The sequence below is a fragment of the Pipistrellus hanaki genome, assembly GCF_964339955.1.
Source record: "Pipistrellus hanaki genome assembly, chromosome: 17".
NCBI lineage: Eukaryota > Metazoa > Chordata > Mammalia > Chiroptera > Vespertilionidae > Pipistrellus > Pipistrellus hanaki.
The window spans coordinates 23,489,206-23,633,384 of NC_140519.1; the positions used below are offsets into that span (position 1 = coordinate 23,489,206).

A 144,179-nucleotide genomic window follows, 5' to 3' on the forward strand; every position below is an offset into this window, starting at 1 on the left:
AAATGGATGCAGATGCTACAGATGGATGTGCCATAATAGCTTTAAACCACCAGAAGGAGCTCTAAAACAGACTACTGGGAAATACTAGACCTGCTGGCAAAGAGGGGGAAATATAATATTGTCTACAGATGGAGAGTTTAAACCACATTAAAACTTAATAAAGAATTACAGAGTGGCTGAGGGAATTATAACACTAAAAAGTCTTCAGAAGACAAAGTACAAGTGCCTAAAGGCATTAGGTTAGTACTATATTTTTGTGTTTGTTTTTTTTATAAGAGGAAAGAATATATAAGAAATATTGATTCAATTAGTGAAGTCAAACAAGCCAGGAGATTGTAAATGAGAGCAAATTTAGGGACACTGAATTCATCCCCTCCGTCTGCCAAACCATTCCTTTCAGTCAGCCCTAGGCGTGAACTCCAGAGGATGATTTGAAAGATGCCCAAAGTTTCCCTTCATCAGAAACCTCTCTTCTGATTAACCTCTTTCCCTGAAATGCTTAAGACATACATCCCAACTTAAGAGCCTTAATTATGTCTTAACATTCTTAACGTCCTTCACTGAGTTAAGGCTTTACTTCAATTTGCTTGGCTAATGTTGATTAAAGGACATACATAATCCTTTACTATACATCATCCTATGATAGGAAGGCAAGGTGTTGAGGGTTAAATTGGTGATTTTTAATCATGGGTGGGGGAAGGTCAAGGGTACAAAGCACTGTCAGTAGCCAGTGCAATATTTTATTGGAAATCTGCCAGGACCAGGGGCATCTATGAAAAGAGAATAATTATAAAGAAACAGCAAAGAAGCACAAACACAGTGACAATGAACTCCCTGAATTTGTTCACTAGGGCTGCTATAACAAAGCAGCACAAACTGGGTAGCTTAGCCAACAGAAAGTTGGTTCTGTTTTCCAATCCAAAACTGTGTCCAGTCTCTCCATAGCCAATTGCATCCAACCTAAACTCATCCTCATGCCTGCATCAATGCTCACCTTCATGCCTCCTGTATTCTGCACTCAAACCATCACAACTTCTCGCTGTTGCCCAAACAGGCCAGGATCTTTTATGATCTGTCTTTTTAATCTTCCTCTGTGGCCCTCTGTCTGAGGTATGTTCCTTTCCCTCCCTAGCAAAAGAAATCCAATTTCTTTTAAGGCCTACCTCTTCTGTGGGACATCCAAATGACTGAACAAGCAGGCTACGTGGGGCAACCAGGTCAATGGGGAAGGGGGATGGTTACTGAGGAAATTGTTGCTCCCTCTGGACCCTCATAGCCCTTTGTTCATACCTCTATTGTAATACTTACTAAGGTGGTTTTATTTAATGGTGTATGTTTACTTACTCTGCTAGAGTATACATTCTTTGAAGACAAGCAGACATTTTATTCTTATCCTCACATTTCTAATGTCTAGTCTAGGGTTTAGCAGAATACATGGCACAGAGTAAGTATTCTACAGTGATTCTTGAATTAAGTCCTTTGTTCTCATGGATACTTGAGGTTTTTTTTTTAAAGTGATGGTTTAGGGTATTTATACCAACTCTCTTGCAAATGGCTAAGGTTAATATTCTTTAGGTGGCATGGAATTACAAATCCTTTTAGCATGTTTAAATAGTAGTAGCTCATGTATGGATACTTGTTTATATAGGGATTCTTTGGTTGCAAGCAAAAAACTAGATGTTTAGGTTCTGATTTCCTTAGGCAAAAAGGAAGTTTTCTAGAAAGATATGAAGAGTACAGAGAATCAATGGGCAGGCTGGAGAGCAGGGGTTTTATGGGCTGTAATTCAGGTCACTCCAGGGACTAGTGAACAAGAGCAGCAGGAATGAAGTGGCAGCAAGAACAGCTTTCCTCTGGTTAGTGTCACTAAAATACATCAATTCAGCCATCCTCAGTCTCTGACACTACTCAAGATCTAAATTTCATGGAAGGCCCATCAAGCTTGGGTTATGTGCCAAGTCATTAGCTTGGTGAGGCAAGAACATTCAACTAACAGAATGTTCTACCAGATTCAAGTCAATGGGCAATACGATAGTTCTCAAGAAAATTAGTATGAAAAAGAGGCAAGGGATACTTGTTACCCAAAACCACAATTGTCTACACTTGTGTCCTAAAATTAACTTGAACCCAACACTACAACAGTGGTTACAATGCAATCTTTATAAATCTTTTTTTTTTTTTCATCTATAGCCTCTCAGAGAGAATAGACCCCTTAATCCAATTTAAGAAAAAACTTTTATATATATATTTTTAAATGAGTAATTTATGAGACACTAGACAAGCTGTGACAGGACTTAAGTGAATGAGCAGTAAAACAAATGGCCAGTGGTACAGCAACATCAGTAAGTTCTAACCATCATCATCCATCTGGATCACCATCGAGTCATTATCATCGTGCAGAACGGTGTGCAGCAATGGAGTACTTCAACAGCCCTTTCGGGCCAGTGCTGTTACGGCCCATTTAGCATTCTGTGTGCAGCTATTGGAGCCTGAGTGTTGAGGGAATCATTGGCTCAATTAACTAGCATTAAAATACTGTACCTCTAGAATCATAATCCGTGGATCATTTTCTCCGGAAAATATCTCAGACTATTTCCCTGCTGGGTAGGAAGGGAAAATTAAATTACATAAAACAAATTCTCCGTTCCCCATATGTGAACTCTCCACATTACAAATTGTCAGTGCAAGAGCTGCTGTTTGTCACCATGGCCATGGCCATGGCCATGACCCAGCTGGTTTGCAACACGCAGCTGACAAATTACATGGGTGAAAAATATGTTTTCTCTGGTTATTTACATTGACTGTATACTTTATAAAAACTACAGAATTAAAGAATGTCTTTAAACTTGAGGTTTTATTTTAGCTGACAAATTACTCTTCTTGTTTCAAATATCCTTTTGGCCAAGTTGGAAATTTTAGTCTTTTCGTGGTCGATAGTCCTATTTATCACCAAGTTTCTTAGAGGCTATTTTAGAATGGCTCCAAAATTCTTACCTTCTTGTATCAATTTCCATTCATTTTCCTTCTAACTTTTCTTTTAATAAAGTACCATTTTTCTCTTGTAGCAAAGGACAAATGTGTCTTTCATACTTTTGTATTTTTTTATTTATAGGGTAATAAAATTTCATTTGTGTTAAAGTGATTCATTTATAAATCAGTTTATCACAACAATCAAAAATTTTAGCAATCATGTAGATAACTGGAACTGTCCTTAGTACTGTGATATTTTAACCCTTCCTTTTCCCATTCAGTTCTCCAGATTCATTCATTCACCAGCTCAAAGATTAATCACCTTCCAATCTAATCTATACTACTTTCTGACAGGCAACATACCTAAAACATACCTATCTATCTTTTTCATGTTCTATCCTTCACTCTGCTCCATTTTTATTCATGGTACTTATCTTTGCCTGGTACTTATTATTTGCTTTTTAAATCTGTTAAGATCACAAGAATGTAAGTTCCATAGGGCTAGTCTTTCTTTTCTTCACAATTGTGTCTTTAGCATCTAGAACATTTCCTGGCATATAATAGACAGCCAAAATATTTATTAAAGAAAAATAAAGAAGAAAGTAATAATCTCAAAAAGTGACCTTCCTACCCAGTGATCCCACTTCTACGAATATATCCTAAGAAACCCAAGCACCAATCAGAAAGAATGTATGCGCCCTGTGTTCATAGCAATTTACAATGGTTAAGATTTGGAAACAGCCCAAGTGCCCATCAGTCGATGAGTGGATAAAAAAGCTGTGGCACATTTATACCTTGAAATACTCTGCAGCAGTAAAAAAGAAGAATCTCTCTCTCTTTTTTAAAAATATATTTTATTGATTTTTTACAAAGAGGAAGGGAGAGAGATAGAGATCTAGAAATGTCGATGAGAGAAAAATATCGAGTAACTGCCTCTTGCACACCCCCTACCAGGGATGTGCCCGCAACCAATGTACATGCCCCTGACTGGAATCGAGCCTGGGACCTTTCAGTCTGCAGACCGAGGCTCTACCACTGAGTCAAACTGGTTTCGGCAAAGAAGAATCTCTTACCATTTGAGAAAGCATGGAGGGACCTAGAGAGTATCATGCTAAGTGAAACAAGTCAGAGAAAAACAAGTATCACATGACCACACTCATGTGGAATCTAAGTAACAAAATAAACAGATGAATGGCGTAGATGCAGAGACATGGAAGCACAGAACAGAGTGCAGCATCTCAGAGGAAGGGTGTGCTGGAAAACAAATCAGTTTCACTAAAAAGAGATGTTGACAGGAAGCCAGGAAGGCTGGTCAACAACCTTAATTGCTCTAACCACTCACCCTTTAGTTGAAACATTGTTAGCTGAAGCAGCCTCCACCTTGTTTGTCCTGTGTAAGTTTCTGTTATTTCCCGCCCAAGGGCTACATGTAAATTTCTATTTATGTTGCCTAAGATTTTTCCCCCCAACGCCTTAATAAAGGGATGGCGAGGCCAGAGCAGAGAGTAGTTCTCCCACTAGAGTTGGACTACCACCTAGCCCCCCATATTGCCAAATTGAATTTCTTCAAGTCTCAAGTCCTTTCATTTGTGTGCGGCCCTTCTCCAGAACCCAAACCCTGAATTGGAACACTTTACACATGGGCCATGAAAGAGATTCCTATAAGGGTGGATGGGTAGGAGGTAATCAACTAAAGACCACTTATATGCATAACCCATGGATATGGACAATAGGGTGCTGAAGGCCTGGAGGGAGGGAGCCTGGAGGGGGGTCAATGGGGAACAAAGGGGACATATGTAAAACTTTCAACAATAAAGAATTACTGTTTTTTAAAGTGACCTTCCTTAAGAACTATCCATGTAGAATCCTTGGCTAATTTTTATTTTAGTAATGGGTACACACCATTCCCTATCTCCTTCTGCATGGCTGCTTTCCACTATCCTGCCTGCAAGATTTAAATACTTGTTTTCTTAGCTTCCACTGCTGCTACGGACTTGCCTATATTAACAGTTCTGGCAATGAGATGTAAGTGGGAGTCTGGAATGTGTTTCTTTGAGTGCTTTTGGTTGCCTGGTAAAAGGGACAAACAAGGCTGACTCTTTTTTCCTTATTTCCTCACAGAGGCCAGGCACGATCATGGTGATGAAACAGTATTCTTGTGACCATTGGCTACAAGCCTAAGAGAAAGCCATAGCATACTACTGAGCTGTTCAAACAAATGCCAGTGAGAAAAGGAACTCAACTGTTGGCTGAGTTTTCTGTTGCTTACAGTGCAACAAATCCTAATAGGCACAGTGGTGACAAAAGAAAGTGTAAAATAAACAGTGGTGAGAGGTAGTGTTGGTATTAAGACCAACAAATCGCTGGTCCTGTTCCCAAGGAGTTTCCAACATAAATGTGGGGACAGACCCTAATCATTTCAGGTAGAATGAGATCACTGTTAAAATCCCCACTGACCGTGAGCTTTGTGAAGAAACTACCCACCATGATGCCTGACATACTGGTGTAAAGGAAACACGTACTGAGTGAAGGAATGTGAGATGAATTCCACCTAAGTGCATCCTGGAAGACTTCAAAGTCTTGAGTGGCAACTTTAAAGTACAGGTAGGCCTGTCTGGTGGTATGGCTCAATTGGTTGGAATGTTGTCCCATACACCAGAAAGAGGCTGGTTCAATTACTGGTCAAGGCACATACCCAGGTTGCAGGTTCAATCCCTGTTGGGGCAGGAGTATGATCAATGTTTCTCTCTCCTCTCTTTCTTTCTCTCTCTCTCTCTCTCTCTCTCTCTCTCTCTCTCTCTATCTCTATCTCTATCTCTATCTCTCTTTTCAATTAAACAAAATTAGGGTAGAATTTCATCAGCATGAAATGGTGGGAGAAAGGTATAAAACACATTTTAGGGAGAGAACAGGAAGCTCAAAGCCATAATGGAAGGAAGGTGTGAGATAAAAGAGAAAGGTGGTTGTCCTTTTTTTTCTAGGTGAAACACATGTATGCTACCACTTCAAACATAAGGGACAAAATTAAATGCCTCTGACTTCATAAGATTTTAAAAATTAACTTACGCATACTTAGGAACATACAACAGTGAAAGATATTTATTTTACAACAGAATGAAGACATTGATACCTAATGATTGACACCTAGCCAATGGGAGGTGCATAAATATCCTCATCTGCAATCAAATGCAATTTTAAAAAAGTGAGTACAAAACTCTTTGAAGTTTTTGAGACTTAGTCTGTAAAGTGAAAATAGAAACATCACTGAGAGCTCAAGGATGTGTTTTATGATTACAAAAGAGCTCTGAATGAAAATTGTTTCAAGAGAACAAAGCTCTGACTTTTATGAGGACAAGAATTGGGGTGGGGGTGTGTGAGGAGATGTATCTCCTGGGATGTGCAATCACCTTCCTTTGAGGTAGGTAATATTTCCTCAAATACAATTTTCAGCAACTAAAGATCAAGGTAAGATTGGCTTAAGGCTGGGAAAAGCCTTGTTGGAAGTTCAGTGCTCTGTCCAAAACTTCTGTTTCCTGAGGGACATACAATTCAAAGTAATCTTTCATGCAGGCTCTTCGGAAATCTTTTCCTTTGCAATATATCCTGATTTTTTTTTTCCTCCTTTTGTCTTCTGTGGTAGCCTCTACATGTTAAGTCTTGAAAGTTTGCTACTCAATTTAATGCATACACACTTAAACAGAGGATTTCACCCCACTTCCTCTCCCAGACGCCATCTCAATCATGGTGTTATCGTAACTAGTTAGTTATTAATATAAATAAAGGGGGGAAAGCAAGGTGAAGGCCAGACATCACAAGCATGGCCACCTGGGAAGCTTCACACTGGGAGGGGGGGGGGGGAGGGGAGAGATGGGACCGCCAGTCCATGCCCTGCAGATTGCTGGGGGAAGGGATGGAACAGAGAGGGAGACGGACAGATGTGCAGTGAAGTAGGGATGATGTTAGGAAGGTGCTTGTCTGTCAGTCTAGCCTGGGAAACAGTGGACCGGCCAGTGGGTAGAGACACTGCAGGCATGTGAAATCTTGAAGCATTAATTGGTTCAGCTCCTGGTAGTAATCCCCAAAGAGTTCCCTTTCTCTTGCTTCACTCTTGCTCCATGACCTGCACTCACTTGTCTTCTTGTCATAGCTGTGTGTCCTTAAGCAGCCGCGTGGCCCAAGGCCATGCAGACTCCACACCCAGCCTGCTGGACCAGATGGTGCTTTCATAACGGAGCAGAGACTCTGGGGGAGTGGCCTTCATTCTTGCCCGAATGAAGACGAGATTGGACTTTCCCGTGGTGGGACAGAGGGAAACGCAACATTGCAAACCTGGGGGGTTAATTCCATGGAAATAGAGATCACTCGTCCTCCCGTTTGAGTCTCGGGAAATTCTTTTCCTTGCAACATCGCAAGAACTCCATGTCCATGGGTAACAGATGGGACACAGAGGATACCCCACTGATAACAATGACACTGGGTGGAATGACCTGTACAGCAAGCCCTGAGAATCAACATGAAAAAGTTAAGCAGGAGAGAAACCAAGCAAGGAGACAGAGAAAGCGTAAAACGCAAGGTGATTTAAAAGAAACGAGGGGACTTGGGAAGTAATTTGGGGGAGAAAGTTTTCCAACAAGGAGCTATGTTGATTGCTGTGGTCAACTATGCTGAATTCTGCTGAGAGTTCAGAAAAATTTAAGCTGGGAAAGTGACCAATGGACCAAATAGATGTTGTGATTTGATAAGAACCTTTGCAGTGACATGGTGGAAACAGAAGTACCATTGGAATGGATTGAAAAGAATGCAAGGTGAGAAAATGGAGACAGCAGATGTAGGCATCTGTTTTTTTTTTTGTTTGTTTTTTTAATAAGTTTTTATTTTTCATATTATTACAAATGTTCCTTCCCCCCCCCACCATTGCTCTCCTCCACCAGGTTCCCACCCCACCCTCTGCCCTTTCCCCTCTCCCCATTGTCCTCATCCATAGGTGCACAGTTTATGTTCAGTCTCTTCCCACGCCCCCCTCTCCCCTTTTCCCCAAGAATCATCAGTTCACTCCCCTTCCATACCTCTGATTCTATTATATTCAACAGTTAATATTGTTCATCAGATTTTTTTAATTTCCTTGGTTTTTAGATTCACTTGTTGATAATTACGTATTTGTTGTTCATAATTTTTATCTTTGTTTACTTTCTCTTCTGAAAGAACCCCCTTCAGCAATTCATATAATTCTGGTTTGGTGGTGATGAACTCCTTTAGCTTTTTTTTATTAGTGAAGCTCTTTATCTGGCCTTCGATTCTGAGTGATAGCTTTGCTGGGTAGCTTATTTTTGGCTGTAGGTTCTTGCTATTCATCACCTTGAATATTTCTTGCCATTCCCTTCTGGCCTGCATGGTTTCTGTTGAGAAGTCAGCTGACAATCGTATAGGTGCTCCTTTATAAGTCACTACCTTCTTTGCTCTTGCTTCTTTTAATATTCTCTCTTTATCTTTTGCTCTTGGAATTTTAATAATGATGTGTCTCGGTGTGGTCCTCTTTGGATTCCTTTTGTTTGGAGTTCTGTGCGCTTCCTGGACTTGTAAGTCAAATTCTTTCACCAGGTGGGGGAAGTTTTCTGTCACTATTTCTTTCAGTATGTTTTCGATATCTTGCTCTCTCTCATCTTCTGGAACCCCCATAATTCTGATGTTGGTTCGCTTGAAGTTGTCCCAGAGGTTTCTTACATTATCTTCAATTTTCTGGATTCTCTTGCCTTCTAGCTTCTGGGGAGGAGTGTCTTCTGGCTCTTTATGTTCCAAATCTTTGACTTGATTCTTGCGATCTTCCCTTCTGTTTTTAGGACTCTGTAGAATATTTTTTATTTCAGACAATGTATTCTTTATTTCTTGTTGATCCCTTATCATTTCTTGTTGACTCCTTATTAATTCTAGTTGATCTCTTTTCATATCCTCATAGGCCTTATCCATCTTTTCTAGGAAATTCTTGAAAAACCTTATAAGCGTAGATTTGAACTCTATATCCAGACGCTTTTTGTCCTCCATTTCTTTCGTTTGTGATCTATTTTGTTGTCGCATTTCGCAGTTACAGATGGGACGGGGTTTCAGGGTGGAGCCTGCAGCTTTGGCTTCCGTCAGCCCCGCCCTATGCGGGTCCTTCAGTGCTCGCTGCCGGCGCCTCTGAGAGAAAGGTGCCCTCGATTTTCGCCTGCTGCCAAACAGTCTATGCTCTCCCCCAATGAGCCCGGTATTGGGGTTCAGTTCAGTTGGAAGTGGAGTTGGAGGTGGCGTTCACAGCAGTCTGGAGCCCCAGTCTCCTTCCCGTCAGGGCAATCCCGCAGCACAGCCGACCGTCCCTTCTCTGGGGGCAGTGTGCGCGCCTCCGGGACCTCCTTTCTCCGCTCCCCCGGGGTTCCGACTTACAGCCCAGCTCCCTATGGCTGAGCCCGAGTCCCCGGGGTCTGGCCCAGATCTGGGGTTCAGAGCAGTCAGGGGCCCAGCACAGTCGGAGTTTTCTCTCCTTCCCGCTTGGGAACGCCCGCCAGGCACTCGGCCTCCCTCCTCTCCGGCTCCGTCCTCTCCGCGCCGCGTGTCTCCGTACCTTAGGCTTTTACAGCTCCTCCGTGCTTCCTTCTGGTTTTCTCCTTGCTTCTCGTTGTAGGATTTCCAGTCAGTCGACTTTCCTGTAGTTCTGGGTAATGTCCATTTTATATTTTAGTTGTATTTTATTAAAATTGTTGTGTGCGGCTGCGGCTAGTTGCCTACCCGAGCAGCCATCTTGGATTCCCCCTCTGTAGGCATCTGTTTTAAGAAGTTTTGCTAAGAATGGGGAACTGGAGGAAGATGTAGGATAAAGGACCCATTTTTTGGAAACTATATTTATATTCAGAAGGAAATGATTTGATAGTAAGGGAGAAATAGACAAAGCAAGAAAAGGGAAGAGAGAACGGATAATCACAAAGGCTAAGTTTCTGAGTAAGAAATTGGCCTCCGATAGGAGCGATTATACCTCAAAATCGCAGAAATGAAGGCAAGGGAACAGATGCCAGTAGGCTGGATGGTTTGGTGGTGGGAGGATGAGAAAGTTACCACCTCAGTTTTCTCTTAATTCTCCGTGAACACAGACTCTGTGACAGCAGAAGCATCTATCGTCTGAGCTCTTCGAGAAAATCCTTCTGGGCCAGTTCGTCCCCCTCTTCTGTCAAAGGCAAAGCCGGGAAGTGAAAAATGACAAAGGCCTGATCACAGCAAATGCTGTGTCCGTGTCTCCTCGTTGGCAGTTATCTTCTTACAGCGACTGGAAGACAGAAGCCTCGTGATTATATTCCAAAGGAATGGCGCTTCAGCCCATGGGAAAGGCTTGTATATGTAACTCCGGAGTTGCAGGAGATACATATACATCTCAAAGACACAGAGAAAGAACTCACAAGCCCCTTTTTAGTAAATGCTCTCAGAAGCAGAAGTCAGGGGCCTGTGTCTGCTGGTGGGTAGAACAAACAGCACATTTGGGGGGCAGCCTTGAGCTTCCTCAGGCAGGAACTTTGAGGTGGGCTAGGGTCATCCTAAAGATGAGGCCTTGCGCTCTTAGAAGCTCTGTTAGCTAAGTCTTTTTTTTTTTTTTTTTAAATATATTTTATTGATTTTTGTACAGAGAGGAAGGGAGAGAGATAGAGAGTTAGAAACATCAATGAGAGAGTCATTGATCAGCTGCCTCTTGCACACCCCCTACTGGGGATATGCCTGCAACCAAGGTACATGCCCTTGACCGGAATCGAACCCGGGGCCCTTCAGTCCCCAAGCCGACGCTCTATCCATTGAGCCAAACCGGTCCCGGCGTCTGTTAGCTAAGTCTTTCAATGTGAGGGGAGGGGAGGGGACGAAATCATTTGAGAGAATCTGTGGTTTTTATAAGGGCCAGGTTGAGGCTTACTTGAGGAGAGAGCTCAAAGAGTCCTGGCTAGAATGTGGTCCAGGAAGGATCTTTGTCACTTGCCACCTACCAGGATCACATCAGCCTTTAATGTTTGTTTGTTTTTTTAAAATATATTTTATTGACTTTTTTACAGAGGAAGGGAGAGGGATAGAGTCAGAAACATCGATGAGAAACATCTCAGCTGCCTCCTGCACGCCCCCTACTGGGGATGTGCTTGCAACCAAGGTACATGCCTTTGACCAGAATCGAACCTGGGACCTTTCAGTCCGCAGGCCAATGCTCTAGCCACTGAGCCAAACCAGTTAGGGTTCATCCTTTAATGTTTAACTCAAAGGAAAAACTTGCATGGTGTTTCCCCGCCTTCCCTATTCCAGCCAAAGTGATTTCTCTCTTCTGAACAGCATCTATTGCAGTGTTTCCCAAAGTGTGGTACGCGTACCCCCAGGGGTACAGGGAAGAGTTTGGTGGGGGTACGCGTTGCACCGTGCTTAGCTGCGCCTAATTCTACGTTCTCATGAATATGAGGGGTAGTCAGCGTTACAAAAATTATAGAAGGGGTACACATATGTCAAAAGTTTGGGAAACACTGTATTATAGTACTGCTCATGTAGGAAGTTATTGCAGTACTTCTTAGCTAATTTTATTCTTATTTTATCATGTCCCTGCTCATGCGTTTGTCTCAGCTACCTGATTAGGTCACAATTTCCTATGGGAGCATTGGGCTAATGTCTCTAACATCTTTCTATCACTGTTGTAACTAATTGGTTGATATTGATAACAGGAAGAGAGCAAAGGGAGGGCGGGACATTGTAAGCAGGATCACCTGGGTGGCTTCAACAAGAAGCTGCTGCTTCAGAGCCCTCCCTTCCCTGCTCCTGGATTGGTGGGGCAGGGATGAGGGAGTGAGTGTATATGCAGTGAAGTTGGGGTCATGTAGGAAAGATGCTTGTCTGTCAGTCTAACCTGGCTAGGGGGGCAGAGCCACTGCAAACATGAAATCCTAAGATGTTAATTGGTTAAGCTCCTGGTTATAACCCCAAGACAAAGGAGTTCTCTCTCTCCTGCTTCTGTTTCTCACTGGCTCTGTGACCCACACTAGCCCTTACTTCCTCCATAGTCAGGTGGCCCAAGAAGCCATGGGCCATGTGGACCCCACACACAACGGACTGCAGCTGGGAACACAAGCTAAGCTGGCCAGACGCTGAGCTGGACTGAGCTTTCATGTGGAGCGAAGGCTCTGGGCTTTGACCTCAGTCTGCTCAAGATGTGGTTGGACTTTTTCCATGGTGGGACGGAGGGAGATTGGACCTTGAAAGGGAACTCCCTTAATTTCACATCATCAATCAAGCTTTCCATGACACCACACCCTCCCATGGGGGCCTCAGGAAATTCTTGTTCCCATGGCACCCCAAGAATCTCACTTCCACCAGCAACAGGTAGGGACACAGAGGGCATCCCACCGGTAACATTTTTACAGTTGAAGGTTCTGTGCAGCACCTGATCCCATGGAAGAGACTCAATCCAAGTCACAGGGTACCCACGCACCTTCATTCATTCCAGGAAATGCTAATGGGCACTCACTATTATGCTTATCATTTTCCCAAGTTAAGTAAGACCCAGCCCAACTTTTATTTTTGGCTCCCCTGTTTTCCCATACTAGAGAGCTCAAATACATAGTTGCCTTAAAAGCTTTTAAAAAACCAAACCCTGTAGAACCTGGTCTCTGAAGCAATATTAGAGATGTGTCAGCTATTACACAATTTAAATGTTCATTATTAAAGCATCCCTCAAAGGTAAACAGTCCTGGGATGACACTCAGGATACAGTAAGGCGTTATAACCACAGGGAAACACCACTCACACCCACTAGGATAACTATAATTAACAAGTGTTAGCGAGGATGTGAAGAACCTGGAACCCTTATACACAGCTGGTGGAAAATGGTGTGGCCACTTTGGAGAATAATTGTAAAATGGTGTGAATAATTGTTTTCCAAATGTTTAGACCCGGGTCGGCAAACTGCGTCTCATGAGAGCCACACGCGGCTCTTTGGCCCCTTGAGTGTGGCTCTTCCACAAAATATCACGGCCTGGGCGAGTCTATGTTGAAGAAGTGGCGTTAGAAGAAGTTTAAATTTTAAAAATTTGGCTCTCAAAAGAAATGTCATTGTACTGTTGATATTTGGCTCTGCTGACTGAGTTTGCCGACCACTGTTTTAGACAGAGTTACCATGTGTTCCAGAAATCCCACTCCTAGGTGTGTGGTCAACAGAAATGAACACACGTCCACATACACACTGGTACATAGCCGCATTATTCATTATAGCCCAAAGTAGAAACACCCAACATTTCTAGTGAATGCTTTTTTATATCCATACAGCAGGATACTCAGCAGCAGCAATAAAAAAAGGATGAAGTACTGATGTACAGCTAAGCCTGGAAAGATGATGCTCCATGAGAGAAGCCAGGCAGAGAAAGGCTTAGTACTTATTGTCTGATTACATGCATGTGCAATGTCCAGACGAGGCAAACGCATGGACAGAAAGCAGATGAGTATTTGCTGGAGTGGGGGGAGAGGCACTTGGTGATGCCTGAAGGATATGAAGGATATTAGTTGGGAGGGGTAATAAAAAATGTCCCCACATGACAGTGAGCGTTGCACATGCCTGTGAATGTACTAACACAGAAGTTCAAAGGAACAGCTCGAATGGGTGAGTTGCTTGCTGTGGGAGGAGGGATAGCTCGATCGACTTGTTAAAGAGAAAGAGAAGTCCTGCCACCAATTAGTCCTTGGATTACCAGGTGGCCGAGGGCCCCGCGGCCAACCAAGTGGGATCGCTTAAAGGGCAGGCCTCGGAGCCCGCGCGCGGGGGGAGGCTCAGCGCGGAGCCGGGCACCGGCGGGGAGGCAGGTCCCGGTGACCTCGGGGCAGCACCGGGGCCCCGCGCGCCCCCCTCCGCCTGAGTCCCGGCGCCCGAGTCCCCACGCGGGGATGCGGCGCTGAGCGCGGCGGACGCTGCGGGCCGGGCCGGGCGCGGCGTGGCCTCCGGGCCGCCCAGCGGCTCCACGCGGAAGCCGGCGGGCGGGCGGCGCTGTCTCCCGGCGGCGGCGGGGCTGCAGACCGGCTCCAGCGCGGCGGGCGGGTGTCCCCGCGCCGCCCCTCCATGGCGTTCATCCGGAAGAAGCAGCGGGAGCAGCAGCTGCAGCTCTGCTCCAGGGAGCGGTGAGCGCGGGTCGGCGGCCGGCGGGGCTGCGGGCGGGGAGCGCTGGGCCCGGCCGCGAGCCCCTCGGCGCCCCGGAGCGGGCCGCGGCCAAGCCCGGAGCCGGGGCAGAGGCCCGGCCTGATGGGGCTGAGGCCGCGGGGGCCGGAGCGAGGCCGGCCCGGAGCCCCGGGAGCCCCGCGGGGAGCCCGGCGGCGGCCGCCCGGCTCACCCGGAAGAGGCCGCGGGCGCGGGGCGGGCTCCTCGCGGGCGCCGGGCACCTGAGCGCCGGGGCCGCCGCGGCGCACCAGCCCTTGGCGTCCCCGGGAAGCGGGGGAGGGGAGCAGGGGGGTGAGAGGGAGCCCGGCGGGCACCCCACGTTCTCACTGCACCCCCTACACTGTCACCCCTCCCTCCCCTGCCCCCAGGTAGCCGGCGAGAAGTCGCAGCCCTTCCCCGGGCTGCACGGGGTTCCAGCCGGGCCACTCGCGACTCGGTGACCCCGAGGCTGCCTGCACCAGGGTAGTGGGGAGACCTGCACAGCCTTTTCGCTGCCAGCCTCCACTTGTTCAGACTTGGTGAAGCCGATGCCCCGCTGGGCCGGGAGGAGAGCCCCAAACAGGGCCGCATTCTGAGAACAGCCAGGGGCCCACCCTCACATGCTTTCTCCTAACCAGCGAGCCTTACCCTAGGAGGAGGCTTTGCACTCAAAATGCTGGGTGGGGAGCATTGCAGTCCCCTCTGCACCTGGGAGGGACTTGGGGTCCCAGGAGGAGCTAAAATAGCCTCAGGGCAGTGCCCTCTCAGAGTTCCAGATCCTCAGTCTCCAGGGGAAGTGTCTAATGAGAAAGCTCACTTCTGCCCCAAAGTATACCTCCCAGTGCATTGATGGCTCCAGAAACAGCTGGCTGATCCTGGGGCCTGGGAGTCCCTGGGGGCAGTAGGAAGTGGGGCTGAATGATCTTACACATATTATTTGAGTCGTGGGAGCCCACCTGTCAGGTTGTGTCCTCATTTGGGACACCAACAAAGCAGCTGCTCCATGCAAATGCAAGTGTGGGCTCTCAGGCTTGTGTGAGCGTGCAGCATCCGTGCCTGTGTGTCAGATGCTGCCTGGGCCTGTTTGGTCCAAACGCTCATATTCCTGTTGGCCTGGCCAGTGTATCTGTAGTTTGAAGTTTTGTCTCCCTAGTGTAGAGGAGGGGATAAAGATATACCAAACATCGTCATGGCTCCCAATAACATCTTGGCAGTATGATTGGGGTTTTTCGGCAGAATGTCTTGCTTATTCCGACATAATGGCCGTAAAGTACTCACACCTGCAGAGGTTCTTCTGCCTCCACTTGTAATGCTTGTTTCACGTGGAAGGAGCTTGAATAGAGTTTGTTCTGTATTGTAGGATCGTGGTTGGCAAACTGCAGCTCTCGAGCCACATATGGCTCTTTGGCCCCTTGAGTGTGGCTCTTCCACAAAATACCACGGCCTGGGCGAGTCTATTTTGAAGAAGTAGCATTAGAAGAAGTTTTAAAGAATTTTGGCTCTCAAAAGAAATTTCAATCGTAGTTCTGTTGTTATTTGGCTCTGTTGACTAATGAGTTTGCCGACCACTGTTGTAGGACATTCTGTGTTAAACACATGAACGTTCAAATTCACATTGTAAGAACTTGGAAACACTTTGAATTGCCTTCATGTTCTATGATTCAAGAGTCATTTATAACAATTCCATTGCTTGGTGGATATACAGGAAAATCTGTTTTCTTTAGATCTGCCAGGTATTTCCGTGGCAGTAATTTGAGTTGTATTTGGTTAACTTGTACAGCTCTGCAACGTCTCACTTATGTGTCAGTGTATAGTCGGCTTTGTCAGGATTCATTGATCAGATGTGACAGGCAAGCAGGACCCAATAGAACTAGCTCTCACAAACAAAACATTTATTAATCAGGCAGAAGGCAGCAACTGTTCCTGAGTACCAGTAATCTGAAAAAGTCAGTGCCAGGTATTTTATATTTATTTGAAGCCTACTTGCTGACTGCCCTAATTCATATATATATATATACCACACACACACACTGAGTGGCCAGATTATTATGATCTCTGAATGCATAATAATCTGGCCATTCAGTATATATCCTATATAATAAAAGGCTAATATGTCCCCTTGACCAGGAGTTTGACCAGCAGGCAGGGCGGCCAACCGCCCATGTCTCCTCCCTCTGGCCAGGCCAGCCGGATCCCACCCATGCATGAATTCATGCACCGGGCCTCTAATATATATATTATACACACACACATACACATACACACACACAGAGACTGAGTGGCCAGATTATTATGCATTCAGAGATCATAATAATCTGGCCACACAGCATATATATATATATATATATATATATATATATATATATATATAAGAATTAGGGCAGTCAGCAAGTAGGCTTCAAATAAATATAAAATACCTGGCACTGACTTTTTCAGATTACTGGTGTATCAATATATATTATTGATTCCATAGAGGAAGGGAGAAGAAGAGAGGGACAGAAACATCAATGATGAAAGATAATCATTGATTAGCTGCCTCCTGCATACCCCCTACTGGGGATTGAGCCTGCAATCTGGGCATGTGCCCTTGCCAGAATCAAACCCAAGACCCTTCAGTCCACAGGGCGACACTCTGTACACTGGGCAAAATGGGCTAGGACTACCGTAATTCTTTAATGCTCTCTGCCCCATGGCTTTGCACCTTTGGGATTGGTAGGCTTGAACCGGGATGCTGTCCGTAGAATATCAGTTTGAATGATAGGAATCTGTCTCACAATCAGAAGTGGGCTAGAATCAAGCAGTCTCTTTATAAATCTTAGAATTCTGCCTAAAGACAAGAATATTTCAACCGCCCTAACCAGTTTGGCTCAGTGGATAGAGCTTCAGCCTGCAGACTGAAGGGTCTCAGGTTTGTTTCCGATCAAGGGCATATATCTTGGTTGCGGGCACATCCCCAGTGGGGAGTGTGCAGGAGGCAGCTGATCATTGTTTCTCTCTCATTGATAATTCTGACTCTCTGTCCCTCTCCCTTTCCCTCTATAAAAAAATCAATAAAATATATATTTTTTTAAAAAAGAATATTTCAATCAACTTTGTTCAGCCCCAAGTTTACTATTTTTGCACAGATTTTTTCTTGGCTCAACCTTTAGGTATCAATAAACACCAATTTGTTGAATGACTGATATGGGTCACTGGCTCAGGCATATATTCAAGAGAACTGTTCCTTTCCTCAAGGCTGTTTCAGGAAAGGCCTCAGCACTTCAGAGTTATGTGCTCTTTGGCCTTTCTCCTGATGCTTCGGAGATTTTAGATTTCTACTGCTACCAGATCGTGACCCCAGAAAAGGCGAAACTTGAAATTAGCATTTCTTTCTTTTTCTGTTACGTTGATGCTGATGCATAGAGTAAGTGATGTTTCTACCGAGGAGAAGCAGAGACTGGCAGGTTCTTCGATTGGTGGCTTAGATTAAGGTGGTGGTAGAAGCAATGGAGACGTGGATGTATTTTTTATATGTTTAGGAGGTAGCATTGACAGGCCTTGGTGTGGTGGGTTATGTAGGAGGTAACACAGGAAGAATCCCTGCTAGAGCTGACAGATGAACAGTGGATAATCTTTTAGAAGAAGTATATCCTGTGCAATATTTGACACATTTATACTGAAACATTTTTTTTTTGTAATTTATCTGAAATTCAAATTTAGGTGTGGTTCATTTTTGTTTGCTAAATGTGGCAGTTGTACTCAGGTTTCTGGTTTGAACAGCTGTAAGTAGTGCCATTTATTGGTGATGTTTACAAAGAGATGCTTTGGTAATTTTCAGTATCAGAACACAAAGAGATACTTACTTGGCCATTCAAATTAAGTACACTAGTATCCTGGTTAAGATTTATTTTATTTTTATTATTCTTTTTTAAAATATATTTTTATTTCAAAGAAAAAGGGAGAGGAAGGGAGAGGAAGAGAGAGAGAGAAACATCAGTGATGAGAGAGAATCATTGATTGGCTGCCTCCTGCACTCCCCCTATTGGGGATCGAGCCTGCAACCCTATGCTCTATCCACTGAGCAAATTGGCCAGGGCCTTGTTAAGATTTAGATTTTACTCTGTGTGTGTGTGTGTGTGTGTGTGTGTGTGTGTTGTTTTTAATGTCCCTTGCAGTTGTTAAAGAAGATAAATGGAAAACATTTTTAAAGGACAATATCTTCCTTTGGAATCGTTGTACACCTATGTGTACAGTGGGTTAGCAGGCGAGGATATTCTACAAACCGCTGCTATTTAAAATATGTCTGTTTTAAGATTTAAGATAGGATAATTGTTCAGTGCTGTTTATCTTCATATCTAGAAGTGGTGTGGATGGACTAAAGCTATTTCCTTCTTGGGTGATGTAGAGATTTAGATAGTTAAGGCATGTTCCTACTTGGGAAGAGTCAGAATTTTCTCTTTATAGTGTCAGAGAACAAATTTCCTAGCTATGGCTTGTAAGCAGCCATTCCAGGATAAAACATTAGTGATCGTGAATTCTATATTGGGCACACATATTATGTTAATAGTTTTACAGGCATTTTTTAGACTTCATCTTTGCTTCAAGCATTCTGTGTGTACATTTCTCTTGGTTATGCTGATATTAAATTTCTTGGCTGACATTAAATGTCTTTTGCTTCAGGTGTTTATTTTATCAACTGATTATGTATTCATTATACTTGTTAGACAGCAAAGTGGTTTGTTATACTCATTTGTTTTATTTCTAAAACCGATCATCCTATTTTTTAAATGTCTTTATGGGATATACCAAGTGTTGAAAATGGAGATAAATTGCAGAATCAGTACATACTTAATCAGGACTGCTGATGGGTTGAAAGAAATTATATTAAGTTTATTTATTGTATTTAGATCTTTTATTTCCTTAATGCCTTTTTTTTTTTTTCTGGTTAATCAATTACTGATAGATGCTTCATGATGCAAACTTGACCTTGTATTTTCTATCAATCTTTGCTATAATACATATATTTTCATGGTATGTTACTAAGTCTATATAAGTTTAGAATTGATATCTTCTTAGTTGAGTCTTTCATCAATATATAATGAACTTTTCTAGTAATGATATTTTTCTATTTGTCTGATATTAATATAACTGTATCGATTTTCTTATGATTATTTGCATTATTTAGAATTTTTCATTCCTTTAACTTTTGTGTGTCCAAAGGTTTTAGACAAATTTCTTCTAAAGCTTATAGTTGGACTTTCAAATAATTTATTCTGATAACTTTTTCTTTTGGGGTGCGGATTTTATGATTTATTCTTTTAATTTTTAAAAATCAAGATACTATGCTCTAGTAGGGGTGGAAAATAGATGATGCAAGTAGAGGGTACAGAGTGCTAAAGAATGGTAACTGCTGGGGAGGGAGCACAAGGCCAGGGAGGGGCTGCCAGTGTGAGTGGAAGACAGGGGACACGGCTTCAGGTGGAGTGGCAGGAAAGCCCTCACAGAGAAGGCCACCAGTGAGCAGGTGGTGAAGGAAGTTAAGGCTTCCTTTTGTCTGTGTGTCTTCACACATAGGAATTTGCATCCAGAAGATAATGATGAAGTCTAACAGGAGCTCAGAAGGGGCTTAGGGAGCATGCTGTAGGAACGAGTCCAGGGAGGAGAGCAAGTGAGCAAGTTGAGGCAAAGTGGGTAGGCCGCAGTCACATTTGGTGAACTGAAAGAGAATTCTTCTAAGTCCCTGGTCGGCATACTGCCACATGCGGCTCTTTGGCCTCTTGTGTGTGGCTCTTCCACAAAATACCACAGCCTGGGCGAGTCTATTTTGAAGAAGTGGTGTTAGAAGAAGTTTAAGTTTAAAAAATTTGGTTCTTAAAAGAAATTTCAATCGTTGTACTGTTAATATTTGGCTCTGTTGACTAATGGGTTTGCTGACCACTGTTCTAGGTCCAGTGTATTTGTGATTTTTTTATTGTATTATTTTTGGTATAACTAGACTAAGCACAAGTTGAGGCAGGAGTTGGGGACTCAGGTCTTGGGCGTATCCCTCGCTCACACCCTTTAAGCTTAGGGTAGTGATAATATTTGGTCAGATTAGTTCATTTACATTTACTATTGTTACAGATGTATTTGGACCCATTTTTACTTTTTTTATTTTGTTCTTTAATTTTGTCTTATTTTTCCCTTAGTTTGAATTAAGGCCCTGCTTTTTCCCTTTCATTTTTCCTGAAGCATATGGAAGTTACATATTCTGTTTTTCTAGCGCCTACCCTTGAATGTTAATGTTTATCTACTGAAGCTAATCATTCTTTTTACCGTCCTCCTTAATAATATGAGGACCTTGGAATAGTTAATTGCTATTGCCCCATCCTAAATTATAACCTGGCATTGTCCAGAATTTTCAATCTGTATTTGAAAACTATAAATTAAACATTTTAGTTGTCCCTCCTTATCCAGGGGGGATTAATGTAAGAAGCCCAGTGAATGCCTGCCACTGCAGATTGTACCACATTCTGTATATGCTATGTTTTGTTTTGTTTTTGTTTTTTTAATATATTTTATTGATTTTTTACAGAGGAAGAGAGAGGGATAGAGAGTTAGAAACATTGATGAGAGAGAATCATCGATCAGCTGCCTCTTGCACACCCCCCACTGGGGATGTGCCCGCAACCAAGGTATATGCCCTTGACCTGAATTGAACCCCGGACCTTTCAGTCTGAAGGCTGACGCTCTATCCACTGGGCCAAACCGGTTCCGGCTATACTATGTTTTTCGCTACTCGTACCAATACTTTACAGTTCCTACTGAATTGGCAGCATCACTACTCTTGCATTTTAGGGCCATTATTTATTATTTTTTTCAGGTTTCAATGGTGGTGTGTGTGTTGTTGTTTTTTTATGTTAACAGATGAATGTTTGGAATTGAAAGGTCCAATGAACTGGGTTTAGCAAATAAAAGCAAAGTCAAAACAGAGGCAAAACAACCACGTGGTTGAGAGTTTCCCTCCCCCAGCACCATGGGGGCTCCAGCAGCTCTTCAGGCCACCTTTCTGGGCCACTGGTGGCTGTGGATTTATTTTATTTTATTTTTATATCTATATATATATATTTTATTGATTTTGTACAGAGAGGAAGGGGGAGAGAGAGAGAGAGAGAGTGTTAGAAACATCGATGAGAGAGAGTCATCGATCAGCTGCCTCTTGCACACCCCCTACTGGGGATATGCCCGCAACAAAGGTACATGCCCTTGACCGGAATCGAACCCGGGGCCCTTCAGTCCCCAAGCCGACGCTCTATCCATTGAGCCAAACCAGTTTCGGCTGGTGGCTGTGGATTTAGAGAGATTCCCCAGCTGCCAGCAGCCCCGGGGACTTCCTTTCCACAGGAGGCTGTTAGGTCTGTCCCCACGGGATGTGACCTTGGTGCGGTGCAGCTTCCTCCGACCCTCTCAGACCTGCGGGTGCATGTCTCTATCCAGCCCAGATCCCTGATCCTATAGGGCCATTATTCAGCAAAACAAGGGTTACTTGAATGCAAGCCCTGCCACACCACAACAGCCCATGTGGTCACTGAGACAACTGCTAAGTGACTAACAGGGTGGGCACAGCCTGACAGAGGGAGGGATGATTCACGCTCTGAGCTGGTCCCAGGGGGAAGGCTACCCAGAATGGTGCCACTGTTCACAACGTTTACAACATCTGAGTTATTTGTTTCTGGAATTTTTCACTTCATATTTTTAGAGCATGGTCGACCACAGGTAACTGAAACCACAGGAAGTGAAATTGCCAACATGGACTGTGGTGTCTGCTGTATAATTGCTGAACTAAATATGCATTTTTTTTTTATGTGCATGTTTTGTTCAGCATTCTTCTCTGCATGTCACACCTTCCATTTGGAATTACGTTCTCTTTCTTGAAGACTATCCCTTAGAAGTCCCCCTGATAAGGGTCTGGTGATCGTACACTAGGTTTGCTTTTGTCTGTCTGGACGTGTCTATTTTTATGTCCTTGTTTTGAAACATCAGTTTTGCTAGATGTGTAATTCATTCAGCGTTTTGAAAATTGTGCAAACGAAGGCAAAAGGCCAGGGAATGAAGATGCTTGCGGGAGCAGCCTTCCAGGAGGAAGGTCAGCAGAGAAAGGGTTAGTTAACACACGTGCCATGGCCTCCCACAGGGACAGGCTTCAGACTCCGGCAGGAACTGGGATCCCGAGGAGGAGCCTGGGCTGGGGTGCAGGAGAGCTGAACTGGGATGGCACCTTGGCTCCGGGTGCCCAGCTCCGTTTTTGTGGCTCTGGGCCTTGGCTTGGCCCCTTTCCTGGCTCGGTTGGGGACTCTATCAGCTTGCACTTGGGTCTGTATGATGTGGCAGGATGGGGCAGTATTTGTTGTATCCATGTTCATGGTTAGAAAACCACCAGCCCTTTCTCTAGTTTGGTTAAGACACTGGGGACCAAGTCTGTGGTTGACCAGGACAAGACCATCGCGGGTTTCCATGGAGCTTTTGTGCAAGGCCGCCTTCTGTTCTGGGAGACCAGCCTGCAGTGAACCCGTATCATTTAAGTTTAATTGTCTCTGTAAGTAATGCCTTTTCTCTGGATGCTTTTACGATCTCTTGGCAGTGTTTTGATGTTTGTCTATGTAGAGATGTCTTCCTTGTCACTCTAATTGGGGTACTGAAGCTGAAACAGTTTTGGAACTATCTGGAGCCAAGCCTTTAGCTCTTAGAATATTGCTTTTCCTCGTTCTTTTATGCCTTATAACCACTCCTAATATTTATGTTTCTGTGTTGTGCTGTGAGTTATTTAAATCTATCTTATAATTTTCTATCTAGTTGCCTAATTTTCTGTCCCATTAGTTCAATCATTGTATTTTTACATTTCTAGTTTTAGTTGGGTCATTTATAACCGCCTGTTCATTTTTAGTATCATTTTTTAAATTTTTTAATTACAGTAGACATACAACATTACATTAGTTTTAGGTGTACAGCCCAGTGATTAGACATTACATAACTTACTAGGTGGCCATCCTGATAAAAAGTGTTAATAGTGAGCATTTTACAGTGAGCTCTAGCAGGTTAGCCTATGATTAATTCTTGTTCATGGATTTTAAAATGTAGAACGGGCCAATAAGAATTGCTGGCTAGTATGTTAAACTGGTTCCTGTTCTTGTTATTTTTCATTGTGAGTTATTTTTTTTCTTTTGGTTCAGATTTTTTTAATGAGCAATATCTTATTTCATGGGTGTAATTTCTTCTTTGTAAGGCTTTTAATTATAGTCCATTAGCCTTTCTTTCTGTTCTCTACATTGTCTCTAGTCCTTCTTCTGCTTGTTTTGGTTTAGTTCTCTTTCATATTAGTGGCTGGTGATCTTGAATGGCCCATTCATACTTAAGTGTGAAGTGTGTAACTCCCTGTCACTCTGGGCAGGCCTTATCTGTTGCTGTTCTCTATGGGATGATGTTGTAGAGAACCTGGCTCTTTCAAAAATTCATAGGTGTTTTTTTTTCCCTCCTGCTATTTATTATTTTTCCCCAAAACAATCCAACAGATTGCTGCTGGGAGTTATAAAGTAATGATTATAAATACTAAATAGGACTGGCAATATATATATGTAATTATTTATTTTTGGCATAGCCAGATGGTCTGTGTGTTGTCTTCCTGTTTTTTTTTTTTTTTTTTTTTTTGCTTAATCACCCTCTTTTCACTCCATAGCCCTGCTTTCCCTGTGCTGATGTGTAGTTTGGAGCCTCTTGTTCAATTTTTCTATAGAAAAACCATGTGTCAGTGTGAGGTAGGGATAACCATTAGGGGAGGAACCTAGGCCACTCCTCATTCAGGCTCCCCGTCATCCACCCCATGTTTCATCCCTGCCTCCTTAGGACCTGAAACCTGCCCCTTTGGACTTTCTGGAAGTCCTGAGCCTGGTCTGGGTTTTCTCCTAATTTGTACCTCCCCTGGAAGCACCTGCTGTTCTGGTTTCAGATCACTCCTGATTCCTCCTATCTGCTTTCCATTTCTTACTAATTTGTTGCGATCTCTCACCTGTTTCTATGTGTCTGTAATTTTCTTTAGTCTGTGGGTTTTACCATTGAAAAAAAATATTTTTGTTCCCCTTTTTAAAGCAGAGTTTCCAGAGGAAACAGAAGTAAATACATGTTTAATCTGCCATATGTAACCTAAGCATCTTCCTCCATCACACACCAGAACGTGAAGACCCATCTCAAGGCCACACTTCTGATGAAAGCTTTTCCCCGTAACTCTGGATGCTGCTGTTATTTCCTGCTTCTTACCACAAAACAAACAAAACATTTGTTTGCAGTTCTTTGTCGTGTATTTGCTTCTTTGGCCATACAACTAAATTTATACTTTCCCTTATCACCTTAATTTGTTTGTAAAAGTTCAAAGCGCTCAAAACTTTAAAAAGAACTATATTTCAGTCCCATCCAGTTCAGCTTACTTATTTATGAAACACTCACTTTGTACAAAGCGTTAGATGGGTTACTACAGGGGCCACTGCAGGAGCAGCAGGATAAAGTCATCATGAGTCTTGATGTGTGAGGGTTTGCGTGTGGTGGGGAATCCAAAACTCCACAGGTGGGAAAGCTGCAAGTGTTTTCAGGCAAGAATAAATTTTATGTCATGGCATTTTGGGTTTTTCTAAAAAAAAAAAAAAAAAAAAAGGGAAATCTGCCTGGGAAAATGTATTTATTTATTTATTTATTTTAGGCATAGCCAGCTGGTCTGTGTGTGGTCTCCTCCCTACTGGATAGCAATAATCTACACTTAATAAGCATTTGTTGAGTTAATAAATGGAATATCACTTTGGGAATGGATGCTTTAAAATATTCTGCTTTCTTAACTTAAAAAAAAATAATAAACATGAGGTATCTTTCTGCCCCTCCATTTAGATTCTCCTTGCTCCTGCTTAACTTGGAGGAATACTACTTTGAGCAGCATACAGCTCATCACATTCAGCATAAGGGCACTCACAAGGAAAGGTAAGGAAGAGTTTGGTATCTCTGTGGACTAGCACACCTTTCTGTTGTCTGATGTTTTTAAAATTAAATGTATAATCATGGAGGTTTTTTTCATCCCTTCATTCTAATTGGATGTGTAATGAGAAGAGGGGGATTTATAAGTTGTTGTCATACTTCGAATATTTTCCAAAGCTAAGAATTGGTGTGTACTAATTCCTTCAAGGTTGTGTGTACTTCAGATCAGCTGGCTGGGACTCTGATTCATTCCATCACTTTTTTTTCTTGATCCCTTTTGTACTTATACACTCAACTTATTTGGGTTACGGTGTTACAAAATAATGTTATAAAATACAGACTGTTATAAAAATCAGTACCTTCAATTTTAAAAATATTCTTTGTTAAGAAATTCTAGATAATAAACACAGAAGAATGATAGAAATTTCAGTCCCCAATGAGTAATGGAGATACATTCATTATGTAGATGCAAATTATAGCTCTTGGGTAAAAACATTTATTTTTTAAATAAAGTTTTATTGGGACACACACACACTCTCATTTGTTTATGTATTGTGTGTGGTTGGCTTCCTGCTACAATAGCAGAGTTGAATGCTTGTGACAGAGTTGAATGCATATGGCCTGCAAAGGAAATAAATATTTACTATCTGGCTCTTCATAGAAAAAGTTTGCTAACCGCTGATCTAGAGAGAATCTTCAATGGCTGCTAAACCAGCAGGTGGAAAGCTGCTGATAAATTTTATAATAGATATGTCAAGGTTGACATCACCTGAACCCTCCGAGCCCCCTGATATGAAGAGAGTACATGTGCACTGCCTCTGAAGCATTCTTGTCAGAAAATCAAACCAGGATCTGGTCGCCTTTTAATTTTGCAAAATTCATAATGTGGGAAAATGAAAACTGTTTTAGAGTATAAGAGGCATTATCATTGAAAAGTAATATGGTCTTTGGACTAGGATTTGATCAAACCAACTATTAAACCCTATTTAGGAAATACTAGAAAAATTTCAACACTGACTGAATAAATACTGCTGACATTAAGGAATTATTAATTTTTTTAGGTGTGATAACGATAGGTCATTTATTTAACGAGTCTAAGAGATTTATTTATATTAACAGTTGCAGAAGCTAGATAATTGATACTTGCATGTTTTCTATTCTGTCTACTACTCTCTGTTAAGAAATTGTCATAAAAGTACTTAAGTTATTATTAGATAATTTAGGATGTTAGAAAAGTAAATGCATTTAGCAGCAGGGAAAAAATGATGTAAAATCAATGATGTAAAAAATCCTCTGAGGACAAAGAATTGCAAATTAAATCATATGTGTTAAATGGATGAGTCTTCTCGTCCATTTAATACAGACGTATTAAGCACCAAAGATAGAAAGCTAAAGAAATACTGCTGCCAACAAAAGAACAGGGAGAGCTACTCTGGTGATGGTAGGAGGAAGGGGGTTGGTACTGGGACTCTAAGACTATTTCTCAGTGTGATTTATTTTTTTAGATACTGTAAATTTCCAGCCACTAGATTAAACTATACAGGGATGCAGAAATAAATCCAAGGAGTGGAATTAAAAGCCCTAAATCTAACATTTGAATTCAGATAGAACTGAAAATTGCTTATTATTGTGAATCAATTTTCCCCCCTGATTTCCTACATACCCCCAAATCACCATTAAAAGCATTTTATGAGCCGAAGCTGGTTTGGCTCAGTGGTAGAGCGTCCGTCTGCGGACTGAAAGGTCCTGGGTTCGATTACGGTCAGGGGCATGTACATTGGTTGCGGGCACATCCCCAGTAGGGGGTGTGCAAGAGGCAACTGGTCGATGTTTCTCTCTCATCGACGTTTCTAGCTCTCTATCTCTTTCCCTTCCTCTCTGTAAAAAATCAATAAAATATATATTTTTTAAAAAGCATTTTATGAGATAATGTCAAATTCTTGTTTATTGTTTCATTATGATAAGTAAGGAAAAAATTTCTTACATGGTCAATTTTATATGTTTAGTGTTGCCTTCTGAATAGTTCTTTTTAGATATAGGGAATTAAAAGTCAAAACGATTTACTAGAGACAGGGTAGAATCAGTGTGCCTTAAGGATCAGCTTCCTGATCCTCATTTCCTTTCAGTGTAGTTGTAAATTCCAAGTGAAGTCATAGAAATGAAGTGCGTGGGACGGAGCTCACCAACGTTAGAAGATATGCAGGTTTTGTTAGCCTCTAGGAGATGAGGACAACTATTTTGCTATATTTTCCCACCCTTCATACCCTTCTCTTTCATTCTGTTGTTGATCTTTCATTAGTTGATGTATTATGATTCTTTGGTGACTTTCTTTAATGTTCATTAATAATAATAATCTTTTGTACTTTGATCTCTAGGAGAGACAGAGGCTCCTTGAAAATATGTTCAAAATCTGTTATTTTTGAACCAGATGCAAAATCCCAGCCCATCATTAAGGTAAAAATACATTGTAAAAAAAAAAAAAAAAAAAAAAGCATTCCTATTCTTTGTGTAAATGGCACCTTTGCTTATTTTTACATTTCTCAATTTTATCCAGATTCCTTTGAGAGACTGTCTAAAAATAGGAAAACATGGAGAAAATGGAGCCAATAGACACTTTGCAAAGTATGTCATCATCACTAACTGTTTGATTTCATGACTACCAAAAAAGTATATATGTTTAATAACTTTTATCTGCATTTTAGGGCAAAATCTGGGGGGATTTCACTCCTCTTCAGTCAGGTAAGAGTAACAGAGTAAATGTTTTGTTCTAACCTGAATGAACAGTTTGCGTGTGTGCATGCATGCGTGTGTGTGTGTGTGTGTGTGTGTGTGTACACAATTTAATTATTTGTAGGAATCTCACATGGAGGTTGTTGGAATAAATGTTTGAATGCTTTTAAGTAATCATTAAGAAATATGTATTTTAAAAGATGTGATCCCTAATGAGATACTTAATGTTTACCAAGTGTGTGATAACCTGCAGGCTTATGGTTTCCTCTCTAAGAGCCCTGGCCATGTTTGAGGGTTGAAATGACAGGGCTGTGGTTCCTCCTGTGGCCTCCTCGTCACTGAGAAGGCGGAGGCCAGCAGCACGCCACTTAAGTGACCTCAGCCTGAGGCATGCTGACGGCCAAGGCAGCGACTCGGGATGTGTAACCTTGTAAAATTCTGACGCTTGAGGTCATGACGATTTATTCATTCCAAAGACACTTGATAAACATTTATGCACCCAGTACTGGGCCTAATACTGGCAATATAGGAATAAAGTGAAACGTGGCTTTTCTCCTGCTATATACTACTTAATTTGTCTGTAGATACTTGAAAAAATTGGAAATAAGAACGGAGTAGAGATCACCTACCACTTTCTTTTGCCTCTGACCTCTCACCTTCATCTTTGAAATGAAAGGGTTAGATAGAGGCGATCCGTGTTGCCTCAGCTACCAGTGAGAGCCCCAGCGCCTTGAAGTGTTCAAAGAAAAATCTTTCGGTGATTAAGTCGGTGTAGGAAATGCTGTGGGAACAAAGACACACAGACTCAGGACTTGACTCAAAGCCTCAACAGACAGAAGTGCATTGAGAGTCCAGGAGGCGAATGGTTAGGGGCAGAGAGTGCTCCCAGTGGTCTTCAGATCACCAGGACCTTTGATCGTGGAACACTTTCTAATGTCTACTGAAGAGTCCGTCATAAAAGCTGGGAGATACCAGGCCATGTGATTTTTCTGGGTCTGCATCCATGATTCCACTGATTTCAAGGAAGAAAACATTTCACAGGCTACCTTGTGCTGTTGTAACTGGCATCTATGAAAAACAGTTACAGCCATCTATTACTTTGATAGGAACGCCATTATTATGAATTCTGGGCCGCCCCGGTGCTCTCCTTATTTCTATAGTATCATTCCGCATCTTGGCCTTATTCTGGAAGGTCTGTATCTTGAAAGGAAGAAGTACTTTCTTAGTTTCCACTAGAAAAAAGAAAACACATTTTGGTAAAATTTTAATAACTTTGGGCTTAGAAATAAAGCCCCCAAATCCTTCCACCTATTTTTAATCGTTTGTAGAAGAGGTCTTCTATTAAATAGACTCAAAAGCAGCTTAACACCAGGAGGAGACTAGACACAAGCTACTCTTTCAAGTATCGTTTTAAGCTTCCTGGTTAAGTGCACAACCTAGAAATACAACTTGTATGGTTTTTATTATTTATGAGGTCACAGTGTTTCAGAAACACCGTAGTCTCCCCTTATCTGTGGGGGATACATTCCAGGACCCCCCGTGGGTGCCTGAATCTGCAGGTAATACTGAACCCTACAGAGGCCGTATGTTTTTTTTTCTCTGCATCCTATGCTTTCCCTTAAAGGAAGCACTTTACAGCTTCTCTTTGGTGTCTCTGAATTGTCAGCATCGTTGCTCTCGTGCTTTGGGTAAGGTGACCAGACGTCCCGCTTTTGGCGGGACAGTACAGATTTTTAACAATTTGTCCCGCGCCCTGCAGGACAAAAGCGGGACGTCTGGTCACCTCAGCTTTGGGGTCAGTAGTAAGTGAAATAAGGGTGACTTGAGCACAAGCACTCGGACACGGCGACAGTCTCCTGATCACCGAGAAAGCCACTCGGTGACTGAGAGTGGGGAGCGCGCACAGTGTGGCTATCCTGGGCCGGGGGGCAATTCACATCTGGATGGCTTGGAGCAGGAGGGTGTGAGGTTTCATGATGCTTCTTAAAGCAGCACATGGTCTAAACTTAACGGATTGTTTATTTTCCATTCAATAGTTTCAGATCAAGGTTGACTGCAGGAAAGTGAAACCATGGAAAGGGGGGATGACTGAATGCTAGGTCCCTTGGATGTAGGGAGTTTGGTTTCCAAATGTTCTCTTACTGGCAGAATAGAGAGTGTGTGTGTGTGTGTGTGTGTGTGTGTGTAAAATAATAGTTTAATTCACGCACTCTGTAAGTATTATACTCAAGGTTTTAGAGATATAGGGAAGAACAAAATAGCTGGAACTCCTCTCCCCTTGGATTTTACTTTTCATTAGGGAAAACAGACAAGAATCAAATATCTTCTGTGATGTCAGGCAGCGATAAATGACATGAAGAAAATGAAAACAGGACAGATGGGTAGAATAGGACCAGGGGTGCTCCTCTGGATAGCATGGTCAGGGATGCCTGATGAGAAGGTCCCTCCTCTCGAAGACATGAGGGAGTGAGCTCTGTGATTATCCTAAGAAAGGGTGTCTGGGCAGAGAGGAGCCTGGGAGAGGCCCTGGGATGTGAATGTCTGGAATCTGGGAGGCGCAGTGAGGGTGTGGTGCATGGACCATGGACATAGGAGGACTAGGAAGGGAGGTGAAAGCAGTGGCAGAAACATGTCATAGAGGGCCATGTGGGCCGGTCAGGAGTTAGACTAAAGCATCAAAGAAAAGTCCCTAGACAGAGAAGGGACGTGATGTGGCTGTGTGTTTGTAAATCTCTCCGGGGGCCAGTGGAGGATATGCTGTAGGAGTAACTCTGTGAAGCGAGGAGTCCCGTCGGTGTCAGAAACGCGGTGTTTTGGAGCAGGGGGACAGCAGTCGAAGGGCGAGAGATGGTCCATGTCTGGATCGTTCTGAAGAAAACCCTAACAGGTGTGCGATGGACTAGTTGCAAACCGTCCGGAATGACTTGGCGAGGTGGGTGGCCGTGCCCTTTATTGTGGTGAAGGGAGCAGCTTTGCTTGGAATGTGACCTCTCGGAGGAGAAGTCTGGCAGCGTTGAGAAGCACTTGTCTGGGCTTCAGAGAAGCTGGAAGTCAGCAGGTTCCAGATTGCTTTCCAAACCTGGGACTGGGTGAGGTTTCCCAGGGACGAGTGTGGGCGGAGAGGCCTGGGGAGGCCCTGCCGCTCTCTGTAAAATAAAAAATTTCATCTCCATACGTAACTATCAATTCAGGGGAGGGGGAGACCAGAGGAGCAGGGGGCTGAGGAGGAGGAGGAGGAGCAGCGGGGGAGGAGGAGGAGCAGCGGGTGAGGTCGGGAGAACCAGGAGCAGGTGCCTGGGAGCCAAGTGCAAGCTGCTGCGCCAGGGACCAGCCATCGCTCTGTCACCTGCTCTGGGAAGCTAGTCCAGGCCGCCCTGCGGAGGGACTCTCACTGGACTTGGTGGCAGAGATCATGTGCATCTCCTGTGACCTTCCAGGAGTGTTCTCGGTCACGTGGTTGGGGGGAAACCTGTCCTGGGCCCAAGAGAAAGTGCAGTGGGCTCTTGCACAGAGTGTTACCACAGACAGGAATGGGGACGTGGCGCGGCAGGTGTGACCCCCCTGGAGAGGGCTTGTTTCTAGGGGGAGAGAGAGCAGTGTGTCCTCAGGGGAGCAGCGAATGGCTGCTGGGTGGGGGGGTGCATAGCTGTGCCCTAGGAGGGTGCCTGGTCTGGGAGCCCTGCAGACCCTCCGCCCAGCAGGAGAGCAGGCAGGCAGAGAGGTACAGTGTGAGGACAGTGCTGGCTCTGGCACATGTGTTGCTTGTTTGACACCATTACAAACACACAGTGGAAGGACAGGTGGCCTGGTAAGAACACTGTGTGACCAGATCAAGTTACTTGATGTTAGTGAATGTGTTTCATGCCCAGTTTTTGTTTTTGTTTTTTTTTAATTGATTTTTTACAGAGAGGAAGAGAGAGGGATAGAGAGTTAGAACCATTGATGAGAGAGAATCATCAATCAGCTGCCTCTTGCACACCCCCTACTGGGGACATGCCTGCAACCAAGGTACATGCCCTTGACCGGAATCGAACCTGGGACCTTTCAGTCCGCAGGCCGACGCTCTATCCACTGATCCAAACCGGTTTCAGCCGTTTTATCCATTTGTTGTTGTTTTTTTTTTTTTTTTTTTTTAGAAAACAGGCACTTACGTTAGCTTCCTTCACCTGTCTGCTTGGTTACTTGGTACACATGATGCCTTGTTGCCCGGATGCATTTCTTTTTAATTTAATATTTGTTAAACATCAGAATCTTGCAGCTGCACTGATGTTAATGTGTGTGGTTTTGGAAAGTGGAGATTGTGTAACAATGATTTAAATTCAATTGATAATAACTGAATTGACAGTAACGTATGGCGATGAAATTTTTTATTTTACAAATACTGATTTTCCTCCCCCCCGCCAGGTATTTTTCATTAAAGAACACAACATTGTTGCACCGTATAAAATAGAAAGAGTAAGTAAAGCTTTTCTTTTATTCCCGGGAATTAATAGAGTGCTTTTGAACAATAAGACTTTGTGACTCTATTATCATCTTTAATAAAATATAACAATAATGGGTATTTTAAAAGCTTGTTACCTAACAATTACAACAAAATTGCCCAAGACAATCACAGATTTTAGTCCAAGAGATTTCAATGAGCTTTTTGACTTAAAAAAGGGTTTAATAGACAAAAAAAGAGCTTAAGTTATTAGAATAAAAATTGAAATCGAACATACATCATTTATAAGATTGCTACATATGGTAGAGAATTTGTTTTTTGTTTTTTTTTTGAGAAATATCGTTTATAAAATACACTTATTTGAGAGCTCAATAATAATTTACAAATTCTCTTAATTGGATGGAAGCTATGAGTGAACTTGAATACAGTATCTGTTAAGTGAGCTTAGACATCGTTTTAACCATTCTGTGTTTTATTTAATCCCTTATGCTTCAGCTTAATGTACAGGAAAGGGATAGTTCCTCGAAAAGAGAGTTTTATAGGACCTGGCGTCAGGGCTAGTGCTCCTTATGCTGACTGACACCTCTGTGGCAGGAACAATCGCCCTCTGATCTGGGGAAACACAGGCTGACGTTGGCCCAGTCGGGGCCAGCCCGCGGTTCCTCACCAGCAGCCTGTGGAGTGCCAACTCCATGCTGTGGCCTTTGGGTTTTCTGAACAAGGAGTAGTCGCATGCACCAGTTAGTCCAAAACTACAAATACTGAGGTGTAATGAGGGGGTGCAGTTGGATTTGGGGCAGGATAGTTCTTTATTGGGTGGGGCTATCCCTCATACAGCCTATTCTCACCCCAGAAAGCCCTAATACACTGTTTCCCCATTGTGTGTGGCACCCCCTCACTTCCCCCAAGTTGAGAACACTGCCTGGGGTGCTCTCCCTCGGAAGGCTCTCCTGACAGCCACCTTGAAGTGCAGAGCTGCACTCGGGCTGTTGGAAAATCATGCCGAAGGAAATGAGTGAGGTTGAAGCAGTGAGGTCTTCTCTTCCAATGTGGATTAGAAAGCCAAAGGATCCTCAGAGTTAAACAAGGGGGAGATAGTGACATAAACGGGGATGTCAGGCAGGAAGCCCCAGACCCTCGCTCCTCTCATAGAGAGTTCCTCTCAGCAACCATCCATGGACCAGCTCCCTTCGTGAGCGATTCAGAACCAGTGAAGAGCCTGCGCACGGCAGGTCAGCCTCATTGGAGCTGGTAGGAAAGTTAGTAGCGCCCCCCAGCACAGTGCCATGGGACTGAGAGAGGAAACTCCCAGCTCCCCACGTCTCCCTGGGGAAGGAAAGGCAACCCTGGGCCATAGGCCCTCTGTTCTGACTTTCGGGGGCAGCTGCCTGAGGGATTGGCTTCTGTCTTGCCTGCCTTGGAGCATTGACAGGACCCGGCCTACTCCAGATGCCTGGGACCACTGAGAGCAAGAGCAGGCTGGGCATCACGCTGCTGCCCCAGAGCCCTGAGCACAGCAGACAGAGGCCTGAGCACAGCAGACAGAGGCCTGAGCAGCAAAGCAGACTCCCCCGGGGGCAAGAGGAAAGGAAGGAGAGCGTGGGACACACCTAAATTGACCATCACAACATATTGGCACCCAACCTCAGTATATGCACCCACACATATGAAGCTAACATTGACAGAATTGGAGGGAGGCATTGACAGCAACACAGGAATAGTAAGAGACTTAATGCCCTGCTTCAGTAATGGATAGATCACCCAGATAGAAGATGAATGAGGAAACGGAGGACTCAACACTATAGACCACATGAGCCTAACAGACACATAGAGGACATTCTTCCCACCAGCAGCAGAATACACTAGAACAGGGGTCCTCAAACTTTTTAAAGTGGGGGCCAGATAACGGTCCCTCAGAGAGCTGGAGGGCCGGACTATATGAACTACTAATTCCTACTGTAACACCTTGGCTGCGCTCACTGCCCAAAAAACCTGGCGGGCAGGATCAGACTCCCCTGGGGGCTGCATGTGGCCCGCGGGCCGTAGTTTGAAGACCCCTGCACTAGAACCTGCTTCAGGGTTGATCACATGGTAGGTCACAAAAACAAGTTTTCTTGTTTTATATTGATTTTTAAGAGAGAGAGGAAGGGGAGAGGAAGAGAGAGAGACATTGATGCAAGATTACAACATTGATCTGCTGCCTCCTGCACATCCTCCACTGGGGACTGATCCCTCAACCTGGACATGTGCCCTGACCTGGAGTCAAGCCCGCAGAGTTTCAGTGCATGGAACGAAGCCTAACCGACTGAGCCACACTGGCCAGGGCCAGCACAAGTTTTAAGGAATGTAAGAAGACTGAACCCATACCAAGTACCTTTTGCAACCACAACGAAGCAAAACTAGAAATCCGTAGCAGAAGGCAAATTCACAAGTATGTGGAAATTGGCACTCTTGAGCAACCAGTGAGTCAAAGGAGAGAAATGTAAAGGGAAATTTAAAAATATCACAAGACAAACAAAAAGACAGCATAGCAAAACTCACAGGGTGCAGCAAAAGCAGTACTAAGAGGGAAGTTTGTGGTGATAAGCACCTACATTATAAAAGAAGGATCTCAAATGTTAAAATCTAACTATACACCTCAAGGAACTAAAAAAAAAAAACCCAAAAAACAGCAAACTAAGCCCAAAGTTAGCAGAATCGAGTGTGGAGTAAATGTAGCAGTAAACCCGATGGGCTCTGCTCCCCGGAGCTCTCATTCTAGGTGGCGTGAGGGAGGACACACCAGGTGGATGCTTGTGGCCCTCAGCCTGGGATTTGCAAGTGCTCTTCATGCGAGGTTTTGGCGTGCTTCATCTCCTCCTCTGTTTGCATCCTTTTCCCTTGTTGGTAGGGCAGAATGGAGTATGTCTTTGAACTGGATGTTCCAGGGAAAGTGGAAGATGTTGTGGAGACGTTGCTTCAGGTAAGCCGGTGCCTAACTCGGGCATTTACTGGGCTGAGAATTCAAAACTCAGGCAGAAACTTAAAAATTTTATATTTATACATCTTACTTAAACCCTAATCCTATCTAATAAAAGAGTAATATGCAAATTGACCACCACTCCAACACACAAGATGGCTGCCCCCATGTGGACACAAGATAGCCGCCATAAGATCGCCAGCAGGGGAGGGAAGTTGGGAGGGACCAGGCCTGCAAAGGAGGGCAGTTAGGGGCAAACAGGCTGGCAGGGGAGCAGTTAGGCATCAGTCAGGGTGGCAGGGGAGTGGTTAGGGAGTGATCAGGCTGGCAGGTAGAAGCGGTTAGGGACAATCAGGAAGGCAGGCAGGCTAGCAGTTGGGAGCCAGCAGTTTAAACAGGAAGTTGGACATCCCTCCAGGGGTCCCAGATTGGAGAGGGTGCAGGCTGGGCTGAGGGACACACACCCCTGCACACGAATTTTGTGCACCAGGCCTCTAGTCTCTTTTATAAACATTAATCAGATTTACTTGATTATGTTGACTTTGAAAACAGTATATTAGGAAGGAGCCATACATATATCAGATGCGACCTTAACTGTTACTAAGTAACAGATGCTTGCTGTTATTTCATTGCTTCTAAGGAAATACCTTTATTCTGAGAGGGAAAAAAAAATAAATTCATGTATATTTATAATATTGTAGCTTCACCGAGCATCCTGCCTTGACAAACTAGGGGACCAGACTGCTATGGTAAGAGTTTCTAAAGATCTGTATCTTTATTATGAATTTATTTGTATTGGTTTTCACTTATAAATACTTACATCCATACTTTGCAAATGGTTCTCTTTTCATAGATAACGGCTATTTTGCAGTCACGTTTGGCGAGAACATCATTTGACAAAAACAGGTAAAGGTTCAGTGATTTTGCTTACTTGCTATAAAAGCAGCAGCATCTTCATCTGTTGGCCTCGCTCAGCATGTCCAGCCAGATGTTGTCATCTGCCTCACCCCAAGCCTGCGTATCTGGGGGGATGGCCCCACCCCAGTGCAGGAGCCTTGTCAGGGGCTGCCTCCTCTCTCTCCATCCTGGCACCCGTCAGGTAGATGAGGCCCTCTAACATCCTTCCTGTCGGTCAGCTCGTCTTTTCCCACTCTTAACTGCCTCAGTCCAGGCCACCATCCCCTCCCACTCTGGACTCTGGGACAGCTTCTAGCGTGTCTACCTGACACCAGTCTTCCCTTCTCCAATCCCCTTTCCCCGCACTGTGCCTATTGTACTTTTAAAATACTCTCTTCTGCCCCAGCCGGTTTTGTTCAGTGGATAGAGCGTCAGCCCATGGACTGAAGTATCTCAGGTTTGATTCCGGTCAAGGGCATGTGCCTTGGTTGCAGGCCACTTGGGGCAGCAACCAATCGATGATGCACCTCTCTTACATCGGTGTTTCTCTCTGTCTTTCCCCCTCCTCGCCACTCTAAACATCAATGGGGAAATGTCCTTAGGGGATGATTAACAAAAAATAAGAAACTAAAAAAGTAAATAATACGTTCTTTCTAAAGAAGAATGTACGTAATGGTATCACCTGTTTGTTTAAACTCTTCAAGACTGCCCGTTGCCTTCAGGGTAAAAAATCTTAATCTTAGTTGGCGCACAGTCCGCTTATGTCCCGGTCCTGGTTCAGGATGCCCCGCCACTGCTCGCTCTCGGATTCCACGCTCCAGCTCTGCATCGCATGCAGTTCCTGAGTGTGCCACATGGTCTCTCTCCTCCGGGACTGAGTGCGTGTGCCCTCCACTAAGAGTACTCTGCTCTTTTGCACCTGGCTGGCTCTTTCTGATTCTTCTGATTTCAGCTTAGCTGTCCCTGTGTCCAGAATGTTTGTCTTGGCCCTTCAAATTGTGATGGGTACCTTCCAGAGGTATCCTATGGGGACCAGGAGACTACATTTTTATTGGTCTAATGTGTTGTTGTTTTTTTAAAAATTATTATTGACTTTCTTAGCTTTTCTAAGTATGTAGTGTATTTTCTGAAAAGAGTTATACTTTAATACCAACCTGTTCTCTGTTTGGCTGTCCAAATAATTTACAGTGGGGTAGCAGAGAAATCATCATTGACTAGTTTTACTGTAGTACATCCACAAAAGAATGTATAGGTGACACTTGGACAATGTGGGAGTTAGGGGTGACAACCCCACATAGTCAGAACTTAACTACTCAGAGCTATTTGTTGACCCGAAGCCTTACTGATATACATCAAGTTGATCAATGCATATTTTGTACGTTATATGTATTGTATACTACACAACAAAGTAAGCTAGAGAAAAGAAAGTGTTAATCGTAAGGAAGAGAAAATAGATTTACAGTATTTATTGGGGGGAAAAAACACATTAGGTAAGTGGATCTTTGTAGTTCAAACTGTTGATCATGGGTCAGCTGGGCTTTGGAACTGACATTCAAGTTACTGTCATTGTGTCTTCATAGTCTTATGAAGTGTAGTGTGAAATAGATGCCATCTATGCAAAAATGGCCTATATGGCTATGAAAATAGGCTTTAAATTCAGAAAGAGAGAAAATCTTGTTAATTTGAAAGTAGTTTCTACGTCAGTTTATTTTGAGCTAATGGGTTATTTGACTTCATTTACTTGTCTATCCTTCCTTCTCAGTACATAACCTCATCTGTTTTTTAAAAGTTGAATTTTCATTTTACCATTTACAAGAATGTCTGTTTTATCTGTGACCAACTTTGTGATGCTCGCCAAACCCTCCAGTGGAAGCAGCACTGATTTGTATTACCATTTTGTAGAAAGTCTATGTTCAGACAAATCTTACGCCAAGTCACACTGTAACTAAAGTTAAACCTGAAAAGTAGATCGGTTTCTGATTCCTTTTTTTTTTTCTTTTTTCTTTTGCTGAAATTATCAGGTTCCAAAGTGTTTCTGAAAAGCTGCACATGGAATGCAAAGCAGAAATGGTGACCCCTCTGGTGACAAACCCCGGCCACGTGTGCATCACGGACACCACCCTGTATTTCCAGCCTCTCAATGGCTACCCGGTACGTGACGGCTGCCGGGCGGATGGAGAGCTCCGTTAGCGCTGGGCTCTTTCCCTTATGCTCTTTCCTGTGGACGGGACCTCCCCATCACAGCGTGCTCACGTGTTGGTGAGGATCAAAATGACCTCCCCGGCCCCGCCATCGACTTAACAGGCTCCCCGTGTGATCCCGAGGAATCTGAGTGTGAGCTCTCCTGATCGGCTTGCATTTGGGGGTCACTGGCTCTCGGTGTGTGAAAAGAAGCCCTGCCCCTCTCGACTTTAATAAAGTGAGAGTGTGATACCTTTCTGCTCGGAGGCACTTCTGCAAGAGACAAATGAAGTAACATCAAGATCACGAAGAAATGCATGTTTTCTCTGTATCTGCCTGTGTTGGCACTTCTTGTTTTTCCTCTATTGCCAACCAAGTCGGGGAATCTGAATCTTTCCCTAAAAGGCAGTTGGAAGTGGTCCTTGCCCAGCCAGAACAGGTACACACAGCGATGCTGCAGGGGGCAGCTGCAGGGCTGGTATCCCTTTCACAGTGACGTTAGACTTCCTAGGCCGGTAAGTGAAAATAGCTCAGATCTCCACACTACATCTTCTAGAGACCGGTTGCTTTATCTAGATCTCGCCCCTTTGGGGAGTGGAACAGAAATCCTAGTGTGCTCTGATGGTGCCATTGGGCCAGTTAGCAGGGAAGTTTAAAGCACAGGAGTGATTCCTGCCACAGGCTAAACCCTGGAAGTGCTCCAGGCCGGCCAGTCCTTACTACATGGCACTAAAGCTTCTAGTACTTTTCCAAGTGAAAGATGATGCTGTAATAATTCTGTCCACCAGGTGGTGGGCCACGCTTGCCAAACCCTCCGACGGAAGCCGTGCACATTGCTGATGGGCATTCTCTAGCTCCTTAAGAACATGGGCTTACCCGCTACTGTTACTATAGCTCAGGGTCAACAACTTTTGGGAAAATAGGAGTATGTGCCATGGCTTCAGGATTCATGGTATGAGCATTGATTCCCTTCTACTCAGAAATTGGAAAATGAACTTGTCACCTTTTAGCCAGTCTCACTGTCTTTTCTAACCTCATTCATCTCTTACTAGCATTTTAAGGTTTTAAAGAAGGAAGAAAATCGCCCTCCTTATAAAAGAAAAAGTTTAGAAGCTCTGCTTTATACTATAATTGTCCGTGAGCCTTAATACATGATAGTTTTTAAGGAGACAAAAGTTCTAAAACAAGATGAGTGAGTACTAAGGAAACCATTGCTCTATAAAGGAATAACAAAATTCCTGAGAGGTTATCTGTAACGAATCCTTTTTAAAAAATGTTTTTGATTGATTTTTAGAGAGAGGGGAAGGGAGAGGGATAAAGAGAAATATTGATGAGAGAAAAACATCATCAGTTGGCTGCCTCCTGCACATCCACTCCTGGGGATTGAGCCTGCAACCCAGGCATGTGCTCTGACTGGGAATTGAACCAGTGACCTCTTGGTTCACGGGCAGATGCTTAACCACTGAGTCACACCGGCCAGGCTCTAGACCAATCCTGTAGTATTCCATTAACACTCAACACCCTTGCGATAACCTGAAAGATGAACGCATTGCCATGTTTTTGGTGCCGAATGGAGGTTGGGAGACTTGTCCAAGGTCACAAAGCCAAAAAAAAAAAAAGGGGGGGGGGCAGGCTGGAATGTTAAACCAGATACGCCTTCTTTAAGATCTCTTTCCAGTTGTTCACCTTGTAACATCAGGAAGGCAAGATTTGGTCATCTGGTTCCGCGTTCTGATACTAAAGACCCACTTCCTCCAGCTGTGTCGGAATGTTGACCTTTGAGACAGCCTCTTTGCTTTTACAGAAGCCCGTGGTCCAGATCACACTCCAGGACATCTGCCGCATTTACAAGAGGAGGCACGGCCTCATGCCTCTGGTGAGTTCAGGTGGAATGCCAGTCCCAGGTGAATGGTTGTCCTCGTTTCAGTTTAACCAGTGAGCTATTAATGCATAACCCTCGTGGCCTGTCTGCGATGTGTAATGTTGTGTTGTAAGCAAGTGGACTCTGGGTCCTGCTGCTCTTTCTTTTGGATGAGCTAGAATTTTTTTTTTTAATTAATTTCTTTATTGATTAAGGTATCACATACTTGTCCTCAACCCCCCATTCCAATCCCCCACTCCCTCTTATGCCCTCACCCCGCTATTGTCCTTGACCACTGGTTAGGCTCATATGTGTGCACATAAGTCCTTTGGTTGATCTCTCCCTTTTATCCCCACCCTCCCTTTGAGGTCCAACAGTCTGACCCATGGCTCCTTATCTCTGGGTCTGTTCTTGTTCATCAGTCTATGTTGTTCACCATTTCCCCTAGATGAGTGAGATCATGTCCTACTGGAAGTATACTTATAAGGGAGTTAGACATTTGTAAAGGAATAACTCCTTTCTCTGCACAGGAAGGCTGCTGTGGGAATATTTTTGGCTCCAAGAACAAGAGGGATGGGGTTTGCTGCTTTGAGTTCCTCACTCCTGTGTGTGTGCTCAGAGTTCCTGGGGTTGTGCAGGGATAATCCATGCAGAGCAATCCAGTGTGACGTGCACCATCTGCTCATAGCAGCTAGATGGCAGAGTACAATGCGGAAGCTGGTACAATATGAACTCTCCAATGGATCTGTAGTGTCTTCGGTAGGCGTAGAGTAATTCAGCCTTCAGCTTGGAAGTGAGAGACACGAACAAAATAACCAATTAAATCACACGGGCAGTTCTTCCTACCATGCCCCTAGATAAGCATGTGTCCATTCTTATGTTAGTCTTACATGCTGACCTTGGAAACCAATCCCCACATAAGGTGTGATTCCAGGGTATTTTAATTTGACTTGAGAATAAATTCATTTCTCCTCCTTTGAAGATGAGCCAGTCACCTGACAGGTAGCGTTACCAAAGCACTGTTGGATTTTAAGCATCTCATTTTTGTTTCTTATTTGTGAAATTTGTCTTTTCCTACCTATTTAACTTAAAAGGATACTCTTCATTTATAGTGCTAGTAGAGAATTATGGACGCATACTATTGGAAATTACCTCCTTTGGGTATAAAGACACAGTCAGAAAAAGAGAAGAAATTGACATTAAGTGTTTTCTGTGTACTGGGAAATTTATGTACAATATTTGTTATCATAACAGCCCCTGTGCGGTAGATGATATTCTATTTTTATAAAGAAATTGAGATTCTAAGAATTAATTTCCTCTGTTCCTTAACTAGTAAATGGTAAAAGTCTGTATTTGAACCAAGAACAAGTCTGCTTTTGTCATTTCTTTGTCTATTCCTGTCCTACCTTATTAATAACAACATTCACAAAGCTGAGTTTTCTTAAGGATAACTGCAAGTCGCCCTGCCCATTGTGGCTCATTTGGGTGGGCATCACCCTGCCTGTTCTATTCCCAGTCAGGGCACAAGCCTGGTTGCTGACTCAGTCTACAATAGGGGACGTGCAGGAGGCAGTCTGTTATCAATGTTTCTCTCTTCCTCTCCTCCTTTCTTCTCTCTCTCTCTAAAATCAGTAAAAACATATTTTAAAAAACAACTGCAAGTTATTAGTTGAATAGTTATTCAGGTATCAGTTTGTTAGCTTGACATAACACTTTAATTATAATATAAAGCTAAACATTTATATTTGAAGATGTTTGAAGACATGGATCAGCCAATTCTGAGTTTCAAAATACTAAATTCACAAAAGATTTTATCAATAAAAATGATTAACACTAAAAGGGATTTTACAAAATTTAAAGAAACAAGTCTTGTTCTCAAGAAATATATATATATATATATATATATATATATATATATATATATCACTGAATCAAATTTAAAGCTGGAGAACATGAATACAAGAGCTACAAGTAAAAAAATGTAGATGTTTAATCGGAAGGCTTTTGTGATTGTATAACTTATATTGCAATTGCAAGATTAATGAAATGCTATTTGTTTTATTCCTTTCTTTCTGAATGTGTAGGGATTGGAAGTGTTTTGCACAGAAAATGACCTGTGTTCTGACATCTACCTAAAGTTCTACGACCCTCAAGATCGAGATGAACTCTATTTTTATATTGCCACGTATCTAGGTCTGCTGTTTACCCTTCGCTGTTCTGTTCATAGGGAAAGTAGTTCCAACTCCCAAGTGACCAGGATAGGAAATAAGAGAAGGGAAAAGAAAAATGCTGGATCTGGAACCACCTTTCTGTGGTTCTTCCCATTGCTTCTCCATAGTAACTACAGTTGGCAAGATGGCATTTAAAAAAAACAAAAACAAAGGAAACATAATTGAATTTTGGTAATAGTTTTATTGTGTGTTTTAAAAACTTGATAAATATATTTTTTAAAATTTTTTATTTTAACAACACACAAATTGAATGGATTATAAAGACTCCCCTTAGTTATTTCTATGTCCAGTCTTGTCTTATATTAATTTACGAAAACTGAGATTCAGTTCCTTAATGTGAGAGGCAGTGAGCTCTCCAGTCACGTGTTTGTGTTCATTAATTGTGATCTTAATCCCGACGCTAGAAAACGATACAAAAGAAACACGTGAACCTCAAGGCTCAGTATAATACCCGTGGGACTGAATTTGCTTTTAATTAATATTTCCTCAGTCTTCCATGGAAAGTGTGAATTTTCTTACCCTAGTTAGAGAACACCTGTATTTCTCTTTTCATGCATAAATATAGTAATTTGTATGGCTGACTGTAATTATTCTTGTTTACAAAATTGCTAGATGACTAGAATAGAATGGTTTCTAAAAGTAGATGTTGGGATTTTTATTAATACCATCTTAATTTTGTTTGCGCTTCTGGGGTACAGTGAAGCGAAAACAAACTGTACCTTTTATTTTCTTTTTTCTTAAAATGCACTTCTCAAAAATGCATTGAAAAGACCACACTTAAAGTATCCAGTGTGTACTTGCTAAGTAAAACTTGGCCAGCGTCTGCCATGCTCGGTGGTGACCTTGCGGCCTGTCCTCCGCAGAGCACCACGTGGCGGAGCGCACGGCCGAGAGCTACACGCTGCAGTGGCAGCGCGGCCACCTCTCCAACTACCAGTACCTGCTGCACCTCAACAACCTGGCCGACCGCAGCTGCAATGACCTGTCCCAGTACCCGGTGTTCCCCTGGGTGATCAGCGACTACTGCAGCTCCGAGCTGGGTGAGTGCCTCCCAGCTCCTCCTACAGGCGAGAAACATAGTTTGTCGTAGACTTAGGATGTGATCTATGAATAGATTAGAACCCATTTTAACTTTATTACTAAGGATTGCTAGTTGTCATTTCAATATTAATATAGATTATATGTGGGGTTTTTTTTGTTTGTTTTTTTTTCTCCAGTCTCTTAGTTTTCTTAATCCAAAAAATAGTACTTACATATTCTTAAAGGACATGCCCAGGAAATCTATACTAATAAAAAAAAGTAATATGCTAATTAGACCGGGTCCACCATCTTCTGGATGTCTGACTTCATTCTGGACAAAGCCATGGTAGTAGACGCATTTAGGGCGATCAGGCTGGCAGGAGAGGGCAGTTGGGAGCAATGAGATTGGCAGGGGAGGGCAGTTGGGGGCAGCTAGGCCTGCAGCGGAGGGCACTTGGGGGAGACCAGGTCATCAGGGGAGGGCTGTTGGGGGCAAACTGGTCAGCAGGGGAGGGCAGTTGGGGGCAATCAAGCTGGCAGGGGAGCAGTTAGGGGTGATCAGGCAGACAGGTTAGTGATTAGGAGCCAGTGGTGCCAGATTGTGAGAGGGGTGTCCCCAAGGGCCCCTGATTGTAGAGGGTGCAGGCTGGGCTGAGGGAACCCCCCATGCATGAATTTTGTGCACTGGGCCTCTAGTATGCATATAATTTTAAAAATTATTTATTGTTTAAAGTATTACATATAGTATTACATAGGTCTCCTGTCCCCCCCATTGGCCTCTCCCCGGTCACCCCCACCCCATATGCATATAATTTTAAGCCATATAATCATTACTATCTATAAATACCAAGTTTTGAAATGCTGTAGTTTTTCACTTTGAACATTGTCTCAGATTATGCTATTTTAAAATTTACATTAAATGTGATTAACAAACTAATAACTATTCATTATAGGACATTTAGAATGTACTAAAATATTTTTAAAAGGAAATAAACATCAATTATTACATTACTGAGAGGTGACCATTTTAATTTTGTGGTATATGTACTTCTCTCAAATTATTTTAACTAAAATAGTGATTGTATTGTGATTTTATTTTTTAATACTTAAAAATTATATATTGTGAACAATAAATTCCTTTGGAAATTTCACTTATTGAACTCTGTCCTTGAAAGAGATAACCAACTTTCTAGGAATATGATAATTTATTTCTCTGATAATACTCAGGTCCTCAGTTCTCAAATTATGCTGTTATTAAAGTGTAATATATTTGCTGTAAGTCAAACTTAAAAAGTAAATCTTAGTAGAAGAATAATGGGCTTTTATTGAATATTTTATTAAAAAAATATTTTATTGATTTTTTACAGAGAGAAAGGGAGAGAGGAATAGAGGAATCGAGAGAGAAACAGATCAGCTGCCTCTTGCATACCCCCTACTGGGGATGTGCCCGCAACCAAGGTACATGCCCTTGACCGGAATGGAACCTGGGATCTTTCAGTTCACAGGCCTATGCTCTATCCACTGAGCCAAACCAGTTTTGGCAATAATGGGCTTTTAAACTTTGTTTTTTGTTGTTGCTGTTTTACTCTTGGAATATAGCTTTTTTTCAGTAGGCCTTTAAAAAAAAATCCATATTTATGATGTTTTCAAATTGGAAATCACTTCTGAAGGGATGTTGCTAAATTAATACTCAAAATTCTCACCTTTACAGCTGTATAAGTAACTACCAGAAATATTACAATTCTAAAGGGTCTGTCTCCGTTTTTTAAAACTGTTTATTTTGTGGGAATAAAATGTGTACATGTGAATCAGTTCATGGCAGTAATATTGTTAAGTATAGGTTTGCTTGCTTTGTTTATTCTAATTAATTAATCTTTTGAAATGTATTTACTCATGTAGATTTGTCAAACCCAGGAACCTTCCGGGATCTGGGGAAGCCAGTAGGGGCCCTAAATAAGGAGCGACTGGAGAGACTGCTGGTACGTCTAAAAGGAACTTCCTGAACCAGGCCCATGTTTTCACAGTAACTGAAACTCATTTCATCCAGACTTAGTGCAAACATGCCCAGAGGGTTCATGTGTTTTGTTTTCACTCTTACTTCCCCCCATCCCGTGCCTGCTGGCTACAATACAGGAAGTGGAGGCTGACCTGATTACCAACGTACTAACTTACTTCCCTGAAGGGTTCTCTTTAGTAAACAGCACAAGAGATGCCTAAAATCCCTTCCACCTTCCATTCCCCCCATCCCAACATGGTTACGTACCACTGCTTCAAGAAAACCAAAATACTTGTTATGGGAATACTATGTCTCTTCAGATTTTCCACCTGCTTTTTATCTTTCCTTTTCCTATGTAAGAAAAAAGTTAAGGAGTGTAATGTACTCATGCCGTGATTTCTTCTAGGCTTTTACTACATGAGTCACTTGTTATTTTTATTTATTTTTTTAAAATATATATTTTATTGATTTTTACAGAGAGGAAGAGAGAGGGATAGAGTGTTAGAAACACTGATGGGAGAGAATCATTGATCAGCTGTCTCCTGCACACCCCCTACTGGGGATGCGCTCGCAACTAAGGTACATGCCCTTGACCGGAATGGTCCGCAGGCCAATGCTCTATCCACTGAGCCAAACCGGTTTCAGTGACTTGTTATTTTCATAGCCAACACTTAGTCTTTTTTTTTCCTCCCGTATCGTAGGCACGCTACCAGGAGATGCCGGAGCCAAAGTTCATGTACGGCAGCCACTACTCGTCCCCGGGCTACGTGCTGTTCTATCTCGTCAGGATCGGTAAGGCTCTTCATCCTCAACCCGCATCAGTGCTATTTCACGTGGATTCTTCAGGGAACCTGTGTCTCATTAACTCTGCTTCTCCCCCTCCAGCACCAGAGCATATGCTGTGCCTACAGAATGGAAGATTTGATAACGCAGATAGGATGTTCAACAGGTTTGACACAAATGCCTCACCCACCATTTTTTAAAACTTCCTAATTATATATGCACAATATGTTTGTTTTAAAAAAAAAACTATACCGGGCCAAAAGTGTGAAGATATTCAAAAATAATCACTGATTGTTATATCTAATCCTTTTAGGCTTTTTCTAGTCGTGTGTGTAAATCTGAATGTATTTTAAATAGTTTTTGTCCCACTTTTTGTATCCCATTAGATCTTGAAGTTTTCCCCATGTTATTAGATGTTTTTTTTTTTAAAACAGTCTCACTTTTTAAGTTATTAGATCACATCCTAGTGTATGCCAGAATATATTTTAACTGTTTCTCTATTGTTGGACATTCAGAGTGTTTCCAACATTATTTCATTATTTTAAATAATTTTAAAAAATATATTTTTATTGATTTCAGAGAGGAAGGGAGAGGGAGAGAGATATAGAAACATCACCAATGAGACGATCATTGATCAGCTACTTACTGTACACCTCACACTGGGGATTTGAGCCCACAACCTGGGCATGTGCCCTGACCGGGAATCGAATTGTGACTTCCTGGTTCATAGGTCAATAATTTTGCTATGAGTTGAATATAATTCCCTGTGGGTCTGTAAGCAACTTTTTTTAAATTATAAAAGTAATATTTTTCAAAAAAAAATCAGAAAATATAGAGGAAAATAAAGTTCAGTTAACATCTGTCCACACTGAGAGAATTTTTAAAAAATATATTTTATTGATTTTTTTACAGAGATGAAGGAAAAGGATTAGAGAGTTAGAAACATCTATGGGAGAGAAGCATTGATCAGCTGCCTCCTGCACACCTCTCCTACTGAGGATGTGCCCTTGACCGGAATCGAACCTGGGACCGTTCAGTCCTTAGTCGGACACTCTATCCACTGAACCAAACCGGTTAGGGCCACACTGAGAGAATTTTCATTAATCTTTGGTCTGTGTCTTTCCAATCGTTTAAGCTCTGCACATTTGTTTATAACTCCTTTTTGAGATGAGCTGTTAAAATAGTTGTGCTAATTTTCTAGTGTTTAAGCACCTGCCTGCATTGGTCCTTCAATGAGGCGGTGAGAGCAGAGGCTCCTGGCATGGACTTGGAGACATTCCATCTGGGCCTTTTCTGACTCCACGCCCACTCCCACCTCTCCCCTGTGAGCCTAGAGGATTTTTCTCTTCTGTGAAAGGGGGATTGAGTTAAGGAGAGAATGAGTTGATATAGGTAATATAGGTAGAACAGAGTGCAGAGAAAGCTCTGTGGCTGCTGTTTCTATACCCTTGAGTTAAAATCCTTTTAATTTTTTTTTTTTAATTTTATTTAGTATTGCAGAAACTTGGAAAAATTGCTTGGATGGTGCCACAGATTTTAAAGAGGTAAGCAGTTTAAAGAGTTAATGATTCATGGGGCTGGTGTTTTCTAACTGCTTTAAAAAATGTTTGTTGCTATTTCTTTTTTCTTTTTTCTTCTTTTTCCACCGGGAACCTTCAGTTGATTCCAGAATTCTATGGCGATGATGTCAGCTTCTTAGTCAATAGTCTGAAGCTGGATTTGGGGAAGAGACAAGGAGGCCAGATGGTGGATGACGTGGAACTTCCGCCTTGGGCACGGAGTGAGTACCTCAGCACTGTGTGTGGCCTTGCAGAAATTCCTTCCCTGGCAGTGCAGTTTCAGTGCGATTAATTATTTAGTTGCCTAGAATTTAAGAATGACAGTGTAATTCTCTACCTAAATGAGGCGAGATCAGTCTGATTCCAAATAAAAAATATTCTGTGAATCTAGGCTGTAAAAATATTGACATATTTGAGACACCTTTCTCTCTTCTCCGCATCCAGCATGGCTAGAGAGCGATCCGGTTTCTAAGTAGGGACTGCTGGGGATTGAGAAAATGAAAGAAAGAGACAGACACAGAGATGGAAGGAAAAAGCTGGGGCTGGGTGGGACCACTGTTCTCTGACAGGGACAGGGACCCAGAGCCAATGTAGCGTGTTTATTTTATACAGCAAAAAACAGGAAGTTTTACTGAAAGTCAAGACAAAGAAGAGTATGTGCATTCTTTTTTTTTTTTTTTTTTTTTTTTTAATACATTTTATTGAGTATTTTAGAGGGGAAGAGAGAGGGATAGAAAGCTAGAAACATCAATGAGAGAGAAACATCGATGAGCCTCTTGCACATCCTCTACTTGGGATGTGCCCACAACCAAGGTACATGCCCTTGACCGGAATAGAACCTGGGACCTTTCAGTCCGCAGACTGACGCTATCCACTGAGCCAAACCGGTTTTGGCAGTATGTGCATTCTTGAGTGGGCCGAGTTGTATTCATTCCTGGTGCTTGGCTGGATTTAAAGAACAAAACCCACATCCTGGCACCTGGGCTGAAGGTCAGGCTGACAACACTCCTGCCTCTGGCAAAGCCTGTTTCTAGGACGTGGTTTTGCCAACACCAGTGGATTCAGCTGACCATAATTAAAGAAATGCCCACGTGCCTTCCCAGGTGCTCTCTGCAAGACCTGAATGTTGGGGAAATGATTTTGCCACTTTTTCTCGCCACGAAATGTATAGTTGATGTGATGGAGGCCCAACGTCATTAAGAAATATGTGCCTCCTGCCCATCCGAGAATCTTTGTGTACATGTGGGCAGAGGGCAGAAATGAGGGAAAACAAAGTAGATGCTGCTGTGTTCTGATGGAGTCTGATCTAACAGGCCCCGAGGACTTTCTCCAGAAGAGCAAAGAGGCGCTGGAAAGCAATTATGTGTCCGAGCACCTTCACGAGTGGATTGACCTGGTGTTTGGCTACAAGCAAAAGGGCAGCGAGGCTGTGGGGGCCCATAATGGTATGTCATAGTCACTGGAAGCTCATCTAGTGTTTGATGAAAATGAAACAAAAACAAAATGAGGGCCGAGTAGTCAAGCTTATTCCTTCAGCAGAAACTTCTATCATCAGCGAACAGTGCCTACTGGCTCAGGACCCTGGTTTAGATACTAGGTAACAGGAGGAGGAAGTCCTTTTGCCTAAAGAACATCTATTTCAGCGTGATCCCAAGAGGTCTTCTCATTTTAGCAAGTACCCGCGATCCCATTCAAAAATTTGGCGGGGAATGGTAAGATATGTACACAGATAATAATTTAATTAAAAAAAAATGAAGTAAAAAAAAATTTTTTTTTTCAATTAAAACTCCATCAGAACATGATGGAACAGCGACCTCCGTTGCTATGAAGGGCCCCAGAGCTTCCTTTGAGTTGCGCTGAAAGAAACCTGCAGTAATGTACCTCCTCATCTGTCTGGGTTCTCACCTGCCTCCAGGTTTCTCAGCCTTGATGACGAGGAAGTGGAGCTGGAAATTCTGGCTTGATTTCTCACAGCCAGAGCAAAGGGCAGCCTGACCTGCTTCCCCTCAGGGGAAAATAAAGAAAAACACTGAGATAACAGGTCCTCTGACCTGCCAGTGAGATTTCTGCTCAGCCAAGGATAGATAATTCAAGTCGATATTGACTGAAAGTCGGATCTTATTAGTCTTATTTGCAGAGTGAGAATCAGTTACTTGGAATAAAAGTTTAAAGTTGTTACTGGGTTTTAAAATTTTGAACAGAGTGTCTAACTCGGCAGTACATCTCTCAATGGTGTTTTCCTTCTCTCCTTCCAGTATTTCACCCCCTGACCTATGAAGGAGGTGTGGACCTGAACAGGTACTTATGTCTAGAAGGAACTTCTACTTGAACAAAATACCTCTTTAACTGAATGATGGATGCGCTTATTAGATAATGTTAAGATATGGGAAATTTATGAATTGTATCTTGCTTTTACTATTATGTGAGTTACTGAGTCTCAGGAAAAAAAGTTTTTTAAAAATCTTTGATAAGGTTTAGACCAGCGGTTCTCAACCTTCCTATTGCTGCGACCTTTTAATACAGTTTCTCATGTTGTGGTGACCCCCAACCATAAAATTATTTTCGTTGCTGCTTCATAACTGTTAATTTTGCTACTGTTGATGAATTATAATGTAAATATCTGTGTTTTCCGATGGTCTTAGGCTCTATAGCAGCCACAGGTTGAGAACCACTAGCAGGGTCGCCTAAAACCATCAAGAAATACAGATTTTGTCAGGACTGGTTTGATTCAGTGGATAGAGTGTCAGCCTGCGGACTGAAGGGTCCTGGGTTCGATTCCGGTCAAGGGCATGTGCCTTGGTTGCGGGCACATCCCCAGAGGGGGGCCTGCAAGAGGCAGCTGCTCGATGACTCTCTCCCATCGATGTTTTTTAACTCTCTCCCTTCCTCTCTGTAAAAAATCAATAAAATATATATTTTTAAAAATAGCAAAAGCTTAAAAAAAAAAAAGGAAAACAAACAAACACAGATATTTACATTACGATTCATAACAGTAGCAAAATGACAGTTATGAAGTAGCAACATAAAAATAATTTTATGGTTGGGGGTCACCACAACATGAGGAACTGCATTAAAGGGGCGCGGCATTAGGAAGGTTGAGAACCACTGGTTTAGACCATCCTGATACACAGTGAGTGTTTGAAGCTCTCTCCTGTTGATCTGTTCTATCTGAAATGTGTGCTTACAGGAAACTGGAACCCAGGGGCTCACGGCATTATTTGTGTTCTGTCCTAAAGGATCGAGGATCCTGACGAGAAAGTAGCCATGCTGACCCAAATCTTGGAATTTGGGCAGACACCAAAACAGCTCTTTGTGACACCACATCCTCAAAGGATCACCGAGAAGTTCAAAAGTTTGCCCCAAACCTCCTGTGATAACGTTTCCATATCAGATTCTCCAGGTAAATTTTGCAAAGAAAATAAATGTGAGCACCTTTCGTTTTTCTTTAAGTCATTTCTGACGATGCTGAAGAGGAAACATGAATGTTGTGCTGCTTAGAGATAATGTTTTTACCATCTTATTGCTGTCCTCCGTTAAAACAAAAACAAAAACCCAACCACCTGTTTTTTTGTTCGTGTTTTGTTTCTGAAAATCGAAACCTGGCAGGATCTTTACTGTGATTGTTATGGTTCCATTCCTTCTCTGTGCTTTTCCCAGCTGGTGTTTGACTCTTTCTGTTGATACATCCTGGCCATGGCTGCTTTAACAGTCACCCTCTGCCCTACTCTTTCCCCAAAATTACTTCCTCCATCTCTAATTCTTCTCTCCATCCTCGGCTTACAGACCTTGAATTCAAGGTGCTCTGCTTTCTTTATTTGATTGTATTAGTCAAGCATTTGACAAACATTTCCTAAGTATCTGTTCTGTGCCGGGCGCATGCTAGGTGCTAAGATGAACGTGACACTGTCCTCACATCTACTATTTGGAAAAGGTGGACTGTTCCCACACTTTCATCCAGTTACCCTTGTTTTAGTGTTTGATGTTTCACCTAAAACAGCCTCCAACCAACCTACTGGCTCTCAGGATTCTTACACTCTATGGAAGTTTGGGAACAAAATCTCTTCTTATCATCTCCACTTCTGCTCTCTGTCCCAGGCCCATTCAGACTCTGTAGGCACACACTGCTGAGCATGCTCTCAACTGTGGAGGAATAGCTCACTAGAATCACATGACCCAGGGCTGGCTGGGAGTATGTCTCCAAGCAGTAACCCAATAGAGTTAAGTCATAAAGATCACAGGATTATCTTTTGACGCCTCTTAAACCCGTGCTCTGCTGACTCACCAGGCTCACACCGCTGTCTTGTGATTATTTTAGAGGGTAATTGTTCCAGCCCTACTGAAAACGGAAGTGAAGGATTCCTCAGTCCTGTCCAGGAGCTCTTGGAGAAATTGCCTGCATCTTTGCTTTCTCCCCCTCAAAACCAAAACAACTGCAGCATTCTTAGTGAACCCTCAGATGTTTGCCAATATTATTGACAAGGAAATGGTTATTCGGTCTTGTATTTCCTGAAGTTCTTCTATTAGGGGCAAGCATTGATAAAAGTAACAAAATACTCTAGTATTTAAATATACTTTTTAATCTTTCCGAATGGTTTTTATTTCTACTATACACTTCATTATTTTTCCTTAACACAGAGCTATCTAATACATTTCAAAGCTATTACATTTTGGTGGGCTGTTTTGTTTCCATGGTTGCTTTATTTGAATAGAAGACAGTGTGACTCCGATGTGTGTTATCTGTGATGCTTGTTAGTGATGGAGTTGACTCACGTGGCCATAACCTAATGTGCTCTCTCCAGGGGAAGAGTCTTTTGAGGACCTGACTGAAGAAAGCAAAAAACTGGCCTGGAATAACATAGCAAAACTGCAGTTGCATGAGCAACATAAACTCCACAAAAAGTAAGAATGTCTGTGTTGTCCTCCCGGAAGCTGACGTCTTGGCCTGGGGTGAAATTATTTAAAACCAGGTCGGTGTGGTTGTGTGGTTGAGCATCAGCCTATGAACCAGGAGGTCACTGTTTGATTCCTGCCCAGGGCACATTGCCTGGGTTGCAGTCTTGATCCCCAGTAGGAGGTGTGCAGAAGGCAGCTTATCGGTGATTCTCATCATTGATGTTTCTATCTCTCTGAAATCAATAAAAATATATGTTTTTTAAAAATTGTTTTAAGCTGAATCAAGGGGGAAGCTCTCTTTCATCTTGATTGGTTTGTTTTGTTTGTTTGTTTTGTTTTTTTTATCTCCTCCAAGTGTTTATAATGATCAGCCTTCTGATGTCAATGTGGCAAGAGAACTTTTGGAACAAAATGGATTTGTGTCTGCCTCCCATGTTCTCATTTCTATAGTCGGTCCACCTAGAATTTTAAAAATTATAACAATTTCCAAGACATTGGGCTTCCTGCTGGACCTGGAGGGGTTACAGAGGTTCCCTGTTCTCTGCTATTAGGGATATTTTTATACTTTGGTAGAAAGACTTGAGAAGCACCGAAGTCACCTGATACATCCTGTTACAGATTAAAAAAAACACACCCAGAGCAGGCTCAGTGTCCTGCTCCTCCACCAGACATCCTGTCTGACATTTTTGAAATCACATGGGTGAAACACGCCAGTTTACTTTAGATTAGTGGTTTAAAATCAGAGTGCAACTTCCTGAAAAGAATATATGGTTCCTTATTCACTGTAACAATGGCCTTTTCTCGCCGAAACCGGTTTGGCTCAGTGGTAGAGCATCGGTCTGCGGACTGAAGGGTCCCAGGTTCGATTCCGGTCAGGGGCATGTACATTGGTTGCGGGCACATCCCCGGTGGGGGGTGTGCAAGAGGCAGCTGATTGATGTTTCTCTCTCATCGACGTTTCTAGCTCTCTATCCCTCTCTCCTCCTCTCTGTAAAAAATCAATAAAATATATTTAAAAAACAATGGCCTTTTCTCAGCTTCTCTAAATGGCACCAATCCAAGGCCGTGAAGACACGGGTAAGCCTTTAACAGGATGTGCTAGACTGGTTCTGTCTGGACAGTGGTCTCATCATTACGCAGACGCTGGTAAATTCAATTCAGCATTCAAGCAGGGAACTGATTTTTAAATACGAGCTTCAATCCTTGGGGGATGGTCAAATAGAAGGGAACTGAAGCAGTTTTCCAGCTGTCGGAAATGTGTTCCACTTTGAATGTGGCAGCTCGGGAAGCTAAGAGTGGGAATGCTTTCTAGCCACAAGTTCTGCCAGAACAAAATTGGAAGTTGCCTAGTGATGCTTTGGTAATGGCAGGTTATCAGGTGGGACAGATACAGCAGGCAAGCTGTGAAGAAAAAAAAAAAAAAATCACAGGAACTCGGTAAAATTAAACCAAGGGCTTGAAGGAGACCAGTGTCCTAGTGCACAATGGAGGTCATTCATAAAACTTTGTTTTCCAACAGGGCGGTTACTGGAATAGCAGTCTCTTGCAATGGCTCATCCGTCTTTACGACGTCACAAGGTATGTTTTCCCACCTGAAAAAATGGTAGCATCTAAGTTCTGGGACGCTCGGGTCAAGGACTGTACTTGCATGTGCTGCCCCACTTAAAATAAGCTCAGAACAGTTAATTTGTGGCATATTACCATAAAACGTCATTGTGGTTTGCCAAAAACGGTCATGAGGAAGGCCTCTCCGTTGCTGAGGTTTCCCAAGCGTCAAGGGGAAGGGCAGGGAGAGCGCGCTCCCCAGCCCGGAAGAGGAAGGCAGCATCGTCGTTGTCATCCTGTAAGAGGCAGGAAGTTCTTACCTGTGTCTCTTCATTTTCAGATTACACCTTGAAAATGTTTTCCACAGAATCCAAAATGCTACAAAGAAGTATATCATTTTCCGATATGGTGAGTTCCTTTTCATTTCTAATCATGATAGAAATCCATGTAGCATTTTGTTTTATACACACTCGTATAGTAACACTAGAGGCCCAGTGCACGAAATTCGTGCGTAGAGAGGGGGCTGTCCCTCAGCCCAGCCTGTACCCTCTCCAATCTGGGTCCCTTCAAGGGATGTTAAACTGCCCATTTAGGCCCAATCCTAATGGGCAGTCGGACATCCCTCTCACAATCCAGGACTGCTGGCTCCCAACTGCTCGCCTGCCTTCCTGATTGCCCCTGGTCACTTCTGACTGCCAGCTTGATCACCCCCTAACCACTCCCCTGCCAGCCTGATTGATCCCTAACTTCTCCCCTGCCAGCCTGTTTGCCCCCACCTTCCCTCCTCTGGCGGCCTGGTCACCCCTAACTGCCCTCCCCCCTGCATGGTTGATCGCCTCCAACTGCCCTCCCTTGCAGGCCTGGTGCCTCACAATTTCCCTCCCCTGCTGGCCATCTTGTGTCCACATGGGGGCAGGATCTTTGACTACATGGGGGCAGCCATCTTGTGTGTTAGTGATGGTCAATGTACATATTACTCTTTTATTAGATAGGATAAAGGCCTGGTGCATGGGTGGGAGCCAGCTGGTTTGCCCTAAGTGTCCCGGATCAGGGTGGGGGTTTCCTTGGGGTGTGGGGTGGCCTGGGCGAGGGGCCTGTGGTGGTTTGCTGGCCAGCCACGCCCCTTGGCAACCCAAGTAGAGGCCCTGGTATCTGGGATTTATTTATCTTCTATAATTGAAACTTTGGAGCCTTGAATGGAGGCTTAGGCCAGTTAGGGCAGGCAGAAAGCTTGGCTTCCTGTTGCCTGGGAAACCTAAGGCTGGTGGGCATGACTTGTGGTATAGCAGAGTAATGGTTAACTTGCATATTGCTCTTTTATTAGGTAGGATTTTGTTTCTCACAAAAAATGTTGATTCCTATGTGATATTGAGAGAATGCCTTAAGATTACTTCTAAATTTAAATTTTTTTCAAGTTGCCTCTTTCTCACAATAATGTGATTTCATTAATAGCCTAAACAATTTGAACTGCTACCCAGCAGAATTCTTAATAAATCGTTCCTTTTTGGGAACTGGCGGATGAATGTGTATGTGCTACTTAAGTAACTTAATGCATTTCTCAGTTTGTGGGATACCTAATGCTATTGTAGAACCCCAGTGATTGTGAAGGAGGACATTTTACTGTGAATGTAAGTCACCTGAAAGATTTGAAATTCCCTGAAGAATGTTGCAAGTTTTCCTTACCCACATAAATCTGTAATCCTGAGAGGGTGTTCGCATTCTTGACAGTCCCCAGGCCACCTCCCCCGTGACTTCCCCCACAGCTTAGGTTTCCCTCCGGTGCTCCAGGGCCTTGCAGAGAGCCCCAAGCGTTAGGCCAGTCCTGACATACAGACTTCCCTGCCATTGGGAGGAAACATTGCGCCTGGAACTAGCCAGTTGAAAAAAACTTGGGACTATTTCAAAACGCTGACATAAACAGAATCTGAGCATTAATTTGGGGGGAATCTTGTATGGTGGTTTTGCCACGTTGGGGACTTACTATTGTAATTATTAATGTTGAATCGTTTGTATTTCAGGCATTATCGTCTTGTTTACTTTTACCAGGAGATGCCACTGTCATAAGTTCCTCATGGGATAATAATGTGTATGTATCTGTGCGTGCTTCTTTCTCATTCCACCCACATGCAGCTGCCTCTGGGACGCCAAGCAGCAAAGGGCAATCTCCCATTGGCAGGGCACTTGTTCTCAAAAAGGAACACATATTGGATGAGGGTAAAACTGTTGAACATAATTATTTGAGTCTAGTAATTTCTCCAATTGGACTCTTTCTCTGTGTTTTAAAGTGAGGTGAAATCATATTAGCCAGACTTGGAAATTTCTAGTTTTAAATTAAAATTTTCAGTATTTTTATGTGTTGAGAACAAGTAATCTGTAATTCTAGTGGGCCTTAATAAGTATAAAACATGTTTCTTGAATATGTGTTTAAGAGCCTTTAAGCTGAATGCTGTTCTAATAGTTCTCGTTATCTTTTATGTCAGCTATTTTTATTCTATAGCATTTGGAAGAAGCCAGGGCACATTAATGGGACATGATGATGCTGTTAGCAAGATCTGTTGGCATGACAACAGGCTGTATTCTGCATCGTGGGATTCTACTGTGAAGGTTCATATATACTTTCTAACTTACAATGTTTGGATAATAAAAATACAAACCAACTGTTAAATGTTCAATTCAGATTTTTCACAAAGCCTATAAGTGATACATAAGGATACTGAATATTACTGCTTCTTTTTTAAAAAAAAAAAACTCACAAAAAAAACATGTATACTTTGCAACATAATAGGAACTTTTCATGATTTTTCTACTGTGTGTTCTGCTGAGTGTTGGGAGAAATGCAACGCCTTTTATCTAACACAATTGGGACTAGCAATTGGTGAGTTAATCAGAAAATGTCAAGTGAAAAGTGGGGAATCATTAGGAGATAATGCATTTTATTAAACTTAAAACATACAAATGCACATTTATCCACTGTCATGCTGAGGTAGGACCATATATGAATACCATATCAATACTCATCATCTTTGGTTTCCAATCTGCATTTGTGTAAAAAGAAAGCAAAAACCTAAAACAGAGTTCCTTCTAATTTTTTTCAATATTTTCCTCCCATTCTTGTAGACAAGTTTCTTGCTTACATCTGTCATTTTTTAGTAACTTGCCTTGAGTCTTCTCAAGACATTAACAGACACTACAACACTTATGCGCTCGTATATCCTTAGTTTACACAATGCTTAAATTATGTAATTTCGACAGCAAGTGCAAGGGATGGGAACGGACACAGGTCCAGCATCTCTTGGTAAGCACAGAATGGCGGAAAAGGGACACGGAAGCATTGGGCAGCTTCCGTAGTTGGGACAAGTATGTTCAATGGATGTTGGTTAGTCGAGAGTTCTTCAATGTATTTGACATGCTCTTATTATATCACATGTTTGCTAATATCTTCTGCATCTGTTCTATTCTAGGTGTGGTCTAGTGTTCCTGCAGAAATGACAGGCACCAAGAGACACCAGTTTGACCTGCTGGCTGAGCTGGAACATGATGTCAGTGTGAGTACTGAGTACCGGCAACAAGAGTGCATGAAAGCTGAGCTAAGTCCAGGAACTTGGGGGCCAGATTCTTGATTTTACTTATGTTTATGATCTTTTGCTTACTGATCATAGACTCCCAGTTCTTTGAGTTTCTAAGTCTACTTTGTCCTTTTCCCTCCCATTTGCTATTTCCCTGAGCACAACATTGAATATCTGGATATCCTCAGATTGTCTGGGCCAACAAGATGTCTTTCCTATTTTCTGACACAGAAGGTAGAAGGGACCATCTCTCTAGGAAAATGCACATTCACTGCCAGGACACTGACCTTATATTTGGCACAAGTGTGTGCAGTCTGGGGCAGAACCAGAGCTGTCACCTGGTCTCTTTCACGCTGCTGTTCCCACTGGGTCCCACTGCAGCATCCTAGTTTCTAGCTCCCAGTACTGCCTTTTCTCTGATGCTGAGAATTGATACCTAGTTTGCATGGTTGACAGATCAACTGAAGTCAAATATTTAGTATGTAATTCAAGATGGCTATTTAGGTATAACCTACCTGGCCTCATGCCTCCCCCCCCGCAATTTCTCAAATCATCCATCAGCTGTGTTTCAGGCCATTTGGCACATCTCTATAACTTATCATTCATGGAATTAGACTGACAAGTTTAGGTTATTTTAAAACAGCATTACATTTCCCCAAATACTCTTCATTTTATTCACTAGCATACAAAGAGTTTAGTTCTTAAGCTATCATTCAATAGGTGATATTTAAACACATCTGCATGAACTACACCAGGACACTGTACCAGAGAGTTTAATCTGTATCGTGATGCCCACATATTGGAACTGGCCTAGGAAAACACAGCTTATGAGCCTAACTCTCAGTGAAGCACTTAGATGTTTTCTTCCTCAGGTGGATACCATCAGCTTAAATGCTGCAAGCACACTGTTGGTTTCAGGCACCAAAGAAGGCACGGTGACCATCTGGGACCTCACGACGGCCACCATACTGCACCAGATTCCGTGCCATTCGGGGACTGTGTACGACACTGCTTTTAGCCCAGGTAGTATTGTCCTTTTTAATACAGACAATACAAAGTAGAATTTCTACTTTGAAATAAGAATGTAAAAAGAAAACCACTTTGCGGATAAAAGTAATTTGCCTATAGCTAGAGCGTCTTCATGGCAGAATACAGTATACTTGTGGCATTTGTACCTACTAGAAAAGCTGTATTGGATATTATTATTTATTCGTCCACTCACTAGAGAAATTAATTTGTAAGATTTGTAATTGCATCTGCCCAGTGTCTTAGAAACACAAGCATTTCTGTTTTTGTCCCTATTTGAGCCAAACTGATGACACATGTTGGCGAGAAAGATCTCAAATGCTCTAAAACAGAAGCATTTCAAGAGAGGATAGTGATTGGTTAAGTAAAACAAGGAGCTCAAGGAAAATGAGAATGAACATGATCAGGCCACCGGACTCAGAAGTAAAATCTCAGGATAATGTAGTATGCTCTGAAGTTGTAACCTTTTATCTGTGTCACTGTTACAGACAGTCGCCATGTCCTTAGCACGGGAGAAGACAGCTGTGTGAATGTAATAGACGTGCAGACAGGAATGCTTATCTCCTCCATGACTTCCGACAAGCCCCAGAGGTACATTTTTGGGGTTACTAAGGGTGAAGACATTTACACACAAATTCATGAGCATGTGCCTTTGGGCTTATAATATAGCTCTTCTCTGAATAATGAAAGGATTATTTCTAAATTCCAGTGCACAAAAATTATGCATGGGAAGGGCCCCTAGCAGCTGCCAGTTGGGGAACTTCCTTTGTTCCGCACCACCCCCTGGTGGTCAGCGCACGTCATAGCGAGCCATTGAACTCCCAATGGGAGCCCTTTGCGTGTTAGTCTTTTATGTAGAGGGTTTTCTTTCAGGTGCTTTATCTGGGATGGAAACACTGTTTTATCTGGAAGTCAGTCTGGTGAACTGCTTGTTTGGGACCTCCTTGGAGGAAAGCTCTGTGAGAGAATACAGGGACATAAAGGTAAGAGGTTTTCAGTTAGCCTGGCCTTTCTTCCCAAAATACTGAACTCAAAACTATTAGAACTGATAAACAAATCCAGTCAAGTAGCAGGACACAGCTAATATTCAAACCTGCTTTCCTTTCAGCCCCTGTGCCCTCTGGGCTCTAACATTCCCCTCCAGCTTCCTGGCTGGTCTGCAGCTTTTGGGTCCTTCAGAATCTAAGATTTATTTTGACACATTTGACTCCAAAAAGGAAGTTTTCACATTAACTTCCACATGGAGAATTAAAAGCCATAGTAAAAGCTGTAATCTTTTTTTTTTTAATAGTTAAAAACCAAAACAATAGAAAAATAATGAACTATAAGAAAAGCTAAGTCAACTTCCCACCACTGTCTTCTACCTCCCACATCCTTAGATGACTTTTGCAGTTTGAGTCCAGGGTGTGTTTGCACGTGTGCATAATAGTGTGGTGTTTTTTCACTTAGTATCTTCTGGAGATTCACTATATTTGCTTACATTTGCATGGTTTACGGCTTTGAATTCTTCTAGGGTCAATGGTTAAAAATATCAGCTACCTTCCTCTTCCCTTGTCACCCAGTTGTGTAGGGTTAGTGCATCTTAGCTTATAAAGTGATATAATAGATGTAAATCATCACATTAACACCAATGCTCTACCTTGTCCCTTACCTGCATTCTGTTCTGTACCCATAATTCCTAGTTGTTTTAGTTTTACTTATATAAATGGTTTCTATTCCTCCCAAGTTTCTCCAGCAAGCAGGTACTTTTAATTTCTACAAAGATTTTATCAGCTAAGAGTACATCACTTGTTAGTGTATCTTTGGGGACCTCCTGTCAACTCCACCCCTAACCAGTGTCTTTTCCTTGTAGGTGCTGTGACATGTATATGGATGAACGAACAGTGTAGCAGTATCATCACAGGAGGGGAAGACAGAAAAATTATGTTCTGGAAATTGCAGTATTAAGTGCCTTTTCCTCTCCTAAATGTTAAGAACTCTAATGTATTTTTAAACCATACTTTTAAATGAACTGGTGAAAGTGCAATGATAGTAATTAGAAGTTTTACCACAAAAGAAAGTTGTGGTTTTAAACTTTCTAAATCATGGTGACGTCATTGAAAACTATGAGTTGCCATCCTGTAAGGGTAAAGGTACAGCACTGTTAGGGAGAAACATTACATTTGTAAGGCAGGTGATCATCCCAATATGATGGTCAGAAGACAGGTTTGAGTGGCAGAGAATCTAAACTGGGGAACATCCCAAAAGCACTTAATTTAGGATTTTCCAAGAAAGTGTGCAGGATTCTCTACTACTGAGTCACTATTTTGTCTTCCTGACTTACACAATCGCTGCCCACTGGGTTTGGGGTGTGTTTTCATGGTGTGGTTACTTTCTATAACCTACTGTTCCTGGAGGATAAGGACCTGGGGAAGGAATAGCAGTTCTTATAACAATAAGTTTATTGTGTATAGGAACAGTTTATTTCATTATAGGAACAGTTTATTTCATTATAACTATTAAATGGTCATCTTTTCTACATTAAAAATATTTTTCTGTAATGAAACGTTTTCATTTTCTTATTTATTACAAAAACTAGGACTTATTTTAAGAACTTCAAGTATTGATTCTCCTAGAAAACCATACCTAGTGATGTGAATGTTGTTCTTGCACTTGGAACCATCTTCAGATCCAAGTTTAGACAGCAAACTAGATCATCAAACTGGGAAACACTGGTTTGCTTTGCTAAATTCCAAACAAGGTAAGCTGGTAAGCTGCAAAGCAGTAACTTCTTTTCTAAGCCACAATAATATGGGATTTAAAATTTTTCTATACTCTTAAAAATATTGTTTTATCTTGCTGTCAGTATGGCTTAGGGGAAAACTTGAGTCAGACCAGGATGATAGAATTTTCAGTCAGTTTTCAGTGACTCTAAACATGACGTGGTCTCAAGTATTACTAGGGAGAATCTACAGCCTTTCCTGAGTCTGGATGCTCACCTTGAGAGATGCAGACCTGTCCATCAGCGTCACAGCTGCTCCCCTAGCAGCGGGCTTTCTCTGGACGTTAGCTGCTGCAGAGACAACTCCCACCACAGGTCCCAGGTGAATTTCACATGCCTGTTTTCTAGGTCATGTACTAGTTTAGTGAAAGCAATGGACAGTTTCTAAAAGGTGCAATAATAGTCTGGCTAAATTTTATTTGTACATACATATTTAATTAGAATAAGTAGAAACCAAAAAGGAGGAAAAAAAAAAATCAGGGTAAAGTGTCAATGCCATTTTGTTTGCAGGGAGAAGTCAGAAATAGAACAAATCACCAGGACAACATGGTTTGTTAAGACCCTCCTAAAGCAGTTAAGTTATATAATCTATGAATGAAAAAAGAAGTCAAAAATTTATTCTACTTAGCATAAGAATTTTTACATTAAATATATAGTAATTCATTTATCAGAAAATGATACTAAGAACTATGAGTAGTTGCATTACACTATGACTAGAAAATCTCAATTGCAACTAAGCAGCTATGCTATATATATATATAGCTCTTGTTCTGGGCTAAGGTACATTTCAGTTTAATATAGAACTGCATTATGGATGTAAAAAGGCAGCAATTATGTTTTGGCTTTTCTTCTAGATGCTTAAGTTAAGGCAGCAGTTCAAGCAAGTGAAGGTAGTTAAAATTTAATACAACTTGCATACACTGTTTTAATGCTTTCTACATGGAATGAAACCAGTGTTATTTAATTGGTGTTTACAGAAACACACTACACACAGAGGTAACTAAAAAAAACAAAACACAACTACCAAAAGCAATCATTCTAAATGTCCTATGATAACAGTAAAAATGCAAATATACCATAGAACTAAAGTAACAACAATACTTGATTTATAGGACAAAGGTGACTGGCTCCAACACAAAGCTAAGCCTGCATCAGTCATTCTAATCATAATGGCTTGAAAAAGCATCAGGTTTCCAGTAGAGAAACTAATCTATGAAAGTCCTTTGATTTTGAGAGTTTCACATCTGTAAAACCAGGATAAGGCTACAACTATTTTGAAGTCTGAGCAATTATCAGATCAAACAGATTCCCAGCTATACTGTAGACAGAAAGGACCTCATGCAGCATATGCTCTCTGGCTCCTAGGAAGCTTCCTGTGCATAATATCGAGTGAAGTTGCCAAAGAAGTAAACTGGAGAAGTTCATTGTGTCGTGACTTTTAAACCTCAGGAATGGTGTGGTCCATCAGGCTCTTGATAATGCTTGGTGCCATCCTACAAGAGAGGCATTGTGTTGATCGAAGAAAACTCCAATTCAAGCTTAGCACTATTAGCATTAAGCATCAAAGTTGGCAGGGAGGAGGTCCTTTTTAATGAATTTTGATCTAAGGGTCTCATGTAATCTACTTGTTTTGCAAACGTCCACTGTAAAAGACTATCTGTATCTTGGCTAGAAAAGTTAGATAACATACAAGGTAAGTCTTTGTATATATTGTGTATAAAGGCTAATGATTTTTTAAATGCTGTTGGGAAACTGGAGTAGAGGGATAGCTATCACTATTCTACAGTAACTTCTTTTTTTATACCCCTATAGCTAGCTACTTTCTAACAGCTGAAACTAACAAAAATATAATCTGCCTATTTCCATATGCAAAATAGATCCTGAGGAAAAGAATTCTAAACAGTTATGCTAAAGCCAGGATTTTAAAAGCTCCAGGGAAGGTAACCATGCTGCCCCTTTTCTAGTTTCCTTTCTTAGCTTTCCAGTCCTCAGCCCCTACACACCTCTACCTGCCTCCGGAGATGCTCGAGAGAGTAAAAATTGACTTATAACATCCAGAAGAATTTGCCATCATGAACTACAAGTAAATTACTGAGCAGAGGAACTACAGGTAGCGTGCAACCACAATCTATTTTACTGAAAATTGGAAGCTGAGTTTGCCTGAATCTGCTCATATACCCTTTTCCTAGTAGGAAATGTCAAAATTTCCAAAGTGTGTAATGAATTTTATTCTAAGCTTAGGAAAGTGTAAGGGGGTCATCCTTACCAACCAAATCTTCTGATTTAAATAATTTACTATGTCATCCCTTAGGTAAAGAACCAAAAGTTTGGGAATTAAAAGCAGCACAGTTCTTATATATTAATATTATAAAGTCACATGACCATAAATATATTAATATTATAAAGTCACATGACCATAAACATCAAGTTAAAAAACTGTGTCTACTTACCTTTTAATAATATGTTCAAAGATAAAAGCAGGCATGATTGTGATAGTAACTACCGTCCCAGATGTTGACAATATGTCTGCAACTTGAGAGTCCTGTTGAAAGAATAACGAATAACAATTATGTTAAGAAATATGTCTTACGTTTTGCTAATATCTCTAAAATCTCTTGATATTTACAATTTTTTCTAGTTTTCCTTACCAAGTTTAGTGTAGAATCACAATACATTAGCCAAAAAAATAATCTTAACGATTATTACAATATCCCCTCGGTTAACCAAAGTTTATGAAATAAGCAGGTCATAATGAAACCCTTTAAAATTGTAAAAGAACCCTACTCAGGAATTTGTGGAAGGACAAAAAAATATAAAAATGAAGTATTAATATGAATAGAAACTATTGTTTCCCATAATCCAAATTGAAAAAAGTTGGATAAGCATTCATTAAAATGCCACCAAACCTTTAAATGCCTATGTCTCATACAATTCCATCTCAAGGGACTTCAGATATCATTTACTTCAGCCCCTTGTTACCGGAACAATAATAATTCCAGGTAATAGCCCAGATAATTCCATTGCGTGGCTTGAGTATAGCCCCAGATTTCACATCTCCCAATGTATTGCTATATTTTGGAGGTCAATATGAAAACAGAGCACTATCTAAGTAGACAAAAAACATTTGCCAAAAATGGAATCAGCAGAATAAGACATGATTTTTTACCTTCAATCCAATGACATTCTGTCCATTAATTTCACAGATGTTATGTTCTGTAAGAAGACCGTTTCTAGCTGCAGAACTGTCTTTTACTATGGATGTTATTTTTCCATTTTTGAAGATAAAACCAACATGCCCAGTACTATCTTTATGCATAGTAATTGTGCGTTCAAAGGGCCTGTAAAACAAAATGGGTTCAATTGAAATAAACATTTTAATGGAATTCTATTCTGCCATACTAGTAGTTTTTTTATCATATACTCAGTGTTTCTAATAAGAGCAACTAAGTTTGGCTATGATGTTGTACATTCACAGAATATCTTAACATAAAATATATTCCATTGTTAAGTTAATCCTTCAACAATGCAGGGGGTTAGGAGCACTACCCTACATGCAGTCAAAAATCTGCATAAACTATAGTTGGCCGTTCTCATTTGCAGATTCCCAATATTTGACCCTGTACAATACAGGTTAGAGCTGCGCGGGTCCCCATATTAATTTAAATCCACAGTGGACCCACACAGTTCAAATCCATGTTCAAGGGTTAACTGTATATTTCTTTTAATTTATCCATTATGGTTTGCCTAAATTACTAATATTCCTTCTTTTAAGTATCCGAGACTTAACTGGCTTCTAGGAAGATGTAGCTATTACAATAAGGCAGCCAGCTGTCTGCTCTTAAAAACTACCATGCCAATTATACTTGCTCATTTTTCTATAATTCATATAATTCAGAGACATGTCATTACATGTGTTTTCTGATAAACCTGTGCTTTCATAAAATTCAGAACAGTCATATCTTCCTGTTGGTCCATGTCATTACTCTTTTCCTTAGATATAAAGCAAAAATGGCATTCATCTACAAAATGTTTACTAAGTAGCTTCCACATATGAGAAACACAAGTAGTTGTTTAAGATAAAAACTAACAATATGACAGAGGCCCATCCACCCTTAACACTTGTGAGGGCTGGGGCAAGAAAATAAATGGAGGCCCAGATTTCATGTGCTAAATGTGTCCGTTATAAACGGACTACATAACTGCTAAATAAAATGTTCCATCTTCCTACTCTGACAACTGGAGCTTCATAACCAGCCAAAAAGCCAGATTTGTTTTTAGAACTTGTAGACAGGATGCCTAAGTAGTGAAATGGAATGTGAGCCCAAGGATGCCATGCTGCTTACTTTTCCAATGTATATTTTCTATTTTCTACAGAAACAGATTAAGATAGGAAAGTAACTTCTTCGAGGATGAATTTCTATAATCTCTGAAATAAAAGTGTATGCAAAACCAGGATACCATTTTTAAAAACCTAAACTATGTAAGAAAAATCTATACCACATTAATTTTAAGACTCTAAGGCTCATCAGTAGCATTTGATTATATTCACAGAATCTAAAAAGCACAAGAAAAAGGGAAACGGGTCTTAAATTTCCATTTGAACTGTCCAGTCAACTTGCCTGTCACGAATAGTCATAGTAATCTTCTCTCCAAAAGCCTGCTTGAGCACCTTGTGTGCTTTATCAGAGCTCCATCCTGCACAGTTTTCCCCGTTGATCTGCAGCACTTGGTCCCCGAACCTCAGACCAACTAATGAGGCTGGAGAATTTGCTTGGACAAGCTGAACAAATATGCCCTAGAGAATAAGAAAATAACACTGATAAGATATAGTTTTAAAATGATGGAAAATTAGGACCAACTGTTTAGGTTAGGAGTCTAACCTAAAAAAAAAAAAAAAATTATATGTGTCGTTAACCACCCCGCCCCTCAAATAAATAAATAGAAAATTTTATCAGGCAGGAATCCCAAGAAGAAAAGCAAAAAAGGTCATATCTCAGTAATAATTTATACCTCAATTGATGACCCATCTACCTATCCTCAATCACTCCTTTAAAAGCATTTTTGAATAAAAAGACCATAGAAAACAAAATAGGTTTACTATAATAGATGTTAATGCCGTTTTTGCTGAGTCTGACAATACAAATAGGTATTGGCCACATGATCATTATTTAGGGGGAAAGCAAGTCAAATGTTAAAAGTGATAGTTTAAAGTCCTAACTCACCATTTGAGCTTAAGGATTCCTTTATCCACTTGCTAAATTATGCATAATTAAGAGTAGGGTTTATTTAACAGCCTAAAAATGTGGGCACATTCGATCCTACTCCAGTTCTTATAAAGAATCCTCTATGAAATACAGAAAACTCAAAAATGTTTAAGATATTTTTACTTCTATAAACAAATTCAGATGTTGTAAAATATAAACAAGTACAGAAGAATGAACTTGACAAAATATGAAAGCATCTACAAGACTAGACCCTTTCTACCATCTTATGCTGGGTCAGACTTGACTTCTGTCACGTGTCTGCCGTTTAGGCGGTACAGGAAAGTGGGCAGCATCTGAAAAGTAGTCTGACCACTGAGCTTTGCCCAAGTGGACAAATCTGTAAGGATAATTGCAGTGGGGGAGGGGGGGTAGAGGCCTATTAATATATTGTCTCAAAGGAAGGTGCGGAGAAGAAACCCTGGCACAGGAGACAGCACAGCAAATACTTCATTCACTGGAAAAGGAGAGTGTGAAGTCAGAGCTTCCCAAAGAAGCACCCTGATGTGTCTTCAATAAGCTCGGGTGTTCAAAGGCATCAATGTCCTCAGCTCCTGGGCAGGCAGGCAGGGTTGGGCTCCTGCCAAGGTCAACCTCGGCCATAAGCCAATAATTCATGCCATGCCCATTTTCTATGTGAAAAGGTTGGACACAATGAGCTAAGGTCTCAATACTAAAAAGGAACCCAATAAGGCAATACCTGAAACATACATCCGGGCAAGTCCTTAACAATCCTGAGTGCTTCCTTAGAGTAACCCTGTTTAATTTCTTCAGTACAGTCAAGGGGAGATAGAAGCAATTATAAAGGTTTCCCTAATTAGAAAGTCACCTTTGCTCAGAAAATGACCTACTAAATTCAAATTAAAGGATGGCAATAAAAGAACTGCAAAACCATTTCTTAACAAATTAAATAATTCTCTGGCTTAAAAATATTCATAAGCTCACTGATTTTCACTGGTCAGTCTTTCTTTAACTTTCATATCTGTTGCTCTATATCAATGCCAGATTTTATTTTTATAAATCATGTTAAAATATATACAGACTAATGAACTTTATTTCAAGAAGAGGACTAAAAAACAAAACAGAACAAAAAAAAAAAAAACTTTTTTTTTTTTTTCAAGGTAATGTTAGAAGTGCCAACTCTACTTCTTCAGAATATGGCATCTCCAAGTGGAAAAGTTTGTTAAAGTATTCTCAATCATAAATTCGCCATTATAATTTATTAAAGAATTTTAATTTAAATTATTCCAACACAGATCACTTAAAATCCTATAAGCTATTTAGACAAATTCAAATAGACATAAAAAATACTTACATTATCTACAGATTTAAGCCTGAGCCCAATTTTTCCATCTTGATCCTTACACAAAATGACTTCACGAATCCCTTGCTTAATTTCTGCTCTACGAATGCCAACATCATTACCAGTTACAGGAGCCACCATATAGTTCACACTGGAAGGTCTTGCTACCAACTGCTGACAAAAAGATACACAATGTGTCAGTATTTACATACATTCTCCCTGAAAAAAAAAAAAAAACACAAAAAAAACGAGCAACTTGAATATACTCAGTTGTGAGTTGTGGTTTCCCAGAAAGTAATCTGGAAATTATTTCCCTCAGATGGTTTGATTCATGCAAAAATAACCCAAGTTTTGATTTACTAATTCCTCAGGCCACTTATTCCCACATATATCACCTCCAATAATCAATGCCCTACTCTCTCCTGCTGCCTTCTGAATTCAGTGCAGTTGTTCCTGTGTACTTTGGCTTGTCTTCAGCTCAAATGTAAGATCCGAAACATAAAGATCATATCACACTTTTGAAACTTATGCAACATTTTCAGGGTTTGTGCCATGCCCATTTTCTATGTGAAAAGTTCGGACACAATGAGCAAAGGTCTCAATACTAAAAAGGAACCCAATAAGGCAATACCAGAGGGTTTTTATATGGTCTGATCTTTGGCAAACTCCTTACCCTTTTAAAGTTTCTATAAAAGGGCAACATTCTTACCTCAACAAGTGCCATGGTGAGGATTAAAAGTGCATGTTACCTGAGTGCTGCATACCACAAATATTATTTCTCATCCCCTTAATAAACACTCGTGGATTAGCCAATGGTAGGCACAAACTAGACTGCCCTAGAATAGCAGGTACTTGTGCCAGGTATCCTATTTCAAGTTTCCTTGACCAAAACTGGTTTCTTATATTTTTTTAAATTGGTTTTTTGACAGAGCAAGGGTTAGAGAGCAACATGATAGGCTGTCTTTTGCATTCCCCCTACTGAACCACAATTTTATGAAGAACTGCATCTTTTAAGGGAAAACTACAAAGCTGTTATTGCTTCATGTGAAGTTATAATGGTTGTAGATGTTTAGGGATAGATGTTTAGGGATAGACTGAATTGTCAAGGGCGTAGGCAGTGCCAGGTAACAAAATACTGTCTGTTAGCTCCAAACCCACCCTTCTGGGGGTTGAACTGTACAAATAACGTTGAAAGGCTAGAGGAGGGACAAGTGCTCCATCTGCTTTGCTTCTGGTTCCTGATGGCATTGTCTGAACCTTGCACTTACCACTGGAGGCAGCAGTTAATTCCATTTTCCAGAACTTACTGACACTCCCAGAACCAGCCTCACTGCAACCCCTGAGGTACCAGCACTGCCTCTCCAAGATCTGAGATCCAATTCCCTGGAGCTCTTCTCCCCATACGCTTCTAGGTTCTGCTAATTCCAACCTCTTCCCTTCACTTCCCCAATCCTAGGAGGTGGAGCAACTTTCTGCAATTACAATGGTATTCCATGCTTCAACTTTTGTCTAATTTCTAAATTATCGCTGTTAAAATATCCACTGTGATGTTTCACAAATGCACCCTAGCTGATAGAAACAAGTTTTCAATAAATATTTGATAAATATCAGGTATTTAATTGTGAGCAAACAAATATGACAGACCTGTACTTCATAATGATTACTCTAGCAGCAGCTTAGTACTGTTATAAGAAATTGAGAAAATGTTAAGAGTCGACTGTAATAATCTAGGGGAGAAGTATAGTATAGAAACTCTGAATAGAGACAGCATCACATGGTCTTAGTAACTGACTAAATGCAGAAGACAAAGGAGAATGGACTAGTCAAGGCACATGCATTGTTAACTACTAATAAATAAAAAAAGTGGGAAGAGCACAAAGGAAACGGACTACTCAGAAGTAATATTCAGAAGGGAGTCTAAAAATTTCTAAGAAGAGAGGTCAATGTTAAAAGTTATAAATTTGTGAGTAAACCATAAAGATGAGAGCTTATATTTATGCATAAGTTATGATTTTACACAATTCAAAATTAGTTCACTACACATACCCCCTGAGTTGGCGCTCCATGGACAATGGCCATATTTGCCTCTATTTCTTCTCCACTTAAACTGAGGCCCATGTAGTGAGAAAGCTCCGGATACAATTTAGGATAGAGATCTAATATAAATGAATTAATGAATAAAGAAAAAAACATTAGTAGAATATTCTAAATGAAAACTGTTGTTAGAATGTGCTTCTACTTATGTTAATCTTGCTTCTAAAAATTCCTAAGAGTAGAAATAATTTTTCCAAATAAATTATCTCACCTTTCGTTTTTCTTCAAATAAACTAATTTGATTAGCAGTTCTGTGAACCACTGATTCTCCAGTGGAGAATAACTGAGCAAAATGTCTGCTTGCCAAGGCAGTTACTTTAAAACTCATTTAAGTAAACAAGGCTATGAAATAATTCTCCAATTAAAAATAAAATCAAAGGTTTTAAATTGATTTAAAGTCATAGCATTTTAAGAATATTAACCACATTCCAATAAAATCTTGGAAACAGTATATTTAAATATTAACAGTATTTAACTTGGCAGTAGAGTTAGGTACTATTTCCAAAAGATCCTTTGTACATGATTGATTTGTGACTTAATAAAATGGATTTTCTAAAAGAAACAAAGTTATAAATATTATGAGGCCACAAATATCTACTCAACACTTTTGTATCTTGTCATATTTAGGGGTTCTCTCCTGAATCCCCATGAAGTGAGAAGGAAAGGGGCCCAGAGAGAAGGATGTGGAGACTGAGTATAGATCCCAGGATTGGGAAAGCCCCTCCACCCCCAAAACAGACGACGGAGTAAGCGCAGCAATATGGCACAGTTCACATAAATGCCATCAATCTCAACTTATGGACTTAAGAGGGTTAAATTTAATTAATTTCATTAAGCCATAAAAAATACCTTCATATTCATAGCTCACTTTTTTCATTAAATCTTTAGGCTTTGAAATAAACTCCCTCCCCCCCCCCCCCCCTTCTTACTACTAGAGCTTGAACCACCAGTTTCACACTAAATAAAAATTTTTAAATATTGGATTTCTTATTTCAAAGAAAGAAGGCTTCAAGATTTCTATTTAAGGAGAATGAATCCAAAGTATAAACCTACTTCCATCTTGAGAGATCGGAGCAGATGCTTCAGACAAAATTGCTGGGTTGGCAGGGTTTGCAGAAAAGGCACTTTGAGCCTGAAAAAGAAAAGAAAACTAACAATAATGTCATCTATGTACTTAAAATCTATATCTATAAAAGTCCAGCCACGCTTACGGCGGAATGACCAGAACTACTGGTTGCTATGACGCGCACTGACCACCAGGGGACAGATGCTCAATGCAGGAGCTGCCCCCTGGTGGTCAATGCGCTCACACAGTGGGAGCACACCTCAGCCAGAAGCCTGGCTCATGGCTGGTGAGCGCAGCAATGGTGGCAGGAGCCTCTCCCGCCTCTGTGGCAGCACTAAGGAGCAGCAAATGAAGCAGTAAAAAGTGAGCAGGCGGGCAGTTAGGAGTGAGGGGTCCCTATTGCAAGAGGCCATAAGTCAGGCTGAGGGAGGCCCCTCACCTCTCCTTCCCATGTACAAATTCCTCTAGTTCTTACTTATAAGTTTAATTCATTATTCCAAAAAGAAACTAAAACACTAAAGTTGTACTCAAGTTTAGTTTCAAACATTTCAGTAATATATTTTTCAAAAAAAAATCTGTAAAAAAAGAGAAAATCTGTAAAAAATATTTTTCATATTCTAAATATATAACATTACCAAAAAAACTTGATTAAGCATCTTTCCACAGATCATATAATTTGGTGTAACAAATTAATATAGTAATATTTTTAAAAATTAATATAGTAATATTTTAAATTTTCATTGTTCTTTTAAGAATTAAATTATCTGTATAAAAAAAGCTCAGTCATATAAAAGTTATATCAGAAAAATAACTACATATTTAAAATATTTTTTGTGGCTAATATTTATTGTGGCATTTTCTACTGAAATCATTATTTTCATTTTAGCAAGTATAAAAAGCGGCTATGCTAAATACAAAAGTATTACAAAGTAAGCAAAACATGTACTTTATCACCAACACAAAAAATGACAAGATAGCCCAGCCAGCACGGCTCAGTGGTTGAGTGTCGACTTATGAACCAGGAGATCATGGTTCCATTCCTGGTCAGGGCACATACTGGGGCTGCAGCCTCGATCCCCAGTGTGGGGAGTGCAGGAGGCAGTTGATCAACGATTCTCTATCATTCAGATTTTTCTCTCTCCCACTCTCCCTCTCCCTTCCTCTCTGAAATCAATAAAAATATCTTTTAAAAAGTTTTACTTTTTAGACAGGTTATTATTTTCTATTCTTTCATTCATTGTTGTTATTCTTTTTTTAAAAAATATATATATTTTATTGATTTCCCACAGAGAGAAAGAGAGAGGGATAGAGAGCTAGAAATGTCGATGAGAGAGAAACATCAACCAGCTGCCTCCTGCACACCCTCCACTGGGGATGTGCCGGCAACCAATGTACATGCCCTTGACCGGAATCGAACTGACCACCAGGGGACAGATGCTCAATGCAGGAGCTGCCCCCTGGTGGTCAATGAGAGAGAACCTTTCAGTCCAGACCGATGCTCTATCCACTGAGCCAAACTGGTCCCGGCTCATTGCTATTATTCTTATTCCAAGGAATACTAAAATAAGAATATGTAGAGTGTGGTAAAGGTAGGTTTACAGTTGTTCATATGTAAAATACAGTAATTAGTAATTAATTAGTAATACAAAAATAAACTGTTTTGTGTACTCCCAATTGTAAACCTATTTTTGCCCCATCCCTTATATTGAAAGTTCTCTGCAACCAAATGCATGATTACACCATCTGGTATAATAAAAGAAAGATGGTACAAGAGCTTAAGGACTATGAGGCATTAAATATACAAACTGTTTCACACTCATTTGAAATCTCAAGCTATTTAAAAGGGGCCCAGTTTCTGCTGGGGCATGTTGTTTCTGCCGTTACAGAAAGCCTGTGGACAGACCACATTTGTGAGCTAGCATTGTCATTGTCCCCTCTGCTCACTGCATTAGAAACTGTGCACTAGATCTTCATGTCATTGTTTCTGGATAGCTCATTTTATATAGGTACAGGAACCACAGGCTCCTGTTAAGAATTTGTAATGGATAGAGAGGTTCAGGAATTATATGACATGGAAAGTCACAGAGTAATGGCTATTGTAAAAATAGTTTACTATATATGAACTTCCAGTTAACAGCTGCATTTTAGCTTAGCTTTGCTGTGGTGTAAAAGGCCAGAAGATTAGAAAATACATACCACCTTTGCAGGGGCATCTCAAGAACAAAAATAAACCTAAGTATGAATTACTGTGTAAAGTTTACACACACACACACACACACACTCTCTCTCTCTCTCTCTCTAATACTGCCCAAGATGCTAAGAATACTTTTAAATCCAGTAAGAATTAAAAACAAACACACCTATATACCCCCCCCCCCTTACTCATTATATCTTGAAGCAGTTTTTTGCTCGAAATATAAAAGTTCTTCTAATGGAAATATCCATAAATAAGCTGCTTCTTAAAGGGTCAGCCCAATGTAGACTATAGTCTTTAACATTTACCATTAAGAACTCTTTCCTTCTTTTTCTTCTTTTTTTTTTTTTAAATATATTTTATTGATTTTATACAGAGAGGAAGGGAGAGAGATAGAGAGTTAGAAACATCGATGAGAGAGAGTCATCGATCAGCTGCCTCTTGCACAACCCCCACTGGGGATATGCCCGCAACCAAGGTACATGCCCTTGACCGGAATCGAACCCAGGACCCTTCAGTCCCCAAGCTGACGCTCTATCCATTGAGCCAAACCGGTCCCGGCTTTTTCTTCTTTTCAAAATCAAAAACCTCTGCTCAAAGTCAACATGGTTAATTTAGAATTCAATAAAATGGAACAGAAAGGAAGAAAACATTCTTTCTGATCCATCTGCAAATCCTTATCACTTAATGCTGATGTCATTATTGTCTTCGGTGTTATTCTTTGAAGGCTAAATATTTCAGATAAGGACTTTTCAAAAAGAAAATGAGTGTGTTCAGATGAACTTTGTGGAAATAAAAACCACATGAGAAAAACACCAACAAAAAATGAAGGAAGAAATGATAGCGCATTTAAGATGACTGAACATGCCACTTAAAACTGAGGCATCAAAGCCTTGGCAGCTGAACAATGAATCGGACAGATTTTACAAACCACATTTTAATATCCATAGTAGATCTATGATGAAAAATGTGTTCACTGATCTCCCCCCACCACATTTAATTACATTACTTTACTACAAGGTTAATAATGCAGCCACATATTTGTTACTATTACTGCCAAGATTTTTCACTCTCAAAAGGCTAAGTTTGTCTAAAAGCACTCTTACTCTTCAAGTTGCTTAAGACTTCTAACAAGTTTGAAATAAACTTTTTATGCTCATTAATTATTAAATAAATCTCACTTCACATAAACTGAGGTCAGTCTCAAGCAAAATGATCTTTAGAGTAATAAGCTTTGAAGTACCAAACAATCCAGAAAAAACATATTAAAAAGATTTTAGAAATAAAGTATAACACGAGTTTGAGTTATCTCGTCAAATTAAAACAAACAATAGCTGAAAAAATTCTAAGTTTATAAGATATAAAGTTGAAAGTAAACAGGAATCAAAACAAACTCATTAAAAATTGTTATCACCAGTTAAAAAGCATAATAAAAATTTACCAACAGAAAGACTTGATCCCAACCCCAAACTTTCTTAAGCAGTAACATGCCTCCAGCAGTAACATGAAGGACCACAGAAAGTTTTAACTTAATGAGATAAGCAATACTGGAATCTCTAACAGTTATTAGAGCACGAATGTGTGCAATGTCTGCTGCCTACATCACGACACTTTCACATCACTACTCTTCTATAAGCAGCATGTATATTTCACTATTTCTGTAATTTTTAACTTCAGAGAGAAGAGAAAGAATTATTTTAAAGATTGGTCAAAGCTGAAGATCCCGATGTTCTAATTTTAACCAAAACTAGAACATCAAAAAATTGAAGTGTATTTTACCAACTTATGTATGCTATATTTAAATTTTAGTCATAAAATCTACCTATCAGTGAGTAGGTTAAGTCCAGCTGTAAAGAAATAATATCCCAGAGGGGCGGGGTGGGGCAGGTGGAAAAAAAAAGAAAAAATATTCCATACCCATTAATTCACAAAATGAAAATGAATAGCTAGCATTTCTATAACTTTGTAGTCTGCAATTAATAAACTGAAAAAAGTAGATGATGCATGAACATGAACAAATATATCCAAATTTCTTGCTTTACTTTATCTGTACTAAAATGTATGACATAGTATATAAAGAAAAAAACACTTAAACAACTTAAACATACCTGAATTACTTTGTCTACCTTCAGATCCTCAAGAGATGGGTACAGAGACATTTTTGCAGGATTTTTCTAAGAAAAAAACAAAGAAAAATTTATATAATTCAATTTTTACTAAAATTTAAATAGTATCCATAAATAGCAAAATACACATAAAATATGGGAAAATATGAACATCTAGGCTATATAAAAACTGCTTACTGATTAATGTCTACCACGCTACCTCTCCCTCCCTTACCACTACTATCAAACTACATCCTTAGAGACGTTAATCTTCCCTTCAAATAAAAGTCCTTCACTTAAAAAGTTTAGAAAATCAGAAAGAATGGTTATGTGATTTATCTAGCTTATCTATAAAGCCTCTATCACTAGGGGAAAATTCATATATATAGGAGTGAGCAAAAGGCTTATAGCTATGAATACACAAAACAGTGAATTATTTATTAATTGTATTAATTTACAACTGGAAACCTACTTTTGCCCACCCCAATATACATATATTTGTACAATTGACCTTTGAAGGTCAACTTGTACCTCTACTTGCAGTTCGGAAACTGAATATGGAGAGGGCTGACAAGTTATATTCAGGTTTCTTCTGCAAGAGTGGTCGGTCCGTGAGCCTAACACCCGTGTTGACCAATGGTCAATTAACTGCATGTAGAAAAGTATACTGTACACCAACTATTAATAATAGTTTTATCTTCAGAAGACATGAACAAAATAGAGTAAGGACCTGCAGAATAAGAGGTAAATTTTTACATTTTAAACATTTATATCATTTAATTTTTTTTTCAGTCACCATCAATTGTTGTTTTGAAATAGTATAAAACATTTTTTAAAAGTATTACCAGGACATATTTTAAAATTCTGTTTAGCTATTTTGAGACGAATGCCTGGTACTTTCTTTAAACCCAATATAACAATATATCCTAAACTGTATAGGGTTTAACGTAAGTCCAGTTACCAGTTTATTACATCTCATATCCACATTATCCATTACTGGCTGCTCTGTGGAAATGGAGATGGGTCCTTTACATATTGCTCTTTTGCCAGCTGGCAGCATTGCCAGTAGAGAGAACTGAAAGTACACTGGAGGTTAAAGATTTTTTTTCCAGCCAGGCTCCTTCAGTACCTGCTGGTAATCTAATACTATTTTTATTTTTTTAAAATATTTTATTGATTTTTTACAGAGAGGAGGAGAGAGGGACAGAGAGTTAGAAACATCTTTGAGAGAGAAACATCGATCAGCTGCCTCTTGCACACCCCCTACCAGGGATGTGCCCGCAACCAAGGTACGTGCCCCCTGGACCGGAATCGAACCTGGGACCCTTCAGTCCACAGGCCGACGCTCTATCCACTGAGCCAAACCGGTTTCAGCACTATCTCTATTTTTAGTTCTGCCAGTGGCTACCTAAAAGATTACACTTTACTTGTAAGAAATGAAATGTACGAGTGGTTCATTTCAAAACTCAATGAGCAGCCCTGCTGCTGCTGTGGCTCAGTGGTATCATTTGACTTCTTCCTTGATCTCACTGTTAACCCATTCATTACCATTCATTATTTAGTAACATATTATTTAGCCTCAATGTCTTTTTCAGTATTCCTCCTGTGATCAATTTCTAATTTCATAGCATTATGGTCAGAAAAGATATCTTAAATTTATTCAAATTTGTTTTGTGTCCTGTCATATGATCTGTCTTAGAAAATGTTCCATGTGCCCTTGAAAAGAATGTATATTTCGCTGCTTTCGAATGAAATGCTATAAAGATATCAATTAAGTCAATCTGATCTAGTGTATCGTTTAAGACCACCATTTCCTTGTCCTTGATATTCTGTCTGGAAGATATATCTATTGATGTCACTGAGGTGGTAAAATCCCCCACTGTAACTGATTACTGTAATTCTCTCCTTTTATGTCCATCGAGATTTGCTTTATATATTTAGGTGCTTTTATGTTGGGTAAATAAATGTTTACAGGGGTTATATCTATCATTAGGTACTGTCATTCTTTGTCTCTTAGCATAACCTTTGTTTTAAAGTCTATTTTGTCTAAGCTTTTTCCCACCCATTCCATTAGCGTAAAATAACTTTCACTTTTAAGTCTGAGTGTATCTTTCATTCTGAGGTATGTCTCTTGTTGAGAGCATATATATTGATCTTGTTTTCTTAATCATCCAAGTCTTTTGATTGGAGCATTTAAGCCATTTACACTTAAAGACATTACTGATAGGTATGTATTTCTAGCCATTTTATTCCTTTAACTATGATCCTCTTCTCCTTCTTGGAAGACCTTTTATTTCCTTCAATACTAGTTTGGTAGTAACAAACTACTTTAGCCTTTCCTTGTCTGGGAAGCTCTTAATTTCTCCATCAATTTTAAATGATAGCCTTGCTGACTACATTAGTCTTGGTTGTAGATACTTGCTTTTCATCACTTTAAATATTTCATTCCAATCCCTTCTGGCCTGACATGTTTCTGTTGAGAAATCAGCTGACAGTAAAGGGAGCTTCCTTGAAGGTAACTTATCTTTCTGTCTGTATCTTGCTGCTTTTAAGATTCTCTCTTTGACTTTAACCTTTGCCATTTTAATTATGGTATATCTTGGTGTGGCCCTTTTTGGGTTCACTTTATTTTGGACTCTGTGATTGCTGGACTTGTGTGAATTTTTCCTTCACCTGACTTGGGAAGTTTCCAGACATTATTTCTTCAAACAGGTTCATGATCTCTTATATTCTCTCTTCTCCTTCTCGTACCCTAATGATGCTGATGTTATGCTTCATGTGGTCCCAAAGGTATTATGTTAAGTGAAATAAGTCACATGAAGACAAATACCATATAATCTCACTTATGTGTGAAAAACAGACAACAAAACCAAACTTATAAATACATTGGTGGTTGCTGGAGAAAGGGGCAAGGAATGGCCAAAATGGGTAAAGGGGGTCAAGAGGTATAAAATTCCAGTTATAAGATAAATACATACTAGGGATGTAATATATGACATGATGACTATAGATAATACTGTACTGTATATCTAAAGTTCCTAAAAGAGTGCATCCTAAAAGTTCTCAATACAAGAAAAAAATTGTAATTATGTGCAGTGATAGATGTTATCAAGACCTACTGTGGTAATGCAAACATCAAACTTCTAAGTTTATACCTGAAACTATCGATAATATAAGTCAGTTACACCTGAATTTTAAAAATAAAGTTTTTAATAACCCAAGTCCTAGCCCCAGCTCTGCCACCAGTAGCTAACTCTGCTTTCCAGTGTCTCAGCTTAAAGTTTATCTAGTAAATCAACAAATATTTTCTGTAAGGTAGGAGAGTTAGGACACACTTGCTTGTTAAAAAATAAAAATAAATAAAAAATAAATCTATAAGCTAATTGCTTTAACTCAACAGCAAAGTACTTGAACATTCTATTCCCATAAATCATTTTCACAGGAATCCAGGATATCAGAGTATTCCCTATTTAAACATAAGAGTAACCTAATTAGCTTCAATTAGTGCAAAAGTAAAATGATACAGAATCTTTTTAATTTGCATAGGAAATAATGGAAATGCATACCAGAGTAGTAACCTAAAGGACCATAGGTTAAAACCATCTTAAGGTCCTAAAACAGTCACCCTTCAGTTTAGTATTGTCCAAAGTACTGCATCCTATAAGGTCAAATCTAGAGATACCATCTTTGTAGCTGTTTTTTGTTGTTGTTGTTTTTCCCTAAAAAGTATTCATTGAACATTGCAGAAAATTTGGAATTTTTCACCCAGGATGGCAGTGAGAAAACAGAGACACACACATTTACTGGGCAAGTCAAAAGATGAACACAAGGAGACAAGTAGCTGTATTCTAAACTCTTATGATGAGAAAAATAATCATATAAATATAAGAACATGAGTTTTTATGTGGTGAAAGCCTAAAACTGAAATTTCTCAAACTTAAGAACCATTGCATAAACAATATAGCTATAATTAATAAAAGAAATATGATTTGTCATTCAGTCATTCAGAAGGACTTTATCATGCAATATTTTGAAACAAGTCCCTGGGATCTGTTTTACTATAAATGAGACAGGTTAGTAAGAAACTAGGAATATTCCCAGGTAAGTGGAGAAAATTGAGGCTGAGCACTTAACAGTTGGCTGATAAATCACAAAACTACATCCCCCCTAACCAAAGATATCTAAGAGCAGGTGTTCTAAATCTATCTCCCAAACCAAAGATCTATATCTACGCATCAGTGATTTAAATGGCGTCAGAAGGATAATAACAAAAACACACAATTAGAGCCAGTCTGATCCAAAATAGAGGTAAAAATAACCAGAGAATGACCCCTGATCCCACTATGTGCTCATTTTTATACATCAGCAGACTAACGTACCCATCAGGAAATCTAATGAACATTCTGTTGAGACCTCCCATAGTATTCCTGCCTGTAAAAATCCCTCAGGTCTAAGGAAGACAGTGCACTATCTTCTTTGAGCACAGCCTCATCCCCTCTGTGCTTCTCTGCTAAGCTAAGCTCTAAGGCAGGGGTCGGCAACCTTTAAGACATAAAGAGCCACTTGGACCTATTTTCGAAGGAAAAAAAAAACCTGGGAGCCGCAAAACCATTGCGACGTTTAAAACAAATATAACACTGCATATATTGTTTCTTACCTTAATGCTATATACCGGATCGTGCAGAAAAAGGATTTTTTCACTTAACAAAAAGAGCCGCAGGTTGCCGACACCTGCAAAGGGTTGCACCCAGGGAAGAAATGACAGTGGCAGCTTGTCCCAGAGTCACTCCCTAATCCTGTCTCTGGGGACCATTCCTTTACCTCACTGAGGTAGGTCTTAATAAACTTACTCTCACTTTCACCTAGAGTTGTGTCTTAACATTTTTCGTGCATGAGGCAAGAACGTGGAGGTCGCCTGACACATGAAAGGTGTCATGTTGCTGGGGCAAGGCCAGCCACCACCCTCCAACCCCCAAGCAAGGATGTGGTAGCGTATCAAAAGGATAGTACCACCTTCTTCAATCTGTTATATTTGTGCAGCAAAATTTACTTGATATGGTTTATAAGTGGCCAAATGAAGGCGATGTTCAAAAAAGTAGAGTGAAAGAAAACAGTAGATATATTCTTAAAAACTCATTGCACTTATTATTCTAATTTAGGGGTGTCGAACTCAATCAGAGAAGGGGCCAAAATCTAAAATCCAGCCTAAATCGCGGGCTGAATGGTTTACTGAACAGTCATAAACTGACAATGTCATAAACTGACAGCGGAGTGCAGTGATGACAGCGCGGTGCGGGCCACATTGCAAGGCCTGGCGGGCTGGATTTGGCCCGCGGGCCTTGTGTTTGACACATGTGTTCTAATTGATGCTGATTAAAAAGTGTAAATGAAAATTACTTCTAAATATAGAACACACAACATGATCATCCTCTCAATAAAATCATATGCCATTAAACTTTGCAAAAAAGTACTGTGTTTTGACAAGTAGAAAAATTACCAGATAGTAACGACATACCTATTAGAGATTTATTTGAAATCTAGATTCAGTATATTATTTTGACAACTGAGTACATAGAGAACCAAAAGGAATATAAGCTAGAATATATTAGAGATGTATGTAGAACTATATTCATAAAATGTATATATTCCAAATTCACTCATGACAGTTGAGCAATTAGTTGTATTCAAAAGGTGTCGCCCATTTCAGCTACAGATACCTTAAAAACCAGAAAAATCCTATATAATAAAAGGCTAATATGCAAATTGATTGAACAGAACAACTGGTCACTATGATGTGCACTGATCACTAGGGGGTAGATGCTTAACACAGGAGCTCACCCAGAACCAGGTTCACAGTTGGCAAGTGCAGCAGTGGTGTCCGGAGCCTCTCCCACCTCCGGGGCAGTCGGACATCCCCCAAAGGCTCCAGGATTGCCAGAGGGCGCAGGCCAGGCTGAGGGACCCCCTCCTCTAGTGCATGAATTTCATGCCCCGGGCCTCTAGTTTATAATAAAAATCCAAGTTTCTTATGTTCAGACTGTTAGTAATTTCTTTTTTACTGTCCCTTTATTTTCACTTTAGCAAATTACTCATAAAATGGCCTAAAGTAATTTTTTAAATGTTCAAAGGACCTCAATAATAAAGTGTTGGTTGTGTTTTCTAATGTACTGAAAACTAAAAACCATTCTGATGGTTCATATATAGTGTCTAAGAATGTGTACTCTCTGATGAAGTCCTAAACAATCATCTCTAGAGCAATGTTTCTCAAATGTGTCTAAGCATCAGATCAGAATTACCTGGGCACTAGTTAAAATACTTGCCAGGCTGACACATATTTCATGGGAAGAACAGTGGAACTCTTCCTTTTAATAAATCTCCACCAAGATTCTGATAAGCCACTGATAAATATGGTCATATAAAGTCTAAGAAAAATTTCATTTTACCTAAAATATTCTATTTCACACCTACTGGAATGGCAAAGATCCAAAGTTTGAGGACACTCTCTGATAATAAGGGTTTAAGAAACACTCACACATTACTCATGGAAGTGCAAACTAATATAATTTCCATAGAAAGTGACATTGCAAAGTCTACCAAAATTATAAATGCAAATACCCTCCAATCCAGCAATATCACTTCAGGTCTTTAATGCACATAAAAAGTGACACATGTTGAACTCTATTCACTGAAGCACCGACTGAATAGCAGAACAAGTAGAGGAGGAAGTTCTATCTACACTATATTGAAAGAGGTTCAAATATTATTAACTGGAGAAAAAAGCATGATTTACAGCACTGCACAATAAATATGCTAACAACTATGTTAAAAGGAAGGGGTGGGGTCGACTTAAGAAACTAGACAAAGAGTAACAACTAAAGCCAAAGCTAGCAGAAATAAGGTTAGAACAAAGATAAATGAAATAGAGAATTGAATAGAGAAAATTGATAAAACCAAAGTTGGTTCTTTAAAAAAAATTAACAAAATTGACAAACCTTTTGCTAGATGGACTAAGACTGTGGTTGGCAAACTTATTAATCAACAAAGCAGCAAACGTGGCTTGCGAGCTGCAGTTTGCCTACCACTGGACTAAAAAATAAAGAGAGAAAACTCAAACTACTAAAACCGGAAATGAAAGTGGTAAATTTACATGGACCCTACAGAAATCAAAAGGATTAATAGAGAGTACTATGAACAACTGTATGCCCCTCCCCACAAAACACACACACACACACACACACACACACACACACACAAAAAAAAAACACACACACAAAAAAACACCTGCATAATCTTAAAACAAACAAAAAAAACCTGACAAATTCCTAGAAACCCAAAACCTACCAAAACTAAGTCACAAATAAACATAAAATCTGAATAGACCTATAACTAGTGAGCAGATGGAGTCAGTATCACAATATCCCAACAAAGAAAAGCCTTGGACCTGATGGCTTCACTGATGAATTATACTAAACATTTAAAAAGAATTAATATCAACCCTTCTCAAAATTTTGCTAAAAAAAATGAAGAGGAGGGAACATGTCCTAACTCACTCTATGAGGATAGCACTACCCTTATATCAAGGCTAGAACAAAGGTATTTTAGGACTACAAAAATCCCTTGTGAATATTGATGCAAAAACCCTTAATATGTCAGCAAACAGAATTCAACAGCATGTTAAAAGAATTATACAGCTGTATACCTTTAGCAAGCAGGACTTATTCCTGTAAGAGCTGGATCTTTCAACATGTGAAATAATCAAAATTGTATATCACATCAACAAAAGGATGAAGGGAAAAACTACATGATCATTTCAAATGGTGCAGAAATAGCATTTGATAAAACTCAACAACCTTTTATGATAAAAACATTCAACAAAATAGAAATAGAGGGAAATTACTTCCATGTTATAAAAGCCATATATGAAAAATCCAAAGCACACCACACTCAATGGAGAAAGGCTGAATACTTTTCTTTTAAGATCAGGAACAAGGTAAGGAGGCACACTTTCACAACTTCTATTCAAAAGAGTTCTAGCCATAGCAATTAGACAAGAAAAAAAGAAATAAAGGCATTCACACTGGAAAAGGAGAAAATTATCTGTTTACAAATAATATAGTCTGCTATGTTAGGGTATGGAAACCCCTGGACTACACACACACACACACACACACACACACACACACACAGTTAGAATAAACAAACTCAGCTGGATACAATCAATGCACAAAAATCAGTTGCATTTCTATACACAAATAAGCAATCTAAAAAGGAAATTACAAAAACAATTCCATTTACAATAGCATCAAAAATAAAATACTTAAGAATTAATTTAATCAAAGAGGTGAAAGAATTATACAATGAAATCTACAAAGCAATACTGAAGAAAAAAAACACACAAAGATATAAATAAATGAAAGCACATCCCATGTTCATCCATTAAAGATTGGTATTGTTAAAATGTCAACACTAGCCTAAATGATCTACAGATTCAAATGCAATCCTTATAAAAACCTCCACGACTCTTCAGAAATAGAAAAAGCCAAAATTCCTATGTAATTTCAGGGTGCCCCAAATACCCAAAAACAATGGTGAAAAAGAACAATACTAGAGGACTCACACTTCCAGATTTCATACTATAAATCTACAGTAATAAAAACAGTATGATATTGGCATAAAGACAAATACATCAATGGAAGAGACTACGGAACCTAGAGATAAGCCCTCAGATATTTGATAAATCCATTTTTGACAAAGGTGTCAAAGACCATTCAAAGAGAAAAAGACAAGTCTTTACAACAAATGATGCTGGAAAAACTGAATATACTAGGTGTATTTTTTTTCAATAGATGGAGTTACACATATGTTGACATATACTCAATTTGATATGTATGCTATTTTGTTGTGTTGACAGCAAGCTTCAAAACTGCATATGTCAAATTTGCTGAAGGTGTTAACATCATAGGTGTTTTTACACTTAAAAATGTCAAATTTCATGCAAAAAAAAAGAATTTTCGGGAAGTTTTAATTTATTATTTTTAAGAAAAGTGCGACTGAAAGTTATCATATACTTCAAGAAGCTTATGGTGAACATGCTCCACCTCAAGATACTTGTGAATGCTGGTTTAAACACTTTAAAAGTGGTGACTTTGATGTGAAAAGAAAAAATATCTAGGTCAACTGAAAAAGTTTGAAGACCAACAATTACAAAATTATTGGATGAAGATGCATGTCAAACTCAAAAACAACTTGCAGAAAGATTAAATTTGCTCAGCAAACAATTTCCAATTGTTCACAAGCAATTGGAAAGATTTTAAGGAAGAAAATGGGTGCCACATCAACTGAATGAAAGACAAATGGAAAACCAAAAAGTCCCCAGTAAAATGTTGCTTCAATGGCATGAAAGAAGGTCTTTTTTGCATCAAATTGTGATTGGCGATAAAAAGTGGATTTATTTTGAGAATCCCAAACAAATGCACAAAATCATGGGTTGATCCAGGTCAACCATCAACATCGACAGCAAGGGCAAATCGCTTAGAAAAGAAGACGATGCTCTGTGTTTGGTGGGATCAGGAAGATGTGGGGTATTGTGAACTTCTAAAACCAGATAAAACCACTAATACTGATTGCTACAGACAACAAATACTCAATTTGAACCATACTTTGATTGTGAAACGACCAGAAGATGCCAGAAGACAAGACACAGTAATTTTGCTTGGTGACAACGCACCATCACACACTTCAAAAAGAGTTAAAGCCATGTTAAAAGATCTTGCCTGGGAAGTATTAACCCACCAGCTATATTCACCAGACCTTTCTCCTTCAGATTACCACTTGTTTCTATCTATGGCGTACACACTTTTTGGGAAGCACTTCAAAAAGTACACAGAAATGGAAAATTCGGTCTCTGAATGGTTTGCCTCAAACAAGACAAGTTCTATTGGGACGGTATCCACAAATTACCTGAAATATGGGGAAATGTGTAGCTAGCGAGGGGTATTACTTTGAATAAAGCACTTTTGATATTTCTCTTGAAATTATCGTGTTTTATTTTATTACAAATCTGCCATTATTAACCGGTATACCTAGTATACTTTCAAAACAATGAAAGTGACCCTTACCTAACACCATATAAAAAACTCAAAATGCATCAAGAACCTAAATATAAGACCCAAAACAATAAAACTCTTAGAAGATAACATAGGTCAAAAGATTCACAATGATTTATTGGATATGACACCAAAAGCATAGGTAGTGAAAGAAAAAGGAGACATAGTGGGCTTCATGAAAATTTTTCAATTTTGTGCAGCAGAAGGCACTATCAACAGAGTAAAATGGCAATCCACAGAATGGAAGAAAATATTTGCAAGTCATATAGATAAGGGATTCATATCCAGGATATTTAGAGAACTCCTAAAACTCAACAACAACAACAACAACAACAACAACAAAACACACACACCAAAATTGGCAAAAAAGTTGAATACACATTTCTCCCAAGAAACAGAAATGACGAATAAGCACCTGAAGATACTCAACATCACTAATCACTATGGAAATGCAATGTTGGTGGGGCTATAAACTGCTATAGCTGCTATAGAAAACAATATGACAGTTCCTCAAACAATTAAAAATAGAATTATCATGTATGTAATCCAGCAATTCCACTTTTGGATATATACCTGAAAGAATTGAAAGCTGGGTCTGAAGGGATTACTTGTACACCTATGTTCATAGCAGCATTATTCACAATTGCTCACACATATAAGCAACCCACGTGTCCTAGGAAGGATGAACGGTAAGCCAAATGTGGTAAATGTATACAAGAAAATATTAGTCAACCGTAAAATGGAAGGAAATTCTGCAATATGCTACAACATGGATGAACCTTGAGGAGACCTAAGTGAAAGAAGCCAATCACAAAAAGACAATATTCTATGACTCCACTTACAGGAGATGCTCAGTCAACATCATAACCACACAAAGTAGAATGGCTGATGTCAGGGCCTGGGGGGATGGGAACTTACTGTTTCATGGGTACAGAGCTTCAATTTTACAAAGTGAAAAAAGTTCTGGGGATGGATGGTAGTGGTGATATTTGCCCAGTGCCAATGTATTTAATACCACCTAACTGTACACTTAAAAATGGTAATCTTTATGTTACAAAGTATTTTACCACAGTAACAAAAAAATGGAAAGAAATGGAAGGGGTGAAAATATATTGATGTTACGGTTGGCTCCTCTAGAAAGGGATAGAAAGGGATTATGGTTGGCTGGAGGACCTAGATGGGAGACTATCCTATGTGAGAATACACTTTTTTTATTGCTTAACTTTTCAGTCACGTCACTGCTTACCTCCTCAAAAACAAAGTTAAAAAAACAACAACACACCAAATAAATGTACAAATAAATAAAGTATTTGCAGCACCGATGAGAAAGAAATTAAAAAGTACTAATATAACTATTACCAGGTGTAGGAAATATTTTTAAAAGCTGTTTGGGGGACTCTTTCTTTTTTAAAAACTCTTGGCACATACTACCTTAACAAGGTACCTAAATCTGGAGAAAACAGGGAAAAAAAATAGTTGAGTCATGTTCAGTTTAAGGAAGTGGTGGTTTTTTTAAAATTGAACAGTACACATTTGAGTGTACTTAGCCAACTATTAGGAAATTCTCTTTTGGTCATGATTTTTTTTTTTTACATCCTTTCCTATAATGCACAAACATAACTAAAAATTAATGTTGCCCAAGTTATACTTAGATTAATGCAGTGACTACTTCCTGAACCTTTATTTGTATTTTGTGGCACAAGTCCTTTGATGTATCCTATTCACCACGAGGAATGCAATTTACAGGACTAAGCTGGTAACAGACAGTCACATTTAAGAACAAAACTCGTTTTTCACTGTCTACCCACAACCGAAAACAGAAAACCTAAAGACGACACATTTGAGTTGAAATCAATCACGTATACTATCTGAGATGAAGCAAACAGTCTGCAGCTGATTCTCAGTGTCGTTTTCCTGTTCAATCGATTGTGTGCGTTTTCTCTTTGAAGCAAGTGAATGCTAAGAGTGTGGCAATCCACAGGGACCGAGTAATGGCCTTACATAATGGAAAAGCGGCAGTAACTGTGCATGCAGATCACACACCCGGACGAGAGAAACCTCTAAACTCCAAACCCCTTTCAATAACACATTAGCCGACTCGTGACTCCGTAACCCGCTTGGAGAAAGGAGCCGCGTCCCCTCCTCACCAGGAAGTCCTGACACGAAAGCTCTGAGTCAGAGATCTCCGGGGACGGCTCCCGGAACACACCCTGAAAGCAAACCCGCTCGCTTTCCGCCAACTTCGGAGCCCGCGCCGGAGCGCCCGGCCGCCCCCCGCCGAGCAAACCCCCTCCTCCCGCCCGGCCGCCCGAGGCGCCCGCGGGGGGCGGCACGGCACCGCCCCGGGCCCGCGCCGCCTCCTCCCGGAGGAACAAAAAGGGCCGAAAGGAACCGGAATGAAGACAGTCCCCAGCCCCGGCCCCCCGCCCGGCCGGGTCCGGACCCCAACCCCCTCCCTCCCCCGCGGGGACGGGCAGGCGGAGCGCGCACACTACCCCTGCCGGGCCGGCTGGGCGCTCGGAGGGCGCGGGGCCGGCGCCGCCGCCTCCCGAAAACCGTTGCGACCTGGACGGTCTCCGCTGTGACCCGGGGCCCACACGCCTCTGCTCACGTCCCCGCGCCCGGGACGCGGCGTGAGCGTCCCCCCTACCGCCCGCCGGGGCCGCTTACCGAGGCCGCAGGAACCCGCTCGCCGCCGCCGCTGCCTCCGGTCACTCGCACCGACTTCCCGAGCCCGAGGGCAGAAAAGCCGCGCGCGCCGGGGACCCGCCCTCCAGGCGCGTCACGGCGCCGCCCCCGCCTTCCGCCCGCGCAAGCGCGAGCCCGGGTCACGTGGCCCGTCCCCTTGGTAACGGGGCGGCTGGGGGGTCGGGGCGGGTGAGAGCTCGGTGCGGGCTGCACTGCTGTCCGGGGGGTTGGGGAATGCGGGGCCTCCCCGCTGCCACCGGTTAAGCTCATCCCAGTCTCCACCTGATCACCTTATGGTTTGTGCTCAGGGCCAGGTGCCATTGGTTCGCTGCGGGCTCAGCTCAGGGTCACCTGGATTCCATCACATCCAACGCAGAGTCCTGAGAACCTATTTTTTGGCGATTTTCTCTGCCAGCTTTGGATTTCCACCATTGGGCTCAAATACATTCCTCCCACTAACTTCTCAACTCCTGCCCTCTTTGCACTATAACTTTTTTTCTTTTGGTTTTTAATCACTCATTGTCCACCCGTGGCTGTTTGGGCAGTAGTCCTTAAAAGTAATAACTGTGTCCTTATGCAAAAACAAAAAACAAAACAAAGCAAAACAAAACAAAACAAAAAAAAACGATTTCTTGAGAGCTATGTTCCAGGCACTGTTCTAAGACCTTGATTTATATAGTCTAACTTGGTCCTTCACATCAATTTAAATGACAGAGATACATCCGTAGTAGCATACACAGTTTGCCTAAGTTTCTTAGTGTTAGGGAAAGCCCCAAAAGTCTACATTCAGGACTGACTCCAAAGAACTGACAGGTAGCTTTATTAAAATTCTTAAGAGCTTTAATACATGGGTAAAGCAGCTGCCTGCCCCGTGGTGGCCGGTGAATTGGTAGATGTAAGGAAGTAAGCAGAGATTGAGATGGTGTAGCCATGAGCCAAAGGAAGCTGGCAGACTCTAGAACAGGGCTGGCAGGGTTGGGGAACCTTTTTTCTGTCAAGGGCCATTTGGATATTTGTAACATCATTCAATTGACATAACTCACTTAATATAAATTTATGTTGCTATGAAAAAGCTCCTGGATTTATTGAATTTCCAGTCCCACCTGCAGTTGCCATGGCAGGGCCAGACCAAATGATTTCTCAGGCCTTCTATGTCAGGAGGGCCAGATGTTCCAAGCCCTGCTCTAGAACTTGGAAAAGATAAGAAACATTCTTTTCTGGAAATTCCAAAAGGAACAAGTCCTGTCAAGATCTTGATCTGCAGAACCACCTTGATGTGTGCCTCACCTATGCCTGCAGAAAACCGTAGACTAACCCCCTAGCGAGGGGACTATGAGTGTAAATCTATTCACAGATTATCCCTTTCTTCTCTCTGTTCATTGGCTTAAAGGTGCAGTCATCCCTTGCACCTGCACAGGCAGCTGAATTTCCTCTCTAGGAAATTCAAGTGAAAAAAACCTGAGGATTCTGACAGTTGACCTAATCACTTTATAATGAAGTCCTCCAGTTAACATGCCATCTTTGTTTTTAGTCCCAGCTTAAAAATGAGCAGATACTGAAGATTCCTAACAATTCGAAGAAGTTTCTAATATGAAGAAACAGAAAAAAAAGGAAATAGGAGGAAACAGTGACAAGAATATTTTAAAATCCAGTATAACCTTTTTTAGAGAGATGAACAGGTATTGCATTCATAAGAGGGCCAGGGTGATAGTTTTAAGCAATATTCAAAAAATTATATTGTAAAAATGAGATCTTTGATACTTAAAAGTATTATGACAAAGACGTAAATAATTTCTAGGTTTAGAAGATAAACTCAATGATATCTTCCAGAAAGCAGAACTGAAATTACAAAACGAGAGTAAATAAATAAAAAATTTTTTAAAAATGCTTGAGCCCTAACCGGTTTTGCTCAGTGGATAGAGCGTCAGCCTGAGGACTGAAGGGTCCCGGGTTCAATTCCAGTCAAGGGCATGTACCTTGGTTGTGGGCACATCCCCAGTAGGGGGTGTGCAAGAGGCAGCTGATCGATGTTTCTCTCTCATTGATGTTTCCAATTCTCTATCCCTCTCTCTTCCTCTCTGTAAAAAATCAATAAAATCTATTTTTAAAAAATGCTTGAAGCTGCAGGACAATGGAGCAGTGCCTTCAAAATTATAAGGGAAATTTTTTTTCTAACCTAGAAGTCTATACTGAGCCAAATAACATTCAATTGTGATAGAATGAAGATTTTTTAATATATACAAGGAATCAAATCATTTATCTTCCATGCTCCCTTTATCAGGAAGTAAATGGCCAGTAAATGTGTACTTTCATCACAAAAATAAAAATACAGGCAGCTCTCTAGGGAGCATGTCCATACCTTCCCCACCCCCTTCCCCCGGTGCATTTTCCTTGCCACTCTCTCCTAAGCTCCAAAGGCCTTCCTTTTGCCTCTGAAACTTGCTTCCTAAGCCTAGTTAGTCTATAGCTTGCTTCTCCTGCCTCTGTGACTTTCTAAATAAGCTTTTGCTTATAGTTCAAAAAAAAAAAGAAAAAAAAAAGAACACAACAAGAAAAAGGAAAGGGGTGGGGCGAGAAGGATCCCACAACAGAGGCAAGAGAGAGGCAAAAATGAGTGGAAGGACGATGTTGAAGGAAGAACCTGGGATGACAACTACATAAAAAGGCCTAGAAAGCAGCAGTTCCACTTGAAATTGAGAAATGTCTCCAAGAAAAGTAATATATTTGAACATAAAGGGGAATTCTTGCTTCTGGGGGTGGGGGGATGAATTAATGATAAGAAATTAAGAGTAAAAAGCAGTGAAAAAAAAAAAAATGAAGCAAATTGACCAAGAACAAAATGTAAACATATCACTCTACATGACTTAATCTTTGAATAATACTTATGCAGGCATAATGAGATCAGCATGTTATTAGTTTAGGCCCAAACTATGATCACAGTTTGGTTGCAGATGCTTATTAGTTATTTTCCAGAACATATTACTTTGGGTTTTCAGTAGTCTGATACAAAAATAGATCCATAAATATAAATACACTGTAAAATTACCATGGTAGGTTATGCTTAACCAAAGGTTATACTGATACTCTTTTTATTATGGAATTAAATATTAAAATCTCTTTAATATTCCACGCTATAAGAAAAGTACAGTGCTCATATTTAAAAGGATCCATTCCTGGTTTATAATGCTGTTTATGAGTAGGACTAAAGATGAGAATTACATTTGTATTCCATTTTCATAACTGAAAAATTTGCCTTATTTAAAGCTCCTAAAATAATAAGTGAATAGTACTATTGTAATTAGCATTGTTATTTATAAAGATTTAATTTTACCATAAAACAAAAAAACAGTTGACCATTTGCAAGTCACTTACCCTATTGAATTATGTAACTTCCTCTTCCTTTTAAAAATCTCAGCCACATTGTAAACCAGACTAGCCTAAACTTATAATGTTGGCCTTTATTCCAGAACACAGTTCTCTCCTCAGGGTTTGATATCAATAAGATTATGAGCAATGTTTTGTTAAACAATGAAGTCACTTAAAACGCTCCACAGTTGACTTTCCTAGAACCAATTTGTTTATGCAATTCTAGAGAATCTCACTTAAAAGAGAACAGGTTTCTGAAAAGAAATGTATGTACTGCAAATTATATTTTGTCAATTCAATCACTTTTTAAATGCACTTTTTAAATAGGCGCTCCCTATTTAAAAGAACATTGAAATAAGTCATTTTGTAATGCCTTAACACTGATGAAAGTAAATAATTATTCCTTAGTTTTTCAGTTTGGATACGTGTAGCTGATTATTTTATAATAGAACAACCCTGTGTAATAGTAATAGTTTCTGTTTCTAAATGATCATTTCCCACAGGTATTTACATTGTTTACAAAGCTATTTTTAACGTTCTTTCAACATAGATGAGTTTGCCATAAGGACTTAGTCATCTATACTAAAAAGTCCATCACAATCATGAGCCACACCTTTGACAGGTGGTAAAAATATGGTTGGTTGACATACCAATGGTTAGCTTGTAGATAAAGTTAAATTAATTTATAGTATGGCATTTGGCTTCCCTTTCAAAGGTGTGTGTTGAATTCTGCTGTCTTAAAAAATTAAAATAAATTCGACCATAGTTAGAAAATCCTCCTTTCCACAAAATAGAAATATTGTGTGAGCTTATCAAAAATTCTTAAAGCAAAAACCAAGTGACTTGTGACTTAAAAAATAAAGGGGAATTTCAATTGTCAATTGGAGCACTTATTTTGTTGCAAGGCTCTATTTTCTCCCTTTTTCGCACTGGCCATCATACTATATAATAAAAGGGTAATATGCAAATCCATTAAACAATGAAATGACGGGTTACTGTGACACCCACTGACCAGGGGCGAGGGCGGGGTGGTGGTGGTGGAAGGGGGACAGATGCTCAACGCAGGAGCTGCCCCCTGGTGGTCAGTGCACTTCCACAGGGGGAGTGCTGCTGAGCTACAAGCTGGGATGAAGGCTCATGAGCGCAGGTAGTGGTGGGAGCCTCTCCTGCCTCCTACAGAGCTAAGGATGTCCAACTAAGCCGTCAATTGGATATCCCCCGAGGGCTCCCAGACTGCTGAAGGGCACAGGCCTGGGTGAGGGGGAACACCCCCTCCCAGTGCACGAATGTCATGCACTGGCCTCTAGTGATAAATAATATTTGTGTGGACCCTGAGAATAAAGATACCTTCTAAGGAGAGCTCCTGGTGGCTATCTGGGCTGAAATTAAAACAAAACAAAAAACCCAGTGCCCAGCAGCCATTTCTATACAGGGGCCTCTCAGGCAAACTGCACTTTGCCTACCTGCACGGTCTTTCTGTAATCTGAACCAGCCCTTATAATGGAGCCCCCGGAATCCTGTTTTAACCAATAGGACCGAGGCTTTCCCCATCCAATCGGAGCTGCCATAGCTATATTACCATCAGTTTCTTCTTCTTCTTCTTCTTCTTCTTCTTCTTCTTCTTCTTCTTCTTCTTCTTCTTCTTCAATATATTTTTATTGATTTTTTACAGAGAGGAAAGGAGAGAGATAGAGAGCTAGAAACGTCGATGAGAGAGAAACATCGACCAGCTGCCTCTTGCACACCCCCTACCGGGGATGTGCCCGCAACCAAGGTACAATACATGCCTTTGACCGGAATCGAACCCGGGACTTTTCAGTCCGCAGACCGATGCTCTACCACTGAGCCAATCCGGTTTCGGCCACCATCAGCTTCTTAACCATCCAATCGGAGCAGTTTCATTTTGACCAATCAGGATAGTGCCTTTTGGACCAATCAAAGGCAAAGATTTGGATTTGGAGTCCTTATTTGCATGAGGACAAACCAATCAGGAAACAGGGCAGGGACTTCCATCTGTATAAATCAGCTCTCTTCTGGCTTTGAGTGCAACTTCCGTTTCCAGGGAACACTAAAGACTGTTTCCCCTGCTGCTGCTGAAATACCAAAGGTTTTTCACAGGAGCAGAGCAGACCAGACCAGACCAGACCTGGGCAGAGCAGACCTGTCTAGCCAGAGAGGGGCTGGCCCAAGGGCCACCTGGCCCCAGGGCCTCCTCACAGCTGTGCTGTATCACAATTGAGCCGTTTGCATTGAATAAAGTTCCATGGACACTTACAAGGACAGAACTTTAAATATATGTTAGCCTACTCCATGCAATATCCCTCTAACAGGAAATGTAGAGAGGTGATTGATAACATACAATAATTTACTATAGTACAGTTGAAATAGCCATGTTGGTAAAAGGGTACAGCTCTTTTTACATCAGGGTTCAAAATGATCATCACAGGAACACTACCTGGAGTATTCTGTGGCCACTTACATTAATGTTTAATCCTATCTGGAATATTTATGAGCATCTGGGTCCTGCTAAGAAAGTAAAATCACTGACCTCTCTGAATACGTGCACATTTCACAGGAGAAGCACAACACGGACATGCGCGTTGCTTGGGTTCCAGAATCCATTGGCTGGTGTTTCTTACCACCCAGGACAGTACCCTTCCAGTATGTTAAAAATTGTATTTGCTTTTAACTGTAGAACTCTTTCTGGGATTCCTCTCTTAAGATGTGAATACACACACCCTTAAAAAGAATGCCAAAGCTCTGCTCCAAATTACACATGGGCAAACTTGTTCCAGATGTTCATATTAGTGTATTTACACAGCCAGGAAAAAGCATAATTTCTGAACTGCATTCATATGGAAAGTTACTGTAGTTCCTTTCATTCACTTAGTGTCTTTTGTGTGGATAATGGGGTGATTAGATTATTCTGACATTTGAGCCCCACCCTCATCCTTCAGCTCTTGTTTTTGTCCTTACCCTGTAATATTACCTGTAAACAGAAATGGTCTCTTGTGCTAAACATTACTTCATCTTACAGAAGCTTCCTGAATGCTGGGGCTATCCTTCAAATGGTCTTTAATGCCTGGCACAATGCCTGAGGAACAGAAAAACTTTCTAGAATTCCCTTGTTTTCTTGCTTCTAGGGCCCACCTTGTTTTTCACATTTTAACTATTCAGAACTGAAGATTTCTGTCAGAATCAATGTTAATAGTCTATTTCAGCTGCCGGGCCAAAGAGTGAGAGGAGGCAGTTTTCTTTGCCTGCTCACCTATCCTCTTTAGCCATGCTCAAAGGTACCCCTTGAACAGATTGTTACCTACTTGCCTTATTTGCATTTATAGCACTTCCAACTGTTATATCCCCTCCCCCCCCAAATCTTCTTTCTTTAAATATATTTTAATCGATTTCAGAGAGGAAGGGAGGGAGAGAAAAAGAGAGGAACAACATCAATGATGAGAATCATTGGTTGGCTGGCTGCCTCCTTCTACTAGGGATTGAGCCAGAAACCCCTGCATGTGTCCTGGCTGGGGATCCAACTGTGACCACACTGAACCACACTGGCTGGGCTTCATTTTTAACTTAAGTTAGGATTCCTATTGTCCCTGAAAATGCCTTCAAAAAGGGTTGCACAATGGAGTAACTCAAAACCACTAGGACGAAGCCAAGAGCCTATGAAATTGAAGACAACAAAACAAAGGCCAGAAGGAGGGGGAGTTTCCTTATCTCATCCTGCAAGAATTTTAGGTCTGGTTTCCTCTGAGGATTGGCCTCTTCTCCAGTGATTGACTCTCTGAAGGCCCACCCTCTCTAAGGAAAATCCACATCACAATAAACCTAACAGCTGTTAAAGGGCTGTGTAAAATGAGCAGGGGAATCTTTCAGGTGCGAGATCTAGGCTGGACAAAGGAAACTGGGAGAAATACACTGAGTGGCCAGATTATTATGATCTCTGAGTGCATAATAATCTGGCCACTCAGAGTGTGTGTGTGTGTGTGTGTGTGTGTGTGTGTATATATATATATATATATATATATATATATATATATATAGAGAGAGAGAGAGAGAGAGAGAGAGAGAGAGAGAGAGAGAGAGAGAGAGACAGGGGGGGGGGGGCCTGGCGGTGCATGAATTCGTGCATAGGTGGGGTCTGGCCACCCTGGCCAGGGGTGAACTCCTGGTTGAGAGGACAATTTGCATATTAGCCTTTTATTATATAGGACATACACTAAGTGGCCAGATTATTATACGTTCAGAGATCATAATAATCTGGCCACTCAGTGTAGGTATGCTGTTGTTATCTGAAGCCAAAGGTCTGGGTAAGGATACTTAGGAAGAACAGCAGGGATGACCAGAATTTACCCGTGTGAGAGGGGCAGAGATGGGGCTCCCTGACCAGGATTTTGGGAAATAAAGCTATGCCACAGCACAAAAGCAGGAAACACTCCATGTGCTTAGTATACGTGAATCTCTGATTAAAACTATAGATTTATTACTGGAACTCTTGAAAAGTACCAGGATGACACCCATTGTTTAATTCTAAGAGCCAAGGTAGGATGTGTAATCCACTCTCCATAGTGGGAGGTACAAGCACTGTCATAGCTATTGTTTCTCAAATCCAGTTAGAACTGGCTCTCTATGGTTATGGTCTTATAGCCAATTCTTCCTGGTGTCCCCCAAAGACGTGTAAAATACCTTTGGATGTAACTCAAGCATAGCCCCTCTCTTCCATTTCCCTGGGAACCTCCCTCTCAGAGCCCCATCTGAGCAGTTTGCTCTTGGGCAGCCACAGAGCTGTTTTCCAGGACTTTTCATCGTCTTCACCCTCCACCTCACCCCACCTTTCTAGGCTGAATCCTGACTCCTGCATCGCCTCCTTCACTCATTCATTTTGGAAAAGCACATCCTCTAGTAGCTTCCTGAGAAAAGGATCATGAAAGGTAAAAATGCTTACAGCTTTGCATTTTTCAAGATTTTATTCTAGATGATAAAAGAAAGTAAAATTACAGAGAAAAGGAAACCAGGAAGCCAATCTTGACCGAAGAATTGGTTAAGACGTGAAAGAGAAATATTTTCTTAGTCATCGTTTGCTTTGATGGACTATTGTTTTCTTAGTACAGTTTTTAAAAAAAAAAATAAAATCGTATGTGCATTCATTTAAAGCTTTGCACTGTACAAAAGCATACACTAAAAATAATAAGACATATGGGATAAATAGAATTGGGGCACACCACACTGCTCAACTTTATAATACAAGCACCAACAAAAGCAGTAAACATCTATTTAAAACACACACACACACACACATACACACACACACACAAAAAAAAAAAAAACGGCTCAGTTTTCTCCACTAGCAGCCTCCGACGTTGGGTTTGCACTTTCTCCTTTGAGACATAGGGGCATTACATCTAAAAGACCAAATTTATCAAAATTAAAAACTTGAATCACAAACTTTCATCATTTTTTTAAATACAGAGGGAAATGTTTTTGCAACACCCTCATCTGTCTTCACAGCTTCACCAGGTAGCTTAATGTCATAAATGCATAGCACTTTTTGAAACCACGAGCCCGGCCCTTGCTTTCTCTAATGGAAGTAAGCTCTGTAGGAGCTCTTTCTTAAGGTGTTTATATATTGCGAAGGCTTGTTCTTTAATTGTGCAGGAGGTTTGCTCCTGATTTCTTGGAAATCACATGCTGGGGAAAATTGTGTATGAACCAGTACAACTTCAGCATTCTCACCCTGATGTTATTTCCCATTTACCAGTTGTGTGTGAGCTCATTCACATTCCTGAAACATGTGATAACAGAGCAGAACTTCAGTTTTGGTATTGGAAAGACTTTAGGGAATACACCACCCCTAGAATCCTACCACCATTTGGGTTTGCTCTTTCCCCTCATTTCTTCAATCCTCTCTCCATGTTTTTCTTTTTCTGTATAAGCAAGGAAAATATGCTTGGTTTAGTTAAGATTATGCTCTGTTGCACACAGAAATCTAAAATAGAGTGGCTTAAATATACTAGATATTGATTTTTCTTGCATAAGAGAAATCCAGAAGTAAGACCACCTCACAGTGTGAAATTGCTGCTCTGCTCCAGCCATCAATCACATCCACATCCCAGACAGCAGGGAGGAGGAGGAGCAGATGGGTGAAAAGGCACAAGCCCTCCTCTCATGAAGCCTTCTTAGAAGCTTCAGAGAACACTTACATTCTCTCATTGGGCAGACCTAGTTGCAGAAGGCTCTAAGAAACATTGTCCTGTAGACAAGCACATTTCCCAAAGTTCTGTTATTAAAGAAGAAAGAATGGATATAGTGAGGCCATCAGCATTATTTGCCACAGTATTATTTCAAAATATTTAATATATATTGAGTATTTTAATAGATTAGAAACTGAGTCAATGATAAGTAAAACTTGATTTCTACCATTAAAGATACAATGACAGGCCTGGCCGGTGTTGCTTAGTGGTTTGAACCAGGAGGTCACAGTTCCATTCCCAGCTGGGGCACGTGCCTGGGTTGTGGACTGAATCCCTAGTGTGGGGTTTATAGGAGGCAGCCAATCAATAATTCACTCTCATCATTAACGTTTCTATATCTCCTTCTCCCTACCTCTCTGAAATCAATTAAAAAATAATTTTGTTAAAAAGACACATGACATTATAATGTGCAAAGTTAAATGAAGAATTCATGGTAAGTCAAAGAACATAAGAGTCAAGCCCAGTTATGGAAGGGTGCCCTACCTGGAGTGCACCACCAAAAATTACATTTATTTTTCCTTTTTACAGCAATATTGCCACTTGCTTCACAGTCACAGCTGGGGACAGAAAAAGTACAAGAATGTTCAGGACTCTATCGTAAGTTCTTCTCATTAATAAGATATAAGTACCCAAAGGAACCACTTAATCCAAACACCACACAGAAACACAAGTACAAAATCCCAATCATCCACCAGTGGATTCTAAGTTTTAAAACATCATCGCTATACATTATGGCACTATTAAAAACTGGTTCTAACTGACAACACCACAGACTGACAGAAACGTGGAAAACCAGAAACTCTCACTGTTGATGAGAATGCAAAATGGTACAGTCACTTTGAAAGAGCATTTGCCAATTTATTACAAAGCTAAATACAGTCCACCATCTTATTCATTAGGCCTGCTCCTATGTATTTTCCCAAGTGAATTAAAAACTGGTGTTCACACAAAAACCAGTGCACAAATGTTTATAGCAGTTTTATTCATAATTGCCTAAAATTGGAAACAACCGAGATGTCTGTCAATAAGTGAATGCATAAATGAGTTGTGGTACAGCTGTATTAGTCAGGTTCTTCAGAAAAACACAACCGCGTATGTATTATTGAGAACCGGATGAGTTGGTGGTGTGAGGTCAGTCTGAGTCCAGGAAATACTGATGTCCCAGATTGGAGACTCTCAGGCAGAAAAAGTGAATTCTAGCTCAGCCTTTTGTTTTATTCTGACATTTATGGATCAGCTGAGGACTGCACCCATTGGGAAAGGTTACCTGCTTTACTCAGTCTTTTGATTCAAATTTTATCTCATCCATAAACACCCTCACAGACACACCCAGAATTATGTTTAACTAATTATATGATACCTGGTGGTCCAGTCAGCTTGGCACACACAATGAACCTTCACAACATCCACACAATTGAATATCATTCAGCAATTAAGAGAAGTGAGCTATTAAAGGGGTCTTCAAACTACGGCCCATGGGCCACATGCGGCCCGCAGAGGAGTCTGATCCGGCCTGCCAGGTTTTTTGGGCAGTGAGCGCAGCCGAGGTGTTACAGTAGGAATTAGTAGTTCATATAGTCCGGCCCTCCAGCTCTCTGAGGGACCGTGATCTGGCCCCCACTTAAAAAAGTTTGAGGACCCCTGTATTAAACCAAGCAAAGACCTGGAGAAACCTTAAGTGCCTATTGTAAGTGAAGGAAGCCAATATGAAAAGGCTACATACTATATGATTTCAACTCTGACCTTCTAGAAAATGAAAGCCTACAGAGGCATAGGAGGATCAGCGTTTGCCAGGCATTTGTAGGGGAGGCAGTAATGACGAGATGGAGCAGAAGCAGGAGCAGGGGGGATTTTTACGGCAATGAAACTCTTCCATCTGATTCTGTAATGGTGGATAGATACATTCATCAAAACTCACAGAATGGTGCAATGCAAAGGGTGAATCCCAATGAAAGCTATGAACTTTAGTTATTTTTAACCAAAAAATAAAAGGCCAAAGAAAGATGCAACATGTACTTATTGGAAATTCAAAAAAAATAAATAAATAAAAATTGGGAAGCACTGATTCAGGCAGAAACTAGTTTTGCAGTTAGGAGGTGAAGGCAGAGGTATATTTATGAGAAAGGGAAGGGGGATGATTATGTGAACAGAAGAAAGGAATGTCTATGAGTTTAGATAAAGTAACACAGTGATGCCAACTCTAAAGAATGTTTTACGTTTTCAGTCCCATAGTCATATCTGCTTTTCTGTTAGCTTTGCAAATAGTTTGGAATACTATGCTGCCTTAGGCCCACTCCAAAGATTATTTTGTCCCATTTTAACATTCCAAAGATTTGAAGTGTAACACATGCAGAGTAGCTGTCTGGGACGGCAGTTCCTGTTCCATTTTATTTATTTATTTATTTATTTATTTATTTATTTATTTATTTATTTATTTATATTTTATTGATTTTGTACAGAGAGGAAGGGAGAGAGATAGAAAGCTAGAAACATTGATGAGAGAGAGTCATCGATCAGCTGCCTCCTGCACCCCCCCCACTGGGGATATGCCCGCAACCAAGGTACATGCCCTTGACCGGAATCAAACCCGGGTCCCTTCAGTCCCCAAGCCGACGCTCTATCCATTGAGCCAAACCGGTCTCGGCTCCTGAGCCATTTTAAAGTGGCCTGGTTGGCCCAGCGGGTGTGGGCTCAGTGGCTGAGTGTTGAACCATGAACCAGGTTTTGAAGTGAGAGACTGAGTTCAGTTTCTTTTCTTCTTTTTAAAAAATATATTTATTGATTTTTTTACAGAGAGGAAGGGGAAAGGATAGAGAGCTAGAGACATTGATGAGAGAGAAACATCGATCTGCTGCCTCCTGCACACACTCCACTGGGGATGTGCCCACAACCAAGGTACATGCTCTTTACCAGAATCAAACCTGGGACCCCTCAGTTCGCAGGCCGACGCTCTATCCACTGAGCCAAACCTGTTTCAGCGAGTTCTGTTTCTTTAAGCTGGATTTATACAGTGTTTTCTAGAATTCTAGGCCATGGTTCTGTGAACCCTGAGGAGAAATTTCTCTGCTGAGATGGAATTCCCATGTGATCAACCACGGGCTCAGATTTTATTATTAAAAAGATTCTAGCCGCATTTGCTGACAGAGGCACCTTTGTGTACCAGGAAGAACCTCAGATTGAGGCTCCTGCACTGTAACCCACTTACTAAGCATTTGAGTGAATCACTGCCGGAAAACCTTGGTTTCCTCCTTCTGCCACGGACAGACCTGCCCTGTACAAACAGAGCTAGGCAAACTGTACCGTTGTTGGCGTCAATCAGAACTGCATAATTTGGCCTCACAATTTGGAAACTTCATCTGCATGAAATTGGGAACTTTCTCAATAAAAAAAAGGCCTCCTTTTTGTCTCTGTGGAAGATAATTTAGGTTGCTACCTAAATCTGTGTCTCCAAGGCTGCAGCTCATTTTGCTCAGATAAATGCCTTTATGTTCTCTAAAAGTCTAAAATTAATTTTGATTTACAGCTCCCTCAGTTAGAGTTGGTTGCTTCCTCCAATTTAACTACAGAAGAAGGGTCAGTGCACATGGTTGTCCACTAGACGGTGATATGAGCCTAGCTTCTTAAACCATGAGACCAAAACCGATTCTAGCACAAATGTATTGGTACTTTAGGGACAAAAATGAAAAAAAAATCCAAAACAACCAAAATTTAACTAATTTTTCTATTACCTTTTGGTTTGTGCTATGGTTGAAACATATTTAATATTTTCTAAAAATACACATTAATAGAAAAAAATAAGCATTATTGCTAGATATTCTAGAATGATAAAAGAATCAACCCATCAACAAATCATAACAATTATAAATAGGCACCTAACAAAAGAGTCCTAAAATACACTAGGCAAAACTTACAGAATTTAAGAAAGAAATAGGCAATTCAACAACAATAATTAGGAGATTCAATATCTAATTTTCAATAACATACAGAATAACTAGACAAAAGGCCAACAGGACAAAAGACTTGAACAACATTATAAGCAAACTAGACTTAATAGACATATATAGAACACTCCATACAAAGCAGCAGAATTCAAACTCTCAAGTACACATGGAATAGTCTCTAGGACAGATATATGTTAGACCATAAAACAAGCCTCAATACATTTAAAACAATGAAATCATACAAAGTATGTTCTCTAATGGAATGAATTCAATAACAAAAATTTTTTTTTGAAAATTTACAAATATGTGGAAATTAAATAACACACTTTTAAAATTTATTTTTACTTTTTAACATTTTTATTGACTTTAGAGAGGAAGGGAGAGACAGAAACATCAATGATGAGAGAAAAATCATTGATTGGCTGCCTCCCGCACGCTCCACTCTGGGATCGAGCCTGCAACCTGGGCCAATGCTCTATCCACTGAACCAAACCAGCTAGGATAAATACACTTTTAAATAACTAATGGATCAAAGAAGAAAACACAGAGTAAAGTAGAAAATATTTTGAGATGAATGAAATAAAAAATATACCCAAAATTAATGCTTTAGAATCAATGCTTAGAAGGAAACATAACTACCTATATTAAAAAAAAGAAATATCTCAATTAATAACCTAATCTTTCACCTTAAAAGCCTAGAAAAAAATATATAAGAACAAGATAAACCCAAAGCAAGCAATAAGAAATAATAAATACCAGAGGAAAAATTAAATGAAATAGAGAATAGGAAAACAAATAGAGCCCAGCTGGCATGGCTCAGTGTTTGAGCATCAACCTATGAACCAGGAGATCAGGGTTCCACTCCGGGGCAGGGCACATGCCTTGGTTGTGGGCTCAATTCCCATTGTGGGGAATGCAGGAGGCAGCCGATCAATGATTCTCTCTCATCATTAATATTTCCATTTTTTTTCTCTCTCTCCCTCTTTTTAAAATCAACAAAAATATATTTAAAAAACAAAACAACAAAAAGATACAATCAACAAAACCAAAAGTTGGTTCCTTAAAAAGATAAACAAAATTGAAAAGCCTTTAGAGAGACTGACCAAAAGAGAGAAGAGAGAGAGAAATACACAGAGAGAGAATTCAATTACTAAAATAAACAAAAAAAGAGGGGACATTTACTACCACATTAAGGGGAAAATAGGTGAATAATAAGAGCAATTGTATGCAAACAAATCAGATAACCCAGATGGAATGAACACATATCAGAAAGACACACTATCAAAACTGACTCAAGAAGAAATAATATATCTGAATAGACCTATAACAAAAAAAAATATTGAAGTTGAAATTTTAAAAAATTTTTACAAAGAAAAGTTCAGAACCAGATAGCTTCATTGGTTAATTCTACTACCTAGAAATAGCAATATTTCACCATTTCTCCAAATATTAAAAAAGGAGAGATCACTTCCCAAATCACTACGGATCCACTGTTATCTGTTACTGATAAAGATATTATAAGTAAAATAAACTACAGACCAATATTTTTATGACTATAGATGCAAAAATTCTCAACAAATACTAGCAAATTGAATATAGTAATACACTCATAAAACACTGCACACCATTACCAAATATGGTTCAATATACAAAAATCAAGCAATGAAATATGCCATATTAATACAATAAGGACAAAAACCACATGATTAACTCATAAATGCAGAAAAACTTTTTAGCAAAAGCCCAATACCTTTTTGTGATAAACACACACACACACACACACACACACACACACACTATCCACAACAACAAACAAACAAACAAACAAACAAAACCCCCTAGAAATAAAGGGACACTGGCCTTAACATGATAAGGGCATCTATAAAAAACCCACAGCTGACATCATACTTAATGATGAAAGACTAATCTCCCTTCTCCCACCATCTGCCACTAATCTGTTCTTGCCACTTCTACTCCACATTGTATTGGAAGTTATATCCAGGGCAGTTGGGCAATAAAAGGAAATAAAAAATATACATATTTGAAAGGAAAACTATTTCTATTTTCAGTAGATATGATCTTGTATATGTGGACGTTTTTAAAGAATACATATGTACACAAAACCCTCTTAGAGCTAATAACAACGTTGAGCAAAGTTATAGAATGCAAAAAGTCAACATCCAAAAATCAGTTTATTTCTACACACTAGCAATGAGAAATCTGTAAGTGAAATTAAGAAAACAGTGACAGATATTAATAACTGTGATCATAAATTACACATAAGTGATTTGTGTTCTCTGTTTAAAGAGGCAAAAAACAAAACAAAACATGAAATAAATCTATGGGTTCTATGGCCCAAAACTGGACACAAACTAAATACCCATCAGTAGGGAATCAGTAAACTATAGTACATTTAGTCAATGGAAGATTATACACACATTAAAAATGAAGGTTTATGTCTATTATATTGTACATAGATATGTGTTGCACAGGAAATGCCCACAATATGTATTCACTGTTTTACATGACATAAAGGTATTTCATATACCCCATCAGTGTGTGTTTTTGTGTGACTCACCAGCTATCTACATGCGGTCAAATCCATTTCTTTGTCCTCTTACTTGATCTACCTCAGAGAAGCATATGATATAATCACTCATCTTTCTTCAAATGTGTTCTCTTTCTTTCTGAGACACCGGATTTTCTTGTTTTCCTCCTGGGTCTTTCCTACCCATATCCTCTTCTGCTCTTTGTGTGACCTCAATAAATGGGATGCTCTGTGGCCTGTGTTGGACTCCATTCTTTTCTCAGGATTTACTGTCTCCTTAGGCGATCTTGTAAGATCTTCTGGCTTTAAATACCACCCACATGCTATGACTTGACATTTGTATTTCCAACCCTGGTTTTTCTCCCTAGCTTCAGACTCTTGCGCTCAACTGTCAATTTGACATTGATCCTTGGATATCTAATAGGTCTCTCCAATTTAAAGGTCCAAAATAGTATTTTGATCTGTTGCCTTCCAATATCTGTCTCTCCCTACTCTAAGGCATCCCTGTGCATGAATTAGGTCTTGACTACCTTTTGTCTTTGTATCTTTTCCAGATTTCCTCTCACTCAGTCTGCTTTAATCTATCTCACCCCCTTTCTTTTTCTGGTCCTTAGATATACCGAATTCATTCTTTATCAGAGCCTTTACATTTGGTGCTCCCTCTTCCTGAAATTCTCTTCCTTCTGACTTTCATTTTCATACAAATCTGAGTCATCACTTCCTTGGAGAGCCTCCTGCTCACCATTATCTCAAGTTGCTCTGTAACACTTGTCATATGTTTCATCATCTGTTTCTATTGAAATAGAGCTTCTTTTAGAGAATCTGTCCATCTTACGAACACCTGCAACCAGAATACCTTTGAAGAGTCTTGACACAGAATAGGTGCTCAGCCAATATATATGTGTGCATTGAAATAAAGTTTGAAAGGATATATACCAAACAGTTGACGGTGGTTACCTCTGAGTGAGGGATAACAGGGAGGGTAAATTATGAACTGACTTTCAATTTCTACCCAGATATGTTTCAGATAGTTTTAAATTATTTGATATAAAATTGTACTACTTTAACAATTAAATAATTAATAAACACATTGCCAATCAGGAAAACATGGTTGATAACATTTTTTAAATAGCTATTTATTTTTTTCCATCACCATTTTACCCCCATACCCTCTTATAGCTCTCCCCTCCTCCCCCAATGTTTGATAATGTTTTGATGCTTATATAAACGGTTTAATTGAAACTGTTTATGTGGGATACTTTCTTCATGATGTTAGGTAAGTAACATGTTAGTATATCTAGTAAAATAGCTCTAATTTTGTAAAAGCACTGAAACATGAAGCCCCAGAAACATTTCACCCAGTTCTCTTTCTTTGAACTTGACCACTGGTATCTCTTGTAAATCATTTAAATTGATTTCTTTTTCAAAAGGTAACAGATCAAATCATTGGCTTGATAATAAGTTATTCTCATTTGTCTTTCAATTATTATGCTTTATATCTCTATTTAATATATTCATACTGAAAAGGTTTATTCATTTTTTTTATAAGGATACAAACCTTGTAATATTAGCTGTCATTCTCAGGTCTGGACATTAAGTCAACATGTGTTTGAGAGACCTTCAACTTATCAAGTATTGCAGGTCTCTGATTGTTTTGGAACGTCTTCTGACACCTGTGGACTTAGTTCAAGGCCAGTTTTGTGTTTGTTTTTTTTTTCTTCTTCTAATAGGATGAACAAATGGTTAATTGTTTGCTTTGGCCACGCAAGTGCAAGATTTCACCATGTATAAAAGTCTAGCTGCAGCTTCTGCTCAGTTACATCCTTACTTTTCTATTCAGATTCTCCTCCTCAGAGATTTTGCATTAGATTGCAAAATGATGACCATATCTTTGATCTGGGGAATGGTGGTAGCAATGTGCTGCTGTTTGTGGCTTATTCTTGGAATGAGGAGAAGGTAAAAAAGTTTTATCTTTAAATTGCATCTAAATTCATTCAGTTAATGTTCTTTTACTTTCATTGTTATACAATAAATTTGACTTTCTGTACTTACATACACTAACATTTTCTTCTCAAATTAAAATGTTTTTACTTTAAATTTTAGTGGTATCTTTTTAATTATATCTAACAAAAAATAAAGTGATAGTTTTCTTTTTAGTTTTGCCATACCAATGGAAATGCAAAAATGTATACTAACTTGTTAAACATTGACAACAATGTTATGATATCTCTGTATTTTATGTGTGTATATAAAGAGGAAATATGGATTAGTAAGGATACAATGGTAAGTGGAACTGCCAAGAAAAGGATTTCTATCATGTGCTTCAAATAGATGCTCTGATTAATATTCTCTTTTCAGCTAGTTCTTGTGCATTATATGGGCTTAGCCTAAGTTTAGACAAGAGCACAGAGCCTGCATTGGTCGTTCTATTATTTTCTTATTAAAGATATTTGACCATAATGAATTAAGAAACTGCTAAATGTATATGACATCACTTTTATTTTTATGTGTCATTTATTTTTAATGGGTTCAAGAATGCAAGAATTACAAGTAGAGTCAGATGCATAGCCTTAGTTTAACTGCTGATGGGGATAAGGAGGGAGTATGTAAATATTGTCTATGTCAATCTCCAAAAGAAAGAATTGCCCACAGCATATCTTTGGCTATGTAGATTGTTATGTGTTGTATACTTTTTTACTAGTATTTTTTTGTTCCTTAAAATGCTTTAATTCAGGCCTGATAGTTTCTAGGTTTATTTTTTGTTGTTTTTGCTTGTTTGTTTGTTTTAATATATTTTTTATTGATTTTGAAGAGGAAGGAAGAGGGAGAAAGAGAAACATCAATGATGACAGAATCACTGATTGGCTACCTCCTGCATGTCCCCAACTGGGGATTGAGCCCACAACCCTAGAATATGACCTTGACTAGAATCAAACCCAGGACTCTTTAGTCTGCTCACCAATGCTCTATCCACTGAGCAAAACCAGCTAGGGCCATTTTTTTTTCTTCCAATTATAGTTGACATAATTATATTAGTTTCAGGAATATTCATATCCTTAATAAAAACACTTAAAGTAGCATGAAAGACTATTTAATTACAATTGATTATTCTGTTAATACTTATATTACTTAATGTTATATAAGTATTATAATAAGCTAATTTCTCAAATGAGACTCTTATCTTTAACGATCACCATAGTACCGTGGTCAGCTCGTGAGCCAAATCTTTGGCCCCTTGAGTGTGGCTCTTCCACAAAATACCACGGCCTGGGCAAGTCTATTTTAAAGAAGTGGCATTAGAAGAAGTTTAAGTTTAAAAAACTTGGCTCTCAAAAGAAATTTCAATAGTTGTACTGTTGATATTTGGCTCTGTTGACTAATGAGTTTGCCGACCTTTGCCATAGTATAATATGCACTCCTTTCTGTTATTCAGTGTTCTATATCTTTAAGGAAAACAATCCAATACTTAGGCAAATGACACTTAGAAAAAATATAAACGCTAGAATGTAAGTTGGTATCTATACCGAGAGCAATCATCTTGTTGGCCTTGTTTAGCCTTTTATCCTCATTACTGGGAAAGTGACTAGCATGGAGTGGGTATTCAGTAAGTGTTGTGGAACGTAAGCATGGATGGATGGATGGGTGGATTTGGTAACCATTTTCACCAAGATGTCATCATACTAGGTTAATATAAACCCATTATTTTAGTAAAAGAGCAGGGCCCCATCAACAGGAAAACATATCTATAAACAGTAGTCTTGAAGTTTGAAGTCAGTAGTAAACATTTTAAAAACCTGGTAATATAAAAGTGCGTACTTTTCCCTAACTATCGTATTTTTGTGCCTTACAGAAAAATGGGTGAACCTCCTTTGGAGAACGGGCTGATTCCTTACCTGGGATGTGCTCTGCAATTTGGTGCCAACCCTCTTGAGTTCCTCAGAGCAAACCAAAGGAAACATGGTCCTGTTTTCACCTGCAAACTGATGGGAAACTATGTCCACTTCATCACAAACCCCCTGTCATACCAGAAAGTGCTGTGCCATGGAAAATACTTCGATTGGAAAAAATTTCATTTCACTACTTCTGCAAAGGTAACCACTTTTGCATTTATACAGCATTTTGTTTATTTTCTACTCTTTAATATGCCACTCTACTTCGTCATTTTGAGGAACAAGGAGAGTCTTAGACATATAATCAAATTAGATAGGACCTATTGGTGCTAATAATTTAAAAAATTGAAATACAATAGGTATAGATCTGTAATTTCTTAACCAGCTAATGAGAGTGAAATAAACATTATTTTACTGAGCCAGATGACACTGTATAAGTAAGATATTGCAAACTCACTCATGTCAACCATGTCTATACAACACCCGGAGTGCATGTGGTGAGAACTGAACATGGAACAATAGTTTTGCCACACGCATGCCATTGCTTTGTTTAATCTCATTAAGGGACTGACAGATATTTCGGCATCACTTAGATGTAATCTAAGAGGCTCTTTTATAGAGAATACAATTTACGAACATTAACTGAGTTTCTGCAAAGCAATACTAGACATGGTGTCTGCCTCTAAGTAAACTGAAGTCTGGTTAAAATTCATCTACAAAGAATATAAGAGAGAACTAACGATTAAAAACCATTATTGATTAGCACCAAATTAACATGCAAATAAATGCCCAGGAAGATGAAAACAAGAAATAGACTGAGTGGTGGAGGGAAGTTTCACTGCAGAGCTGGGGTTAAACTTGGCCATAAAGAAAGGGTACGATTTGGCCATTTATTAGTAAAATCCTATGAAACTTAGTATGTGGAGAGGCCAATTTCCACCCCCCTTTAAAAAAATGAAACTTTCTCATTTCTGAAAGTACTAATTTGCTTTTCAGCTATTTACTAGCACTGGGTCAGGTTTAATTTATTTTTCCCTCCACACATTTTGTTTATTGCCAGGCATTTGGGCACAAAAGCATTGACCCGAGTGATGGAAACACCACTGAAAACATAAACAAAGCTTTCATCAGAACTCTGCAGGGAGATGCCTTGAACTCCCTCACGGAAGTCATGATGGAAAACCTGCAGCTGATCATGAGGCCTCCCGCTGCACCTGAGCCAAAGACGCCTGCCTGCTGGGTGACGGAGGGGATGTACGCCTTCTGCTACAGAGTGATGTTCGAAGCCGGGTACTTAACTATCTTTGGCAGAGATCTCATGGGACAAGATGCACAGAAAGCGCTTATTCTAAAAAAACTCGACAACTTCAAGGAATTTGACAAAATCTTCCCGGCCCTGGTAGCAGGCCTCCCCATTCACGTGTTCAAGACCGCGCACCACGCCCGGGAAAAACTGGCCGAGGGCTTAAGGCATGAGAACCTGGGAAACAGAGACCACATGTCAGAACTGGTCAGGTTCCTCAATGACATGCTCTCCACCTTAGATGACATGGAGAAGGCCAAGACGCAGCTCGCTGTCCTGTGGGCGTCACAAGCCAACACCATTCCGGCCACTTTCTGGAGCTTATTTCAAATGATGAGGTAACGAGCAACATCTCCAGTTCTTTCTTTCTTTCAGTGGGAGGCAGAAATTCAACTATTGAAAAAACACAAGCAGCTGTGATTGGTAAACATGCCTGACAGAAGCAGAGCCTCCCAGGGAGAGGAATGGGCTGGAGCAGGCTCCTCTCAGGCAGCCTTGCCCTTAACCCCAAGCTGTTCGCTCCTCTTAAACATAAAAGTATATTTAAGTGATCACTGACTTCCGGAGAAAAGGGCAGTTTTTTTTTCACTCAGTCATTTCTGTCTTACTATTTATTTGGCCAACTAAAATAGCTATGGATCAATTATTCTTGATGGGATTTAGCTAGATTTTGCCTTTTACAACTGTACGTAGCAAAAAAGAAACACAAACAACGGTATGCCATGTTTTATTTTATACAAGCATGATTTCCTTCCCAAGTCTTTGTTTCGGAAATTTGGCATTCAAATGGTTTCGTGAATTATTACAGTTAAATTGGATGTTTAGTATCACATAGACACAAAACATAGGCTCGGAAATGCCAAATTCCATTGATGGCTGATGTTTTTATGTGTGCAATATAAAAAAATATTCTCAAAATAATTTCACATTTAAAAACCCATTACCAATCTGTCTCAAATGCTAAATGTCTTTCAGAGTTTTTACGTGAGAGGGCTCTGTCCAGGACACAGTCACATACTTACAGTAATCTTACAACATCAATTTAATGTCATGTAGGTAATGGCAGCCACTGTATGGTGATCTCACAAATACTTACCAGTCAAGTGTTTCTGAGAGTCCTTGGCTGCCATCATGTCATGTCAATTCCTTACCGGGCTCTGAGGAGCCAGCCAATTTCCATGCGTGAAATCGGAGCAGCACTAATTTCACAAGTCAAAGTGCTAGAACAGCTATAAATGGAAAAGCTGCTGTTCTGCCTGAAACTGTGGTACAGATTTTAGGAGTAAATTTAAATTTGCATTTCCAATGTAGCCAGTACTTTGTAAATGCTATGCTGGATGCAATCTGTCTACTCAGTTGCTATGGAAGTGACTAATTTGATCATTTAATCTTTACTAAAATCATTTATTCATAAAAATCTGGCCAAAGCTTTACTTCTCCATAGTGAGGACCTTTTAAGGAAATATCCATTTCCCACCTTCTCTGGTAGTTTGGTCACCCATTTAAAAGATGGGGGGGGAGCCAAACTTTGCAGAGTTTTTAGTCTGGAAAAAAATTATTTTATGTACATTTCTTTTCTCTTAACTTTTAACAGGAGCCCTGAAGCAATGAAAGCAGCTACAGAAGAAGTGAATAAAACACTAGAGAGTGCTGGTCAAAAAGTCAGCTTAGAAAACCAACCTATTTGTTTGAATCAGATGCAACTGAATGACATGCCGGTACTAGGTATGCTTAACTTACTCCGGTACATTTCGCTTATTGCCTCCTACTAACCTTGTACTCGCAACCATTTCTCTGCACTTCTATGCCCTCTCTTTTATCCGATTAAAAGATATCCGCAGATGAAACTGAGTCACTGATCACAACCTAGTGGTAACAGAAAAAAGTGGGAAATTTGTTTCTGGCCAGTTTCCCACAGTCTGTTTAGCTGTGTGTTACGGGCTGCTAGAAGCATTTCAGACTCTGTATTACGTGGCCTTAAAATACTGAATTTGTTCTTCCTTCTTTCCTCCCTCCTCCCACTTTTCCTTTAAAACTATTCAGATAGTATCATCAAGGAGTCTCTGAGGCTTTCCAGTGCCTCCCTGAACATCCGGACTGCTAAAGAGGATTTCACTTTGCACCTCCAGGACGGTTCCTATAATATCCGCAAAGATGACATCATAGCTCTGTATCCTCAGCTGATGCATTTAGATCCAGAAATCTACGCAGACCCTTTGGTAAGTGCCTGCTCATCAGAGTACAATAGCCAGGTGATATCTCCCAGGTGGAAATACAGAGGAAATTACCATTACAGAATTGACTTAATTATGGAAGCCCTAGGTCTCCTTTATTATGTCAAATATTCATATATATTGGAAAACCTAGACAATGGCTTAAATTCTTCATTTTCCCCCTGATATTTGTCATCAAATAATCTCTGCTGGATTACATATACAGTCATGATAATAAAGCTTCTGCCACTAGGCCGGTGTTGCTCAGTGGTTAAGCATTGATCTATGAACCAAGAGGTCATGGTTCAATTCCAGGTCAGGGCATATGATCCCCAGGAGAGGGAGTGCAGGGGACAAAAAAAATCAATGATTCATCATTGATGTTTGTCTCTCTCCCTCATCTTTCCTCTCTGAAATCAGTTAAAATATATATAAATATATTCTTTTCTTTGAAAAAATGCCTGCTCCCACATACAGGAAATTAGAGGCTTAGAGACTAATAATAAATATACAGACTCTTCTAGTTTTTTATCTGAACTCTCCATTCTAATTCTGCCTCACTGAGCAACTAGTGACTCAGGCAGGGCAGGAGGCATCATAAAGCTTTCTTGTTAAGCTCCAGTTCTTTATGGCTTTCTGATTCATGGAGAGGTTTTTCCTAAATTACTAATAAATTGGATTTAAAAAAGAAAACTATTCTTTGGAGTTTCCAGGTCAAGAAAAAGATACATTTATTTAAAACTAGCTTATATGTTTGTTTTATTTGTATTTTCATTGCAGACATTTAAATATGACCGCTATCTTGATGAAAATGGGAAGACAAAGACCACCTTCTATAGCAATGGACTCAAATTAAAATATTACTACATGCCTTTCGGGTCAGGAGCGACAATATGTCCTGGAAGATTATTTGCTGTCCAGGAAATCAAGCAATTTTTGATTCTGATGCTTTCCTATTTTGAACTAGAGTTTGTGGAGAGCAATGTTAAATGCCCCCCTTTGGACCAATCCCGTGCAGGCTTGGGCGTTTTACCACCATTAAATGATGTTGAGTTTAAATATAAATTCAAACATTTGTGAATACACGGCTGGGAGCAAGAGGAAATTAGCTGATGTGACAGCCTGTGGAATGCCACCACTTCCCCGTCTCCTTGGACACATGCATGTAGTGTTGTCGTTCTGGTCACCGACGCTGGCTTGTGAACCCTAACATGTTGGTGACAGTTTCCAGAAGCTATCTCAGACTGTGTTAATGAAAGAATCTAGTTTCCAGAAGCACAACGATATGTTTTCATTTGAATAAGTGAATGAAAGCTCATGTAGCCAGGGACTAAACTTTATTATTGTCAGAGGAAAAAGTCTTTTGTTTTCCCAAATGAAGATTTTCCAATTGGCAGATTTTTTTTTTTTCCTAAGGAAAGTGCTTTTATAAAAACCACCCAACAATTGTGAAAAAATTATACATTCACGTTTTAGTGAAACTGCATGATTTTTTGACTAGATGGGGGACTCTTCAGGTGTAGATGTATATTATAAAGGATTATATTTTTTAAAGAAAATAACATGTTTTTTAAGTTTTCCTTACATCCAGTATTCAGGAATTTAAAAATAATGATCTGTTGCCCTGATAACATTAAAATGGCTTTAATATTTTTCCTTTTAGTTTTATTTACTCTTTCTAGAAAATCTAATGTCTATGTCAGGTTTCAATGATCTTATTTATACTTTCATTTGATTCCATCTTAATGAGAAAATTTTATTTTCCAGAGAAGGGTAGTTTTCCAGTATTATTAAACATGCATCAATGAAAACAATGAAGCTCTCGTGTGATATGTTTTTAAAATTAAAACTGGATGAAAATAACCATTTAAGAGCTTTGGATATGAAACATCAGAAGAGTGTGTGACTTCACATTGTACTCTGTTTAAATAAATTACTTTTTATCTTTAAATGACTTTTAATTGAAAGAAAAATAATTCAAGCCCACATGATGGTGTTTAACTACTGTGTACAACAATGCTTTGGTAAAATATTTTAAGTATGGGAATTATCAGCTGTAATATTTTTATTGATATTCCTGTAAGTATTTATGTATCAATTATATTTATCTTTCTCTTGTACTCCAAATACTAAGAAACTATTGTGATGTTTGATAATTTTGAAATGATTCACCACTCAGAAATAAAAGTGTGAATGTGCATGCTTAAACATTTTTTTGGAGTAGCCAAAGTTTATTCCAGTCAGAATTACACCAATAAGGGACAGCAGGGAGGGAGGGGACTTTATTAAAAGTATGTATAAGAACTACAAAAGGCCCAGTAGAATCCTGGCCAGGTGGGTTAGTTGGTTGGAGTGTCATTACATACACCAAAAGGTGGATTCCCTATCAGGGCACATACCTAATGTGTTTGATCCCTGGTTGGGGCGCATATGGGAGGCAACTGATTGATATTTCTCTCTCTCTTTTGCTCTATAAAATCAATAAAAAACACACAAATATCCTTGGGTAAGGATTTTAAAATAACAATAATAGAAAAAAAAGCATTGCAGTAGGCCCTTTCAGTGTCTTCTCAATTGGCAAAATGCATAACATTAGTCACACTGATTTTGTGCCTGCAAGCAAGGAAATGATGCATTTGAGGAAGTTTCTCACCCATAATGACTTGCAGAAAATCCTCATTCTGCCTGGCCTGCCTCCTTATTTCTTCCCCCTATGGAGACAAGACGTGGCCTGTGGGCCACGCAGAGAAAAGCCCAGTCTGTCTGCACCCGTGCAAAAGGTGAAGATGGCTCTGGAGTCTCCAGGTCTTGGAGCTAGCACATCATGGTTCTTCTTGCTCATGTCTTTGTGTCTCTGTTTAATGTCCCACCACCCCCACACCCACCTGCCTGCCTCAGGCCCCTGGCTTTCAGTATATTTCTCGGAGTCATGACACTCAGCCCTGCGCTGACTGTCTTTTCTTGAATGAGGGTACTTGAGTGAGGGCACAGGACTCCAAGCCTCGGAAGGGGGTCACTATGCCTTGGGGTGGAGGACCGATGAGTAAAGTCAAGTGATGGTGGGTGGAACTGGGTGGGTCCTGGTCACTCGGTCCTGTACCTAAAGCTCAGTCTGGGCTTGAGCAACCTTCCTCACCCCCATTCACTCCTTCACCGCAGCACAGGAAGACTGGGGAGCTACAGGCTGGGGTAGAGGAGGAGCTGTAGGCCTGAAAGGCCTGCAATAGCTGATTGCCACTGAGGAAAGGACTGGCCCTGCTCTTAAATGGTTAAATATTCAGAATGTTTAAAACATTCACCTCCGATAAACTGCAACAATTTGGTTCATTAGTCATCTCTTAGAAAAAGCAAAATAATCACTCACTCAAAAATCCCCATCGAACCTCATAAAATTCATTAAATGTTTGTAACCTTGATATTTCATATTACAATGGAATTATTGCTGTTTACACAGGTTTTCACATCAAGAAAATTAAACTCATTTAGATGTGGTTTAAGAGTAACAAAATTCTGTTTTATAATAAACTAGAGGCTCAGTGCATAAAAATTCGTGCACTGGGGTTGGGGAGGAGGGGGGCGGTGGTCACCCTCAGTCTGGCCTGTGCCTTCTCACGGTCTTGGAGTCCTCAGGGGGTGTCCTACTGACGGCTTAGGCCCGCTCCCCATGGGAGAGTCTGGCCTCCCTCCGAGGGAGGCAACGGGACTGACCAATCAGGGGACCACATCGCCCCATCACCCTGCTGCTGCTGCTCAGCCTCTCTCTGCAGATTTCAGGACAGTCGATCAGGGGATGGCGCCACCCCTATCACCCTGCCATTGCCACCGCCCTGCTTCCCTCTATGGGAGGTGACCAGACAGCCGATCAGGGGACAGTGCCGGCTCGGCTTGCTCCATCACCCCTCCGCTGCTGCTGCCCCCTGCCCTCCATCGCCGTTCCCTCCCTCTGCCCGCTGGCATGTACCTTGGTTGGCCTGGTGCCGCCTGCTCACTGGCCCCACCCCCTGCCTACAAGTCATTCTGCTATTTGGTCAATTTTCATATTACGCTTTTATTATATAGGATGGTTTGGAACTAAATTTCTGATGTGGTTTTCTAGTCTATTTCATAACTTGCTGGAGGCGTCCATACATCATTAAATATCTTTTAAAAATATATTTTTTTTATTGTTAGAGAGAAAACAAGGGAAAGAGAGAGAAATCACAGTGAGAGCAAAACATGGATCAGCTGCCTCCCCTGTGCCCACTACTAGGAACTGAGATTGAAACCCAGGCACGCGCCCCAACTAGGAATAGAACAGGCAACCTTTCAGTGCACAGGACAACTTCCAACCAACTGAGCTACACTGGCCAGGGCCATCTTTGCATATATTTATTCTTGTGGACTAGGGGTTGGCCAGTGATGGAACTATGGGCCAAGGGTGCCCCTCCCACCTGCTTTTGTGGAGATGGAAAGCCAAATATAGTTTTTTTTGGGGGGGCGTATCAAAAGAAGAATGTCTTGACGTATGAAAATACTATGAAATTCATATTTCCACGTCCAGAGGTAAAGTTTTGTGGGGATACAAGCTCACCCATTTGTGCTTTTGTCTACGGCTGTTCTTGCATTGCAATCACCATGGAGACCATGAGGTTGCAAAGATTTTTAAAATATTTACTATCTGGTCCTTGACAGGAAATGTTTGCCAACCCCCATGGTATAGCAACAAAAAGCCTATTTGTTGCTATAATTTTAGCAACTTAAAAAATGAACTAGTGTGTGAGATCTGTTTTTCTCCTTTTAAAAACACACGTGAGAAGATGACATTAAAAAAGTACAACACATGATTTTCTTGTAAACAACCTTAACTCAGAACTTTACTGAAGGCTGAACCATTTTATTGAGGCAAGGGATCTCCATTTGAAACCAGGCCCTAAAATTAAGAAAACATTGTAATAACCTGTTGTAAGATCAAATAGGCCTCACAGAAATACATGGCTACATTTACTCAGGCTTACTGTGATCCAGGCACAGGCTTAAATGTTTCCCAGGTGTCATCTCATTTGATCCTCATGAGTCCTTTGTGGTGCCTGTCACTATTCTCCCGCATTACTGAGGGGGGAGAGGGAACGCCAGAAAGGTTAAGCCAGTCACTGACCTGGGGTTACAGTGTTGGCAGGTGGCAGAGCTGGGAGTATTGGGATCCAGGCTGTTCTGGTTCCAGAGCCAGTGTTCTTCACTCTGTAGCAAGTCCAAATGACACACTGTCTTGACTCCCGCCAATGACAAAAAAATCCATGACGTCATTTCTGTCCTATAGTCTCCGCTGCCTGGGAGTGTCACCTGGCCAGAGGGCGAGGACACCATAGCTGCCATGCTCAGCCATTCCCAGGTGCCAAGAAGATGAGGACTCCCACCTTGCAAGGACTGTGAGCTGGTGAGGAGCGAACGCATCATCAAACACTATATTGCAATGTAGACTATAACACACCCCCGCACACATAGGAAGATATTCCTCTAACTCACCAATAATTTGGACTTATTAACTGTGGAATTAATAAGTCTTGTTCTTCTAGGAAGAGTGCTCAATGCTTTTTTTTAAAATATTTTTTTATTGATGTCAGAGAGGAAATGAGAGGGAGGGATAGAAACATCAATGATGAGAGAGAATCATTGATCGCCTTGCATGCCCCTGAGGATCTAGCCCACAACCTGGGCATGTGCCCTTGACTGGACTCCAACCTGGGACCCTTCAGTCAGCAGTCCGACGCTCTATCCCCTGAGCAGAACCAGCTAGGGCAGTGTTCGATGTTTTCGAGATGTTGGGATTATGGCTCATTTGGATTGGTCTCATTAACAGATAATGGAACACCAGTACCATCCTCACTGGCCCCTTCCCCATACCACCTTGGCTGACACCAATTCAGACACTTAGATGTAGAATGACATCAAGTTACCCCGCAGCACTGAGGCTTCATAGAGGATCATGGGTCACTCAAAGTCATCTAGTCTAAGCCTTCATTTAAATTAGAAACTAACATTAAGTGAAAAAGAAATGATTGTGTTAGAAAGGTTGCACAGCAAGTTCCAGGACAGGCCTGGCTCTAGAAACTTCCTGTATGCATGGCAAATACTATAAACACAGAATTAACTGGGGTACATTTAATATTAAGAACTTCCAGCTTCTGCTGAAACCAGTTTGGCTCAGTGGATAGGGCATCGGTCTGGGACTGAAAGGTCCCGGATTTGATTCTGGTCGAGGGCATGTACATTGGTTGCGGGCACATCCCCAGGAGGCAGCTGGTCGATGTTTCTCTCTCATCGATGTTTCTAACTCTTTATCCTTCTCCCTTCCTCTCTGTAAAAAATCAATGAAATATATTTAAAAAAAAAAAAAAAAAGAACTTCCATCTTCCAAGCCAGGGGCATTAGGTCTCACAGATTCCACGAAGTCCGCACCTTTACCGGAAAGGTTATGTTGCAGGAGGACTTAATGGGCCAGATGCCCCAGATAGGGGCAGGAATGTGGCTCCTGTGTTACCGCTGAAATAGACGCCTTTAGAAGCCCCCACGGGAAGATGTGACGCGGAAAAAGGCTTTCTTTGCATGAAGTTCCATTTGGTGTGTGTTCCCAGGTCCCCTTTACCCCAAACCAATCCTGAACGAGGGGCAAGCTAGGAGTTTAGCAAAGTCAAAAGCAAGGCCAGTGGCTCTAGTTTCTGTCCCATGTTGCAGCCAGGTGTAGTTCAACATCCAAGCTAACTCAAGTCCATTGGTTCATGTGCGGAGCCCCACACGACTGTGAGCCACATGGGCCCAGGAGAGCACATCCCCTGCAACGGGAGTCCCCAGAGGGCCCGGTGCATGCGAGAGAGGGTGTGCTGGTAGGAGTGTGGCCAAAGGAGAAGTTCCAGGGAACCTGGTGAAAGCGCGTCCCGAGGCACTCAGCACTCCAAGTAACGCAGTGTGTCTGCCAGGGGCTGGCTGTCCTGGAGATGCCTGAGTAATCTGAGGCGTGAGTGCAGGTGTCCCTGGTGTGCTTTGGCCACGAAAACATGACAATCAAGCAGAGTCAGCAGTTTCTCGGAAATTTGGCTGGAAGTGCTTTTACTTCATCACTTTCCTGGAGCAATTCCAGGGGATGGCAGCTCCAAAAGCAGACAGTTGGTGGGTTAGTCAACGCTATGGCCCACCAAAGCTCCTAATCGGTGTCTTACACAGAGTAAGAGTTCAGACGCCTGAAGACAACAATGAAGTAAATCAATGATCTGTGTGGAGGCGTTTTGCACTCTGGGGTCTCTGTTTTTCTTACTCCAAGCTCCAACGAGTTGTCAATGTTTTATTTGGCTGCTTTGCTAGCAAACCTTTTTGCTTCTCTCTATTGATCTCCCACACTATTAAAATATTGAGAAAGAGTTACACTCAGAATTGAGAACACAGCTAGCCTGAACCCAGGCCCACATTGCGTGATAGGGCGGTTTACTATTTGCTAAAATAAAGTGGAGGTGCAGAAGGTCTCAGCTCCGAGCACAGCTGAGCAAACTGCTGAGAGATCTCAGAGAGGTGGGCAGTGTCAGACACAGGAAGTGGGGACAAGGATAAGCAAGCTTCAGACAGAACTCTTTGTCCTTCTGTTCAGTCAGACAATGAATTCAGACAATTAATTTACTGAATACCCTATATTTACACTCTATGTTGTTATGAAGTAAAGGTTCAGAAATGTTCAGCCTGCTGAGGGTCTAGGCCTATTTTTGGTTCTAATCAAGCTTTGGCTTGTGGCATGATGAAGTCACCCATTCATAACACAGTTTTCTAGGGCTAAAGGATGGAGCTGTGATGTCAGCCACGTCTTAGATTTCTGCTCCTATTATAATTAGGTCAAGCTACTTGTCTCATAATAACTAAAGCTGATTGCCAAATAGCATCAAGATTTATGACTTCTTTCAATTCTATCATGTTTAGAAAGTCCCAATTTGTAAGTAATACTAGAGGCCCCATGCACAGATTCATGCACATTGAAATGAAATTAATTAGAAGAAATATTTGAGAGGCTGGGAGGGACCACAGGAGGTTGGCCCCAGGGCGTGTCCAGCCAGTCTTGCCCAGTCAGGATTGTCTCACCCAGTCCCGATCGGCCATACCCCAGCAGCAAGCTAACCTACTGTTTAGAGCATCTGCCCCCTGGTGGTCAGTGTGTATCAAGTGACTGGTCAAACGGTCAACTGAATGGTCAGACACTTAGCATATTAGGCTTTTATATATATAGATGTTCCAAAGATTCTCTTGTAAATAAAATATTTAGAACCCAGAACATATTTTACTTGAGAAACTACATTATATAAGTGGGATTTTATGTCCAGAGAAACAAACAAAAGTTAATCTAATCCATAACATCAGATGGTCATTCTGCTTTTAATAATTTTACAAAGTGAAAGAAAAGTGACAGAAAATGCAATTGGAATATGAATATTCTAAATGAACTAAGAAATAATTCACCTTGAAAACAGATGTCTCAAAAGAGATGGGAGATGGAACATAAAGATTCTGGGGTTATCTAGGTACTTTCAAAGGACGTGACTTAGAATTCTAGAGTCTCCAAGTTATGAATACTTACTTATTTTTCTACTGAGAAAAACAAGCAGCAGCAGGCTATTTCTAATTGTACCTCAAAGCTTATTCATTTTATCTACTTTTCTCACAGATGTGTCACTAAAGGTGAGATGATGCCAGGGAGAAGGCTAATAGCATGTAGAGAAGAACTTGAGAAAATGGGACCGATCTGAATATTAGTTTTTTAGGACTAAATACCACAGACTTGGTGACTTCTACCATAGAAATTTACCATGCAAGATCAAGGTGTTGGCAGGTCCAGAGTTTCCTCAGGCCTCCCTCAGCTTGCTGACAGCCATCTTCACAATGAGTCCTCACATGGTCCTCCTCTGTGCATGTATGTCCCTGATGTCTCTCCCTCTTCTTATAATGAATCAGTCAACTAGGATCATGGCCCAACCATATGACTTCATCTAAGCTTAATTACCTCTTTAAAGTCCCTATCTCAAATATAACCACCATTTGAGGTGCTGGGTGTTGGGGTTTCAACACAGGAGTTGGGGGTTGGGCACAATTTGGTCTATACAAGTGAAAGGAAACAAGAAGAACATCAAGGAGGTTGCAGTGCTGCCAATGGGACAAGCGAACAGGGCAGAGCGCACAGAGCGATGGTTGGGAAGAAGAGAACTGGGAGCTTTTGCATGGGGTACAGTGTGGAGAGTGGGGTATGGAACTTGGCCTCTGTGTGTGTGTGTGTGTGTGTGTGTGTTGGGGGTTGGGCGGTGACTAAAGAAGCTAAACTTTCACTGCCATGAATTTTACTTTTTCTAGGGCCAAGGGCCCTAAATCCCAATGCCATCACACACAGGCTCTGTGAAGCGCACTTTTATCCTATTTTTTCACAAGAATTGAACAGGAAGCTGGCTGAGATGACTGTGCAGTGCCCCGTGAGGGCACTTCATAGTGCCCATTTCAGACATGGCAAGCAGGGAGCAATGGTCAAGGAATTTCCTCCCCACGTGACCCAGGACCACTCAAGGAGCCTTCCCCGTGTCTCACAGGGAATTTCAGAATGGCGGCAGGCCAGGGATCATTGTGTGTCTCTCAGTCTTTCGTGTTATAAACAGGAGTATTTTCTTGCCTCATCCTACCCTACTCCACCTTGGTTCATCAGCTGAGTGTGTGTATTTTTAGTTCATATTTCTCCAGATCAAGAGCAGGTGCCCTGAATTGATGGAATCTATGCCAGGGAGCCCCCATACTTTCTGTAGGATATGGGACTCATGGTCTCGAGGGGGTGTCTCTTGGAAAGGGTGAATGTGTTCTGTAAATGAGAAGAAAGGAATCATTGTGAGGCGATTCATATAGGTTCAATGAATTCTATTTCTAAGCCAACTTTTTAGAAACCTGGGAAAATTATGAGTCCTGACTTAATTTGCGTTAGGTTGCAGCCAAATGACTGGGTTCTAGCTAACGGGATGAGTTCACAAATGCTAGAAGCCACTCCCAGTGGACCTTCATTTATTTTAATATGTTTTCATTGATTTCAGAGAGAGAAAGGGAGAGGGAGAGAGAGATAGAAACATCGATGGACTGCCTTCCGCACACCCCCTACCAGGGACCAAGCCTGCAACCTGTGCCCTGACTAGCAATCAAACTGGTGACCTCCTGGTGCCTGGGATGATGCTCCATCAGCCTAGCCACACCGGCTGGGCTCTCACCTTGCCTTTAAAAACCTCCTTCAAGATCTGCCAGTTCCCTTTTCCCTTGCCACGAGGACCTCAGATCATATATTGGAGACAAGCAGAAGGGCCTTCTGACTCTCACTGGATGTTGCATCAATGAGATATAATAAATCTGCATTATTTTGTCACTGAAATGTTAGCATACCCCAGCCTTTTTCTAATATTGAAATTCCTCACTTTTTAAATGATTCTTTCCTTCTCTATTTCTTTTCCAATTGTCCTTGACATTTACATTTGTAAAGATTTTATTTATTTATTTATTTATTTATTTATTCATTTATTTATTTATTTTTACATTCTATCATGTTCCATGTGCTAACTCACCCCCAATAGTCCACTACATAGCTCGTTCTCCAAAACTTTGGAACAACTTCACAAGTGGCTTAGCTAAGGTTTGCTTCCCAGTTCCCAGCCTCCTCCATTAGAATAAAAATCCAAGTCAAACTGTAGCCAGTCCATGAAAGTAACCTCAAACACTGAAATGCAACAACATGAGTTCAAGTGCATTTACCAAAATCCATCTCCAGCATTCCTTGATCAATTGTTTGTAGTGGAGGTAGGAGTGAGGCCCTCAGAGGCACCCTAAACATGACTGATCTGCTCAGAACTAGGAAAGAGAGGCTAAGAGCCCTTTCTCCCACTCAGTGCTTAGCTCTTCTATGAGAACATAGGCAACAACTTGATTTGGTCTAATCCTGACCCTGTTGCTTTGTGGTCAATTTACTCATTTGTTCAATCTAACACAAGAATAAGGAACAGAGCATAAATATCTACACATACCTACCCCACCCGTTTTCCACTGAGTAAGGAGGTGAGTGTAGGACTATAGGGACCACAGAGCAAATCTCAGCCTCCTTTGGTACTTGGTATTTACTTGTAGGCAGTGGGTTTCTTAGAACCTAACAGGTAAAGGTTGTAACTCCCCAGATCCTAAAGCATTCATGCATCCAGTATGACCCCCACTGAACTGCTGGACCAACCCAATATCATTTTAGTCTGACACTCCAGAGCAAGGAAAGGCACAATTATGAAGTGAGGTTTATCTTTGGTGGCCCCTTCCTCATCTCACAGTGTCCATCTTTCTTTCTTTTCTTCATTTTCTATTCTTTTCTTTTTAAAATATATTTTACTGATTTTTTACAGAGAGGAAGAGAGAGGGATAGAGAGTTAAAAACATCAATGAGAGAGAAACATCGATCAGCTGCCTCTTGCACACCCCCTACTGGGGATGTGCCCACAACCAAGGCACATGCCCTTGACCAGAATCAAACCTGGGACCTTTCAGTCTGCAGGGCGACGCTCTATCCACTGAGCCAAACCGGTCTCGGCATCTTTTCTTCTTCCACAGGCCAACAATATCCACTGAGCTAGGGCACAGTGTCCATCTTTCATTCACAAAAGAGTTAAGGGCTGCTGAGTGCTCAGGCTGCACCAGCCACAGTACATGGTGACTTATATAGATGAAAGACCCAGTCTCTGCCCATAAAGAGTTCAGATTCAAGGTCAACAATTTAGAAACCCAGGAAGATCTAATTCCAATATCTGGCATACCGAAGGGCAGATTTAAATTTAAATTTAGATGGGTATTAAAAAAGTACACTCTAATTGCAGAATAAACAGACATCATCCTGTATTAGAGGATTTCAAGTGGCAGGTGGTGACAGAGGGTGAGGGTGTCTTCCTAAGACCTTGCAGTCAGGTCTGAGGACAAATGCACTGTAGAGGCTAGCCCTGTTTCAGGGATACAGTGGCTGCCCCTTCTACCTGACTGCTCACCTACAAAACATCAAGGGTTGTTTTTCTTAAACTGTTTGCCTTATTTTCCAAAGTCTTGCCCTTATCAACCCTCGTGTGCCATATGAATCCTGCAAAACAACCCTAGTGCTCAGTGCTCCAACCTATAAACTCGCATTGGATGTCTTCCAATGCTGTCTCACGGTGTTTGAAATTCTGGCAAAAGAACTACAGTCAATAGTTGTTTGCAAAGCATTCACCTTGGTACCTTAGTTACCTCTGGTGAAACGGTGTACCCATCAGTGTGTCTCTAAAAGTCAGGAAGCCTTTGAATCTAAAGTCATTTAAGGGCAGTGGTGAGGCTAATCAGTAAGAATGTAAAAAAACAACAACTACACACCCTGATGTGGTTGCCCAAATGTAGCATGTTTAACACACACACACACACACACACACACACACACACACACACACACTATTTTGCATTCATATAAAACAAGAGAGAAAAAGTATTTTCAAATAATGAAAAATCTTTAGATTAGATGGAAAACTAAAAATGATGCAAGTCAAAGGACTCTGAGAACAAGAGGGCAATAACAGCAAAAGATTAAGTAGGCCTGGGCACTTAGAGATAAATACAACTGTAACATATAATTCCTCTATAAAATATACTTGCCACAAAACATTAAGATGTTGATATTGGGCTGATGGCCTGGTGTTAACTCACTAGGTAAATAAAAACTCCCATTCAGAAAAGAGGAAAGCCAGCAGCCACTGCTCCACAGTGAAGATGGAATCACATAGGGCAGGTATTATACGCATAGAGAGAAGGCTGAGGCTGACTGAGGAGAGAGAAATAGATATGAGAAAGTTCTGATGCCATTTGAGCTCACGGATCCAGCTGTTCGTGTGGTTCTAATCCTCCCTCCTACTCCTTAGATTCTCTTTAGATTCTATAAGATACCAATTGAGTCCTTGGCAACTTAGAGCCTTCAGTAATCTGACCCTGTACTGAATCCAATCATCAAAGGTATTTCATTCAGTGTCACAGGCACTCTAGTGCTTTGGCCTGGATTAGAGTTCTAGTCATTTTTGCCCCTTTTTAGTATATGACATCCATTACACATTGCCAAGGCAGATAAATCAAATATTGTGGCTGACTTAAGAGCTAAGGCATTTACCTAAGAGGACTAGTAAATAAAAATGAATCATAATATAGTGGCTTTTGCATACCCTGATCTTGCTCCAGATGGTCAAGTTAGTTTGCATAAATAATAAAATCATCCACAAAACATCAGTGGGTTAAAAAAAATGTGATAGATGCATTCAATAAAATATTGTTCAGTCATTAAAAGAAAATTTTGATACATATCATAACACATATGAAACTTAAGAGCATTATGCTTAATCCTGTGTAATTCCAATAAAATGAGGTACTTAGTCAAATTCATAGAGACAGAAAACAGACTGGTGATTGCCAAGGTTATGGGGAGTTGTTTACAGGATACAGACTTTCAATTTTGTAACATGAAGAGAGTTCTAGAGATTGGTTGCACAATGTGAATGTACTTAACACTGTTAAGCTGGTTACTTGAAACTGGTTAACATGGCAAAGAACTTATATGCACACTAGAGGCCTGGTGCATGAATTCGTGCACAGGTGGGGATCCCTGGGCCTGGCCGGCAATCGGGGACAATTGGGGCCATCTCGCCCAGTCCTGATTGGGGCCGATTGGGGCTGAACGACTAGGGAGAGGGAACATGGGAGGTTGGCCTACCATGAGAGGTTGGTTGTGGGAGCACACTGACCACCAGGGGGCAGCTACTGCATTAAGCATCTGCCCCCTGGTGGTCAGTGCACGTCATAGTGACCAGTCGTTCTGCTGTTCGGCAATTTGCATAATAGGTTTTTATTATATAGGACTAGAGGCCCGGTGCATGCAATTCATACGAGGAGGGCCCTGCCCTCAGCCCTCAGCCTGGCCTGCACCCTCTCTAATCCAGGACCCCTTGGGAAATGTCCGACTGCTGGTTTAGGCCCTCCCCTGCTGGACTGATCGCCCTCTAACTGCTCTCCCCTGCCAGCCTGATCACCCCTAACTGCCTCTGCCTTGGACCCTCCATTGTGATTTTGCCTGGAAGGACATCTGGAACATGTCCAGTCTAATTAGCGTATTACTCTTTTATTAGTAAAAATATGCATAACCCCTAGACACAGACAATAGTGTGGTGAAGGCCTAGGGCAGAGGGCAGGTTGGGGGTGGGGCCTACAAGGGAACAACAGAGGAAAAAAGGGGACATCTGTAATACTTTTAACAATAAAAAAACAACTGTTAAGATGGGAAATTTTATGTTATGCACATTTTATCACAATTTAAAAATATAAACAGGTTAGATAAAATGTTTTGGAACCTTGTTGTTGTTAGAAAACACACATATTTATTGATTAATTAGTCTAGCTATTAGAATAGATGACCGTCCAACCTGGATACTTAAACATTTTGATGATAGCTATTAGCCAGGTGAGTGTTCTTAAATTTTCCCCATCAAAGTACACACAAAAAATAATTCTATTTTAGGCACGTATCGGTAACTGGAAGGACCTGATTGAGGCTGGAGGACATTGGTCCATGGCCTCTGGCTGTTCTAGAATCCAACTGCCTTGCCAAGTGCTGACTATCTGCACTCTCGTCATCTCTTCTTGGCACACCTGTTGGGAAGCTCCCACCAGGCATGTGTTCACGTGATAGTGACGTCAGTCAAAGCTGGCAAAGCAAGTTTATGCAACCTGCAGCTCTCAAAAGATGGAGCAGTTCTGTTCAGATTGTTCTGGAGCTTGCAGCTTTTACCTGCAAAGCCTAAACATTATAGGCAATGCAGCTGATTTTCTGCTATTAGATTGTCCTCAGATGTTAATTAAGAGACTAGGTTGAAAATCAGAATAAGCACTAGTTGCTTATTAATGCAGATAAAGCACCACTACCAGACCCTGAGAGGTTATTTGTAGCATTCAGTATTACTTTTGAATATAAATGTAAATATTAATCACTCTTATAGGATTAATTTTTCTCCCTATCCAACCATGCATGATTTCTAATGACATAACTTATTCTAACCTGGAGTGGGTACTTTCTGAAGGCACATCTAGGAAAATAGATCCCCCATATAAGACATTACCATTGTGCTACATCATTACATAGTATGTCCGGGTATACTTAATTCCAAAATAAAACAAGAATCTTTCTGTATCTTAGATCAAACACTGCCTATGTCATTATTAGACTGACTCTATGTTGGCTTTCTGAAATGTCATTTTAGGTAAAAATGATAGTGACATTTCTGAAAAACGAGACTGTGGCAGTCTACATGTGAAAGATACTCTTCTCTTTGAAGTGGGGGTGGTGATTTCCCCTCCCCTGAGTCTGCCTGGACTCGGTGACTTGATTGTGAATGATGCTGCATTATAAAAGGCTAGGTTAGCCCTAACTGGTTTGGCTCAGTGGACAGAGTACTGGCCTCAGGACTAAAGGGTCCCGGTTTTGATTCCCTCAACATCATGTACCTCAGTTGTAGGCTCCATCCTTGGCCTAATCATGGCGCATGCAGGAGGCAACAAATCGATGTGTCTCTCTCACACAGATGTTTCTCTATCTCCCTCCCTTCCACTCTCTCTAAAAAGAAAATAGGGTGGTGAAGGCCTGGGGCAGGGAACCCAATGGGGGTAGAAGGAATCAATGGGGGTAAGGGGAGGGACATACGTAATACTTTAAACAAAAAAGACTTAATTTTAAAAATTCAATCCTCGTGTGAGGATTGACAACAAAGGCTAAGCAAAGCCTAACCTCAAGAATTCTGCTTTCTGAGTACAAAGGGTTAAGTACAGCTATGAGCTTGGATATGCTCAAACAGTACTGACTTCTGGAGACTAAGAATATTCTCTGGAGATCAAAATTGAAACAGAAAAACACATTTTAGACATCTCTCACAAAGTGAGGAAAATGGGGAGAAAAGCATAAAATGGAGTTAAACTTAGCTAAATATGACAGTCTAGACACTGGGGTGTGGGAGGGAGAGAATTCCTCAGCCTGGCCTGTGCCCTCTTGTAGTGCAGGACCCCTCGCTCCTTACTGCTCAGCTGGCTGCTCCTTAGCACTGCTATGGAGGCAGGAGAGGCTCCCGCCACCACCGCTGAGCTCCCCAGCTGTGACCCTGCTTCTAGCTGAGCAGAGCTCCCCCTGTGAGAGTGCACTGACCACCAGGGGGCAGGTCCTGTATTGAAGGTTGGTGCCCAGGTGATCAGTGAGCATCATAGCAACTGGTTATTCTGGTCATTCCACCGTAATGGTCACTTAGGCTTTTATTATATAGACTAGAGACCCGTTGAACAAAGATTCATGCAATAGGCCTTCCTTCCCCTGGCTGCCAGCACCGGTTTTCCTCCGGTACCTGGGACCCAGGCACAGCAGAGCCAAGCCTTTAGCCTTCAGGCTTGGCTCCAGCCACAGAGGAGCCTAGAGTCTTCAGTCTTTGCTTGGGCAGAGCCTTCAGTTCCTGTGTATGCAAATTAACCACCATTTTTTGTTGGGTTAATTTGCATATTCACTACTAATTGGCTGGTGGGCATTGCAGAGGTACAGTCAATTTGCATCTTTCTCTTTTGTTAGTGTAGATAACTCATCCAAAGAAAAATATAAGTAATACTTAAATAAGAATATAAATGGACTAATATGCTGCATCTATACTTGTTTTACTTCTTGGCATTCTGGTCACAAGCCTCCAGAAATCTTCAAAGCATTCCAAAATTGAAAGAATCTTCACAAGTCCCATCAACATTGAGTTCCTGTTTTGGTTGAGATAAGCAGGCTTCCAATCAGCACATTATCATTATGATTAAATGTTAAGAGGAGTTTTGAGAGATGATTTTAAGAACAATATAGCGCTGAAGCCGGTTTGGCTCAGTGGTAGAGCGTCGGTCTGGGGACTGAAAGGTCCCAGGTTCGATTCCGGTCAAGGGCATGTACATTGGTTCCGGGCACATCCTCGGTAGGGGGTGTGCAAAAGGCAGCCAGTCGATGTTTCTCTCTCATCGACATTTCTAGCTCTCTATCTCTCTCCCTTCCTCTCTGTAAAAAATCAATAAAATATATTTAAAAAAAAGAACAATATAGTGACTTTATTTTTCATCACATTTCAAATTTTGTAAAAATACTATCTATACCTTTTAAGATGTAAATAAATTTTAGAACTAAAAGAAATGATCCCTATTTCACAGTACAGAGTCATGCAAGGATTGCCTTAAATCTATTGGTGAGAGGTGTATAATCCTTTATCTTGTTGTATAACACTGTACAGAGGTGAAGTGACTTGTGTAAGGTCTCACTGATGCTAAATGGTGGCATAAGAAATAAGATCTAGGTTAGAGTCATTTCCTTTCCCCCACTAGGGTTGGGGAACAGTTTTTCTGACAAGGGCCATATGGATATTTATAACATCATTCAAGGTCCATACAAAATTTTCAACTTAAAAATTAACCTGCTATATTTGATCACACATTTAATTAACTCACCCCTGATACCTTGGCAGAGTCAGGCCAAATGATTTTGTGGGTTTTATATGGCCCCTGGGCCAGATGTTCCCCCCCTGCGCCTAAGCCATGCTGCATTTATATACTACCTTGCTCCTAGAGAAATCTATAGGAGACACAGACATTTGAGAAACAACTTCAAACAGGTAACCTGATGAGCTCATTGCCATAATTGTCTTTAATGTGACTTTACTGATTTTGGAGAAAGAAAAGAAGAGAAAGGGAGAGAAACTTGGATGATAGAAACATCGATCGGCTGCCTCCTTCATGCATCTACTGGGGATTGAGTCCACAACTCCAGCATGTGCCCTGATGGGGAATAGAACCAACAACCTTCTGGTACATGTGACGATGTCCAACCATCAGAAGCACACCTGCCAGGGCACATTACCATGATTTTAGTCTACTAAAACTGAATTGAAAAACTGGTTCAAGCCTCCAGTTCACCTTGGTTCATGTTATATAGGCCACACATTAAGGTCTATGACTTTTAAAAAATATGTCTCAAATAAAAGCAGAAGAAATCAAAGTTGGTTATACTGACATGGGTTAATTAAATTTATTTCCCACCTTTTGCTCTGTTTACTTTAAATGGCCTCTTTTTCAAAACTTAGATTTATACAAAAAAAGGCAGTCAAACTCATAACTGTATCAATAGGACAAGGAGATATCAGTAGAAATAAAGTGTGAGTTTGTGTGCATATTAGAAAGCTTAGAAATGGCAAGCGTTTTCTCACTGAAGAGCTGTAAAGCCTCCAAAGTCAACATGTGCCAGTTGGTTCCCTGCAGAGCCTGTTCAGCTCTGGACCCAATAGCCAAGATCAAGGCCATTTGCTGTTAAGAGCAGACCTTGAACAGTATTTATCAAGGTCTTTTTTTATTTTTTTTAAAGCACCACAGCTGTTTGGAACATTGAAACCAAACTGCACTTGCACAAAAGCCTTGTTCTTTTTGGGTGTCCTACTCCTTATGAGGTAGTGCTGTCCTAAATCTATAAGCTCTAAATGACATTAAAACAAAAAAACAAAAAACTGCAATACCATTGCCACACTGTCACTAAAAATCCAACCAGGATGTAATGGATGGGGAAAATGCTATTTACAACTTCTAAGGTAGGCAAATCCTATTGAATGAACTCCCACCTTTTTCTAAGGAAAAACTCAGTTGGCTTGACTAAGGGCCTAAGTTTATGATTAATTGGGTGACATTAATAAAAATTATACTAGTTTCATTTGTACAATTCTAATACATCCTCTGTATATTGTTTTCACTACCCCAAGTCTCATTCCATTACAATTTGTACCCTTTACCCTCTTCTACCTGTAAGAAAATGTTAATTATATTTAGCCCTGTGTTCCTTATCTATACTGCAGGGGGTCAGGAAAAAGCAGGGCTAACTGATATTGATGTCTGGATAATTCCTTGCTCTTATCTGAACAAGTAACTTTTATCCTCTCCCTTTATGTTATTAAACCTGCTAAGCAGCAGCTAATGATGGACATCCTTTCCTAGGGCCCACACACCCTCTGGTGGAGATGATAAGTAATCAAATCCCACACACTGGTGTCCTAATGTTAACTTGTCAAAGGTAACTCCAGGTTGTTTTTTTTTTTTTTTAACTATCAGAAGCATCTTAATCTTCGTAAAGATTAACAGGGCCTGTGACATAAGCATTCATTGCCAGATGATAAAAAAAAAATCATTGCTGTCTACTCACATGCCTCCCTCTCCACAGACTGTTTTATAAGATTGGAGTCCTTTTATGAAAGAAACTAAATAATTATCAACAATAGCAGTTTTTATATTGTTAATTGCTCTTTTTAAAAAAATATATATTTTATTGATTTTTCACAGAGAGGAAGGGAGATGGATAGAGAGCTAGAAACATCCATGAGAGAGAAACATCGATCAGCTGCCACTTGCACACCCCCTACCGGGGATGTGCTCGAAACCAAGGTACATGCCTTTGACCGGAATTGAACCCGGGACCCTTCAGTCCGAAGGCTGACGCTCTATCCACTGAGCGAAACCGGTTTTGGCAATCTCTTTTCGTATATTAAAGAAAACCATCTCCTCCCACCAAATGTTTTAATGATTTTTAAAAGGTTGTATTAAGAGCTTTTCCAATTTCTAGGTTTAATAAACTTTCTGGCTTACAGTTAAGAATACCAGATTCTTGCACTAGATAAATGTAAAAAAGAATCTGATATTCTTATCTCTAGTTTTTTTTTTTTTAAAGGACATAATAGTCTTATAGAAATAGTGCCAGACACTTTCAAACACTGATTTTTTCTGCCACATCATTTCAGATATATTAAAATTGCAAGGAAGATAGCAAACATTGAGGAAAAATGTAATAAAACATTGAACTTCATTAGAGTATTCCACACAAAAATGTTACATAGGACCAATATTATCAAATCATAAGTTAACATTTCACCTAAGGATATTTTTGGTGGTGAAGCTAAGAGTTACCATATTTGCTGAATATCCTTTAGAAAAGGACTTAACTTTTATCAGTCATCTATAAAACCAGTATCCAGATATTTCTGTGTGTACAATTCAAATGAGCAATAAGAAACGAGATGCTGGTTACCCAAGCATTGTAGGAAGATGGAAACGGAAACACACCAAGGAGGAGACACTGGCTTCCCCTCTACTCAAAATGTGATTGTCCCAAGCCATTTACCTTTTTTCCTCCTGAAGATCAGAGGGATAAAATTTATCTGTTTATCTCCCAGGTTTCTCATCAAGGCCTTGCCCTACCCAATCCTGTTCATATGTGGCTCTTCTCCCTACATATTTTAGGAGGGAGAACTTATTGTTTCCAGAAAAGTTCCCAGTAAATCAGAAAGTTTGGGATGTAATATTTAGAAATATATAGGGGACAAAGAGAAAAGAAAGAAGAGGAAGGAAGAATGGAAGTGAAAGTTTATGTATTGGGTGGAGATTGTGTTGGTTAGATAACAGACCTATCTCAGCACTACCTCCAACTCCCACATACATATAGTACAAAGATGATAACTTGGCAGATAGTCTATGAGTAAAAATAAGTACCATTATTTATAACAGGAAGAATAATGAGAAAATAACCAAATGTACTTTTATGTACTTAACTATTTAAGCCAAATCTTAACTTTGATTGGAGAAAACCCATAAAAGTGGAATTAGGGGACTTATTTTCAAGAATGAAATAAAAAACTTAAGTGATAAAATTTAAAAACCTAGAAATGCAAACACCTTTTATAATTTTATTTTCACTAAGAGATTACATTTTAAAAATCTTATTTAAAAAATTTAGACTAAGAGATTACATTTAAAAAATCTTATTTTAAAAAATTTTGAAAAAATAATACATACAGTTTGTGAATCATGAGTGGTCCTGTGCATCTGAGGTGAGATCAAATGAATGCATGCCAAGTACTCACTGAGGCATGGTGAGTCATGCAATTTAATCTAGCTTCTTTGCTATTTTCATTATATCTAAAACAAAAGGATTACGGTGTCTCAGGATATAATTCTGCAGTAAAGTAACTTCTTATTTGGAGGACTGCACATAGAGAACTCCTGATCATTTATAATTGTAAGCTCTGGTGCCATTTTTAATGTCAAGTGTACTTAAGGTTTGTGCTTATGTTTTAAAAATGAAATCTAACCCCAGCTGGTTTGGCTCAGTGGATAAGAGCGTCGGCCTGTGAAATGAAAGGTTCCAGGTTTGATTCCAGTCAAGGGCACATGCTGGGTTGTGGGCTTGATCCCCAGTGGGGGACTTGCAGGAGGCAGCCTATCCATGATTCTCATCTTGGATGTTTCTTTCTCTCTCTCCCTCTTCCTTCCTCTCTGAAATCAATAAAAATACATTTAAAAAATCTATGCAAATTAAAGAAGTACTAGTTGAGTATTTTAACATACATAAAAGGTTGCTATTAAGGAATATCAAAATGAGAACTGTATAAGATCATTACGTTTCTGAAAAATAAGAACATTGAAACTCATAGATGTTTGCAGATATCCTTGTCTGCTTAAAGGTTATTTGGAAATCGGTAACTCCAGGTCATTTCTGCTTTCCTTGCTTGCGTGGCAGATTGGGTAATGTCGTTAATTTAGAGAACAGGAACAATATCTAATGACAAGTGAGAATTTTCTTTATAAGTTCAGCCAAATTGAGAGTGCAGCCAAAGTCAACATCTCCTCAAACTAGTGTGATTTCAAAGGCACAAGTGGTAGGTGATTAAACCTCCATTATCATCTTTCTGTAGCTTTTTAGTTCACAAAAGTGTTTACATATATTTTAGCATACTCCCAATTTATTGTGATTAAATTTCACTAAATCAACTTTCACTTTTGGGGTTATCAGAATTAAAGTAAATAAATGATGAGGTATTATAAAAAATTGTAATTATAAACAATCAGATTACATGACAAAAGACCAGCATACTTTTCTGAGGAATCAAATACTGTAGAATTTACCAGGTTGAGTCTCCATCATGACTTCATAGAGCAGTGTTCTTTCTTACTCCTACACTTCTAGGCTCACAGCACCTTCCTTCTTACAGAGATCCAGGCAATGAGGCATTTCACACACTGTTAGCATCTCAGGAGGGCATTTCTTAGCCCACCTCACCCACACTCACCCACCAGGGCCACTCACTTTCAGGTATAGTGCTACCATGCCTGGAAATGAGCCAAAGCTGCCACTTCTACAACACTTCTCTGCTCCTTCCTTTACAACTCAATCAAAATGTACAAATGTTTTCTGCCGCCATTATTAACTTTGTTGGCACTATTTGGAATCTCCCATTTTTAAAACACAAGTACAGCCAAGGCTGATGTGTACAGTGGTTAGAGCACTGACCAGCACACCGCAAGTTTGATCTCCAGTTGGGGTGTGTGCGGGAGGCAACCAATCCATGTGTCTCTCTCACCAAGATGTTTCTCCCGCCTTCCCTCCCTCCCTCCCTCTAAAAAAATAAAATAAAATAAAAGGAAAAAATAACCCTCACATTTCACAGGATTAACAAAAACAAAAAATACATACACAATTGCATATATTCCAATATTCAGAGGGTCCCATTCTTAACTTACTGACTTATTACTTTTAACCATTTACTCAGTGACTCCTACACTGAAGATACTGCACTAGGTTCTAAGGATACAGCAGGGATAAGACACCAAAGCTCTCACAAACTCGCATTCTGAGAATCTTGGTGATCAGATTAATTCATATATTGGGACTCGCAAAATGGAGGCCGCCCCACACATCACAAATCTAACCCCAAGTCAGCTGCTTTTATGGGAAACAGCTCTCAAGGAAAACTAATCTATTACACCGACCACAATCCTCCAAGTCAGCTTTAGCTAGCTCACCTGGCCCTAGAAATAGGACCTCCTATCTTTACAAGGAAATCCTTGCCCTCTTAGCCAATCCTGCCCTGTGCCCGAGTTGCTTCATCTAATGCTCTAGAAAACTCACTTCTTGTTCCAAATTCTTTGTGAACAGCGCTCCACTGCTTGTGAGGCACCATACCCCCCAACTCATGGATCATTTTCCCCTTAAATAAAGGACATTACTGTGTTCCTAAATTGCTTTGGCATATGACAGGAGGAACAGGAAAGATTATCTTAATGTTAGAAATGGGGATAAAAGACAAATTAACCAGAAATTACCAGGTACTGCTAATGCTTTATAGCAAACAGAGTATGTGACTGAGAGAGACGAGGGGATGATTTCAGGTGGGGCATCAGGGAAGGGTCTCTGAAAAAGTCACATTTACACTGAGATCAGAATGACAAACAGTGATACTGACTATAAGCAGCAGGCTGCGGCCAATAAAGGATTCTGCTCTTTGCAAGCCCTCAATAAATGTGAAACTCAAGTAGTTATCTCTAAGATATGTGCTCCTTATTGTAAATAAATCATATAATGCTTAATATTAAAGAATATAAAGTCAGATTAGTTTGCGTTGCCCTAGAACAGCTATGTAGAAAATATTTTAAACAGTAACATCTACTTACATTATAAATATTTAAAATAGGTCTCAATGGGAAAAAGACCACCTACTTTGGGCGTTATCATCATTTTATATGATGCACATATAAAACATTTATTTGCATAGTTTCACCACATTAATAAAAATGTTATGGAAATGTTAAGCCTGAGAATGATTTGTAGAAAGGAAGAGCATTTCTTTCCACAAAGATATTACTTCATCCTATCATGTACTATGCTCAGAAGTCCAGGCCCAATTGAAGATTCCATGCCCTTGTACTCAACCATGTTCATACTTTCACCTTTACCTACTGATGTTCTGAATATTTGTACTTGTTCCTCTTTAAACAACAGATTCTGACAGAAAACTCAAAATTACACTTTTTACTATTCCTGATCCCAGGATAAGAATGATAAAACCTGTTGACATTAGAAGAGACAAGCCCTGACCACTGTTAAAAAGAAACAAGCCCCACATGGAGTCACGTGCTATGCAAGCTACGACTTAACACCTAAGCTTCCCCTTCCCCAGGAGTGTTGTCAGAACTGGTCAGTGTGAAGTGAAATCTTTTGGCCATCACCAATAAGGTAATCTGCCACATAAGCCTTTCCCCACCCGTAAGAGGAATATAGAGGAAAGAACATCCAAACCAACAGAGAATTTTGTAAGAGTTTATTTGAGCCAAATTTTACAATATGCCTGGAAGCAAGATCTCAACAGACTGAGAGAATGCTCCAGAGAATGGTAGTTCTGCAGTCTGATTCATGCACTTAAATTCAAAGAAAAAAACACAGGGAAGAAACATGAAGTCCACTGCTGGTACATTAAGGAGGCAGGAGAAAGCAAAGCGGGGAAATCTCTAGGACTGGATAAAAGGCAAAACGGAGAAACACATACTTCTACATTGGTGGGTAAAAGTAGTAAATACTTAGCATTTATAGCACACAGAGATGGTATGCGGGGAACAAGACAACAATGAGGGGTTCTGTGCTGTGCTCTGTGGAGTCTATAAAACAAAATTACTTTGACATTTCAAAGGTATGTTATCTTAGCTTCATAAGAACAACGGACATGACTCACTTAAGGTAAAGACTGACTTTTGTTAAGAAAGTGATAGGCCTGGGCTGTGTGATCTACCCCATTAGGAATATGTGATCAGACCACGCAGTGTGGTTACTTTGTCAGCTTGTAGCCTGCCAAGTGGCCCCTGAGCTTGGCCCCTCATTTTGTTCACAGGATGATGATGTAATCTGCCACAGACCCTTTCTGTCCACCACAGATATGTTACCTAGACCAGAAATAATTTTTTTTGTGCTTGCCTGGCCTTTAAAAACCTGCCCCTTTCTATAGCCCTGGATGCTGCCTCACTCATGAATTGCTCAATGAAACCAATCAGATCTTCAATTTTACTCCACTGAATTTTTTGCATCACTGACCAGGGACAAAAACTCAAGGGAAAACATGATGCACTTTATCAACAATATATGATGTGACAGGTTTTCAGATATCCACTGTGGCAAAAGTTGATGAAAATGTACACCTTTATTTCTATGGAATAAAAATAGAAAGAGTAATGGAAAATTGAGATAACATTGCTCCTAAATTCCGGTTTTTCTCTGCCCATTAAAATGCTGTATCACAGGAAATGTTACTCATGCTTAAAACTCTATTAAGCCAATCAAAGCTACAATTCAAGGAAAATTTGAAAAAATTTTTCAGTGAGTTTCAGTGAGAACATTCTTTATTGGTAAACACTTAAAAACTTTTTGATTACACACATCATGCAAAACAACTGACTTCATACATGGTTGTCTAACTGCTCATTGTGACATATTCTCCTTTGAGATGATTATAGATTTTAAAAGTTACAATGACTGTACTAAATTAAAAAAAAAATCAGGAAAATGACTCTAAATGAAGCAAAATACTATATAGTTCATGTAAAGGTCTTGTTCATCCCTTCTGGATGTTTAATTCTCTACCCTAATGCAAATCTCTATATTTTGGAAGACTATTATATACAAAACTGGCAGCTATTTTATATGTGCTAGGCACTCTACATAACTGATAAAAAGAAATTGTTTAATTTCCCCCTGGTTTTGGTAATCCAAAACAGGAAAATGTCTTTATTTAAAACTAGAGGCCCAGTGCATGAAATTTGTGCAGGGGTATGTCCCTCAACCCAGCCTGCACCCTCTCCAATCTGAGACATCCCTCTCACAATCCAGGACTGCTGGTTCCCAACTGCTTGCCTGTCTGATTGCCCCTAACCACTTCTGCCTGCCAGCCTAATCACCCCTTAACCACTCCCCTGCCAGCCTGATTGACACCTAACTGCTCCCCTGCCAGCCTGTTTGCCTCTAACTGCACTCCCCTGAAGGCCTGATCACCCCTAAATGCTCTCCCCTGCAGGCCTGGTCCCCCCCACAACTTCTTTCCTCTGCCGGCCTGGTCATCCCTAACTGACCTCCCCTGCAAGCTTGATCACCCACAACTGCCCTCCCTTGCAGGCCTGGTCCCTCCCAACTGCCCTCCCCTGCTGGCTGTCTTGTGGCAGCCTTCTTGTGTCCACCTGGGGGCAGCCACTTGTGTTGGAGTGATGGCCAATTTGCATATTACTCTTTTATTAGATAGGATAGAGGCCTGATGCACAGGTGGGGGCTGGCTGGTTTGCCCTGAAGGGTGTCCCAGATCAGGATGGGGATTCTCTTGGGGCATGGGGTGGCCTGGGCGAGGGGCGTGTGGTGGTTTGCAGGCTGGCCACATCCCCCGGCAAGCCAAGCAGAGGTCCTGGTATCTGGGATTTATTTATCTTCTATAATTGAAACTTTGTATCCTCGAGTGCACACCTGGGCCTGCCAGGGTGTGCAGAAAGCTTGACTTCCTCCATCACTGGGGGCAACTCAAGGCTCCTGCTCTCTCCAGCTCTGTGGCTGCCGCCATTTTTTATTGGGATTTTTTTAACTTCTATAATTAAACTTTATAGCCTTGAGTGGAGGCCTGGGCCTGCCAGGGTGTGCAAAAAGCTTAGCTTTCTCCATTGCCGGGGAAACCCAAGCCTCCTACTCACTCTGTGGCTGCAGCCATATTGGTTGGTTTAATTTGCGTACTCACTCCTGATTGGCTGGTGGGAGCGGCTTGTGGGTGCAGCAGAGTGATGGTTAATTTGCATATCACTCTTTTATTAGATAGTATGCTCATTTGTTTCAATAGATTTTTTCCTTAAAAAGATGATTTTGTTCTTAACAGATTGGTATCCCTGGACATCTTTTTGAACTACAAGAGCTCTTTGAACTATTATTTATATATTCTCCAAGTTGTTTTCAATGAGGAAAGAAACAGGGCTTCCTATTCTGAGGGGATACAGGAATAATCTTCTTACTCTATGTTATGACATCCAGAAAAAATTTTCTTTGTGGTGGTGGAATCAACATTTTATCTGTGGAATTTCTGATAGCACTCCAGTATTAGAACCCCTCATATAGGTAAATTCACTGCCTTAAAATAACCAGAGCCCCCACTCGGCCGGTGTGGCCCAGTGGTTGAGTGTTGACCTATGAGCCAGGAGTTCACATTCACTTCCTGGTCAGGGCACATGCCGGGTTGTGGGAGATCCCCTGTAGGGGTGTGCAGGAGGCAGCTGATCAATGACATTTCTCTCTCCTTAATGTTTTTATCTTTCTCTCCCCTTTTCTCTAACAATCAATAAAAACATATTAAAAGTAAATAAATTCCCAGAGCCCCCTGAGAAAGGTGAATTTCAAATCTCCTATTGGCATATCAAGTCAACTGGCAGTGAGTTGGCACAGAACACATTTCTGGATCCCTGAAAGTGGAGTGTTGCCACAGCAAACACCTGAAAGTACAGAATGACTCTGAAATCGGGCAGTGACTAGAGGATGAGAGAAATTTTAGGACAATGACAGGAAAAGTCAAGATTTCCTTGAACTCTGTTATTAGATATATGGATGAATTCCAGTGAGGGCTCAAAGGAGGTAAGGAGCATGGTAGAGAATGGTAAGCTGTCATGGAAAATATCTAAATCATCGTGAGAAATAAGGACATTAAAGGTGCTGCCAGTGAAGGCTCGGAAGAAAATGAGGATCATACTATTAGAAACTAAAGAAAAAGAGATTAGAGTTATATACTACAAAATCTTAGCTGAAGTGTGTCCTGTGGTAAGGTGAAAAGCAGAACTTTTAAGTGCTAGACTTACTATATTTAGCTAAAGAGATTTCTAAGCAAACGGTGGAGGGTGCAGCTTATGGGGGGCCAGCTGGCTGGGGGAAGGGACCCAGATCAGGACACAAGAGAGGTGAGCGGGGCAGTGGCTGGCAGGGATGAGGGACCATGGGAGGTTGGCCAGCCAGGGAGAGGGCAGCAGTAGGTTGGCCGGCCAGGGGGAGAGACCACAGGAGGTTGGCTGTGGGAGGGCACTGATCACCAGGGGGCAGCTCCTGTGTTGAGCATCTGCCCCCTGGTGGTCAGTGTGCATCATAGTGACTGGTCATTCTGGTTGTAACCATTGCTTAGGCTTTTATATATATATAGATGTGGGAGGAGACAGATAAATTGAGAGAATTGTTAAATAAATATAAAGAAAATAGGACTTGATGACTTTGAAATTCTCAGCCTACTCAGATAGAAAAAGACATTAAAATGAAGAGATTTAGGCCTGGCTGATGTGGCTTATTGGTTGAGTGTTGACCCATGCACCACGAGGACACTGGTTTGATTCCCAGTCAGGGTACATGCCAGGGTTGTGGGCTCGATCCCTAGTAGGGAACATGTAGAAGGCAGCCAATTTATGCTTCTTTCTCATTGATGTTTCTATCTCTCTATCCCTTTCCCTCTAAAAGTAATACACACACACACACACACACACACACACATTAATGAAGATATTCAGGAAAGCTGCTCTAGGGAAATAGATAAGGGGTTAGCTTTACAACTTTTGCTAATACTCAAGAAAAATAAGAAAGGCCCGAGTAGTCACACATAAGATTATTTGAAGAGATTAGGGGTATGACTTATAGATCCTCCAGCCATCTCAGAAAAAGTCAGAAAGAGTTGGGATTATCTAGGAAAAATATGTGGAGGAGCCTCTGGTCTACAGTGAATCTCCATAAAACAAACAGAAGATCCACATGTTTTTTTGAGAATGTTATACCAGCAGACACAGCCATCTTAAATGGAAAGGTATACAGAGAGTGTGCAATGAGAGATGATCAGACCTCCCAGAATTCCACAGGTAAAAAATAAGTTGAGACAAAACTACTGGGCTGCACACATGTGCTGCCTTCATGAAGAAGTTAAGACTCTGAAAGGATGTCCTCTCGGATATCCACAAGCCGAGAGGATGGTGCTGCCAGCCACAGAAGACTATGCTTAGGCTTTGACACTGAATGGAGTGTGCCTGGTTCATTTTCTAAATTGCCTGGCACTGGTAGCTCCTTTTTTTTATTCCATTTTCTAATTCTTTGAACAGGAATGTCTATAACTGTTATTCTATGCCTGTCTTCCCTTCATATTTGGGAGAAGTTAACTGGTTCTAGGTTCACAGATGGAGAAAAAGTATCTTTCAGGAATGGCACCCAAATCCTTACTCATACCTATCTTAGATGATTAAAATAAGACTTGGAATTTTTGAGAGGGTGAAATTCAGATAAGACAGTGCATTTGAAGTTGATGCTGTAATGGTCTGAAACTTTTGAGCACCACTGGATGGGGTAACTTTATTTGGGATGGATGTGAACTTTTGAGGCAGGAGTAAACTGTGGTAGAGAAAATGGCCCCAACAAAATGCTCAGGTTCTAATGCTCAAATCTCTGCATTTTGCAGATGTAATTATAGTAAGCATTTTGAGAGATTATGTAGGAAAACAAAATATAATCACAAGGATCTAATAAGAGAAAAGCAGAATTAAAGTTGGGACTAAAAGAGGTAAGAACAGAAGCAGAGACTGGAGGGTAGAGCCGTAACTGAGGGAATGCCAACAGCTTCTACAAGTTGGAAAGGTAAAGAACAGATTCACTCCTGGAGCCTCCAGAAGGAATCTGAGATGCTACTTTACATGGTAAAAGGGTCTTTAAAAATGTGGTTAAGCTTACTATAGACCTGGATGATCCTGTGGACCCAATGTAATCACACGAGTCCTTAAAGGCAGAAAACCTTTCCTGGCTGTTGTCACAGAAATATGATGACAGAACGGTAGGAAAGATACAATGCTGCTGGCTTTGAAGACAGGAACAGAGGGCCACAGGCCCACCAATGCAAGCAGCCTCCAGAAGTTGAAAGGGCCAGGAAATGCTTCTCTCAGAGTCTCCCAAAAGAATGCAGTCCTGTCAGCACCTGACTTTAGCCCGGTGAGACTAGTTTAACCTATAGAATTAGGGAATAATAAATCTTTGCCATTATGAGTCACTAAGTTTGTAGTAACTTGTTATAGCAGCAATAGAAAACTAACCAGGAGTGGTGACCTAAGATAAAATGGTGTCTGGGAAGAAGGACAAGCTTTCCTATCATTCCTTATGTGCCTGCCTCACTCAGGAAATACCTGGCTTCAGCAGGAATGCAAACCTTTCCGCTGGTCTTTTTTCAGATTCATTGGGCCTGACAGAATTGATATTCCTGTATATCTATGCTGGTTTTGTTCTTAAGTAGAAAACATTCTGGATTTGACACTTAGCACAGTTTAGTTTCTATAGTGGGCCCCCTAGAAAAATGTGTTGACTGAATAAATGAATGTGATCAAAGCAAGCGCTGGGAGGGATTGTAATTCCTCTTTTTTAAAGTGCTGTTTACCACATCTCAAGAATAGCTGACCTTATGTTTGTTTCAAGTTTATAATATTCACAGTTCCATAAAATATAAGACTGAACTGTACTTTTGATACAGTAATATAGCTAAGTCAGTAAGTAAAAAGGATGTATAATATCTTAATAGGAGAAATAATCATTGTATGATCAAAATATTTCAAAATCAGAATACAGTTACTCTTTAGTATATATTACAGGTAAATTTTCAAAACATTTGATCAGGAAATTCCTTAATGGCTTTTGATCAATGCATCATCAAGAAACTTTACTGAAAATTTTACCAAATTAATCAAAATGGAATTGTGTTAATTTTCTTTGTCAACAAATATTGTTACATGAACTCTGGGCATGTAACAAATTGGTTTGTGTGTATTTAAATGCTATCAACATAAGCCAGCCCTACAAATAATAATTCAAAGATATTTATCTCAAGATCTACTCCTAGTCCAAATTCATCTATACTAAGGGGGGATGATAAAATAAGAATAAAACCAAAATGAATCTGTATAAATTATAAAAACAATTTGATATTTGTATAAGTAAGTTTTCCTTATTAATATAGCACATCATCTCTCCTTTGCATTACTGCATGAATAGAAGTAGCATTATTTCAGTTGCTGGAGAATCACAGTGTTAATAATACCTGCTTCTTGTAGTGTTAGGCTTTCATCTGTTAGCTCTTTGCTTGGAAATGAAGTTACAAGAATAAAGTCAAGAGTTGCAAATTCAGGACGGGACTGTACAATGAAGTCCCGAACATCCAGGATCCTGAGAAATAAGATAAAATAATTTGTGATACAGAAGTCTTATGGGAGCTTTTAGCTAAAATTAGATAATAAAAAAATCACACAATTCTAATCCTTATTTAAATGTGTTGGACTATTTCAATGGATGGATTTATTTTAGCTTTAAGACAAAATATGAGGATCAACATTGGAGTGTACCTAGTATCTACTTTTACTGTAAAAAAGAGACAATCTTCAGATGAGTTATGCATAAAATAAATGCCAACCATGTTGTTATAATGAAAAGTGCAGGCCCTACTTTTATTTATAGTATAAAATATTTTAGCAGCACTAGACCCAGAAAAAGAAAGGAACCTCAAATTGGCCTCTGTCAAAGTGAGTCTGAAACTATGAAAAGTGTCAGTCATAAGAATAGTTTTTTGTTTTTTTTAAAAAATATTTTTTATTGATTTTTTACAGAGAGGAAGGGAGAGAGATAGATAGAGAGCTAGAAACGTTGATGAGAGAGAAACATTGACCAGTTGCCTCTTGCACACCCCCTACCGGGGATGTGCCCGCAACCAAGGTACATGCCCTTGACCGGAATCGAACCCGGGACCTTTCAGTCCAAAGACCGATGCTCTACCACTGAGCCAAACCGGTTTTGGCAAGAATAGTTTTTAAATATTACTTTCACATAGGGCTTTTGGTCAAGATGGTAGCATCAGTAAATGCCATACTCACATTCTCCTACAGCTACATCAAAATTACAACTACAGAACCACCACAGCCAACACACCTGATGGACACCTTTAAATCACATAGAAGTACCACCCAACCACTTTCACAAGTGACAAACTCAAATAGCAGACTCAGCAGGCAACAGAGCTGCACTGAAGTAAGTCCTACTCTGTAAGTGGGTCCCTGCACAGCTGATACTCCATGGTGGTCCCAGCCAGTCCTCGCGGTCTATCAGCTGGGGTTAAATCCTTCCCACCAAACTGCCAACAGCAATCAAAAGCTCAACTACAAGAAGAGGGTGTACACATAGGGGATGCAACTGGACTGCTCATCTCAGGTAAAAATGAATGATAAAATGGCAATAATACATACCCAACAATAATTAAACCTAAAAAATAAATGAACTAGCAGAACAGAAACAGACTCA

General features: G+C 40.5%; 4 protein-coding genes across 13 annotated transcripts in view; 2 read left to right on the forward strand and 2 right to left on the reverse strand.

The window, feature by feature from the left end:
- The first annotated feature begins 13,440 nt into the window (after window positions 1-13,440).
- On the forward strand, window positions 13,441-60,835 carry NSMAF (neutral sphingomyelinase activation associated factor). 2 transcript variants are annotated; one of them, XM_084865098.1, is made up of 31 exons: window positions 13,441-13,606; window positions 25,022-25,111; window positions 27,481-27,559; window positions 27,660-27,727; window positions 27,808-27,844; window positions 32,240-32,290; window positions 35,167-35,238; window positions 35,937-35,984; window positions 36,089-36,141; window positions 38,154-38,283; window positions 40,118-40,189; window positions 42,259-42,367; window positions 43,269-43,445; window positions 45,325-45,404; window positions 46,123-46,213; window positions 46,307-46,370; window positions 47,697-47,748; window positions 47,864-47,984; window positions 49,077-49,208; window positions 50,019-50,061; window positions 51,000-51,163; window positions 52,563-52,662; window positions 54,176-54,234; window positions 54,542-54,609; window positions 56,220-56,287; window positions 56,682-56,805; window positions 57,663-57,746; window positions 58,640-58,790; window positions 59,282-59,384; window positions 59,667-59,776; window positions 60,646-60,835. In XM_084865098.1, exons 1-31 carry the CDS (start codon window positions 13,539-13,541, stop codon window positions 60,738-60,740), a joined length of 2,763 nt encoding a protein of 920 aa, XP_084721224.1. In that variant the 5' UTR covers window positions 13,441-13,538; the 3' UTR covers window positions 60,741-60,835. The 2 variants fall into 2 exon arrangements, with proteins under 2 accessions (XP_084721224.1, XP_084721225.1); XM_084865099.1 differs by lacking the exon at window positions 13,441-13,606 and adding an exon at window positions 13,888-14,118.
- A 1,111-nt stretch (window positions 60,836-61,946) lies between these two features.
- Window positions 61,947-88,482, reverse strand: SDCBP (syndecan binding protein). Of its 2 annotated transcripts, none has more exons than XM_084865111.1 (9): window positions 88,354-88,482; window positions 75,581-75,646; window positions 71,266-71,344; window positions 70,165-70,274; window positions 68,131-68,292; window positions 66,174-66,349; window positions 64,721-64,892; window positions 64,005-64,096; window positions 61,947-63,047 (listed from the first exon to the last, which is right to left on the reverse strand). In XM_084865111.1, the coding sequence occupies exons 2-9, from the start codon at window positions 75,629-75,631 to the stop codon at window positions 62,993-62,995; spliced, it is 897 nt and encodes a 298-aa protein (XP_084721237.1). In that variant the 5' UTR covers window positions 75,632-75,646; window positions 88,354-88,482; the 3' UTR covers window positions 61,947-62,992. The 2 variants fall into 2 exon arrangements, with proteins under 2 accessions (XP_084721237.1, XP_084721238.1); XM_084865112.1 differs by having other exon boundaries at window positions 68,131-68,289; window positions 88,354-88,474.
- Window positions 88,483-104,116: 15,634 nt separating this feature from the next.
- Window positions 104,117-114,097, forward strand: CYP7A1 (cytochrome P450 family 7 subfamily A member 1). The gene is made up of 6 exons (XM_084865101.1): window positions 104,117-106,439; window positions 108,334-108,574; window positions 109,434-110,014; window positions 111,271-111,401; window positions 111,720-111,895; window positions 112,670-114,097. Exons 1-6 carry the CDS (start codon window positions 106,267-106,269, stop codon window positions 112,967-112,969), a joined length of 1,602 nt encoding a protein of 533 aa, XP_084721227.1. The 5' UTR covers window positions 104,117-106,266; the 3' UTR covers window positions 112,970-114,097.
- Window positions 114,098-116,719: 2,622 nt separating this feature from the next.
- The window catches only part of UBXN2B (UBX domain protein 2B), a 43,336-nt gene continuing 15,876 nt past the window's right edge, over window positions 116,720-144,179 (reverse strand). Inside the window, exons 8-10 of one of the 8 annotated variants that reach the window (XR_014793261.1) lie at window positions 142,930-143,054; window positions 117,024-117,106; window positions 116,720-116,798 (exon numbers count right to left, since the gene is read on the reverse strand). Coding sequence is in view for 6 of the 8 variants with exons in the window: in XM_084865105.1 (XP_084721231.1) it covers window positions 136,943-137,016; window positions 142,930-143,054 (199 nt within the window). In the remaining 2 variants the exon portion in view is untranslated. Of the gene's footprint in view, window positions 117,107-117,148; window positions 117,300-129,643; window positions 129,853-131,578; window positions 132,962-136,123; window positions 137,153-142,793; window positions 143,055-144,179 lie in introns of those variants that run through there. The other 7 variants (XR_014793262.1, XM_084865110.1, XM_084865106.1 and 4 more) reach the window with 7 other exon arrangements.

Excerpts from the sequence above, each read along its gene's own strand:
- NSMAF (XM_084865098.1), top strand. The coding sequence starts at position 13,539 with ATGACAGTGAGCGTTGCACATGCCTGTGAATGTACTAACACAGAAGTT. Across the intron at positions 13,607-25,021 it reads CAAAGGAACAGCTCGAATGG|ATTCTCCTTGCTCCTGCTTA; the intron begins GTGAGTTGCTTG and ends CCCTCCATTTAG. Across the intron at positions 51,164-52,562 it reads TTCCATATCAGATTCTCCAG|GGGAAGAGTCTTTTGAGGAC; the intron begins GTAAATTTTGCA and ends TGCTCTCTCCAG.
- SDCBP (XM_084865111.1), bottom strand. The coding sequence starts at position 75,631 with ATGTCTCTGTACCCATCTCTTGAGGATCTGAAGGTAGACAAAGTAATT. Across the intron at positions 64,097-64,720 it reads AGAATGTCATTGGATTGAAG|GACTCTCAAGTTGCAGACAT; the intron begins GTAAAAAATCAT and ends TTCTTTCAACAG. Across the intron at positions 63,048-64,004 it reads TTTGAACATATTATTAAAAG|GATGGCACCAAGCATTATCA; the intron begins GTAAGTAGACAC and ends CCTCTCTTGTAG.
- CYP7A1 (XM_084865101.1), top strand. The coding sequence starts at position 106,267 with ATGTATAAAAGTCTAGCTGCAGCTTCTGCTCAGTTACATCCTTACTTT. Across the intron at positions 106,440-108,333 it reads ATTCTTGGAATGAGGAGAAG|AAAAATGGGTGAACCTCCTT; the intron begins GTAAAAAAGTTT and ends TGTGCCTTACAG. Across the intron at positions 110,015-111,270 it reads AGCTTATTTCAAATGATGAG|GAGCCCTGAAGCAATGAAAG; the intron begins GTAACGAGCAAC and ends AACTTTTAACAG.